The following is a 112,523-nucleotide window of genomic DNA, read 5'->3' as shown; positions in this document are numbered from 1 at the left end:
GAGAATTTTATAACAAATACTTATTCATTAGTAAGCTTGATTGGGTTTTTTGTTTTGGGGCATGATGATGGGTAATACAAAATGAAAGGCCTAGTTGACTAATTAATTAATATTTGCTATTAAATTCTTATCAGTACTATTTTAATTTCATTCCTTTAAGTTGCACGCTCAATCCTTCTTCGTCCACACATTTTTATTCACAACTGAAGTGTTTTTTATTAGATGATATGACTTTTATGTCAGTACACACCAATAAACCACAGCAAGTAAGAAAGTGATGCTCGGTAGTAACCTACATTAGCTTTAGGATTACAACTCTATTACTTGGAACAAACCTTTACTTTATATAACTAACGAGATTCATTAAAATATATGGGTATAGTTTTTTCTCTCTGAAATGGTAATGAAGTGGTAATAACTTCTGTAGTAATGCCATGGAATTTGGATTATCCGTTTCTTGTCATCTCCTCATGGAAGAGGTATATTCTTGTAAAGCATCATTATTTATGCCAATTGCTTAAGTTAATATAACGTTTAGACAAAGATATGTATTACATATAAAAAGGTATGTATACTTATTTTCGTCCACTGGTGAATCAGCCGACCTACATCGCTAAATTCCAGGTTTTGATTCTCCGTGATGGACACAGCAGATAGCCTATTGTGGCTTTGCACTAAAACATTTATAATTTTCGTATACAATGTGATATTTCCTTGTGGAAAGAGGAGGGAACAGTACACGTAGTTAAAAGTGCAACTTACGCTCACCAATAACCGTTTCGATGAGTAACTGATGAATATAGATACTGAGCAACGTATAAACCTAACTGTATCTTTCAATGCACATGTTCTATTGAAATATTCTCATATGTTTACTATTCTGAAATTATTACTTAATTATTATTTTGTGGCTTCACAGTCACTGGGCCAATGGAGACACCAAAAAAGTGTGGTATCGATTCTGTGTTTCGACATATTCTCTAATTTTGAAATGACAGACAAGAAGAGAGACAGCTAACAACATCAGTTGCCCAGTGCCCACCCTTCGACTTTTGTCTAACCGAATAGTAGGTTTTGGCAGTCACTCTTATAATGCATTCACAGCTCCAACATGTACAGCATTTTTTCTTCATGCAACAGAAGGCGAACTGAGAATAGTCCTGAACACTAATCACTGACCCATACCTGGTCCGATGGAAAATGTAAAAAATTATTTTAATTATATGAAGGAGTAGTAGTGTTAAGTAGGTTAACATTCAGGGTTATCGAAATTTCTGAAATCATAATCCGTTTAAACAAGGCATAATTTAAAGTATTAAAAATATGTTGGTTTCGTTGAGAAAAACCAGAATACTATATAGAGTATAGAAGAAGTTTAAATTATAATAATGACAATATTTCCCAAAGAAAACTAAAAGCTGCAATAAAAGAACTAAAACACTTATTTCACGGATTTGACAAATCATTATAAAATTGAGAGAAGTAGAAAGATGTGTGTGATTTTTACTGAATTTTGTGCAAACCTCTAGGCTCGAGGACTATCCGTGCGAGATTGTTCTAATTTTAAAGTAGTAAACTAGACTAGCGAGAAGGCAGCAGGTCACCAACACCTATCAAACAATTCTTGTCAGGCCGAATAATGGAATTTGGTTAACACTCTTCTAATGGCTCCAAAGCGAAGAGAACAGTTTTTGTTGTATTTTTATTGTTGCTGTAAATGGGGCACGAACCATTGAACATCAGATCCACAGCTTGAAACGATAACCTTTGAGGCTCGCTCGACTGCCTTAAGACGTCTTTATGTGCTTCGAGGTTTATCTGTCATACCTTTTACGAAACAGTTTCGAAAAAGCTTTAGTTTTATTTTAAATAATAAAATAATTGTTTCTTGTTTTTTCTGTGATTTTATGCAAAGCTACACGAAAGCTTTCTTCGTTAGCCGTCCCTAATTTAGCAGTGAAGATTAGAGGGAATGCAACGACTCATCACCACTCACAGCCAACTCTTGAGCTACTTTTTTAACAATGAATAGTGTGACTAACGTTAACATTATGACGCCCTCACGGCTGAAAGGGTGAACATGCTTGATATGACGGGGATTCGGGTCCGTGGCTCTCAGATTACGAGTCGAGCACCCTATCGCCGGGCAGATAAAATTATCGTGTCGCCATACATTTTTGAAATATTTGTGAGGTTTCTTATCTACTGTGGGATGATTTGTTAAAGAAAACGAACTTCTTTAAACGATTCAGTATTTACTCTGATGAAACCAAACCGATTTATTGGTGTATTTTTATATTTACAGGACCATTCACACAAGCCATCCATAACCTAGAAATGATATACAAGAGGGAAAACAGTTAGTAAACATCACCCACCACCAGTGGCGTAATTAGGTAGGGGCTAAAGAGGCCTCAAATCCAATGCCCATGGTCTTAATGGGGGTCCAATGATAATTTTATTATTTGTACAATTACGTGGGATGTAGGGCCCACAAAAATGATTAGCCTCTGAACCCACACAATCTTAAATCTGCCACTACTCACCACCAGCTTTTAGACTACTTGCTCTTTACCAACAAATAGTGGAATTGACTGTTAAAATATAATGCCCATATAGCTGAAAGAGCTAGCATGCTCAATAACGGCTTTCTATCCCTCGATCTGCAGATTACGAGTCGAGCTTCCCAAAAAACAGACCCTTTGATTGGGTTAAACTTCTTTAGGATAATATATATATATGATAATATACGTATTTGATTCCAATGGAGGAATAACATGTTTACTAAATACGTACAGGATGTCCGTCCAAGGTGTTTTGCATACATTACCAAATCAAATGGATACACGTATTACCATACTAGACCTGACTTAAGGTTCTGATAAGCTGAAAAGTTCAACAGTCAATATTGTTGAAGAAATTGGGGTCAATACAGCAAGGAGAGCCGAAACAGCTTTCCAGATTACTCATTTTGTGAGATATAAATAAATTCATTCAAGCATACACAAGTTCACTGCTCTCAACCAGAAGCGTGATAGTCTTCTAGATAAACATTATTTTTTCACTTATTTGACTTAAGCAGCATTAGTAGCAAGACTTCGGTGATAGAAGATCAGGATGAGACGTTTGAAGATTCGGTCTTTGTTACATTGCAGTTAATAACCTGAATGTTAGCGGTGGTAAGCTCCTGCATGTGCACTGTGACGTCAGCCTAATTTTATTTTTTAAAAACAGAGCTGTGGTATTGGCTACTTGCGAAAGATTAATTAAAAAAAATGATATTACGAAAAATAAGTGTAGTTTGTAAATCAAGCAAAAACGTTTGATAGTAGACTGAGTTAATGTTTCTAGTTATTTAGCGTGCGACGGCACTAAATGCGGTGTAGTCGTCTGAGGAAATCATGATAAATAACAGGGCTTAAGAATTCAAATCGTGAACTCAGCTGTTCTATCTTGGTCAACAACCATTCCCTTAACAATGTACTTTGTCGACGATTACAAACATCTTAAACATAATTGTTCCTTTCAGGTGTCTTGATTCACAGGTTAGCAAAGACTGCAGATTTTTTATCTCTGGAAGGACACGATTTTGTTCCTGATTATTTATTTTATTTTTATGTGTACCACGTATGGCAGATAGAATTACATGTAATGGTCATTAATGTGTTTCGGGGCTTGAAATAATTTAAATACTTTTTTAAAAAATAGATTTGTTGTTTAAAACAGTGCTACACATCTGACGTAGTTTAAATAAGTCTGGCCTAAAAAAGTCAAACAAGATAACAACATGAAGGTATTTTTAAAAATGCATAAATATTACATGTTTTAATTGCACATTTCACATCAAAGAGGGAAGTTTACCTTTCAAATATGGAACGTATTGAGTTGTGGTTCATCTATTTTTAATTTTACGTGATTTCTAAGTATCACGAATTGTGTTTTTTATATACTTTTATAACTTAATGACTCAAACATTTTCATAGAAGCTTCTCTTAAGTTATTAGTTTATGTTTCTTTATCAGGTACAACCAACCACCCAGCTAGTGGGCTGACCCTCTTATGCTCTTCTCTTTGTAGTTTCCATGATATTTAAAAATAACTGTTCTTTTTTCAGCATATTAAAATATTCAAGGTTCAGATCCTTCATGATTGTGCTAAATAAATCTAAGGTTTTGTTTGTTGTTTCTTTCACCGATTTTCATGGAACGGCACAGTTTTCCAGTAGAAAGAAAGAGAAATAAAGAAAGGTGTACATGTTTTGTTTACTTACACGGGGTCATATTACTGAATTATAAAGAAATAAGAGAGTGCAAAATGTATTTAGGTATGACGCCATCATTTATCGTTACTCTAAAAGTAACTATCATATTTAAAGAGCTATTAAAACTTGTGAAAAATGACGAGAAACCATTGTTGATTCCATTATGGAATTTAGTAAAAACTAATTAGTCTGTCTCTTCAACATCCAACGACTCTTATTTTATCAGTCTTAAGGCCAAGTAGATAATAGATGTTTGGAAATACTAAGTCTGGCCTAAAAAAGTCAAAGAAGATAACAACATGAAAATATTACATGTTTTAATTGCGCATTTCGCACAAATTATCAACTCTTTCGACTGTATTTAGGATTAAAGATATTTGATAGTAATAAAAACTTTTATATGTATTCTGAAGACGGCTAGTATGGATACAAAAACTTTAATTAAAATAAAGTACAGAACAACGATTCGACCTTCTTTGGCCATCTTCAGGTTAACAAAACAAGTTTGCAAGCGACCGTTGCTGGGCGCATGTCTTACGGACCATAATATGATTGGGTATGGGACTGTAAGGAACGTTGCAGTTAGAATATTAATTAATATAGGTATAAAGGTCTTGTTATGTATTGGTTCAATTTAGCTTCTTTGATTTTGCATTTGTTTCTCTACTTAGTATGTTGGTGTTTTCTATTGTTATGTCGTGCTTATTTAATTTGTAGTGTTCAAAATTCTGTGAAAGTATTTTTTTTCTTCGAATCTGGTTTCCATTTCACTGCTTGTTTCTCCGATATAGAAGTCGTGGCAGTTGTAGCATTGTATTTTATAAACAATGTTGGTACTATATTTATTAGTGTAGTTTGTACATGGTACAGATTTTAGTTTTGCACTTGGTTTTGAATAAATTTGGTGTTTACTGGGGTGTTATCTTTTGTTGAAAGTTTTATCAATATGTTGGTTATTTTCCCACTAATATCGGAAATTTATGGTATGTAACAGCGTAAGGATTTTCGAGTTTATCATTTTGTTTGTTGACTGTGTTGTTGATTTAGGTGTGTATAAGTTTTTCAACAGTTTTTGAAGGAAATTTGTTGATGTTGATGAAGTATTGTTTTATTTTATTGATTTCATCATTAATTTTATCAGGTAAACATAGTTTTGTAGCTGTGTTTATTTGGTTTATTAATATGTTGAGTTTTTGTTTCATGTGCTAAGTCCCAGAGAATGTATAGTGTGTGTGTTCATCGCACTATCTGCTGTGCCCATCGAGGGAATCGAATTCGTAGACTTACTGTTGTACTAGCGTGGGACAGGAATGTGTAGTCCAATGTGGGTTATTTTTCTGTGAATTTCTGTTTTGGATTGTGTATCGGTTCTTGTGATCTTGAGGTTGAGAAATGCTATTTGATTAGTTTTTCCTGTTTACTGGTGAACTTTAATGTCGGGGTGTATAGAGCTAAAGTGGTTGAAAAACTAAGTTTGTGTTCTGCAGATGTGAATCCGACAATTGTATCGTCAAGATGTCTGTACCAGTATAGTGGTGGGTGTAAAGCTGAATTGATCGCTTGAGATTCAATCTGTGTCACGAAAATGTTGGCTAAAACTCGTGACACGGGATTGCCTCTACTTTAGCCATTTATTTGTATGTAGTTTTGGTCATTGAACATAAAGTTAGTTTTGGTGGATAGTTTTGTACATTATTCAAATATAGATTATATTATAAAAACTAAAAATATGATATTCTCTAACTGTCTTTTAGATATTTGTTTTTTCTTAAGACACTAATATGTTTTATAGATTCAAGTTGTAATTTGTAGAAACATAATTATCATAAAGTTAGTGTTATAATTTCTTCAGTTACACGTCGCGTTTTCTGATAAACTGATTTTGCTGATTCTAAAGTTATGTGTGTTTTAGACAAATATAATTTGAAATTATTAGTTTTATGCACTGTATTTTGAGTCATTTATAAGTGTTAATCAAAATCAAATAGAAATTCTAGGAAGACATTACATATAAATAGAAATTTTATAAAAATATGGACGTGTATTGTGACATTTAGAGAATATATAAGGCAATATTTCTTGTTATTATAAATGAATGTTTTGATTTGTTGTGACATTTTTACATTGAAGGTTATTTGAACTCCATATTTATAAATTTTACAAAATCAACCTTTATTGAAAATAACGGATTATTTTCTTTTCAATAATTTAAAGGTTTTTTTATTTACATGTACGTTATTACTCTAGTAAACGTAAAATCAAGCTTAAATATAGGTGAGGTAAAAAAGTTTCAAACGGCACTTATAGAATGTCATATTTTTAGTTTTTAATAACATAATATATTGTATGGTTTTATAGAATATACATACACAGATGTTGCTTTTTATTTTAGTGTACGTTTTACTCTCTGAAGTCATTTAAATGATATAGTGAAAGTAACATAAATTTAAAATTTAATTAAGTGTTAAATAAAGTTAGAATTTTAATCACCAGATGACAGCACGCTCTATAAACATAAACTGAAGAAAAAATCGTTACTTGTAGCGTGATATGCATGGCCTGGTGGTTGGGGTGCTACGACTTTCAGTTTGCGGATTGCGGGTTCGAACTTCCGTTACCTAACATGTTACCCTTTCAGCTGTGGGAGCACTATAATGTTATGATCAATTTCACTATTCATTAGTTGACGGTGGTGGGTGTTGATTAGCTTCCTTTTCCATACTCTATTACTGCTAAGACAGAGACTGTTAGAGTAGATAGCCCTCTAGTAGCTTTGTATGAAATTATAAACCGTCGTATTAAAGTTGTGCTTTAAAACAGCTTTCATTTCCCTCAATGGACTCAGCAGATAGCCCAATGTTGCTTTGCTATAGGAAAACACAAACACACACACTCATTCGTAATTACTTTAAAACAGAGTTATAATTGTTAAAAAACGATTTTAATATGTTACCAGCTGTTAAATATATATATATACAGAAGATTTTAATCTGGTTGAATTCACTGTCGTAGTTTTGTAGGCCATTGGAGTTAAAAATAGCTTGTACGAAACTCGACGTGAATATCTTTGACTTCGTTTTATTTCATGTTTTTCAGTCTTGAGTAACCAGATCAGTTGTTAAATTTGATTAGTTATGTCATCAATCTGTTTTTCTTACTCTACTGAATATTGTTTAATAAACATTGGTATGTTCGTCTTTCTATGCTGCTCCTAATTCGATTGCTCATCTGTGGTCATTTGTTTATTTCAGAACATTTGTACACAGTTATACAAAGGACTGTGTACTAGAGGGTAGATATTTTTTCGCGTATCTAATCCCAATTTTTTGCATTTATTGTCTTCTCTTCAGAACCATGAAAGTGCTTATTTCATCTTACATACAACATAGAAAACAAATATGCCTCACATAAGAAAAGACTGAACCTGGCAATGAAAAATAAAGTTTAATCGAGTCTAAACAAAAATACTTTTGTTTCTCCCTCAAAAACATACTCATATTGTATTCAATTTAGAGCATAGCGTATCTCGAGGTTACTAAACCAGCTAATAAATTCTATATTTCCTTGAGGTTATTTCTATTGACATTTTAATTAAACATACTTGCTTTGTTATTCATGATGATTACTATGTTGGATTATAAATAAAACTGATAGCTTTTCTGACTACGGAGATTATTATAAAATATATAGCCCTGGATAGTTCATCTTGAAAGATAAATGAATAATAATTTAGGAACAGATCATTATACTTGAATGTTTATTTTATTCTATCTTACGGCATAGTTGTATTATAATCAACTCAACCTGTTTGAGAGGCCATCTTATAACTTCACCGAATACCTAACATTCAACTTTTCGGTGGATGTGAATTGTAAAAGCAATTTTGAGAGTTTCAGAGCAAATTTATTTTTTCGATTTTGAAGGATTAAGAACTATTTGTTAAGTACTTGGTAACTGCTTAGTATTGTTCTTTGTTTTTGTCTATTACTTACTGCATGAATTATATTCTTCCTTGTATTATCGGTCTTAATTTAAGGGAAAGTTCCATTCACTTTCATCTAATCTAGACGCACTGTAAACTAACCCAGAACCAAAAAAAAAGAGGAAGATGAAAATGTCTTTTCTGAGTGAAGACGCCATTGCCATGCAGAAACAAGAAGTGGCCCACTGTGGGGGTTCCATACGATATCTCTGGTTCTTGATGCTCGTGGCAAATGGAGTTAATAATGAATAGTTGCACTCAGTACAACCAGCAGAAACAGTGGCGTTAAATAAAGTTCACCACCAAGCCGGACTTGGTTTATAACAGAAGACTTGGATCTCTTTTTGAAGTCACTTTCTAGGTTGCCACTTGCAATTTCTGGACACAGGAACAAGAAACGCAAAATCTGCATGATTCACTACTTGATATTGTGGTATATCTGGATTCCGAACTGCTCTGTACCTGTAAAGCTATTGTATTAGCACTGAATTGATGCTTTGACTTGGTGTAAGGGAGAGTTATTTATTATTGATAATTCAAATCAAAGCGAGTATGCATTGGATTGAAGAGAATTTAGCTGCATCGGCTGACGAGCTGGTGTTTATGTTAAGATGCACTCCAGAACTTTAGAAACAGGTTGAAAATATATTCTCATTATTAAGTTTTTGTGTCAGGAAAAAATCCTAATAATTTTATGAGATGATATTTGTGGATTAGAGACTCTATATCTCTAACAGAAGCTGTGTTATCGTTGAAATATGTGGTGTTGTATCCTGGTGAGAGTTGGAAATCGTCCAGATAAATGTTTAGAGAGAGAAAAATGAAAGTGATGCTTGTTATAGTAGTGAACAGTTTGGTCATTGACGGCGTAAATGTGCTTTTTTTTTGTGCTTACAAATGGCTCATGCATTAGAAACAGGCCAAATTATAAACAGAACAGAAAATAAACGAATGATGATAGACTATAAACACTGTTAGACCCATTAGCTTAAAGCAGCAAGACTTAGGTTGAGTCTGACCATTTATTTGCAAGGAGGAAACCACACGTTTATTCATACAGTTGTAACCGTTAGTTAAGCATGTGCAGGCTTAGCATACTTTTGTATTAATTGATAGATGCACGAGACAGAGTATTTATCTAATATGATAATCAACGTACCTCTACTTGATTTCTAGGTGTATCAATCACCATCATGTGAATCAACACTATCAGCATAGAGAAGACTTGGCATGGCTTTGGTATGTGTTGTTAGTATATTAATCTCTCAGACCAAATGGTGTGAACTCCATATTGTCTTGTCGCAACTCAGTCCATGAATTCGAAGTTTCAGTGGTCACAGGGCATTTTAGAGCATGTATGTATTTCTGACGAACTTCTGAGAAGCTGAACAGACCAAAAGACAGATAGCGGCACTAATGTGGAGCTTCACACAATAATAATAGTAGCATTACATCACATACACCCAGCTAATGGCTAAGAATATGACGATTTTGAAAATTTTCTGGTTGTATATGATGACTCAGTTTGTTTTGTTTGGAATTTCGTGAAAAGCTGCACAAGGGCTATCTGCGCTAGCCGTCCCTAATTTAAAACTATAAGAATGAAAGAAAAGCGGTTAGTAATCACCAACTCTTAGGCTACTATTTGACGAACGATGGGATTGATCGTAGCATTATAATGCCTCATGGCTGAAAGGGTGAGTGTGTTTGGTGTGATTGAGATTCGAACCCACGACCCTTAGATTACGAGTCGACCGCCCTAACCACCTGATCATGCCGGGGCCTAATGATAAGTGGCAGAAAGAGGAGGGGCTGATACTGGAATACTCAAAGAAATGGTAATAACTTAGATCTGTGAACTGATATGGACTGGGATTAGGTGACAGTAATTGCAATTAATATTTTAAAATTTTGGTTTGAAAGTCAAAATGAGGACAAGTTCCTTATTTTCTGAGCGACCTAGTGGAACACCACAACAGCGTATTTGTAAGATATTTCGTGAGAGTCATTCGAATTTGAATGTGAATATTTCATCATAGAAAATGTATCATTCTGAATTTCTTGTGAACTATCTGTAAGTTAGATAATTACAAAAGTAACTGAAAAATACCTGCGTATCAAATCATTTAACATAATATGCAGATAAAAATGTAGCATTATAACAGTAAAAGATTGGAAGGAGAGAAGAAGAAGGAGAAAAGAAGACAACAACCATATACACAAAAAGGACAGCGGCGAAAGCTGTTAGTTTTACATGACTGCATCGTATACTAAATACGAATTCCACAAGAGAAAAGTACAGAATGAAAATATGTTTAATATTTTATCACTTTAAAAGGGTTAAACATGTTGAATTGTTTATATTATTCAAAACCATCAGTGCTGGACTTGTGCAGTGATAAATGGTTTAATAATAACATGATTATTCACACAAATAACCAGCCATGGCAGCTTATGTTTAAGTTGCTATTTTCTCACTTGTCTGAATCTTCTTACAATCATATTGTGTGCAATACACATAATAGGTGTATGTGTAAGTTAAGCATTCGTAAAATCACTTTAGTTGAAATATTCAAACTGAACCACATTTTTACCTATTTGCATGAAGCTTTAGAGAGCTAATCTGTTTGAGTTGTTCCGGTCTAACGTTTTTCTACACTACTGAAAGTGTATGCAAGGAGTACAACATGTGAGTCTGTTATTATATTATGTAAAAGACAACTAGAATATATTAGTGTTTTAAACAGGTTTAAAAACAAGTTGTTGTTACAGAATCCTTACCTTTTCTCTTCTTAAATTACTTATAATACTGTGCGGTACCTTCTATTTTTTTGTCATCTGTTCATGTAGAGATGTTACAGCAATTACAGATGATTAAGCGCTGACCACTGCTGTGCATAAAGAAGTCAGGAGAATTCATCATCTGCTGACGAAGTTGCTATCCCACTAGTAATCATCAGCAGTACTGTTGTTTTGTACAATGTTCATTTCGTGTTACGCCTATTAAAATTCATTATGTTGAGTTTAAAATTTCAAATTAGTTTTATTTTCTCGTGTTTTCTTGTGTTGCTAGTGCTCAGTGATTTGGGCCTAGCATGGTCTGGTGGTTAGGGCCGTCTACTTGTAATCTCGGGTTGCGGCTTCGAATCTCTGTCACACCAAACGTGCTTGCTCTTTCAGCCGTGGGGGCGTTATAATGTACAGTCAATCCCACTATTCGTTGATAACAGAGCAGCCCAATAGTTGGTGGTGGGCGATTAATAGCGAATAAATGACTATAAGCAAGAGTAAATATGTGTTAAGACAACAGAAACGTTTGTTGATTCATCCATTGACGTTTTAATGCAGTTTCAATAGGTTATTTGGTTCTAATTTGAAGTTTCTTACCTTGATTAATTGTTAAAAAAATAAATTAGCAATACCTTACATTCTCATTTTATATAGGCTTCGGGTGCGTAGTGTATATGAAGTCTCGTTTAATAACAGCTCTATTGTATTTACTTTAAATTTAAGGTATAGTAACTATTTCAGTGGGTACGGAATGACCAGGCGGATAAGGCACTCGACACCTAATCCTAGTGTTCGAATCTCTGTCGAACCAAACATGCTCGCCCTTTCAGCCGTGGGGGCATTATAATGTGACGGTCAATCCCACTATTCGTTGGTAAAAGAGTAGCCCAAGAGTTGGTGGTGGGTGGTGACGACTAACTGCTTTCCCTCTAGTCTTACACTGCTAAATTACGGACGGTTAGCGCAGATAGCCCTCGTGTAGCTTTGCGCGAAATACCAAACAAATCAAAACTCTTCAAAAGTATTAAATACGGCGTGTCTCTGAAACGAGTCTAGAGGTTTTGGTGAGATGATACGTATATTTTGTTGTCAGAAACTATTCTAACTGGTTAGGCGACCTATACATGGTCTTAGAAACTTTACATTTTATCTTGTATTTCTAAAAGTATACTTTGAATAATCCAAAACTCTAATTACAATGATTTACTGCTTTACCATGCACTTTAAGAATTCCGTTCAGTGTACAACTATCTTCACAATTTTTTGTTTGTTTTTTTTCTTCAGTCTGGTAACCTTACTGCTACCTGCTGGACGCTAACCTAAAGAAAGCAGCAATTTTTCCACTTCACGGGACAGCGAGGTCCCATGACGGAGGTAAGGCCAAACCTTTTATTGCAGCACGCTAATTTCGAAGACGAGATCTCACGTTCCGATCGCACCTTTTGATAAACATAATTACGCGCGGGACACGCTTCTCATTTTCACATGCACACGCATGCGCAGTTATATAATACATCTGTCAGCACGGTTGCTCAAGACAACCTCTAGTCAGCTTTAACTTTGGTTTTAGCAAAAAGAGTAAATAATCGTGAGGGTTGATGTAGGTCAAACTTTGTGTTTATATATCGCATTCTCATACGACCAGCTCTGCTACAGAATAGTTCAAGTTGATCATGTACTGCCTTTGAGAAGGCAGACAGAAGTATTCTAAGTTACAACCAGTGGCGGATATAAGGATGTGTGGGCCCAGGGGCTAATAATTTTTGTGGGTCCTATATCCCATGTAATTTTACATAGAATAAAATTATCAATGGGCCCCCATTAAGTCCATGGGCCTTAAGGCTGAGCCTCCTCTAGCCCCTATCTAAATACCCCACTGATTACAACAAGTTTAGACGCACAATTTACCACGTGTTTTGCAGTTAAGGCAAGTTCCCTTTCCAAATAGCATTGTTAACTACATATATGAAACAGTTGTGAAGTGAGAATTCCATCAGTTTCGTCCCTTGGTTTATACCGTAGTTGAGAGTTAACTGTATATTTCAAATTACATTTCAGTCCCATTAAAAAAAAAGAAGAGAAAAGGGGTTAATATTCAGTCACGTGACCAACTTGTTAAAAGTAATAACTAAATTTTTCGAAAGTATGACTAAACCACTAGAATTATGATAAATAGTTTTCATAACATAAATGAAGGAAACAAAAGAAAAACGTTTTATTTTTTTGTTATTAAGCACAAAGTTACACAACTAGCTATCTGTATTGTCCTGTATGATATGGAAACCCGGCTTTTAGCGTAATAAGCATTCAGACTTGCCACTGAGGGGCAAAGGAAAAGAAAAGTAGATGACAAGAAGCAAATACTTTCATATATTAACCAACTATTTATTTTTTGGGAGAGAATTATATGCCTCTTGAGAAAAATATACTTAAAGATGCTCGAAAAAATCCGTTTAAAATTGATGAATGTTTCTTGTAAACGTTTTATTGAAAAGAAAGTTAAAATAATTCAATTATAATGATTTCCTTTGATGGCATTAAAGGTTATTGAGAATGTTTTCTTCTGTGTAAAGAAGTTTTTCTGCTAGATCGAAAGTAACAAATAACTCAATTCATTCATGTTTTATCAAGACAAGCCATAGATCAGAACTAAATATTAACCATTAATTAAAAGTATGCAATGTAATAAAACAGAAACGTATAACTATTAGAATGCATAGATGTAACAGTTGGGTTATGTTTACAATTTTTCCTATTATGAGATACAATTGGCAAGAGCACTAAGCGTAGTATTTGCAAAGTAAAATAAAATGCAGAATACCCTCCACACACACATTGATATAACCGTATTTGTAGGATATTTGAGTGAAAAATTAATCAATAAATAATGGCTTAGGAAATAAATAACTAATAAAATCCTTTTGTGTGATATTTGTTTATTTCCTCAACAAATGCACACAAAATTATAGAAGGCGCGGATTGGTCCTGTTGTAGAATTATGAATTTTGAAACTGGCGAGCTCAGATAAAATTTATGCGACACCATAAAATATGCCCCACGTTTTCAGCTGTGGATACGTTAAAATAGTGGTAGTCAGTCCTTTGGTGTGAATGATAGGTGGTATGGTACTGCTGACTGACTGTCTTCCCTTTGGTTCGTAGTTCACAATTAAAGTTGATACCAGATAGTCTGAGTATCTTTGCTAAAAATACAAAACACAAAATTAAAATTATCGTTTCTTATGTATTTCGTATGATTAAAATCTAATCAATGTTTGACATTTGTATAATATTACATTTTATTTATTGACTGGACTTAAGAATATGACAACTGAAAAGTGGCTGTTGGATTTATAGACACCGTATCTCGTATTACAGTTTTTGTCCTTATAAACGATTCTATGCGGTTTTCTGTCGTATCATGCTTGCGGTTTGGACTTCATGCAGCGTTACGAACTTGGTCAAGGGATAATACTGTTTGTTGTCTTTCCACTTTTCTCGAAGCTTAAAGGACAGTAAGAAATAGGACTTCAAGTAAACACTTGAATTTAACCGTACAATGGTCGTGGTTGTAGCTATTTAGAGACGTCGTTTTCTTCCACGATAACAGCGACTGCTTGCGATGAATAACAAAACCTTAGTTTTTGTACTGAGGCATACGCATCAGTATCATTGTTACAGAGCAGGCTGCTATTTGTAAACGTACTGAATAACGTCAAACGTCAACTGTTTGTCCTTTTCAAATACAACCTTAAATCCTGCCTTTTTGTGCTATTGTGTCCTCTAAGCTCACACTAAAGGCATAACGTCACAGTATGAAAACTTGGCTTTTTCAGTGTAAGAAGCCAGGTGGTAAAATCAGGTTTAGAAAAGACAGGTCGTCTCTTTTTGTAGCCTTGTAAGAAGAAGGGCGTTCCAAATGCGGCAAACCAAGCATTTTTTCTTTTGGTCCTTTAAAATAATTTCATTGAGCTTTCTACCCACTCTTATTACACGCAATACCTAAACACATATAACAGGTCTGATTAGAAACTGCCATAAGATTGTAGTTTTGTTTCTTAACCCTTATGATGGATTCCCTCGAATTGTTTATCTTAGTACATTAGTAAATATTTGAAACAAAACTTTTAATAAAATAACAGTTTAACGTAGATTCAGTTTTTTTATGTATATTTTTCATCATAATAAACCTGTAGTAATACGTAAGGAAGTCACTTTGTTTTGTAATGCCAGAACTTTTTAGAAGTTTTGGTTTACTTATAAAGTGCCCCCTAGTGGCACAGCAGTATGTCTGTGGACTCACACCGCTAAAAACCGGGTTTCGATACCAGTGATGGGCAGGGCACAGATATCCCTTTGTGTAACTTTGTGCTTAATTACAAACAAACAATACTTATAACGTCATCTACTCGGGAAAATGTATTCGGGTTAATCTACAGAAACAAAAACGTGAGCACGAGATCTAATGCCGCACGGCCATCATAGTCTGTTTTAATGATAAAAACATTATGAACCGGTTAACCGAAACGGTTATCCCATTAAAATGTTTAAGTTCAATTAACGAATCTTAAATGTTTTTTTTTTCTGTATTATCTTTACAAAAAGTGTGCATTTAGCCTACTTGGATTTTTACATATTTTAGACGTTATGCATTTTCTCGAAAATCTCAATGATTTACATCCTGCCTCTAAAATTCCAGTTCATATTCTGAAATGAAAAAAAAAAGTTTTAAGTAATCAATCACTTGAGCTTAAAAATCGTTAACCTAATTAGGGAATTCTTAGATGTTAGCCTGTTAGTGTCTGTGATTGAAAACATGGTTTGGAAAGCGTATAATACTATGACCCTTTCCGAAAAAAAAAAATCCGTTTTTTGCCATAATAAAAAAGTACTTGCAAAAGAGACTGCCAATGTCTGAGAGCAGCATATCTCACTGTGCGAAGAATGTTGGTTTATTAGTATGTGAGGCAGAAAAATGTCGCCATAACACTATCACCGCTTACAGAGGATATCGTTAATAAAGCATTATGGTGTGTTTCAAAGAAAAATCTTCAGCGGCCAAGAAATGTCTCACACTCATTTATCAAAAAATAACAATAAATTATATTTGAAAATAAAAAGAAGCAAAAGGTTATGTACACAAAGTTTGTTTTTTGCTAAGGATAATGGTATACAAAGAATTATCCGTGCTTTATTCACTGCAGGTATCGAAATCTAATTTTAGAGATATAAGTCTTACCGCTGAGTCACCAGAGGGATTTGTACAAAGATTGTTTTGGAATTTCGCGCAAAGCTACACGAGGGCTATCTGCGCTAGCAGTCCCTAATTCAGCAGTGTAAGACTAGAGGAAAGGCAGCTAGTCATCATCATCCACCACCAACTTTTGGGCTACTCTTTTACCAACGAATAGTGGGATTGACCGTGGTTTTATAACGCACTCAGGGTTGAAAGGTTGAGCATGTTTGGTGTGACGGGGATTAGAATCCTCAACCCTCAGCTTACAAGTCGACCTCCCTAACCACCTGGTCATGCCGGGCCCTTTTGTTAAAAGAAGGGGCCAATCGGACTGCTATGAATGATATAAATTATATTACAATATGAATATAAACCAGCAGAAATAAGAAAAATATGATTTGCCGAGAATGCTACAAGGCTGTTTTATGTTCTTGTTGCTTTGATAGTTCACAGAGAACAAAAACGTAAATATATACTGGAACAAAACAGAGAATGTTTTTATTCTTTTCTTTTTGTATGATAAACTCCGTATTTTACATTTTAATGTGAATATGTCACTAGGACAAGAGTGAAAACGGGGGATTAAAATGTTGAAAGTCTTAGTGTTTTCGCGGGTATATTTAGGGCATTAACATTTTAACTTGGTTTAAGCTCAAAATTTCGTAAATTAGCGAGAATCTAACACTTTATTTTTGATGATAACAGTATGTAAAAATGTAAGAAGAATCCTGAATAGAAACAAAGTTGGAAGTAACTCTGTTTTAAACCAAAACAAAAGACAAATATCAAATCAGATATTTTCCTTTAAACTTGATGTAAAGTCATACAGCGTTTGTCATGCAAATAAAAATGACTAATACAATGATATTCAGAAATTTCTCTAAATCATCTTGATTTGTTCCATATTGTATTAATTTAGTTTGGTGCACATACGAGGCGTTAAAGACTAGGCTGTTTTTCATATGTACATAACTAACTAAATAAATGAATATAATATTTAAACATATAATAGAAAAACCCTAAATGATTCTGCATTAAGAATGTCACGAAGACAGAAGAAATAGCAGTACGTAGCTAAAGAAACTTGTAGAGCGATTGTTGTGTTTGAACTGAGCAGACCACGTGGTGTGCTCTTTTTCCCCGAAAGAAATAATACAGAACAACAAAGAAACGTGAACAAGAATTAACCGCAAACACTACGGTACTGATGACAAGTCCACCAGATTGACCAGACCTTTAAGCCTCACTCGCTAACTTCTAAGAAATACTAATTTGTTGCCAAATTTCTTCTTAAGACGGGGAACCAGACACTTTCTAGCCGACTCGGTAGTTAGACATAGAGACGCTACAACGTTAACAACTTTCGTGTTGAAATTTATGGACTAAAGGAGGTACATGCATTCCGTTCAATGCCGACCACCTGAGGAAGCAGCCGTGGTAAGGGGGCTGTACCAGCAGTAATGAAACCCATAGAACCGGCTGCTATAAAGGCAGTTAATGGCGAAGGAAGTATAGTGCTTTTCACTAAGGATGTTTGTCAGGTTCGGGGTCGAGCCTATGCCCATACCTCAACAATTACAGTAGGTCTAAGTTCTGCTTAATTACCAGGAGTCACTCGAGTGCCACTAGCCTCTCTTTGAAAGCTTTAAAGCTATATAAGTGAAACGACAACAACCTTTTTTTATGTAACAGTAAAGAAATAAACTTCTGAACATTTTCTTTATATACATGTTTAGTGATGTGATGCTTATAAGGTTATACTTTTTATTTTCTGCTGTTCTCATCTTATTGCACTACAGAGAATCGGAGGGCAAACAGCAATACTGTTAAAATAACACCGCATTTTATTAAACTAGTTAGTTCATATTTTCTTCGGTGTTATCTGATACGAAAAGTAACTGCTAAAGACAGATATGAATTTTTTTTAATGGCACACTCCTACACCTTACATCAGTTTTATGAAATATTGTTTCTCTGTAACCCTGACCCACGATGACGGAATATTAACACTAAGTTTTATATATATATGTATATATATTAATGTACAGACCTGACAAAGCTGCAAAGGCGTAACGTTGGTTAAAATAAAAAATCTCTGTAAAGGTAATTTTTCTCTAACTTTTTATCGAAATGTATTATTCTGCGCTGTGCGGTTGCTAATTTGTTTGTTTCTTTACAAACTCCTTTCAAAGGGTTAAAACTATAAAAAAACAAATTTGGCAGGAAGACTCAGCGAGTCCAGATAAATATTCATATCTATATAACGTAGGGTATATCTGGTAAGGGGCTATCAACTTGCTTAATACGCCCCATAAAGATCACCGAAGCATTATGAATGCCTAGAATTAGGTTTTCAGAACCGCTGAACACGAATCTAACATAACATTTTGTGTTTTTATCCTTCTTTTACTTATAGGTACGGCATAGACCCCTTCTCAGGATGTACGGTGACTCAAGTGTACCATTAAGATCACATAGATATGATGGAAGTTTAGAAGTAGGTTTTCAGGGCTTCTAAAATCCGAATTTGGTATCTTTGAGATCCCAGGGGTACCATATTTGAAACTGTGTTTACATCCTCATTCACAAACTAGTGGTATCAAAGCTTGAACATGTTCTCAAATACCACAGGCGAGTGTCCATTTTTTTTTTTCGAGTAAGAATCACCATCTCCGAGGTGGACCTAGAAACAATCGGGGATAATAGAGAAACAACGAGATCGCTGTGAATTTTGAAGAGTTGTGTGAAACTTGATTTAAAGTAAGTGATATTCCAAGTAAAGTTATTCACTTAACTTCTCACTGTTTATAAAGAAAAGAACAACTCAGCTTTATCAACGTCTTAGATAAATGATAGCTCGAAAGGCTTTGATAAGGCCAATTTGAATTCTTGTTGGTTTACTTAGATTTCTCCTCAAAAGCATTCTTAACTTTAATTTTATAAATGATACTTATGAATATATATTCCACTTTTTTTTTCAGGTGGTTTTAATTGCATCCAACATGAACTGGGCAAATGTATAGTGAATTATTTCCATATGGGTGTTATCTCATTTATATATAGTGCACTAACACCATGGTTTACTGAAGGTTAATTTTAATTATGAGAACGATGCTCCATTCTGCTATTAAATACGTTTTCTATGTTGTCAGTAATACATATTATGATGGCAATAGTTACCACAATCTCCATTGTAAGACATTTTTTGAAGGGCAGTAAGGTTAATCTTAGACTACACACCTCGACAAATAACAAACTTTCTACCATATGTGGAGATTAGGTTCCAATAACAATTTTTTTAGCAGAACAGAGGCATGCTAGACCTTTAGAACTGTATCATAAGATTTTGAAGGAGTATGGTAGAAAGGGGTGGGTATCTCATATTCCATACTCCATCTTTCCTAATAAGCTGAGAAAACACCAGTTTCAAATTGAGACTGGAAGCTTGTAAAAGACTGACTTGTAAGTGTTGTCAGATTAGCTTCTTGCTTATTGGTTCGTTAATAGCAGTATAAGTTGTGTCCAGCGTCTCTACATTATATTCTGTTATCAGAATCTTTTGTTTTATAACCATTCACTTTTTGCCTGATTCTTTTAGATTTGGTTCTGTCCTAAACACTCTGCTGTGGGGGTTTTTCCAGAATGTTCAAAGTTACTGCTTTGAAACATTGTGTTATTTGATTTTATGTCCGTTTACAATCTAACTTTATGAATATTAATTTCTCAATAAGAACCGTGACATTTATTCCTGTAGCCATATCTTTGCACATATAGAATTATATTATCTAAAGGTCAAGAATTCATAACTATAAACCAAATTTATATGCTAAACTATATATGCTTCTTTGGGAATATGCCATTGAACTAGCATGTACAAATTGTTTTTAAATAACATATTTATTCTTCTACACTTTTAAATAGAAGTAAACGTTTTACAGACAGCTTTTTATTTCAAGTTATAAAACAGAATGTAAATTGCAACGACGAGTAGAGCGCTCCAACCGTCTGACCATGCCGGGCCAAAACGTGTTTGGATATATCTGGTTCTTCTACAGCTGGGCCAAAGAGTAAACAATAATGACAAAGCTAACAAGTCATAGAAACTTATATTCTTCTTAACATCCTTTGTAAGTTTAATAACTTTAAGTGCCTAATACAGGTAAAAAATATATCATGTTCATATTCCTCTGCAGTCTGATTCGAATCCCTGTCCTAGCAAACATGTTCGCCCTTTCATTCATGAGGGAGTTATAGTACTGTAACGGTAAATCTCATTGTTCGTTGGTAAGAGAGTATCCCAAGCATCGGAAGTGGATGGTGATAACTAGCTGCTTTCCCTCTAGTATTTTACTTTTAAATTTGGGACGGCAAGCGCAGATAGCCGTCCTGTAGCTCTGCGCGAAATTCAAAAGCAAACAGATATAAAATTTTGCAGTAAAACATTGTATATAGAAACAATAAATTAAGCAACAAAACAAATCAAAAGTTTGCAAGTAAAATTCTAGGACCGGTTTAAACCTTAGCATCATAGACCATCAAACCCTTTAAGTTCTGTAACAGGTTTTTTTAAATGTAATAATTGAATATTGAATAAGCCACTGCTACTGGCCGAATCCAGATTGCTTTTACATTTGTGAAACCATATACATATTCTAAGGTATAACATGACAGGAGCAATATTAACAAATCTTCGCTATTTCCATGCAACATGCTGTACTGAGAACCATCGCAACAAAACGCTGAACACCTCACTGCTTATAATTGCAGGACAACACTGGAGTTTCATCACCATATTCCAGAATGAAGCCAATGTTAACAACACGAGGGGAGTCCCTTAAAGTACCTGAAAGGCTATAAAGTTAATTATTGTTCTGGCAGCTCCTGTATCTCTTGCCCCTGAGCTTTTATGAACACGTACCAAATAAGACTCAGTTATGAGAAAGTTGAGATGATCATCAAATATTTTTGTCAAAGCTGTATGCTGCATTTTCTAACTTAAGTTCTTTTAATTTTTGGATGTGAAGTAGGCCAACTATAGCCCTCTGATGGTCCTCATGCACTTGATGTGCTATTGGGTGAAATTTATAGCCTTACCGAGTGAAGACATAATCTGCATTGACTGTGGCACAAACGTCATGAGAGGACTACATAAATCTAAACTTTTTAGAACTTTCTAGAACTTTCCATAGTAATATACATACACGGACTCACCACTCACCACTTCAGTTTAATTATAGCTGCCTAAGTGAACACACAGACCTATCTGATTTTATCAGAGATGGCATCAAGAAGCTGCAAGCATTCTCCAGACGCATTCTGCTATGTATGTAGCCAATTTATCAAGACAACAACGAAAATGTACTCTGTGACAGCATCTGCTAAAATATGTGAAGCAAGACAAATAAGCAAGGCATATTTCAGCATACCTGTTGGGGATCAAGACAAACACTGGGCATCTCATTTTACCTGTGAGCACTGGAAACAAACTCTAGAAGGTAAGACAGACAAATTTTACTTGCTTGAATGGTAAGATTTTATATTATACAAAATTTAGACATTTTAAAATTTAAATATGTTTTGAAATTTATTTATTTTTTGATTTCCAATAGTATAGAAAAATATCACATATAAAATATTTTGCATGGACATTTCACACATTAGTTGTGGATGAAATAAATTTATTCTTCACAATAACAATTTTATTTTTGCTCTTTTGCAGGATATTACAGAGAGCCATGAAGTTCTCTATTCTAAAAATTTGGTTTGAGCCCACTGACCACTCAAGAATTTGCTACTTCTGCATGGTGGACCCTTTCAAACGTTGGACTAGGAAGAATGCATCTGCTATCATGTGCCTGGACCTTCCATCATCCATCGCTCCAGTGCCACACTGCCCTGAGCTTCCTGTACCCACTTCGTCAGAGAGAAAGCAGTCATCCTCATAAGAGAGCAGCAAATCAGAAAATGAGGTAGACGTTGAAAATACAGGTTACAATTTCAGAGGTGCAGCTGGTGAGAGAAATCCATACTACCCCAATCAAAGAGACCCAATGACTTGAAAATATGCAAATTTGCCTGTTTTTACATAGAAAATAGGTTAATTTCTAAATTTCATTATCCAGGTCCTAAAAGCAAAGTTTGAAGGGAATAATGGCCATTTTCTGTATTTTTACAACATAAGCAATTAAGAAATAGCACATACTATCCAGAAACAAAATTTATGTTACATAGTGTAATTTGTGTAAGTGGCAAAGCTCCCAACTTTTGAAACTTGAACATGGCCTAATTGGTGCAAAAGTAGCTACAACTGTAGCATAGTTTCAGAGGTGCGCAACTCTCAAATGTTCAATAGTATCAAAGGTCAGACTATCAAACTTAATATCAAGCATTGTAGCACTTTTTTCTGAGTTCAGCCATTACAATCAGTGACCTGCTTAAAGTACTATAGTAAACATTATGAAAAAGATTTGTTTGACATTGCTTTAAGAATCCTGTAGTTTTAGTATAAAATCTTCTACAGATTTTTGACCAATAACAGACAAAAAAATAGTAAACGTTGAAAGTATGGTTTTGATGAACCATTTGATTAATTGATCATTTTAAACTCTGTGTAGATAAATTATTTTGAATTCAAAATGATGATGGCTATCGTATATTCTTTATGGTTTGTATATATTGTTATTGACATCTAATAACGTCAAAAAATATAAATATTATATTGGCTTGGGGCCAGGGGCGCAGATTTTTTACACCCGATGATTTTTGCAACCACTTATGTGGACTGTTCAGTTTGCAAATTGGTAATCTCTGATAACGTGAACCTGAAAGCTGAAAACATGCAGTCAGAGAGTAATCTCGTTGCCACTATACTTGCATGTATATTTAGGCCTACTGACTGATACTTGCGAAATTACGAACTATAACTTAGATCGAAAAGCTTAGAAGCACGCCTATATTAAAGATGTACATTTCGGCTACTGAAAAAGCCTACATCTAGGCCTAATTATGTAATTCGATTGGTAAGAACACGAGAATCACAAGAACAAACACAATTTGTAGGCCTGTGATGCAATAAAACAATTCAACAGACCAAACTGTAGGGGGGGATGATTGTATGCACCATACCCCCACCTAAAATCAAGGAGGGATGCATATCCCACATCCCCCCCCAGGACCTACGCCCCTGCTTGGGGCAGAAATTGTGATACAAACCAATTTGCTCAGTGTTGATTAAATGCATTAGCATTTACACATTTAGCCTTTGTGTAGTGCTACCACGATGGTTTAAGATAAGTCTAGTTGTTATTAACAGTTCAAACTATAGTAACTTTTCAATTCGACATAATATAAGAAGTAGCGTCTTTCTTGGAATGCGAACAACGTCTTTGGTAAGAAAAAGAGGCAAACTGCTTGAATGTTCTAGAGTTTGGCTAGACAAGTGAATAAATTAAATTGAATACTATAAAGTTCATTTATCAGTTACTTTCAAACTGGTTTATTTCACATCTTTCACAAAACTTATTTAGACCTATGCAGTCTCTGGGGTCACTATGAATACCACATTAGTCAGGAGATAAATCACCTAATAAATCAACTCATTTATATGCAAAAACGGCTCATTTGGGTTGAGAAAATATTTTACATAGAAGATCGAACAACGTTTTGACCTTCTTCAGTCATCGTCAGGTTCACAAAGAAAGAGGTAACTGACCGGAAGCTGACCACATGTTTGAAAGGGGTTGTGTAACTGAGTGTCGGAATGTAGAGGGCGGTGTTAGATGTTTGAATATATAATTTTATTTTATTATATTTAATATAGGTATAAAGGCGTTCCTTTATATTGGTTTATTTTGGGTTTAAGTTGTTGTATAAATAAGACTTCTTTAATTTTGCGTTTGTTTATGTTTCTATGATTTTTATCTTGACATTACTAAAATGTGCATTTTTGCTCAGCCAGAAGGAAATTTAGCTAACGTCAGGGGTATGGAATTAATGACTTAAGCTTTTTTAATAGTTTAAGAAACAAAATTTAACTTGCGTGAAAGAGTGAGCTATTCTGCATTAAGTCTCTTTGCTAGTTAATGAGTAGACACTGTGGTATTTAGACAGTTGTTTGTTTTTTTCAGTCTGTTAGTAACTATAGTGCTCTGAACAATGAGTTTGTTTTTAGTAGATAAAATGTCTGTCTACACGTAATTTATTTGTGAACTTGGCCTAACAATGAATGATGGTTACGAAATTGAAAAAAAAAAGGAAACTTTCAGTTATCATTGAGGGGATTGGATTATTATATATAATTCAAAACAACCAACTTAGCCGTAGAAGGCATTGTAAAGATACGCTCAAGAAGGTCATATATTTTTTTAAAAATATCTACAGATAAATGAGGGCTTAAAAAGTGTGTTTGCCTTTACAACAGAATGAAGGAGCAAGTTCTTCCCTTGACGCTTCACATACAATGCTGAGGTTGTTTGTTTCGAATATTCGTGAAAAGTTACTCTAAATAAATCTGCATTCGCCATATTTACTTTTAAGCTGATCGAATAGAGCAGAGGTTCCCAAATTTTTTCAACCGGTGAACCCCCTTTCAACTTCTCTACTGTATTGGCGGACCACCTCCAGTTAAACACAGGTTAACCTGAAGATGACCTAGGAAGGTCGAAACGTTGTTCTCTCCTTATCAGTAACAGTGTTAATACCCATACCAACCGTTTGGAGATATATTTTTATTTCATATGGATTTATCGTCATCAAGGAAAACAGTGTTTCTCATGTATAACTGGTGTACCATATGCGTATTTTACTGCCTTTACAGCTTGATTCTAGTTTTAAGAAAAGAACAATGAAAAGGGATTTAAATATGGAAAATTAAAAACAGTCTTACAACTTACTTTAATGTGAATAATAATACTGCTTTGTTGAAACAATCTTGTGGATATCTGGATCAATGTCTGACAGTTTCAAACGATGATCCGATTCCACATTTATCTTATTTCTATACTTCGATTTTATACTGAGATCTATCTTTTGCTAGTAAACGCTGATTCTATTATATAAGTTAATACAAATGAATGTACCTTTCGACTTTTTAAGAATTGTTTTTGGTGGGTTACGTTTCTTGAAATTAACAAATACATTTTTGGCCTCCTAAGTAGTATTTTATAGATATCCTAAGTAGTATTTTATAGGTATTCTAAGTAGTATTTCCATAGTATCGTAAGGAGCATATTTACACACATCCTAAGTAGTACTTTATAGATATCCTAAGTAGTATTTTCGTAGATATTTTAAGCATCTTTATAGATATCCTAAGTAGTATTTTCATAGTTATTTTAAGAAGCATCTTTATACACATCCTAAGTTGTATTTTTATAGATATCCTAAGTAATATTTTCGTAGATATCTTAAGAAGCATCTTTATGAACATCCTAATTAGTATTTTATAGATATCCTAAGTAGTATTTCTATAGACATAGGGCATCGTAGTAACATGTGTGTAATAAACACAGTTGCCCTTTCTATTTCATTTCCTTTTTGCCTGGTCCGGCATGGCCAAGCGTGTTAAGGCGTGCGACTCGTAATCTGAGGGTCACGAGTTCGCATCCCGGTCGCGCCAAACATGCTCGCTCTCCCAGCCGTGGGGGCGTTATAATGTGACGGTCAATCCCACTATTCGTTGGTAAAAGAGTAGCCCAAGAGTTGGCGGTGGGTCGTGATGACTAGCTGTCTTCCCTCTAGTCTTACACTGCTAAATTAGGGACGGCTAGCACAGATAGCCCTAAAGTAGCTTTGTGCGAAATTTCAAAAAACAAACAAATAATCCTTTTTGCCACGACTATATACATATAATCAATTTTAGGAGTTGGTGGTGATCTTTTTAGGTTTCGACACACTTTGGGTAATTAATCTACCTATATATATATTAACATAACGAATAAGACGTTATTTTTAAAACTATGCTTAGCTCAGTTGAGTATCTCGAATAGAGTGGAACAGAGCAAGAGAAGGAACTTTATTTTCACTTCACTGCTACGATGCTCATGTCTTCGAGTAAAGAGACACTTCTCAAAAAAGGAAGTAAATGTAGGGAAGGCTAAGATAAATCCCTAAAAATGATGCGAATAAGATAGGAGGAAAACCATTTGTATCATTCCTACATAATAGAATAGGCACGCAGTATAGCAGAATGTCAACAGACAAAAACGGGACAAATTAATCTTAACTGTGATTGAATAGTTATGTATATATTTTTATATGTTACTTCTTGCTCGTGTTATTACACCATTACAACTATATTGTTTGTGAATGACTGATATTAGCCATCATTATATTTACTCCCTTTTTGAAATCTTTTTTCTGTACTTATTTCTTGTTTTTAGAACCCTTTCGATTTATATATTTTACCATGCCCAAGACCTTAGACATTAATTTACTCTTGTTCTGCCTAAAAGAATTATAAGTACCGCGGCTATTGAGGATTCCCTTTTGTTTTTAATTCAGTGTTTCAACAGACATAGGAAAGTTGTATTTGTAACTACATTCTAAATAGAATGAGGTTTCAAATATAATAGTTTTTATCTATTATTGGCTGGTAATTCCTGTTTCATCCTGTTTTTAAACTTTTTAAAGGAACACCAAATTTGAGGAAAGCTAACTACAAGAAGTAATGATAACATCATTTACACTGGAATTATGATTATTATTTTTTTAAGATTACTATTCAGTATGAATAATACTCGTAAAAGTGGACAGTTTATTTGAAACTATCTCACCTAAGAGAAATTGACTGACATCGTTGTTTTGATTTTTGGGTTATCATGTAATAACCAAGAAGCAGAAAAAACAAGAACAAGAAATTCAAATCGTTTGCTATGATATTTATAGACATTCTCAGTATTTGTGACTCAGTCATTACGTAGATACTGTTATAAACGGAAATATACAACTCTGTAAAATTGTGATGACCTTTTGAGGAGATATTTAAAATGCCATTTCGACGAATACTTTGAGCCGTCCTTGCATGGGCAGTGCTACCTCCTGCCAATGTGTATTCTCATATTTGAAAAAGCTTATTTGTTATCTAGTTATCAGTACATATTGTAAAAGAAACTACCAAACACTAACGAAACTTACATATAAAACAATAGGTGCCACAAGCTCTGTTGATTCGTCTTTAAACGTACGTTAAAGGTAGAAAACAGATACTATCTGAATGGAGTAAATTTTTTATCTTTTTCTGAGATAACTTTGAGGACTAACAGCTTTTTCTGACGTATATTTGTTCTGTCACGAGTACAATATAATAATGTTATTTTACAGACGTTATTAGTGGTGTACACATTTACTCTGCTAGGCATGGTGTTTGTAAGACTACAGGGAAAGCAGCTAGTCATAACCACCCACCGTCAATTTTTGGGCTACTCTTTTACAAACAAAGAGAGGGATTGACCGAAACATTATAACGCCTCCATGGCTGGAAGGGCGAACATGTTTGATGCCACTGGGATTCGAAATCGCGACTCTCAGGTGACGAGTCGAGCGCTCTAACCATTTGGCCATGCCGGGCCCCTAGGTTTGGTTTGGTTTGTTTTGAATTTCGCGCAAAGCTGCTTAAGGGCTATCTGCGCTAGCTGTCTCTAAATTAGCAGTGTAAGACTAGAGGGAAGGCAGCTAGTCATCAGCACCCACTGCTAACTCTTGGGCTACTCTTTTACAAATGATGTTTCTTTTATGATATTCAGAATTTGTATTTTCAGGTGCAAGAAAGTGAACTGATAGAGTTTAATTTCTGCATTCTATTTTGTTTGTAATATATTCAAACGAAGTGAGATTTTTCTCAAAGTAAAGAATACAATATTGTTTGTTTGTTTTGTTTTGGAATTTCGCACAAAGCTACTCGAGGGCTATCTGTGCTAGCCGTCCCTAATTTAGTAGTGTAAGACTAGAGGGAAGGCAGCTAGTCATCACCACCCACCGCCAATTCTTGGGCTACTCTTTTACCAACGAATAGTGGGATTGAACGTCACATTATACACCCCCACGGCTGGGAGGGCGAGCATGTTTAGCGCGACGCGGGCGCGAACTCGCGACCCTCGGATTACGAGTCGCACGCCTTACGCGCTTGAAGAATACAGTAAAGCAACCGAATGTATGACCTGCAAGTGCACTTTTACTCATTTGTATTGGACATAAAATATTTTGGCTTTAATGAAATTTTTCTGATATTTTAACTTGATGCAAATTTTTCTCTCGTCTAAGAGAAGCCATTTTATATATAAAAAAGACTTACAAGAATGAGCACGGCACTACGGTTGTTTTCACCATATTTTATTTCTTATTTATATGTTATAATATATCCTCAGTACCCATCAATTAAGTTGTACTGTTTATTCTAGTTTATTTGAAAACACGCAGCAATTTCTATACTTTTTCTTATTTTGTTATAAAGAGCATTTAAACCATTTAATTCAGCTAAAAATAATCGTTTGTACAATAGTCAGTAACTGTAAACTCACTTTTGGAAATCCATTAAAAATGTTTGAAGTCCATGACTTGTGAAGTAGAATTAGTTTTGAGTAAAACTGAAGTGAATTAAAGGAAGGACTTGTAACATGAAAGTTACAGTTTAGAGATGAAACAAGTAACATCTCTGACCAGTTATTTTTATTTTAAAACATTCCGTTTCGCTAATTTTACCTAGTATTTTTAGGTAAATACAATCAAGAACTTTTCATTTAATCCGTAGTGGTGAATGATTATTTTTTGTATATATTTCAGTTAAATAACGGTGTTACTTACAAGCGTATCTTGAACTATAAAACATAAAATAATATAAAATAGGAGTAATAGAAATTTAAATACCGTCCTGGTTTACTGGCCCAGTATGATCAAAGAATCAGATATTATCTATGTAAAAGCGTATCATGATATGTATATTAGTATATTTGTAATATATTTAAATGAAACTATTTACAACTTGATATATTGTTGATATAACCGTATATATCTCGTAACTTATAACGTTAAGCATAAGTAGTGCTTTTTTCTAGTTATATCATATATAAGACGAGGTACTGAGGTTGGTCTTTACACGGTATTAACAAATTTATACTGCATGGAACTCGAGGTTGCACTGAGAGTTTAGTTATTCATGTTAGTTCCTTATTATTAACTGTATGTTTTCCTCAGGTGTTCTTAAAGTTCACAGCAAGCGTAGAAAAGGTGGGGTGATATCTGTGACCTAAGATGTTAAACTTTATGTCTAATAGCTAGTATTATGTTGGGGAACAATGTCCAGTCTCTTTTACAGCCTCTAAATAGCATGTGTAATAAGAGAAAAAAATCCCCGCTGTTCTAACTGAAATACTAATCCATTTATCACGACAAATAATGGGGGATGGTACTGACTAGTAGCGATGGACCAATCGCAGATCGCCTCCGCCTTCCTGCTTAATACTACCACCACGCGGCAAATGTCAGCTACAGATGAATCGGCCAATCAGAAAGCCGAAAAGCTCAGTCACATGATGTTTACTGCGGCTGAAAAGGTTAAACCATAAACGTCGTAATTTGATCATGACAGATTAGACTTTACAGCTGCCTCCCATCGATTTATATAGTCTGTTAGTCGTACCATGGGAAGTGTGTGTTGAGCTCCTTAGGTCTTTTCGGCAGTCTGAATCAACTAACAATGCTGCTAGACTAACATGTGCAGTGTACCAGCTTGTTGCTTCGGATATAACTTGTACCATTGCTCTCCCAATGCAGCGCGTGTCAGCGCCGTCAACTTTTTCCATAGACTCACTGATGTCAGCTCCGGTGCCAACGTCTTCGGGACCGGCTAGACTGCCTTTCCCCTTCTTCTACAACAGCTATTTGTTCTTTTCTCGGGCAGGTTTTTATCATGGACTGGGCTTCCTCAACAGCCGATGCCCTTACAATCCCCAGAAATTCCTACGCAGTCGCCTCAATTGGGTCTTACAGTTAACCCACATGTGTATAGATCTTCTTTTGGTTGTGTACCAGGACTACCAGGTGCTCCTAACTTCAGGGGCCCTGTTCCAGGCCTGACTGCTGTTGTGCCATCCGCAGCTTGTGGCACGCCAACTATATCTCTGCCTACGATGGATTCACCCAAGACTTGTGAATTTGATCCTGCTAGCCCGGCATCATCATCATGTCCATCAAGTCCTCAAAGAATATCCCCATCTCCTGAAAAGGTATACGGTCATGATGATAACTTTAAAGGTAAGTTTGGTTTCCCGAGAGGTAATCAATAAATGGTCACTTCTGTACTTGTATACATCTGAGTGCGTAACGTTACATGTTTAAGCACAATTAGTAATAGTATAGTTAGGGACCTGTTAAGGGCACACATTGGACTGTTGCAATAAATAAATAATGGGGAAGTATGTGAAATTACATTTATATGTCATAATAACAATCAGACAACAGCATTGAGTCACATATTACACGTGTGAAATGTAACATTTTTGAACATTAAAAAAGAGATTCAGTTCTACAGGAAACAACACTAAGGAATACAAAAAGAAAGTAAACTTTGACGATCTTAGAGTACAAGGTAATATATCCCAAAAAAGCAAAACCTTACAGATCATATGAATTACATTGTAGATTCAGTTCTACAGGAAACAACACTAAGGAATACAAAAAGAAAGTAAACTTTGACGATCTTAGAGTACAAGGTAATATATTCCAAAAAAGCAAAACCTTACAGATCATATGAATTACATTGTGTATGGTTCACGAAGTGTTAAACTTGCGTTTTATGAAGTACATTATTTAGTAATTAACGAAAAGGAAATACACATTGTTTCGGTTTGTTTTGAACTACGCCGTCCTTAACTTAGTAGTGAAATACTAACGGGAAGGCAACTAGTCACCACCACCCACATCCTTCTCTCGGAGTGGGTTACCCTTTTATCTACGAATAGTGGTATTGACCTTCACTTATAAATGCCCCACGACATGTTTGTTAGGGCAGGGATTCGAGCCCGCGACTCTCAGGTTGTAAAGTGATTTCTCTAACCACCTGGCCCTGCTGAACGACCTTGGTTTGAGAAGAAAAAGAATCAATAACTCCTTTGTAGATATTTGTTTGTAAGAAATATACATACTTTGTGTTACATTTATACTTATAATATTAGATACAATTTAGTTATTATAAAAGGCAAAGAAAAATCATATAGACATTATTGAATACTATGTATAATAATAAGATTAATAAGACTACATAGTGTACTAGGTAAATTTTCCCACTGCTTTCCCGTTCGTTGCTAGGGAAATTTCCCCACTGTTTTCCCGTTCGTTGCTATGGAAATTTCCCATACTGCTGACCCCCGTTGTTAGGGAAATTTCCTCCTCTGCTTGCTCCCCATTTCTAGGGAAATAATATGCTAAGATGTATAATTTTGGATACGTATCGCAAAAAGTAATTGCAATGGCGCTTTAACAGTTAAAAAAATTAGCACTAATTCTAATTGTGTGACTTTGCCATTACGAGTAAATAAAGTAGAACAAACTGATGACTGACTGGAAGTCTTAGGACGACATTTAGACTTTTCATTTATTTGAAGTGGCAGTTAAAGTTATGTCTGGTCATTATCACGTATACATTTTATTTAAAAAAATTCAATTTTGCTGATGGAAGAAATAGTAATTGGATACAAGTTACCATCTTTTCTATCTCCCAGTATCAGTCTATACAGCATATATTATATTATTTACAGGCTTATGTTTAAGTCTATATTTTATCATTTTGGTAATGGTTATCAACCACTTTTTTAACGACCATAAATTTATGATATTTCATAGCATGGTAACCCACATTAGCTTTATGATCACAACTCTGTTTTTCAGAACATGCCTTTACTTTAAAGAACCGGCCATAATATTTAAAATATAAGGTGGTAGATTTTTTTAAACCAGCGTTGATAGCTTCTTTATAACAATGCTATAGAATTTACATTAAGAGTTTCTTGTCATTGCCCCATGCATTCCACACAGCCGTATAAAGCAACATTATCCATGCTAACTGCAAAGTTAATATCACGTAACGATAGCTGTATAAAGCAACGTTATCCACGTTAACTGCAAAGTTAATATCACGTAACGATAGCTGTATAAAGCAACGTTATCCATGCTAACTGCAAAGTTAATATCACGTGACCATAAACGTTCTTTTATTAGAATAACTTTATAAAGTTTAGTAAATTTGTACAGAAAAGTTGAAAATGAATAATCAATAATAACTGTCCACTTGTATGATTCTTTTGAAAACTTAGCTAGAAACTGATAATCTAGTTTCCTTGGCCTAACCAATGCCTATACGTTCTTTCATCTTATAGTTTTACTGCTCTAAGTCAGCTTTCTCTAACCTGAATGACAAAAAATTATAAACGTCTACTTTTATTCTTAGGTGAAAGTATAGTAATATTTTTGGGCCGATAGCTAACGTGACTTTTTGCGTAGGTATGCCCAGAAAGTTTCGTCAAATTTGAGTGGTTTTTGTTGAATAACTTTGCACATGTGGCTTATACGTACACCATATGATACTTTTAACTGTAGATTAAAATATTTGTCAATGTACCAGATTTGTAAAATAAATAATAAAAAGTATGTACGGTTTTCTATCAAATAAGGTTTCCGTACATTTGAAAAAAAGAAAAACTTAATCAAAATTGCAGAATCTCAGGTATTTCTTAATGGATTTGCTTTGACATTTGGTATGTAAAGTAGCAGTCCAGTAGGGAGCGAGATAGTTTGGTTTATCACAACCAAGCCACAGAAAGTGGAACATCGATAAACTATGACCCCTTTCAATAGCACACTAGTTGTTTGGGTCGCATGACACACTATTATGTGCTTTGATCATGACTATAATAAACGAAGTACCCGATATTTAATCACTAGTATCAATTTTAAACACACTTCTCATATGCCTCTAAAAAATTATTAAAATCAATGTGAAAAAACTACATATTTTGGATTACTGTTTTTGAATTTCGCGCAAAGCTAGACGAGGGCTATCTTTCGCTAGCCGTCATTAATTTAGAAATGTAAGACTAAAGGGAAGGCAGCTACTCATCACCACCCACCGTCAACTTTTGGGCTACTCTTTTACCAACAAATAGTGGGATTGACCACACAAATACAAAGCCCCACAGCTGAAAGGGCGAGCATGCTTATTTTTTGGGTTATCATGTAATAGTCAAGAAGCAAAAAATACAAAAAAGAACAAGAAATTCAAATTGTTTGTTATGATATTTATAGACATTCTCAGTATTTGTGACTCAGTCATTACGTAGAAACTGATATAAACGGAAACACTGTATAACTCTGTAAAATCTGATGACATATTGAGGAGATGTTTAAAATGCCATTTCGATGAATACTTTGAGCCGTCCTTACATGGGCAGTGCTACTTCCTGCCAGTGTGTATTCTCATATTTGCAACAGCTTGTTTGTTATCTAGTTATTAGTACATATTGTAAAAGAAACTACCAAACACTAACGAAACTTACATATAAAACAATAGGTGCCACAAGCTCTGTTGATTCGTCTTTAAACGTACGTTAAAGGTAGAAAACAGATACTATTTGAATGGTGGAAATTTTTCATCTTTTTTTAAGATAAATTTGAGAACTAACAGCTTTTTCTGACGTGTATTTGTTATGTTATGAGTACAATATAATAATATTATTTTACAGATGTTATTAGTGGTGTAGGTATTTACTCTGCTAGGCATGGTGTTTGTAAGACTACAGGGAAAGCAGCTAGTCATAACCACCCACCGCCAACTTTTGGGCTACTCTTTTACCAACGAATAGTGAGATTGATTGTAAAATTATAATGCTCCCACGGTTGAAAGAGCGAGCATGTATGGTTTGAAGGGGATTCAAACCCGCAATCATAGTATTACGAATCGAGCGCCTTAAACACCTGGCCAAGCCTGGCCGTTTTTGGATGAACTTACAAACTGAAGGAACAGTGAGCAAAAATCTCATTAAACGTATTTAACTTTATAGCTAAACGTTATTTCAAGACTGATAAAATGAAACCCGTGTTTATAATTTATCCTGTTTTATATTTAGATCCAAAAATAGTTTTTTTTAAGAACTTTAGTCAGAATTCCAGTAAAAAAATACAGTTTTAACGAATACCGAAATTGCGGATACAGTCATTCAACTAGATAACATTTGTGTTTCAAACATATTGAGGATAACAAAAAAAACTAGTCATGAAATTGCACCAGCAAACAAAAGCAACATCAATAGTCTTGCTGACAATCGTAGAAAACATTTAATTATATAATTAATTTTGTTTTATTACCAATGTAAATGCTCATTTCATAATGACACGGCCCGGCATGGCCAGATGGTTAAGGCACTAAATTCGTAATCCGAGGGTCGAGGGTTCAAATCCCTGTAACCTCATACATTCTCGCCGTTTCAGCCGTGGTGCGTTATAAAGTGACGGTCAATTCCACTGTTTGTTGTTAAACGAGTAACCAAAGAGTTGGCGGTGAGTGGTGATGACTAGCTGTCTTCCATCTGGTTAACGCAGATAGTCCTCCTGTAGCTTTGCACGAAATTCAAAAACAAACAAAACACAATCACTCAGATCGGCAAACAAACATTCTTGGATGTCACTGTAGTAACGGTCGTTCAGAAATAAACGTGACTTTCTTTATCGTACGATGAAAATTAACGAAATTAAGGCAAACGACAAATGGCCATCTTAATAGATCAATATTTTCCTGCAAAATAAATAACCCAAAATCCTTTATTGTGAAGTTTGAACCGATGATACTTCCATATTGTTTATTTTTATTTCAATTGTTTTCGTCTAGGTTGATATGATTTCAAGGTAACTGAAGGCAAATTATTCTTAAAATTGCATCTGCATTTCACGAATTTGATTAGGTAAAACTCGTGGACTTAGTAGGGTCTATTTTTAGAATTAATGCTTAGCTGCATACATTGATGTGCGCATTTGTTCGTTGTAATCTTTCACGACCGACCGACATGAAAGAAAATCACATTTCACCCTTTCTAGACAGATTTGCTAATGTATTGATAGTTGATTGCATGTGATGAATCTACAGAAACTTGAACCTTAACGTGTATTCATTTTTATAGTTCTGCTATATTCGTGTAAATTACCTGTTTTATTCTAGAAATGTTATCGCCAACTTAATTATAATGCCTTACGTCCATAAAATATGTGTGTGTGTATGTTTTTCTTATAGCATATCCACATCAGGCAATTTACTGTATCCACCGTGGGGAAACGAACCCCTGGTTTTAGCGTTGTAAATCCGAAGATTTACCGCTGTCCCAGAATGGGACTACGTCCATAAGATGATGACCAATGTGATAATAACACGGTCAAAGTTTTGTCAGTTTCATTTTTTTTCGTTTGGATATCAAGAAAACATAATTGGCAGCAATACCTTAACAAATAATACAACAACCATGAACCCTTATATTACACTTCAGATTTTGTTTGATCTGCCAATTAATGATATCTGATTGGAATATCAGAGGTTTTGTCTGTAAGGGTGTTGCTTTACAAAATGAAAGGGATTATTTGGTGAGTTTGTTGATTATATGGCAGATGATTTTTAATTAGTAATGCATGTGGGTTACCATAATTTCGATTACCATTAACAATCTGATGGAAATAGCCTAAACAGCAGTACGAAAAAAAAAAAAAAGAATATTGCTGTCTTGTTGATCAGTCTTGTAAGTCATCCAGGTGATGAAATGTTGATAGTGGTTGGGAAAATAGGACTTATATTGTATCTACAGAAATATAAAATACAAGTCTAATGAGTATATAGTTTATTTTTATATGTCACTGGGTAAGCCATATTGGAGTATTTTACTCAGTTTTGGGTTCCTTACCTTAAAAAGGACGCATAATTTTTAGAAAAAGGGTTTAGAGGATGGTAACTAGGATGATATTTGGGATGGGAAGTTTGATAATAGGTTAAAATTTTAAAATGTTCTTTACTTTTGAAAAAAATAATTTAAGGAATCTGATGAAAGTGTTTTAGATTTTTATGGGAACTTACAGTATCGATGCAACATCAATCATTTTTTGTATTAATGGCGAGAACGGAAGGACTAGGGGACACAAATACAGGGTGGCGTCATATTCGGCTAAGACAGCTTTACTTTTTAACGGAGTGTTTGACTTTTGGAATGGGTTGACTTCAGATGTGGTGGATGCAATTAGTTTAAGGGAGTTTAAGACGAGGCTTGATAAATATTTAAATGATAGGGGCTGGCTCTGAATGTTTTATTTTCACTTTAAAAGTTAGTTTAGCTGATTTAATTGTCCTTTGTTGAATTTACATTATATAAAACTCGAGCTACAATAATTATTTTAAAAATAAAACACGACATATCAATACCTTGTAATACGTTCACAGTTTTGTTTGCTCTGTCTCCTTCAATAATGTTTAATTGAATAACGAGAAAAACTGAGCTACAATAGTTGTTTTAATAAATAATACAACAGACATTAATTTCATTACTAATACTGAACGACCGTGATTTACATATGAAAATTAATTATGTATTTAAAAATAAACAAGAAGGAATCATCAGTAACCTTGACTGTAATTAGATCTCAAACCGATCAAGAGATGGAGCTATGAACAGATTGTTGGCACTTGAAAAAACAACAACAGAAACATTTCGGAGCCATTCTATGAGCCTCTTTGCTGCGGCTAAATATGAAAGATTTGTGTAAGTTGTTTGTTATTGTTTTTTTTAGTGCAAAGATATGTTGTGGGTTATTTGCAGTTTGTCTACTGAAAGAATTGAACCACAGATCTTAGAATTCTAAATTTGTAAACGTACTTGTGATCTACTGGGAGACGTTTGTTTTTGCGTGACTTCTGTGATATACTTTTATTAAGCTGTACTTCGTTATACGATTACTCACTACGGGTATTTTGATTGGAATTAAGCACAAAGTTACACAATGGGCGATTTGTGTTTTGTCCCGCTACGAGTATCAAAACCTGATTTCTATAGAGAGTCTGCAGACATACCACTGTGCTACTGAGGAACTAGTGTTTTTGAAAGCACTGTTTTACTTTAACGTTATATTATTAATATAAGTAATTTGGTCAACGCAATTAAGTGTTCATTCTCCCCAAGACATTTCAGTTAGTGGCAGCCTTTGTATTTGTAATCTGAATGCATTAAGTAAAGCTGGATTTAAGATATAAATATCAATTTTTGTTTGTTTATTGTGAAACGTAAAGCTACACAAGGAGCTAATTTGTGCTGTGATCACTACAAGTATCAAATGAACGTTATTACTGAAATAAGCTTAGATGAACTGTGGAAAATCCATTATTAAAACCAAAATCAACTTTATTACGAAGTTTATATTCGCAAGTCTGAGATGTTAATGAAGCACTTTACCTCCGAATACTATACCTGAACTGTGAAGGAACTGAAGGGTACTTAAAGTAACATAATTCAGCGTATTGCTGTGTATTTGTTTCTTATGGTCATCCTTACCTTTGATTTTCACGGGAATTAAGCCTATAGTGTTGATTGGACTCAGCAGCTGGTCCGAAGAGTGTTTACTGATACACGGGTGACCAATGTGACCGACTTCTAGTGTTCACTTTGTTTATGTCGCTTTCCTCTTCTCTCTAAAGTTGTCAATGCTCAGCTATCCCTAAGCGACTTCTGACAGACAGAAAGCTAACCGCATAATAAGACACGTTGCTTCTTTTGTTGGATACTGATTTCATTCTTTTGCAGAATCGTCTTAACGTTTTAAGTTATGTAATTTCCACCTATTATGTGTAAACAGTACGAAACTAGTTTGACTAGAAAAACAAAACAAAAAAGATGACGTCGTAGAGGCACGATTGCACCAATATGTAGAGTGAGCTAACGTTTTTGTGTGTTTTTAAACCGGGGTTGGGAAGAACAACTTACAGTAATGATGGGTATTTAGTGACATCATGTATTATTTCTCGGTATGCTTTTATTCCTTAATAGAACATCTGATTGTTTGTTTGTTTGTTTTGAATTTCGCGCAAAGATACTCGAGGGCTATCTGCATTAGCCGTCCCTAATTTTGCAGTGTAAGACTAGAGAGATGGCAGCTAGTCATCACCACCCACCGTCAACTCTTGGGCTACTCTTTTACAAACGAATAGTGTGATTGATCGTCACCCTATAATGCTCTCACGGCTGAAAGGGTGAGCATGTTTGGTGTGACGGGTATTCGAGTCAAGTGCCTTAACCACCAGGTCATGCTTGCCCTAATAGGTATGTAGTGAATCTCTTACATTTTAGATTTATTCCACAAGTGGAATAAAAGAAATACGCAATTTTGGAGCAAGGTTATTCAGTAAAACTATTTTATGGGTAAGATATAAAAAGTTCTGATGCAACTACAGTTGTAACTTTAAGCTGCAAAATAACTGGCAGATAAAAAAATGAATAAATACAAAATGTTGAATATTCAGTGATATCGAGAAAACCCACTCGTAGAGAAATATATATGCAAAAACGGCTCGTTTGGGTTGAGAAAATATTTTACGTAGAAGAGCGAACAACGTTTCGACCTTCAGGTTCGTGAACCTGACGATGACCGAAGAAGGTCGAAACGTTGTTCGCTCTTCTACGTAAAATATTTTCTCAACCCAAACGAGCCGTTTTTGCATATATATTAAAATGTTGAATATATTCAATTTTACCAAATTTGTAATTATTAGTCACGATTAAGTCACACTGACTTTTTTTTTTACGACATACATATTCTGCAGGTTATACGTACCTTATAGTTAGTTGCTTCAAGTCAAAGAAGCTTGCAGTCGTGTACTACAGATAGTAAGTAACTAAAGTCATGTATCGCAAATCGTAAGTTATTCACGGTCATGTACCGCAAGTTAAAACTAACACGGGCCTTGCATGGCCAAGCGCGTAAGGCGTGCGACTCGTAATCCGAGGGTCGCGGGTTCACGCCCGCGTCGCGCTAAACATGCTCGCCCTCCCAGCCGTGGGGGGCGTATAATGTGACGGTCAATCCCACTATTCGTTGATAAAAGAGTAGCCCAAGAGTTGGCGGTGGGTGGTGATGACTAGCTACCTTCCCTCTTGTCTTACACTGCTAAATTAGGGACGGCTAGTGCAGATAGCCCTCGAGTAGCTTTGTGCAAAATTCCAAAACAAACAAACAATAAAGCTAACATAGTTATGTACTTCATGTCATGAGTAACTAACAGTTATGTATTGCAGGATAAAAGTAATTCTGTCATGTGCTACAAGGTTATAAATAAGTGATTAATGTTAAACTAATGAACATCCACAGTATGGGCAAAAATGGGGATTTAGAAAGAGATTTTTGACAGAGTCTGAGCAGATATTGTATACTAACTACAATTGTAACCAGAAAGTCTTGTCGCATTATTTTCGTAAAATATTTAAAATTTATGTATATTAAAATAATTATTACATGGGACAGCGATAAAGATATAAATGTGTCGTGTTGTCTGAGGTGATTATGTTTGTTTGGCGTTAAGCGCAAAGCTACACAATGGGCTTTCTGTGCTCTGCTCACCAGGGGTATAGAAACTCGGTTACTAACGGTGTGAGCCTGAAGACATTTCGGTGTGCCAATGGGCGGGAGTGGGAAGTGTTGTCTGAGAAGTAAATATGTGGAATTTAGCCTTCAATGATTACTAGTTATATTAAGGTTTGCTGTTGTATTTTATTTATTTTTTTATAACAAATGTATTATGTATTATCAACATTTCGCATGTTAGACATGTAAATTAGTTTCCTTTCTATTTCATCTTGCACATAGTGGACTCGTTGTTGGTATCTTCCTGAAACACGCTTCTTATATTCCTATATGTATAAAGGAAGATATGTAACAGTTACTTGTTTATTTAGTCGAAACGATTACTTCATTCAGTTTTGCGTGTTGTGTATCACAACTGAAAAACTTAATTCGATAATTCGTGTTTATTTAGTTTCAGAGTTTCCCGTGTCTCCGTCTGGTTCTGACTCTAGTCAAGCGTCTCCATTGGAACTGACCACCTCACGTCATACTAGAAGCCATAAAACTAGGGAAACCGAAGACTGTATTGGAAAGAGGAGCTCCCGGGAGGGAGCTGCGAAGAATCGGCGGAGACGGACAGCTTTCACTAGCGAACAGTTGCTGGAGTTGGAGAAAGAGTTCCACTCCAAGAAATATTTATCTCTTACCGAGCGCTCCCAAATTGCCCATTCTTTACAACTTAGCGAAGTCCAGGTAAAGATATGGTTTCAGAACAGGCGCGCCAAATGGAAGAGGGTAAAAGCTGGAATGACGTCAGGACGGTCAGCACCTAGTTCTCATACACACAAAATCGTCGTCCCAATCCCTGTCCATGTCAACAGAATGGCCATCAGGAGTCAACACCAACAGATGGAGAAGTCAGCTGCTAGGTAAGTTGAAGAGTATAGAAATGGTATATTTTATTGCCTCTTACATTAAAGTTCTTTCTCTCCCTATTTTTGCAAACATTTATTACTCCTAGCATTTCTTGTTTTTTGTATTTCTATAATAACACTTAATCATATTTAATACATACTCTCATAGACTCTATATAAATATAATAACACTGTCTGTTATATGTCCATGCAACTACTTTGTAGGGTGTAGATGGATCTTTATCAAAATTGGAATGGAGATTTATTAGGTCAAAGACACATTCAAATTTTCAGTGTTTACGGTTTTTGTTGGCGTTTTTTGCCACTACTCCACCCCTCCGTGATGAATCTATACCAAATCTGACATGAAGGTTTATTGAATACATACGAAATTATATATATGTTTTTCAGCTTTTATGGACCTTTTTCTTCTTTACTCATAGTGGACGCAACTTTTCATGTCCTTATATAACTTTTAATTTGTCATGAATTTACGTAACTTTTGTTCAGGGGACCAGTACTCCAGCCGATCTACATTAAAGTTTGTTTGTTTTGAAATTAAGTATAAAGCTACTGAATGGGCTATCGATGTTATTTCTATCTTGGGTATCGAAACCCGGTTTCTAGTGGTGTGAGTCCGCAGACATACCCCTGTGCCACTTGGGGACATAATTAAAGATAGAGGGATATTCGTAAAATAGACAAGTCAGGATATTTTAAAGGAGAGTGCATATATTTCTTTTCAAGTTTCTCAGAAATATTTTGGTCGTGTCAACTATCTGTATAGAGCTTTATTTTTAAAACCTTATAATAATACCATACGATAGAGTACTTCTAGTACTGACATAAATTTTGTTACCAATATTCGAAGGTAAACGTATTTTATGATGATAGAAATTACCTCGTCCGTAATGAAAATGACGTTTGGAATAAACGCTTAAGCATCCAACAAGACTCATTCATCCAAATAGTTGAATTTCAGTAACATATAACGGAAACATACATGAGAGAGAAGAGTCTGAAAGCTCATTTTTTTTTTTTTTGTGGCAGATGCGTTAATTAACATTTCATATTCTGTTAAACAATGAAAAAGGAAAGTATAAAATAACGATCAATGAACACAAAATATAATGTTTGGAGAGAATGTGTTACTGTGTTACAGTGTATGAATAACAACTAATTTTATGGCGAGAGAATCTATTGCAAAACGTAAATAGTTGTTGCATGTTGTGTGTGGTTGCGAAAGAACATTCTGATACATAAGATTCTTCAGTGCACAATTAACGTTTTATTTTTTTTTGGGGTAACATTTTGGTATCTTGAGATATTTTTCTTGTTTTTCTGTTTGAAATTTTATAAATCTTTACTTTTTCAACCACGAAGTCTAAGCATTTTAGTAATTATTGTAATTAATAAAGCACATGTTATTGAAACAATAGCTATGTTGTTGACGAACTCAGTAATTTATTTCGTATCTCCGTAGACAGAACACAAACTTTCTATGTTAAGGCTGGGGAGAAGACGTTATATTGTTAAAGGTTTGTTTTCAGATATTTATAAAAAAAAAAACTACTAAAAGGTTCTCTTTGCTAGTCTTCGCTTAAGTGCGGAGGTTTTTGTTCTTGTTCTTGTTGGTAACAGGATGTGAACGCTTGATCTGCAGGTTCACAGTCCGGCACGTTAATCACTGATCCTCGCAGCGCCCTCTGGAAAGGAGTACCTTTTTTTTCTTTTAATCAAAGCTTTTGCTTATTTCTTTTTTGTAGGGAAAGAGGATTGTATGAACTCTATAATTACTTTAAGGAACATTATGCCTAGTATGTTTGTGGCTTGAAAATTTATGGTTATATTATGCCTAGTATATATATATGTCCAATGTGGGTCCTACTTCCGTAGTCACCTCCAAAACCTTAGGTATATTTTATGCCCCACATTATAACCTGTAACCTGAATATCCTTTCAACTGGTGCAGCGTTTTTTGTTGTTTATAACAAACTATATATATATATATATGATAAGTACGTCATATAAATTTGGAGGTTTCCAATAATTGAAAGAGAAATCAATGGTTTGTGTGCTTTTCTTATTAATATGTTCAGCATTTTGTCGTTTGTTTTCCAAGTATAATTATCGGTGAATTTTGGCTTTTTAATGTACTAGCTTTATTTGTTCTAGAAATAAAATATTCAGTTATAGTCAACGGTAACGGGAATATATAACATATAATGAAGCTGTATGTGCAGGTGTCTGTGAGCTTATGAATACAGCTTAAATGCTATCTGCATTTATACATCAGATGAAATACATGAAGATGTGTGGTGAATTACTTCAACATAAATTAGATCCGTTAAAAGTAAACTTTATTCGTAAATTACATTAAATTTAATTTGAGTTTTTATTTTCTTTATCCTCTAAAGCGTTGTCTAGTGGTTAATATGAAGGGTTTTTGGTTGGAAAGTCTAAGGTTCGAGCACCGATGCCGCTGAAAATGTTCAGCACTGACAGCTAAAAGGAGATTATAAAAGAGGCAGTTAGTTCCATATTCCGGTTCATATATGGACAAAACCTTTTGTAGTTCAGGTGCTGCTAATTGGCTGCCGTTCCTTCTTGTCCAATGATAACTGGAAATTAATAATGGCTCTACTTAAAACCTACAGATCCACGAACTCGTCGTTTAGCAAATGTGTACATAATGTGTCATTCACGTTAAGAATATGAAGTTTTTATACATTTATTTCAAAAGTTGAATAGTTGATGCGATGTTTATACACAAGCGCAGTTTCTCTGATATTAAATGTTTTCAGATACCGGGTTCGCTTTTGTTTACTAGTTAAAGACAAAGACATAAATAAACTTTTTTGGACTCGTTCTCCTGAGTCTAAGTAAATCAGAGTAAATTAGAGTAGAACAAGCGGATTCTGACAGGTAAAGAACTTTCGTTCCCAGAAACGTTTTGCAAAGGCTCCTAAAGAGGGTTAACGTGAATAGCTGGGGTTCTTTAGGCTATAATTCACGCTCTTAAACGTCTGTACCGTTTCGTGAGTGATTAGGGTAAAGTAGAAGAAAGCGAGGCGTTAAATAAGTTTATCGTTGTACACGTGAAATTTTGAACTTGTTGACGTAGCTTGACTGGGGTGAGTTTGTCGATAATTCGACTGTGTTCAAGCATCGCGATCAGAAACTTTATATGGTAAAATGTAGTGTAAATAGTGGTGAAAACAGTTTTCACAGTAGTAATTCGAAAGAAATCAGTATTAGATAAAATTTAGCTCATGGAATGTAAATATAGTTCCCTTGCATGTTGTAAATAGCTGAATAATTGTATTCTTATAACATTCCCTTCTCTGGTTTAGGGGCCACATGTTTATATTTGACTAGTGATGATTTATTTCTATGCTTTGTTTGTCTGGAATTAAGCACAAATCTACACAATGGGCTCTCTCTGATCTGCCCACCACAGGTATCGAAACCAAGTTTCTAGCAATGTGAATCCACAGACATGCTGCTGTGCCACAGGGAGGTTATTTCTATGCATTCTTAGTCAGTTTTGATTTATAGATAACACTTCAAAAACATCTACTAGTAACGCTAAGCTCTTTGTAATTCTCTATTTTCAAATTGCCACTGAAGTGGAAATATAACAAATAAACTGTTGGAAAGATAATGTGCAAAGTTACTGTTGTAGATATGTTAGTACAGTGTTTCACTGTGATGTGCAAAGTTACTGTTATAGATATGTTAGTACAGTGTTTCACTGTTATGTACCAAGTTACTGTTGACGATATGTTTGTACAGTGTTTCCCTGGGGGTGTGAAAATCAGCTATACTATAAATAATTTTGCCATTTTAACTTGTATACTTGGCGTCCCCAGTTTGTGAGGTCAGATAATAAAGCTGTTGAACATATCTCCTATCTAATTTTCCTTTCATGCGTTGTATTGTTTTAGATGCTGCAATGTTACACAATGAAGTTTGACTTTTAAAAATACTAGGAAAAACGTTTTAATTCTTAAGAAGTAGAAGCGAATGATCGTATCTTTTTTATTTTTTTAACATTGATTTAACGAACGTAAACAGTCTTTGACATTAATAACCAATTACTTGGAAGTGATACACTCACTATATTATCTTAAGTTATGAGATTTACCGAGTTATTTTTTTAATAGCTCTTAAGTTTGCTTGGAGCTTTATATCATTTTTAATGTTAACAGCTACTTTGTTTTTTATATTTAATTCAATTAAATTCTCTTATTAAAACATAGGAAGAAACAAAATTTTAATACGTTTTTAAGGCTTTTAGGCCTGAGATACTGCCAAAATTCAAATAAATAATTTATCTTTCTTATTTTATCATTTCTTAACAGTATGTTAAAGAGTGTTTAACTACCGTATTATTCAAGAACTAGAACTTTCTCCCTATTAAACGATAAACGAATTGATATAGATATTAATACCTCAGTAATAAACGAAAAGTTTTCAATATGCTATTTTCATTGTAAGCAAAGTGTACTCGTAAGAGAAAAAGATAAATGTTTCGCTTTCTCTACCTCAACCTATCTAAACTAAACACAAAGATAGTGATAAGACTTTACAAAGTAGCCAATCACTATGAATAACGGTAGGTTTTCATATATGTTACTTTTTTTATAAACAGTGTACGAGTGAAAAAAAAAAAAAAACGTTTCACTTTTTCTACCCCAGACTATTTAAATCGAAGCACGTGATATAAAACAAACCACTGTTGGAATATTGTGTTACCTGAATGCACTGGCCTTTTCAAATATTATAAGTCGTTAATCTAACTGATTTTCCCAATAATTATTCTATGAATGCGTCACGAAGTAATTTCATGAATTATCTTAATTTTGATTGGCTCACAAAGGAACTTACTAATTAATGAGTGGCTGCCTCGACTGCACTTTTCTGCCTCTTTATTGGTCAATTGTGATTTCGCAAAATTTAGGATCTACTTCTTTGAGATGGGCACATAGCACATTGTGTAACCTTCTACTTAACAACAAAAAAGAAGTCGTGAGAATCTGTACGAAATTGAATGCAAAATAAACGTTTTTCAAAAAGTTAATACTTGTAAGTTATCTAGTTTTATGAGCCGATGTTACATTATCATTTAACTGATACAAAGTTCGCAAATGTAACTGAAAAATCACGTTAATTTTCTATGTTCAGTTACTGAGTTATCCTTTTCGATGTTGATGGTCTAATAAGTTTAGTGAAATAATGACGCAGAAAATTAGCTTTTATACGAATAAAATTTCATATGTTTGTTAGGAGAGATATAGAGATATTTATTTTCGCATTACTTTCGTATATGTTCGTGAACGAAATCTTCTACACCCATGTTCTTTATGTCTGCTGGCCTCTGTGTACTGTGAACATTTTGCTTTTCTTCTCCACATTTGCTACTATTAACCTCAGATGAATTTTGTAATAAAGTGTTTTTGTGGTGTTTTTCACTATACTGTAGACGACTGGTGCATGTGAACATAATTTTACACCGTATGACAAAAAAACAAAATTGATGTTAACGAGAAATAAAAGAAGGGAATTAAATGGTAACTAGTGTTAGCACTTATAGTACTGTGTACTGTGAAAGGCATTATTAGTACATGTGAGAGAAGTATAGGGTAAGAAGTGGCTAATTGCTAGATGGTACGGTTTGAAAGCCTAGTATATTAATCAAACGCTGCTCGAGCACGTGTTCCTCTTAAACTGAGTATGAGCGCGAAGTGTATGGTTAGATTACCGTGACCTTCTCAAGCTGAAAAATCTATTAAAGACGGTGTGAAAAGAAAAGTCAAAACTGACTTGGAGGATGTATAGGTGCGAATCTGATTTACTGAATGAAACATAACATGTAATGTTTGCGTATATCAGGATGGCTGTAATGTTTGTATTGTCACTTTTCTGTGTTTTCCACAACATACATTAGCAATGTCATTTTATACAAATAAATGGTACTGATGGTAAGAGTAAGAACCAGATTGTATATATATGGTATTAATTTGATGCCGTTATATTTATAAGGAAAAGCGCCCGAAAATTATCTGATGTATTACAAACGTGATCTACGACGAGGCAAGTGACAGCTCAAAGGCCGTGGGCGCGCGCTTTAAGAGTGACGGTCGAATCTCACTATTTGATCAAAAATGAGTAGCCCTAGATTTGGCGGTTGGGACTGTTGTGTAGCTGCTTTCCATTTATGTTATCAGCTTAAAATTAGGGATGGGTAAAAATAGATACTTCTGTGTGTAGCTTTGCGCTAAAAATAAAAACAGTTAAACAAACTGCTAACACACTTGACACCATTTCACAAAACAAGTTCTTATTTTTACCTGTGAATAGGTTGTGTGTTAACATTACAATATCAGACTGGTAGTGAGAAAAGCCAATCATTTCATCTCAAGTATCAGAACAAGAAAACATATTTTTTACTTCTTGAAAATAGTAAGTTCATACTGTTATGTAGCAACTTTTAGAATGACAATCAATACAGTTTCGTAGTTTCAGGGTAGTTTATTGTCAGGATAACTGATGATAGATTTCAGCGGTTGATGTTTTCGAAAATTATAGTAAAAGAATTTGGGATGAGAGGAAATCCCTAACTTCACTGATTCACTCAGCACAGCCATTCACTAGACTATGTTATTTTATACTTCGTCAAAGAGCAGTTATCAAGAGTTTGAAATGATTAATTTTTAGCTCTACTGATACCATGTGAGCGAAAGGAGGCTGTGATTACAAGTTACACTGAAGCTCGGTGAACTTCAGCGTCTGTTTAATCCGGGGCCTAATGATGCGAGTTGCTGAGCAGTTGTCAATTTTTCAGAAAATGACCATTAATGGTAGGTCATATGTCCACCCTGTAGCTAATGAGGCAAATTATGAATGACAGTCGTCTTTAGGTCTCGGTTCCATATAGCGTGTTAGAGAATGCTTCTCAAACATACATTATCGTTTGTTTTTTGTTTTTATATACACGTGAGTATTGCAAGACGCTGTTTTTCGGTCCGATAAAACATCAGAGTTACAAAATTTATTTATAATTATCCAACTGTTTTAAGAGTGGGATTTTGTACAAAACAAGAACTCCAGTAAAATATTCTAAAGTCACAGCATTGGTGCAACCATAGATCATTTCGTTGTAGAGTCTGACAAGCGTTTTATTTGCTGGAAATAAACTTATAACTTTGTTCATATATACTGCTTCTTAGAATTCAGACCAATAACTCCATTAAAACGTTTTTGATGTAAATAATTCACTGATTTTTTTCATAACACTTATTTAACTTGAAATGTTTGTTTCAATCGTCATATATTTTATTGCAACTTTTGGCTCTTCTAAAGAATACAAATGATTCGATGAAAATAAAAACTTTTAATATTTGATGTATTTTTATGATCATGTATCAGAAGGCGTTGTAGTGTATACATATATATTAGAGTTTATGTTTAGTTCTTTATAAATAAAAAAGTATATAGTCATAGTTTGTAGAGAATGGAACAGTAACCTACCTAGATTTTATCCTCTTAAGGTTTTCTCAACTCTAATTCTTTCAATATTTATATTTTCTAAAAACAACTGAACAAAATGCAGTTTTTTTTTTCTGTTAGCGATAACATTATCTTAATTCCGTTAAGAAACAGTTATGTGATTTCTTTTACGACTTACATAGATAGAAATGGTTGAGTGTTGTTGAGACTCAACACCATAGCTATTTGGACTTTTTATCATTAGCACTTAAGCTTATGTAGCTGCTATCGTTACAGTATAACAAGAAATTACTAGCACAATTATTACTAATGCATTGAGGATTTGTACATTAAGAATATTTGTATTTCTCTATTCTGACATATATACATATATATTTATTTACATCGTGTTTAACCTGTGCATCAAATTATTAAACATAGATCCAAAATATTCTGTTTTTTTAAATTTCCCTCAAAGCTACACGATGGCTATTTGCGCTAGCCGTCCCTAATTTAGCAGTGTAAGACTAGAGGAAAGGCAGCTAATCATCACCATTCATCTCCAACTCTTGAGCTACTCTTTTACTAACGAATAGTGGGATTGACCGTCACATTATAACGTTCCCACGGCTGATAGAGCGAGCATGTTGGGTGTGACGGGAATAGATCCAAAAGTGACTTGTCAAATATTTCTTTTGATGAATCTCCTAAGAGAGAAATTTAAAGCTCCACAAAATGTTATGTACGTGACTAGTTCTCGTTAAAATTCGAATGAATAAAATTTAATATTCTCAGCTAAGTGTTTAAGGCTAGCAAAACAATACAGGCTTTAAATCAAACAAATACTAAAAACAATATGTATCTTTTAGCTGAAAAACATCTGTAGTACTTGATTTCTTCATGTTAGCTAAGCTGTAAAAAGGTTACACCCCATATATAATAGTTTAAATTAATAAATCGAATTTGCTCGTATCAAATATAATTTTGAACTAGCTATCTCCATATCTATGTTTTATTACTCGATTTCAGAGTCACGTTTTGAAACCTAATTTTGTGAAGCAAGTTCTAAATAATTCATATATTTAATTAAATAATCTGTAATTTCATCTACCCTGATGTGAGAAAACGAATACCCTACTTTAATTAGTGGATGGCACCGCGTTACTTTTAGCGAACAAGCTCCCCAGCTGTCGCTTGAATCGTCCCCGCCATTGATATCCGCAAAAAAGAACTGTGATTTCATTTTCCAGTTCTTTCGGCTAACCCTCCTTTATTATTGTGATTATCATTCAAATCAGAATTAATTACAACGCAGGCCAGAAAGTGAGACGTTCAGTTATTCCCTGGGAACTGAAAACGGCACAGCGCGATGCCGTGAATTATGAATAACAAGCGTTGGACTTGGAGGAGTCAGTAATATTATTAGAGCGCAAGTGCAGGAGGTCTGTTCGCTTCTACCCTTTAAACGTAAATTCATATCGATTACACCTGGACCGCACGAGGCGGGATAACTTGGGACAGAGAAATATCCTAGTAAACGTTGCATTTAATGCGTGATCTTGAACTGTTTTAACGTGTGTTATGCACGCTTGATGTGTTGCTACGGGATGTGGAGCGCGTACACGAGTCGCAGACTACGCCTGCTTGTAAGATTAGTGTTACAGCCTTATCGAGTAAAGAGGGTAACAGGACAGCCCAGTAATGACTATGTTAAAATTGTCAATTGTTTTTTGTCAGTTTGCAGAAACCTGTTAGCCATTTGTAAAAACGTTTCAAACATGGGATAGAACATAAGGATTTTTTTTTTCATTTGTTGTTATTCAGTTTAGAATGGAATGGGTGTTGGTCGAATAGTTTCAAGCACAATGAATAGTTATAGTTTAGGGGATAAAAGTTTGTAAATAATTAAGCAATGTACGCTACCTATATCGACTATTAAATGACCGAGTTTAACAATTCTTAAATACTAATTAGGATGGGTCTGGCATTCTAGAAATTTTTTGTTTGTTGGTCACCAATGTGATTTTAGGTGATAGATGTCAAATCATTTCATGATGTCAAATGTAAGGAATTTGCTCAGGAAAAGGTGCTACAATTACGTACACTGAAAGTTTGAAATACTTGCGTTTTGTTAATGTTGGAAGATAAATTAGGTTTATCCCATGCTTGCATAGCCCCGAGAACCAAGCGTTTTTCATATTGTATCAGGAACTGTGGGTACCTTGTTAGAATCAACAGTTTTTATTATGTTAAGTACATAGGGGATATCAAGAAATATTCAATGGCTCCCATTTCGTTCTAAAACAAGAGCTGTTTTTATGAGGTATGTTGTTTTTCTTTGATAGTTCTTTACTAATTACGGATCAGATCTTTTTTTTTTTAAACAAGCAAGAATAAATTGGTTTATAACAATTTATCAGCAGATGGCGCCACCAAACAAAACTGAGTAGAAAATTATAAAAAAAATTATAGTATTTGGGCAAACGAACTTTTTTGTATGTTTAATAAATTAATTACTATGAAAGGTAACTTGTGTAGAATATAAAATATTAATTTATCCTTAAATTATTAATGACCTTCCTTATAAGATGTCGATTTCAAAGCTCTAAATAAAAAGTTTTTGAACTAGACTAGATTTATTATACTAACTGGGGTTTTTTATCTATGAAGCTTTAGTATACGCCTGACTGACTATTCAGTAACGTACTACTGTGTAAGTATGATGGTGTTTATTTCAATTTATTTTCTTAGTTTTTCACACACCTGTTGAAGGTGAAAACTGTATGTACGTTGTTACTATCCTAAACTGTCTAACCATTTTCCAATGAAGTTCCTTCTGAGGTTAAACACGACATATTAGGTGTAATGTCTTCTATTTACACGGTGCCTTTCAAGTAGAATGTCATATAGCTCTCACGAAAATGCATAACACAAGTAAGGAGTAAGCAGAGGTTCATTGTGCTGTACTTTGATTTTTAATACTAGTTTTAAATACACTCAATATGATATTATTATTCCAACTTTCGCGCGTTCTTTTGAACATTTTCTAATTATTCAGTTTTTAAAAATTCTGTAGCAAAGAAAAGGTCATGGGTCTTTCCCCTCAGCATATAAAAAAAAAACCATTAAATCCTTACAATGTTCTATCGAAACATGTAATATGTTCCCCCAAAATAAACCACTTTATTATCCTGATAAATCGTTGTTTGTAGGCTAACTCTTAATTTTCTGTTTTAAATGCATAAAATGCTCTTTCTGAGTCGGTATTAGAGGCTATTCTAACGTGATGTTAGCAACAGAAAAAGCACATTTTAGCTCATTTAATGTGACATGAAAATATAGGTGTATAATACAAACACACAAAATTAGAAGCAATAAAAATCGCAGGTTAATATTTAAATTAACGTTTTAAAATTAAGCTGAGCATTCAGTAGACTCAAATAGTGAGTTGTAGAGTAGTTTTGCATGTATCTGATTAAAAACACAAGTTTTTGTGTACTCCTTGTGTCGTAAATAGTATAAGAATTTATTTCACAAATGTTCCTTCGTACGTTTTCATGAAAAATTAAAAAAAAGACGATAAGATAAAAACTGCCTTCTTATTTAAAACATTATTTATTTGTTAAGATTATTGCATTTTGGGATATAATACAATTTAGTTTACTTAAAATTTGTTAACTTTAGATATCCAAGTTGCTGCTTCAAAGCTGTGATAAATTATGATACAAGTGAATCTATATGAAGGAATAAAGTACAAGAAATTGAGTCAACGACTGGTTTGGAGTAATATAACCAGCTGTAAATATGATAGAGGAAGAAAACGCTAAAAATTGGTTTTACAAGTTTATATACGAGTAAGCTGGAAACTAGGAATGTCGTCATTTAACGTAACTAGTATGAAAAAATCAAATTTAACTAAAGGTTTTTTTGTTATTGCTCATTTTTTAATTTGTCCTTTACAGATTTCAAACCAGAAAAGTGGAAATCAATATTTTAGCCTGGTTTTCTTCGTCTGAAGAATATGCGATTTGTCACTTTATTTAGGCCTAATGATAATACTTACTCTTCTTGTTTAGCCTTTAGGCGTTTTCACGCATAATAACTGTTTATTTGTTATTCAGCACAAAGTTATATAATAAGGTATCTGTGTTCTGCCCCCTCGTATACATCAAAACCCGATTTTTAGAGTTATAAACTCTCAAACCCATCACTGAGCTACCGGGGAAGAGGTAAGCTAAGAAAACGAGCAATGTTTTCCTTTAGAATTGAAATTAGAGATGTTCGAATTCTCAGGGGTAAAGGCTGAGGAATGAGATCGTGAGGGTAAATGTCGGCTGTATGACACCACAGTAAAAACTGAAAAATGTTTCACGACAATTTTATCAGATAAATAATTTCCGTAATTAAATTTCAATGCTATTTCGATTGGCTATTTGAAAACTGTTATGGGTCGAAGAAAATGGCAAAGTGTTATATTGTACAACTAAACTTCCAATAAAATACTAAATATATTTTTTCCGACTTGAAAATTTTTTGAACAAACAGATCATATTGAAAAACGTCTAAATTGACAACACTGTATGTGATAAGTTGGCCTCTGGGAGGGTAAAGAATGATGGTAAAAGTCGATGTATAGGTGTAGATAAATCCCTATAAAGATATTTAATCCATGGATATTAAATAACATCAAGCAAAACACTCATTTCTGATAATAGGATATTTACATAGAAACTGTACAAGCATATTAAAAATAATTTATAGTTCTTGAATTACAAAACTAAGCAAAAACAAATGTCTGAAATAATATTTTGTTCTGCGGTAATACAAATTGTATATGCCGTACAGGACGGTCTAGTATATGTGGTAAAAACCATGTATCAACTATGTATTTCTAACTGATTGGTCGGAATTTGGAAAATTGAAAATACAGTTGTTTTTTTTTTAAATCAAAGTAATTTTGACATTTGCTATACATTGAGATAAATTCTACTATGCTCTCTCACCTTCATACTTCTGACACTTGATTATTTGGTATATTTGAAGCTTTTCAATAAAGTATTATGTTGTCGCTTGATTTGTTTTTAAAGAATTGGTCGAATTCGATTATTATTTGGATTTTTATTTCTCTTGTGGTTGAGTAAGTAAGAAATACGAGATTGAATTTTCTTACAAAGTCTGGTTATTATTCTGCAATCAACGTCAATTGACTAGGTCATGAACCTACATTGTCTAAATATCACTTACGGGGTGTTTGTGTGGCGTATAAATAGGGCGTACTTCGGTTACCATGGAAACTGGCGCTACCCACAAGAGTGCAGTTTGAAGCTCAACGTTGAATTCGAGTCAGTGTGTACCAGCCACGATTTCGACAACGTACAAATTAACGTCACTGAAATCTGATAAGAGGGCTTCTTCAGTCGTGTTGTAATCAGTGGATGAAATCAGACCTTCTAGTTCACCCGCAGTATTAAACTTGGACAATCTGTCTGTCGTTTTCACACCACTGGCTCCTAGTAATTTGAAATTAATCGCAGGAACAAATCCCCTCGGGCAAGGTGTGGTTCAGGAGTTAGAAAACTGAGCGAACATCGGCAATTGCCGAGTTGGGGTGATTACGTAAAGTCAAGGGTGGTAAAGACTGGTGATTAGAGCTCGTTCATTTTCAAGCAGATGGCGAATAAGGAAGATCTAAAACACCTCGTCTTCTCCGCCCAGGTTTCTGCTCGTTAAAACTATGGGGAAGAAAACTTTTACAATTTCTGTATAGGTAATTTAATCAAATGTCTACAAATAAATAAGTAGGTAACGGTCAGGTTCGGCATGGCCAAGCATTTAAGGCATTCAACTCGTAATCTTAGGGTCGCGGGTTCGAATCCCCGTCACATCAAACATGCTCGTCCTTTCAGCCGTAGGGGCATTATAATGTGACGTTAATCTCACTATTCGTTGGTAAAAATAGTAGCCTAGGAGTTGGTGCTGAGTGATGATGGCTAGCTGCCTTCCCTCTAGTCTTACATTGTTAAATTAGGGATGGCTAGCGAAGATAACCCTTATGTAGCGAAATTCAAACCAAACCAAATAAAAAAACATAACGGTCAAGAAAACTATAGCTGAAAACGTAAGGAAGCCGTTGAGATTTTGCGTCCCCTTCTAAGTATTCCAATAACTTTATTGATAATTAAATTCATAATAGTACTTTTTTTTTTTTTGGCTTAGTATGAAGCACTTCTGGTTTGCCGGTGGTACAACGGCAAGTTTACGAATTTACAACGCTAAAGTATAAGGTTAAATTTCCGACGGTAAACAAGCAGATGTTCTAATGGGGTTTTTCTTTCAAACAAACAAACAAATACTTATGACAAAAATTAAGCTAACTGTACTCTTCCAGCTGAATAGGATAATCTAATATTAAAACTGTATTGCTGCTAATTGAAGACATCTCAGCAAATGCAATAACTTTTTATACAATTGCTACATGTGTAGCAAGATCTCTAGTATTCGTAAATAGTTTTATGTGCTTAAAGCCTGTGTAATAATACTTCATATACTATGCCTTGACATTTATTTTCCTTGTGCATGTAGTACGTACAATACTATTATTAGATGTGGTGGTATTTCTATGCGAGGAGAATACGCATAGAACAGAAAACTAAAATTAGTTACAATGTAATTTATGAAAATTAAGCCAATCATGTGTAAGAAACTAACTAGAAGTACTTAATGTCGATGATTAATAACCATAAAATGAAACTATACTGTGATCAGAATACACTGAATCAATTGTATGGTAATATACGTTCCGTGTTCTCCGTTGGAAGGCGGTAAGTTTATGGACTTACAAAACTAACAAAATCCGGGTTCGATTCCTTGCGATAGACACAGCAGATAGACTAATGTAGCTTTGTTCTTAAAAGAAAACAAACAAACATACACACATTGTAAATCTTGTAAAGTTTGACTGGGTTCAGATTAGTTTTAAGTCGTTATATTAACACAGCGATAAATAATAGTCTTAATCAGCGTATTACGTATTAACTAAAACGTCTATATTGAAACTTACACATTGTAACAAGTAATGAACTTAGCTAATAAGAAAGTTTAAATATACTATTACTTAGAAAATACACAAATAACAGTACAAAGCTTACCGTACACCATCAATCAAAACCACGAATAAACAATGAAATTCCAAACGGCTCTTTCAGGATTTAGGACGATGAAAATAGACTTGTTTATCTTCTAAACAAATAAATTCAGGAACTATTCCTCCTTCCCTCCATTGGCGTAGTATAAAAATATTATATATTTTAATTTGTATCTTTAGTGTAAAGCCCCCAGTGGCACAGCGGTATGCATACGGACTTACAACGCTTGAAATTGGGTTTGAGACCCGTGGTGGGCAGAGCACAGATAGCCCATTGCGTTGCTTTCTGCTTATCTACGAACAAACAGGAACTATTAATTTCCTTTGAATAAATGTCAATAACTTACAAAATGTTTCAAAATATTTTGAAATTATTATACCATAGAGAGTCATTAAACTGTCATCCTTGTGCAAAATTGGCAACTAATATGAGTGTGTTGCTTGTTTTAAATTTCGCGCAAAACAGCACGAGAGGTAGCTGTCCCTATTATAGCAGTATTAGATAAAATAGAAGCAGCTAGTAATTACAAACCACCGCTAACTCTTGAGCCACTCTTACCAACGAACAGTGGATTGACCAACACATTGTAAAGCTTTTAGGGCTGAAAATGCGAGCATGTTTGGTGTGAAGTCCCAACCACCTGGCCATGCCAGGTCAATATCAATGTAAGTAACTATCTGTATAATTGTCACAACAAAGATGCTGGCATTTAAGAATCATATAAGAAGCGTGCATGTTGCTGTAGTCAACAATGCAAAATAAATCGTTGAGCATAACGTTAATGACATTTCAAACAGACATTCTTATCTAATCATTGGAAAACATTTCATTGCCGCTATTAATTTTTCTGCGACCAAAAACAAGCAAGAAAACAATGGAAAAGAACGAATGGAATTCTAAATGCGCGAAATATAATGTGAAATAAAATCTAGATGTTCTGAGAAAATACTACTTTCTTATCTTGTTTATAAGTTAACCTGCTGCTCTAAAAGTACATAAGCAACGAATCACATAGCTGTATATAGATCGTAAGTAAAATATTCAACAAGAACATTCAGTCAGAAAAGAGTCACAAGACCAAATATCAGAATATTTTTTAACCTAGGAAGGTCGAAACGTTGTTCTCTCCTTATCAGTAAAAGTGTTAATACCCATACCAGCCGTTCTAAGATACATTTTTATTTCAAGTGGGTTTCTCGTCATCAAGAATGAAGTCAAGTCAGTTCCGTGACGTTGGGGCACCTTTCGTTACACCGTTATAATTCTTTATCTCACCCGGTTCTATGTTGCTCTGTCACTGACGTCTTTGTTTGCAGTTGTTTTTTTTTCCTTTATTTTGGATGTACAGTTTGTTTTCAGTCTTCCTTCCACGGCACAATTGTGCCAAGTTTTCTCGTCACATGTCTAATCCATTTCTTTTTCTTAGAAAACACATACGACTAAAGTACGATAATTATTATAATTTGAAACGTTAAGCCATACTTGACATTCAATCTGTTATATGTATTGCATATAGAAGACAATACAGTGCACTTCACTAAAAGAAAGCTTTGGAAATCGAAATTTCTATAATTTCTTATTTATTTTTTTTCTGGTTATATTGCGCCATCTAGTGGCAATAATACCTTAATTATTAGTTTAGCTAAATGCATTTGCTGTTCATTTTGCAGTTGACTGATCATTACAATTTTTACTATTTTAAATGTATAAAATTTTAAAGTTAAAATATAGCATTCTGATGAAACATTTTGTTGTGTGATAACATTATTTTTAAACCATATTTAGAAATCAACACACATTGAGTATTTAGTAGTAAATGCAATTTATATTTAGCTAAAAATTATAACGTTGACAATATTCACCACTTTTCGCACAGTCTTCTACAAAGATATTATAAAAAATGATTTACTAACCGAACATAATAGCCTTCTTTATCCCCGCTTTACATAATCTGGTTTGTTTTTGTTTTGAATTTCGCGCAAAGCCACTTGAGGACTATCTGCACTAGCCGTCCCTAGTTTAGTAGTGTAAGACCAGGAGAAAGGTAGCTAGTCATCACCACCCACTGCCAACTCTTGGGTTACTCTTTTACCAACGAATAGTGGGATTGACGGTGATATTATAACGCTCTCACGAATGAAGGAGCGAGCATGTTTGGTGCGACCGGGATTCGAACCCACGACCCTTATATTACGAGTCGATTGCGTTAACTACCTGACCATGCCGAGCCTTTGCATAACCTAACGAAGACCTAATCAGTCCACCATTCAAGGTTATCATTTTATTCAAATCTAACATAATTTATGCAGAGTCACTTATTTCACGTGGTGGGATCGTTATCTCAGTGCAAACCGCATGATTAGCATGGTCAATACAGAATATTAAATAACTTTCTTAAACCTAGACATATATACTCCAACACCATAAAAAAATTACTGTGGATAAATAGTTTATCACGGTGCAGTCGTCCTCTATCTACAGATCATATGACTAATAGTTTAATACAGTCATTAAAGGATATAAACAACTCTTTATTCTGGCATTACACACTTCAACACAAGTAAAAGCATTTATAACATCACACAGATCTAAAACTATATTTGTTGTCTCTAAATTTCCTTAAAGTCAATGCTAAAAGTTCTTAAATTATTTTTCCTTTTAATAATTGGTTTGCCTCATTTACTAGACTCTCTCCTCTAAACCTTGCCGGACCCGCTGACCCGATAGTGAGGGCGCTCGACTCACGATCTTAGGGTCACGGGTTCGAGTCCCACAGACACTTTCCTTCAGCTTTGGGGGCGTTACAATGTTATGGTCATGTATCTCGGAACAGCTGGTATGGGTATTAAAACTTTTATTGATAATGTCATCTTCAGGTTAACCTGAAAGTGTTAATACCCACACCATCCGTTCGGAAATACATTTTTATTTCACCAAAAACGTTATGGTCAATTCCACTATCGTTGGTAAAAGAGTAGCCCATGGGTTGTTGGTAAGTGGTGATTAGTAGCTGCTTTATCTCTCAGTTGAAACATTCAATTTATATTTTAAATTAATTTAAAAGTATTTAAAAATGTTATGACTTGTTTTTAAAGTACTTGTTGATAATTCTACTAAAACATTAAACGAATAATTTTCTTTGCCTATGGCATGTGAAAAATGCTTTCCTTAATTTGAAATTATTATAGATATATTCCCTTTTTCAATTATTTTAATGCAAAAACCAGTTATAAAAGTAGTAGTAAACATAATTCTCCTTTTATCCTTTCTTGTTATTAAGAATTTTAACTTTTAAATTTTAATTATTTGAACTTTATAAATTATGTTTGTTAATTTTCTTATTATCTTATAGCGAAAATAAAGCTTTAAAATTTCGATTTTAGTTTGTAAATTGTTGCTTGGATTTTAGTCATTTTTGTTGCTTATTTTTAAGGATTTTAATTATGTTTTTAAATTTCTTTTATCTAATCTGGCACATTACTTTTAAAGGTTCACCCTAGTAAAAGCTAACATTTAAATTAATTTGTATTTCTCTATCAAAGTTTAATATTGTATTTTAAGATATTTCTATTTTTATTATATTTTAAGCTTTTAAGTTTTGAATTCCTAACTTCAACTTTATTTCCAAGTCTTGCTCTTTTCAAATACGTACACGTTTCTCCAATCCCAAATGTTTTGGTTTGTGACAATAAAAACAAATACATTTAGTTAGAATTAATGCACATTTTTTTATGTGAACTGAAAGGTGCCTACAACTTAAATTAGCCTGAAAAGATGTTCACATATTTTAGCCATATAAACATGGAATAAGATAATTATTAAGATGATTTCTCATAATGTTTAACCAACTATTGTTGTAGTTGTGATGATGTGAACAACAGTGAATATTACTAGGATAAATGTTGAAATGTCATGTGATTTTCTGGATTTTTAAAGCACACACTAGCATAAAATGCCCTGTGAACATTATTTAATTTTTATGAAAGTTACTCATTTTAAAGAAACGTATATATGTGTGCGTGTGTTTGTCAAAAGATTTCTAGGTAATCTAAATATCTTCTTATTTGCTTTGAACAGTGAATAGCGTTTCAATTTCAGTAACTGGTAAGTCAAAACTCACAGAACTTACTGACTGAAATGAGGTTCTTTGGCTGACATCATATAACAATGGTTGCCAAAGGTCTTAATCCCACAAAAATACTTCCTATATTAGTTCTCTTACAAAATCTTTTTATCTAAACTCAAATATGGTGGAAAATATTTCCAAACAACTGAATACCACAAAGTTTTGGTGGATATTTTGGAATAACTTTAATTTCTAATTGTAAAATTACAGCTAATCCAAAAGGTAGTCTTAGGTATTAGTATAATTATAACAAAAGTAAAACAAAACAAAGCAAACTACAGCTAACTATTAATTATTATTATATTATTACAAGTTTTCTTTTAAATGCACACAAGTTACAATTTGATCCAGGCTTTTCTGCTATTCTAGGTTTAAAATGCAATGTACATATAGTGATATATTTCACTGTTTTTTAGCAAAAAAGCTAGTGGATTTTTGGTACATTTAGCTTGGATAGTGTTGTTATAAAGCATTAAAAGATTCATTTGGGTCTTGAGGTCCAAACACTTGATGACCTTGGGGCAAAATATATTCGAAATATTTTAATACATTTTTAATTCAGGATTTTATTAATACAGTTAAAGGAAAATTGTTAAATATTCATTGTAGTCTTTTTTATATTTCTTATTTGTGTCATAAAGTATTCTAGATATATTAGGTTAATAAACATTTTAATTCATGATGTGTAAACATGAAACGAATAAAACTAAGTAATCTGTGACATCTGTAAAGTCCTTCATTATACATAATGTTGTTTTTCAATCAATTTCTATCCAGCTTACCCTTTTGTGTATTCTATCTCTAGAGTTCTCTGAGACTAAAGTAGAATCGTCAAAAATAATATGGCCGGGCATGGCCAAGCGCGTTAAGGCGTGCGACTCGTAATTTGAGGGTCGCGGGTTCGCATCCCCGTCGCGCCAAACATGCTCGCCTTTTCAGCCGTGGGGGCGTTATAATGTGACGGTCAATCCCACTATTCGTTGGTAAAAGAGTAGCCCAAGAGTTGGCGGTGGGTGGTGATGACTAGCTGCCTTCCCTCTAGTCTTACACTGCTAAATTAGGGACGACTGGCACAGATAGCTCTCGTGTAGCTTTGCGCGAAATTCGAAAACAAACAAACAAACAAAAATAATATAAAGTATAACGTGGGGACACCACTGAGTTAACAACAATGGCTACTTCCGTGCACAAATTAAAATCTACAAAAAGGGATAGTTTTATGAGAAAAAAAGGTAATGTAAGGTTAGAACAATATTAGAATCGAAATACGAAAGGAAACGGAACAAGAAGTTTAATATGATATAAAATAAACAAAAAATAACAATGAAAGCATGAAAACAACCAGTGGCAAATAAACCCATTAATAAAAGAAAGAAAGAGTTAGAAATGGAAGCCTGAGATTTCTGAAGGCATTTAATATAATTGAGTATTTGAAGCAAAAGATTTGTTCAGATGAGAAAATGTGACGTTGAAGTATGACAAAGAAGATATTATATAAAAACAATAGTAACAGTTAAAAAAGAGAGTGTGGAACTGAAACAGTTGTTGAGACAAATAGCCTTGATAAAGAATTCTAATAGGTGATGAAAACATTAGAAAGGAATGGATAAAAAAAAATTATAGGAATAGAAATAAATATAAGTGAAGAATTAAAAGTTGAGATGTGAATTTTAAAGTAAGAAATTAAATTTTATAAAATAAAAGTAGATGAATAATCCATGATGATGAGAAAACCCACTTGTAGAGAAAAATATATATGTAAAAACGGATTGTATAGGTTGATAAAATTTTTTATGTAGAGGAGCGAACAATGTTTCGACCTTCTTCGTATAAAGGAAAAGATGAAACGCTGCTAGCGTAGATTGTAATAAAATATTTTAAATACATATAATCTACATAACTGGTGAGAGAAGAGAGAAAGAATGAAAAGATGGTTATACGAAAAGTCAGAAGGAGTAACAAAGGCACAGAGATTGAAGCATGACTCAAAATGAAAAATAGAAAAGGTTGTAACTGATTGGGCTTTTCATATCCAAGTGTTAAAACCTACAATGAACAGAAGACTCTGCAAGTGTTTTACAGAGGGTAAATAGAGGATGAACAACGAAGAAAAAAATGAATAAAACACGCCTGTAAATTAGAAATGATAATATTTCTTAACAGCAGTAATACAATATTATTTTACATTATTACTGGTATCTTCTGAGTTCACAAACTAACTGATTTGATTGATGTAATAGGTATAAAAAGTAATCACCACAGAAGGAATCGAAGAATTTTCTACTCGATAAAGATTGTTGTATCGTATCTTTACGACATAGTTAAGTCAGATATTTTTTGCAACATTCCATAGTTCGTTCTTTCTTATGTCCTCGATCTTTTTCGTAAGACACACTGAAGATGAGATTTACTCGCAGTCCATTCTTATTGGCCCATTTCTCTATTTGAGTATTATTACCCATAACCCAGCGTAACAATGACATAGGAATATAGTTAAGCAAGAATAAACTCTACCAATTATCACTGCAGTATGTAGCCCACCCAAAGGCAAGGATTAATACATGTTTGACTATTTACATCATAATCACACGTGTTTGAGCCAAATGCACAACATATGCACGATGCTCATAAGATTCATTTGAATATCCCTGAGTAACGATATTAAGTTTTTTAAGAGAAAATAAAATACATCAAAGTTTCAACTGATAGATAAGAAGTTTAATTAATTAATTAATTAGATATAAAATGGGTGTTATAAGAATTGTATTATTATTAAATTATGTAAGTATTTCATGACTTTCTTTAATAATATATTGAAAACTCTTTTCACACACTGTCATGGGTAACTAGAATGTTTCTATTCTTATTCATAGACAAGTGATATAAATTACTGCAAGAGTCTTCAGTTTAATCTTTCCTGCTTCCATACTTCTCTGTCTGCGAATAAGGTACTATTGTTATTCAAAACGAACATCTAGTATTTCAAAGGCTCATATTGTTTAACATTTCCTGTTTCTAAAAGGTATCCGAGAGTGTGAAATGTATTCTAGTTACCAAATGAATCAACAAGCATGTACTTGTTTATGGGCCAGACGTGATTCAGTGGTTAGTGTCGAGGACCACAAACCAGAGAGTTAAAAATTCAAGCAAGAGAGCACTGAAAATACTTCGTAGTCTTAGCGTTATAAAAGTGATAGCCAGTTGTTTTATTCTGTTATTGAATCTGGATAAATAATTTGTGAGACGGGTGTAGCTTCCAACCCACTTGTCAGTAGTTTAAAATTAAGGATGGTTACATCGATACCATAGGGATCTCGGTGACCTGGGCGATTACCTATTGTGAGCATAAGATGTTTTTAAGGTTAAAAATATCAAACGAATTGACTCCCAGAATTTATCCAAGTCATTTGAAATAGTTAGTGATATAAAATCAAAATAATGCAATTAATGAATTTCATTTTTAACACCTTATTTTTATGAGATGTCAAACATTAGTATAAAGTAGATGTTTAAAGAGTTAACACCTTATGGGAAAAATGAGGCTCTATGTTACAAGAACTCGTGAATTGTTGGTGTATTGAGTGCAATAACATTTAGTTGTTATTTTACGAATGGTAAGAGTTGTCATTATTTGCTTGAAAAACCAGTTCATTATGCACATTAAGTTTTAGCCGGTTCAACTGGTATATCAACATAATTATTCAAGAAACACTCATGTTTCACGTAATATATGATAACGTTAATTAAAGACATAGTTAAGTGTCTCCTGGTTTAACCGGCAGGAACGCAAAATACTGAGTAATTCCAGGCATGTCTGAGAAACACGCACAATGATACTATGTATTCTTAGTTTATGATAATTTCATGGTAGGTAGGTTTTTTGGTTTTTTACTGATTAGAAACAGCTGGCATGTTAAGAGATACTGTTAAACGTGATTGTTTCGATTACAGTACTATGATAGTTAAAATAGATAAGATATGAACAATAAACAATTCACGAGGAATAAACGTAGGATGAAAAATTTATCAGTGTGCCGTCTTAGCATAGCAAAGACATACAAGTGTGTTAGTTTAACAATGCAGTGATACACGAATGTATTTTTTTAACAAGACAAAGATACACACACACACACACACACATATATATAAAGTTAAAATCTATATCTTTGTTGTTAATTTAAGGGTCCAAAGGCACAAAAGTATTCCAACTTAATGATGAATGCAAATTAGCGTTAGAAGCACAAACAGTGGCGTATTTTTATGCCATCAAACCACCGCAATTGCAGGGGAAGGGCATCTTTTGTGGTTAATCACTAATCATAAAGCTATATTACGCAAATATTAAAAAAAAACTTCACACACAGCGTAACATTTATGTATTTGCACTTAAAATGGAACGAAAATACAGAAAAAATAAAAATAAAAGATACGACTAATGCATTTTATAACAGCTCAATAGACCATGCATTCTCGATTGTTGATAAAGGCATTGTAACTAAGTGCTTAGAGTCAATGTGAGAAACAGTTGTTGCACAAAGAGATACCGTTATGCTGCCCACCGCGGGTACCTAAACTGGACTTTTAACGTTAGAAGACCTCAGACGTAAGACTTAGTTATCGGGGTTGGTGTGTATGTACGAAATGGCAAACAGAATAATATCTGAGGGAGTTCTGTTTCATTTAGTATAGCAGTTATAATTCCCAATACAAAGTTAGTATAAATATCACATGAAGGTTATGCGTTGCCTACTTGTTAGCATATTTCAGACTTGAAGGTTCTAGGTTTAAGGTGCGATATGCGGCTGAACAAACATCCTTTCTACTTTCAGGTGTGGAAATACTGTAACTGTGATAGCCAATTAGTTAATCCCACTATTGGATTAAGAGAAGCTGCGTAGGTGGCGGATGTTGGTGATTAGTCGTCCTTCTTCTGATCAGAAGTAACTCGGGGATGACTGTGGCTGAGCCTTGAGGTCTTTCTTTGGACTGTCACTATAGTCTACGTGTCGCATAAGATACCAGAAATCAAACAATTAACAAACATTCTAGAGTTATTCAGTAATGGCGAACAAATAAACGACTGTGGATTTTTCAAAATTATTTTGTTAACTACTTTTAATCACTAAACGCCCGTCTTTAGTATTTTTAAAGGAAGTTGAGTTTATACCAATTACTTGACTAGATTATGTTTTATTTCATTGTTTTTTTTTTATTTATTGCTTCTATTTGACAGAAAAGCATTTCTCCATCTATATGAATCCAGCAAATTAAATAAAACGTTCTACTGAGCATTGAACATTCAAGAACGTATTTAATTTTGATCTGAATAAATTAGATCTGAAATAAATTCACATATGCATGTGAACAAAAATTATATTACAGGTATGCGCATACTTCTTGGAAGAAATGCTTATATTTTTGTTTTTTATCTTGGCATAGGCCAACGTCTCATACTTCTATACATTGATCTAAAGATACTATAAAACATTTCATTTTGAAGAACACACTTATATTGAAGACGCTTATTTGTTTGTTCGAAGTTAAGCACAAATCATTACAATGGATTATTTGTAATCTGCTCACCATGTGTATCGAAACTCGGTTTTTAACGTTGTAAGTTCGCTTGCATATTGCTGTGCCACTGAGAGCGTTATACAGAAAATTTTGATCTTGTAACACTAAACACTGAAATTAATTAAACCTTTTTTGCTACTTTTAGTAGAAATGCCTCATGTTGTTATCGTTACCAACTGGACTTCAGCCTGCCGTAGAAACTAAGTTAGGGATTAGTTGATGTGATGTGTTACAAATATTATCAATATCAGTTGCAGCGAGGGGATGAGGTCCTAAAAACCTTCCATCATTGATTTACCCTATCTGGATTCTAACGGGCTAGGGTGTATACTGCTCAGAGTTTTCACATTTATCTCACTGATATGTTGATTACAGAAATAGTATTGATTGTAATAATACAAGTAGTATTAGTAGTAATACAGAAATGCATTGTACATAGTTATGATCTTCATGCTAAAGATATATGACCTCATGACCTTTTGTACAGCAGCTTTAGATTCGCCTATGTCGAGATTAACGTACTGACAGGTATTTATAATAAACTTATGTAACATACATCCCAGAAAAATAAAAGGTAGGGGATCAGAGAGCTATTTATTAATCACTGGTAGAAGTTAACAAAATTAGGATATATAAATTGTAAGATAAGTAAATATATAAACGAGGCTTCACCAAGAACTGCAATAAAAAAAAAGTCCAAGACATATCATGTTTTTAAATATGAAATATTCACTTCATCATTTTGGCTTAGTTGTACACGATGTCATTACCAGGGAATTAAAGTAGACTTGTACACAGCTGAGCTAGAAACCGAGGAATGACAACTGATAATTCGATGGGTTGAGGGAGAATGGGTTGAACCCTTTAATCAGTACGAGAAGGCGGAACGAAATAATTTGTCATCATTCCAAGGGGTATTTGCCAAATAATTATTCCGGCTAGCCGTCTGTTTAAAATTCAATGCAGGAATAACACGTGTAAGTCGACTAACTAAGAGTGTGATTGATCGGTTTTGTTCATTATAAACTTCCCCACTTTTTATCCAAGACGTATCGATTATCACATACCGAGAAAAGCAGGGAGGGAGTTTAAGTCTTACAGATTAGAAAGTAATTTACGAGACTCCTCTGGGTGTAACAAATACGTACAGAAGTATACTTTATGAAGTGTTAAATCACATGTATCCAGGATCTATATCTAATATCAAAATACCTCTAAACAAAGGGTGAAAGAAAGGAAATGGTGATAAATACAACAATGTGTTAGTATTGGTAATTGCACTTAATAATTTATTGTATAAATTCAGTTAGAAAAAATGTCTATCTAATCTAAGTAAATTCAACGAATTAATGAGAAAACACTTGAGTCCAACGTTATACAGTAGCGAAGTTTTGTTTTTTTGCAGTTAGAAACAAAGCGATACAGTAGGCTATTTGTGCTTTCCCCATAATGGGCATCAAAACCTAGTTTCTAGAGGTACAAGTCCGCAGACGTAACGCTGTGCCACTGTGGTATGGGGTTGTAGCAAAGTATGGGTTTGCATGAAATAAAGATGTGCTTAGTTCTGTGGAAATGTAATGTAGTGGGTTTTATTCATGTTTCTGAAACGATGCATACTGATAACCTGTCACCGAGGATACAAAGTGACCATTTGATACCACATTTGATTAATTTTCTTCAACCAGACTATAATTTTTACAGTTTTGAAAAAAAACTGCTTACTCTGAAATATGTAACATATAGGTCTAACGTTAAGGTGGGTTGGTAATTATTAGTTTTAATGGTATTTTTTTTTTAGTACTTAAGGCACTGGAAAATTAATTGATAGATTGTTATTACATTTGTAATGTTGCTAGGAAGTGCTCTAAGGGGGCGTAGCGTGAAATAAATGAGTTTTATTCAAGTAAAAATAACGGTGTTTCTTACTCTTTTTGTCAAGAATATGCTAAACAAACAAAACGAAAAATCTTTCATACATTTGATAAGAAATGAATACTAGTTTCATTTAGTCTTGGAGGAACAAATTTTTACCTTTCTTGTTTTTCAGGTAAATATCAGACATTTATCTGACTAATTCTACATTAATGTTAACACGGATATAGTTGAACTGAATTTAGACATCAGAAGGCCTAACCAAACTAATTATACTGAAATCTATTTGTTTTACTGTCTGTCTGATAAAATGGTTTTCCAGAAAACTCCATAAAATATTCCGAAATATTTCGTATAATTATTTCAAAATTTATGTAATGCTACTAAACAAGTAGAGTGACAGAATAGCAAATAGAAAAAGAATATTTTGATATGCTTTATTTTCCACCAATATAAAATACGTTTTTTGCAGACTACCGGGACAGTAAAAAAAATACCGGTGTTCATCAAAGGGGGAGTATATTTCCATATAACCATTCAGAAATCTCAAAGCTAGGGTCAGTTGGGAATAGGGCAAGGCTGGTCATAAGAGACAATGAGTTTCGGATGCTGCTATAAAAACAAGCTGCGCTCAACTTACTCTGCACTGGGAACCTTAATGGCCTCCATACGCCTGCTTAAGAGCTCTTGTTCTTTCATTTCTACACTAATGCTTTCAATTAGAAATGGTTTATTGCCTTGAATAATGGTAGATGACTACGGACGGCTTCTTCCTTTCTCGTACGTGTGTAGTGTGTTCATTTGAAACAAACTCGCTCTGAAGATGGCCTTCGACAAGCTTTATTGTACCCATACAACGAAGAAAAGCCATTACAAAACACATCTTGATGTAATTAATGTGGGTTTGGCAGTGGAAGCTGTGTTGATAGCATAGGACAATTCTCCGACATAAAAATATTTCGTAGTAGACGAAGCATGTATGCAGTAATTATGGTTTGATGCTCGTGTTATTTGAACTGTCCTTCAGCTGAATTCACCAACTTTGAAAACTGTTGTAAAACAAGGTGAGACATCTTTTGACCTATTGAAACAGTTTGTTTTGAATTTCGCGCAAAGTTAGACGAGGGTTATCTGTGCTAGCCGTTCCTAATTTTGCAGTGTAAGACTAGAGGGAAGGCAGCTAGTCATCATCACCCACCGCCAACTCTTGGGCTACTTTTTTACCAACGAATAGTGGGATTGGCCATCACATATAATGCCCCCAAGGCTGAAATAGCGAGCATGTTTAGTGTATTGAAATAGTAATAAAACTCTTAGCAACAGAAGTGGTCTTTTGTATCATTAAGTTTGGCAAACTTAAAAGTCATTATGAAACACGGTAAGTAATGACATGACGCCATAATGCTTACGAGGATTAAACACGGAAAGTTGTATTAACTCGTTACAAAAGTAGTGTTTTTATACTGGAACGTGGTAAAACAAATAAGCTATCTGTCTAACTCAAAATAAACTTGCATATAAAAAATAGTTTAATATCTTGTTCAAAATTTAGAACGCAGTCGTAAATTTAGTGAGACTAATCAAACCAGATATGCTAGTAAATTCAATGCCTGAGTAACATTTAAGTAGAGCTACGTTATTATTAATATATACACATGTATCGTTCTTTTAAGGTCATATGTGGCCTACTGGTCAGCGTAACGAAATATCTAGGGCTCAAACGCGTTGCCATTGAATAGACTTCGCATTTTAAGCTGTGAGCGCGTGATAAAAATGACAGCCAGTTTCATTATTAAAGTTAACAAATAACCGGATGAAGACCTTGTGGTCTTTTTTCTCTTTTGGCTCTTTTGATCATTTTTGTTTCAAAGCATTTGTTTTTTTCTTAATGCACTTGGGGCCTAGTAGCCTAGTAGTTGGCGTCCCTGATTATAGAGCCGAGATTTTTTTTGTCTTGTTTTCGCAAAATCGCATTTAGTTCTTTAGGGTCATGGGTACGTTAAATGACTTTGGGTGAATATCTATTATTCAGTGAGAATATTTCAAGAGTTGATGGATTCTGTTGGCCATACTCCTTCTTTCTGTTCTATCAGTTCAAAATTGGGAACAGTTAATTCCAAATGCTTTTTGTAGACTAACGCAAGTATTCAAAGTATGTATCTGGTCTGTCTGTCACTTTGTCCGTTATCTAACTATTCCTAGGTTGTTGGACCAACCTCATTGAAACTGTTTGGGATGATACTTTGGAACAAGGGGCATGTTGAGGTAGGTTCGAAACCGCTCCACTCGCTATTATTGTGTTGTTGAGCATTTATTACCTTTTACGTGAGTTAACGTTAATTACATTCATAGATGGTGCCACGTCTTAATAAAACCAAACAAAACAATTTTATTTTCTGTATGGAAAATATGTAAAGTCTGGAGGTAGAACACACAAATGCCTTATATGTCTCAGAAAGTGCACAAGCAGTGCCTATGGAGGAATGCAATAAAACAATGGTCGCAACTATTGCAACACGACATAAATTCATCTGAAGTTTTAACCCCAACAGTCACCATAATGGTGATATTTTTATTACTTTTAGCAAAGCCACATTGGTCTATTTATTGTGTCCACCAGGGAAAATCGAACCATAGATTTTTGCGTTGTAAGTCTATATATTTTCCGCTGTCCCACTTGGGAACAGGTTGATATGAAGAGCCGTTTCTTGAGCTATGTCCAGTTCTTACTTTTATACGTAAGACATTTCTACGGCCTATGATCATTAATTAGTTAATTAAGTGAAACACTGTGGAAGGACTTTAAGAGTTCGGTATTGAAAGCTTGTTTGTTTGTTTTGGAATTTCGCACAAAGCTACTCGAGGCCTATCTGTGCTAGCCGTCCCTAATTTAGCAGTGTAAGACTAGAGGGAAGGCAGCTAGTCATCACCACCCACCGCCAAATCTTGGGCTACTCTTTTACCAACGAAAAGTGGGATTGACCGTCAGTTTATAACGCCCAACACAGCTGGGAGGGCGAGCATGTTTTGGCGCGACTCGGGCGCGAACCCGCGAATTACGAAGTGCACGCCTTAACGCGCTAGGCCATGCCAGGCCTGGTTTTGAAAGCGGGTAACAGAAAGCAAACATATCGCCAATGCTTTGGCCGCTACCTTTACTCACAAAGTCACTCTAACGACTACTGGTGGGACAACTGCCGGTGGGCAATTGCTAGTATAGCAGTCAAAAGACATGAGTAATCCACATAAATATGTAATATATAGATATATTGTATAAAGTAACATATATTTAAATTTTAAAACAAATTTTAACACTCTCTTTAATTTATTTTTTGATCAAAGCTAACTTGGCGCCCATGATCTATCAAGTCAAACGTTAGTCTTTAAACAAAGGTAATTATCCATTGGCAGTTGTTCTATTCTCATCCTGACCATCGCATAGCGTATACCACTTTAATAAATATTAAGTTCTTAAATCTTATACAAAACATTTGGTGAGGCAGTAACGAATAGTGTAATATATGTTATAAATAATGTGAAAGTTATGATTTTTGTTTTATTTATCATAGCATCCACTCTTACATTTTTAGTAAGGTTCATCCCTGACAAAGGACAGGTATCTCAGCTTGTTATTAATATTCCGCAAACATCGATTTGTAAATGGGAAGAACAATTTTTAAAATTTCACATCAGATGAATTGTGACTCTTTGTTCAGGTGAAATATGGCTATATGACCACAGCTAAATCCAAAGTTTTTACTGGTCGGACGGTTCGCTAACATTCTTCTCTTGATTGCACTGCTCCTCCCTCACCCCAAAATAAAACTGTTTTGAGCTATTGTAATCAAATTTAGAAAAATGTATACCATTAATGTTGGTTAACTTTATTGCTTTACAAATAAAGAAAACAGAGCAATGCCGTTAAGATATTCACTATTGCTATCTAGTGCTGTTTCACACTGTAAAAATTTAACCTGATAAAGATTCCTGCCAATCCTTCAAGTTTTCTTATTTGAGATTAAAAAACAGAACAAAGTTTTACGTTTTCTCTATTTTGTTTTGAAGTCACTGAAGAAACTTCTACTTAAATTAAATAGTACTTAGTTGTATGACCGACTTTAACTTTTAAACGGTTACATATTTCAAGGTATTTTAACATTTCAAAATCGTGAGTTTCGAGAGTTATTGTGAGAGACTTTTAAGATTGTACACACGTGTTAAAATTATATAATTAAACTTTATTTTTTATTGTATGAGATGCAACACTTAAAGTTATTTTTTCTTTGTATTATAAAAGCTGTTATTTCACTTACATCGGTCATGTGTTTATAATGTCAATATTTTGTTATTTCAATGGACTGAGAATTACAGTATAGTAGTAAGATATGTTTCTCGCTAACCTCTTACTACGCAGGTTGTTTTATTTTTAATCAATATTTTTACAGTATAGTGTAATAACTCTATAATGCACATTATATATTAACATCTGTGCATTACATGTTTGGGTTGTTTAACTAATGAAGTTACTGTTGGTCCCCTCTCTTTCTGCAGTGTACGACTGAGGGAAGGACTAGGAAGAGGCGGAGAGTTTACATCACGATAGTTGTGACACTTGTCAAGCAGTTAGTACAAAATCTTCAGCTACGAATTTTCTCCTGTAGTTTAATTTGATGGAAATAGTGATTCGTTTCAGAAACTAAGCCAATTGGCAACTAGGACTAATAATACATGATTCGTATAGGTTACTGTGGTGTGATAAGTCATAGTAATGGTCACTTCAGATGTACTTGTATGCTAACCCTAGCTCGATCACTCTCACGGTAAGACAAATAAACATCGTACTCTTTCTTGATCACTGCAGTAATTGAAGTGTTACAGACTTACAGGCTGAGTATGAAGTGACTATTCAGGTGAGAGTTTACGCTGTATTATCAGCCTAACAACTGCAAAGAAGTGAGATGATTGAAGCTCTTTGTATATATTCACATGTATAATGTAACACCACAGTATTGAACAAGGTCAGACCTGTTTGTGTAAAAAAAAAATCACAGGACAGATTCTTTAAATACTAGGCCTTACGGCATAGAGAATAGTAGCAATATCAATTAGTTATAATGGAAACAAACGAGTTTCCAAACGTTGGAGAGTTTTTTTTTTTTTTTTGTTAACGAGAAAGTTTAGATTAAATAACGGTAATTAAAGGAAAATCAACAACGTAACATTGTGAAATCTGGCTGACATTCCATGATTTTCAGTTATTAGTTATAAATGTATTTTAAACAGAATAAGTAACTAGTTGTTTCGATTATGTACCTAACTGAAATTATAAAATTACATGCTGAGGTTTGAAGTAACGAATTTTTTTCTTGCGAAAGAAGAAGGGTGAGAAATCCAATTAATTTAGTGCCGAACTGCTCTAATAAAAAGCTACGATCCATATAACGGACGATATTAATTAGCCTTCATGGCCTGCATGTAAATGTAACTAGTAAAAGTACAAGAATGCATTTAGAACCTCAGCTGTTTAAATAAATAAATAAAAGCTGTTATTTACGTGTGTCTACAGATCCTGAGTCAAGTTGTGTGTTATTTCATCTAGTGTATAGTTTACTTCCAAGGAGGATCTTACTGAAGTGACTGACTCCTGGCATATGAAATCTGTCTATTTGAAATGACTGACTTCTGGCATATGAAATCTGTCTATTTGAAGAAAGCGAATAAATTTCGAATAAATTATCGTGCACATTTCTATTAAATATAAGTTGCTGTTGTCAGAGTCCTTGCTTTTGAGCTTTTGTGTGATGAGAAGTCGTAGCTTCTACATCGGTTATAATGTAGATAAGTGATTTTTCATTAGAATGTCTTAAAAGCAATTGCCTTGTGGTGACGTCATGAGATATCTCGTGATGAATTACAATCGTTTTTTTCTTCTTGTGATTAATTTACTGTTATGTGGTAATATTCTTTTTCAAACTGGTTGTATAAAAGAGATTTTTTAATAAAAGCAATTCCCTCAAAAATCTTTTTCTCTTGACTTCTTTTTTTAAATACTAAACAAAGGATTTAGATAGATAAAATAGCAACACTCGAACTGGCATCCAACATGATTTTATTCCTATCTGATGAACTAAAAACAGAATTTAAAAAAAATTATCGCATAACTTGTGTTGGTCTTGAGTGATATTCCTTCACGGCTAACCCAAGCAATTATTTGGGTGATTTTGATATAACCTACCTATAGGTTTAGGTTAGTTTGTTTGTAGACAAGTACGAAGCTACGTAATGAGCGGTCTATAATTTGCTCACACCGACTACCAAAACTAAAGTTTGGCGATATAAGCCCACAGAATTACAAGTGAGAAATTGAAGAGCTCTAGATTTAGTATTAGTTATCTTTTTTTGCAACAAAGAAGTTTAGTTTTTTTGTAATAAAATTAGTATTAGTTAAGGATGTTTTGAAAAGAATATAACTCAATATCTTATACCTAACAACAATAAAATTACTAATATCATGTCTCTGCAATATATCACTTTATCTAATGCAGATACTTTAATGTAACTATGCGTTAAACAAGCAAAAAATCTAGTGCGTCGAAGACGTCTGTCCACCTGACGTGTAAAACATACACAGAATATTTGTTCGTTTTTCGATATCGCTCAAAGCTTCAAGTGGGCTAATTTAGCAGTAAAAGTCTAGAGGGAAGGCAGGTAGTCATCATTATTTCCCACAAACTCTTGGGCTACTCCTTTACTATCGAATAGTGGTATTGACTATACATGATAACACCCCCACGGCTGAAAAGGGCGAGCATATTTGATGGGAGAGGATTCAAATACGCGATCTTCAGACTTCGAGGTCAAACGCCCTAACCAACTGGTCATGCCAGAACATATGAAATATCATAAACAATTACTACTATATGAACAAAAGTTAAAGCCAAGTACCATGATATTCGGAAAGTAAGTAGGATTACACGAATTTGAATTTCGCGCAAAGCTAGACGAGGGCTATCTGCGCTAGAAAAACAGTTAATCTTAGCGATTAAGGAAGCTCGACTTTCCTTCATCAGGCATAAAGCTAGCAATAAACAAGATAATTATAACAGGATTCTGAGTAACTATGAATTTTTTGTTAGTTTTTCGTGGTAATATGTAAGGGTACTAATATATTAATATAATTTTTTTTGCTGAATTTCGCACAAAGTCACTCTGCGCTAGCAGTCCCCAACTTGAAGTCAAAGACTTGAGAGAGAAAGCAGCTAGTCAACACCATACACTGCCAACTCTTAGGTTACTCTGTTAACAACAAGAAATGAGGTTGGCTGTCAGACTATAACGCCTCCTTGGCTAAGAAGGGGAGTGTGAAACAGTGTTGTTATTTCGTCACTCATCTTAAATTGCGAATCAAGAGTGCTAACAACCAGGAAGTGTCATGATTTTTTTATTGGAGGTGAAAGCAGCGAAATGTAAGACAACAATGTTGGGTGTAGAACAAGAAATATTGAAAATACATGGTATATAAACAAAGTAATCAATACAGAAAAGATAAGACATACAAAAGAAAACATTAAATTACATATGGTGTATCTGAGTGTTAGAACTACTTACAAAGAACATTAGTATTTAATCCGTGGAATAAATATAACAAAGCAGGTGTATTTGTTTTAGCACAAATCTATGCAGTGGCTCAGCGGTCCATCGCGAATCTTACAACGCTAAGTATAAAACCGGGTTTCGATACCCGTGGTGGGCAGAGTAAAAAATTACTTTTAACCCTCACAGATAGCTCATTGTGTGGTTAAACTATTTGTACTAATGAATTCAAAACAAAACAACAGTTTTTTTAAACATCTTATATATTTAGAACTTAACACGTTTGTAGCACAGTACATTGTGAAAACAAAACAACAAAACATCTTATATTTAGTTAACACGTTTGTAGAGTCTTCCCTAACTCCCTACAGTTATTTCTATATAAAAATGTCGCTTTCTTGTTTCGTAGAATCTCAGACGTTGAGTACCTTAATTATCTGACAGGTTTCAAAATTTTGTCAAGAGAATAATAAAGTATCAAGCAAGGAAATTTTATCTGATTGTCAGAAAAGTCGATCCTAAACTGGCATGTGTTTCTTACCAGGTTTCCACTTGTAGGTAACTGCAGAACTGTGGTGTAGTTAGTCTTCTGTTTGTGAAGTGCACCTGTCGACATCAGTATTGTTATAAAGATTATCACCTCCATTGAAGTTTAATAAAATTGAATTGTATTACAAGAGTTGCCATAGTGACATGAAAATATAATACAGAAAAAAAGTTTTTGACGCAATCATTTCATCGGTTTCGACGAATTGTTCGAAAATGGGAAAACACGTTGTTGATTTATCGGGACAAGATCGGTAAAAAATGCCATTTTAATCACTTTTGATTTAAAATGTGTAGTGCAGCAACAAACAATGATATAAACATGTGCGTAAATGTGCCGGTATATGGGTTGCAAGATTTTTTTTCACATCGCCAGATTAGGCTTATTTTGAGTATTTCTGATTGAATGCGCTTGTTTTTGTAATTATCAAAAAAGAGAGAAAACAAAAATCTGAAACTTTAAAACGAGTGATTGAAGTATTTAATTTCCAAAGTTCGTTAATTAAATATCGCTATATATGATTTATTTATTATCGCTATAGTATTCTTTTGTTGTACAACGCGTTTGGTGTTTTCTCACTTTATCAAGAAAAAGCTACTACATCGTATGATGAACGCATATACAACATATACAACATTAAATTATATGCGTATATAATATATATATATATATGCATATAATTTTATTAATCCTGATATTCGGACTAGATAGCCAGTTGTACCAGAAAATTCATATAATGCTGCGATAACCATGTTCCCACAGCTTTTGAAACTGAGATTAACTCCAGTGATTTTCAGATCTTATAACCAGAAGGGTAAAAATACCTTATAAGTTGTTCAACGAAAGCTTGTCTCTGCCCACCGCTGTTTAGCTGGCTTATACTTCTAAATTTTATAAATAAGTATTGTATAAAGTTACAGACACTCGTGTTTAAAATTAAAGTAACTTTCATTTTAGAGAAGTTAAACTGCATGCTGGTTGTCGTTTAATGAACCTATATAACGTTGGATGTAGTTAAAGTCATTTTAGTGTAAAGATTTATCCATTTTTGATCATTTTCAGCCAATGTATGAATGACGTACAGTCATGGTAGATACAAAACAACAACAGCTGATTGCTTAATGTTTAAAGTAGGTTCAAAAAGTAGAATAGAGACAGCATTTTCACCATGAATTTTTCGACATAGATTATGCCAAGTAAATGCACAATGCCGTGAAATAAAACTTAGGTCTGAAGGGCACCAAATTTATATAAATACAAGTTTCAACACTGTCACGTTTCTGTTTAGTTGTTCTAATAGTAGATGTAAATTTAAATTTCGATGAGCTGTGGTTATCGTTAAGTATTCCAGGTGAAAATACAAACATTCATAGGAGACTCTGAACGTTTGATTTTTATTATTGCATATTCACTTTGTTGAAATGTCATCACACATGCTTACTTTGAGACTTGCGTCAAAGAAAGAAATACAACTTTTGTGTTAATTCAATAGTTTGTTTGAATACCGAATAAAGTTGTTCTACATTCTGTGGTTAACTCCTTCGTGTTAAATTATAATATGATGGAGTCCGCTGTACTTCAGAACATATCAGAAACCACAAAATCGTATTAATCTTAAATTGCGAACGCGAGTGCTCTTGTAATCTCACAGACAAACCCGAAAACTGACGTGCACAGTTTTATCTTTAGATAAGACATTGAACTCGGAGTTATCTTACTTGTTACTTGAGATGAACAATTAGAAAGTGTTAGTTCCTGAAACTAATGCTGAAAATGCAAACAAAATAATGCACTCGTACTTTCGAAAACCAGTTGGATAATTCTCTTTCACTTTTCTGGAATAGTGAACATTCGTTGTCAGATAAATAATGCCAAGCGAAACGTTAACCATATGTGCAACATTCTATGTAAGATAGCAGAAGCCAAACGTTGGATTATATACTGCATTCTAAGCCGCAGTGCAAAGTTAAAGTTTCAATTAATAAACATTATCGATGTTAAAGCTTTAAACATGACACGTTAAATGTTAGGTGTAAGGTTCTGTAAGTCGTGTTCAAACATAGTATATAGTAAGCACTTGTTCAAACACGACTTACAGAACCTTACTTTTCATTTATATTTTCTTGAAAACAATAAAATACTGCCAGTTTTTTTGCTAGATCACATATTTTGCTTGATACGAATTGACCTGCAGATTAAATACATATTTATAGTGGTTATTACTCTAGAAATCAATTGTGATAAATGCTCGTTCGGCTTTGATTTCTTGTATGGAGGCCCGGCATGGCCAAGCGTGCTAAGGCGTGTGACTCGTAATCTGAGGATCGCGGGTTCGCATCCCCGTCGCGCCAAACATGCTCGCCCTTTCAGCCGTGGGGGCGTTATAATGTGACTGTCAATCCCACTATTCGTTGGTAAAAGAGTAGCCCAATAGTTGGCGGTGGGTGGTGATGACTAGCTACTTTCCTTCTAGTCTTACATTGTTAAATTAGAAACGTGTAGCGCAGATAGCCCTCGAGTAGCTTTGCGCGAAATTCAAAACAAACAAACAAATTATTATATGGTGATGTTTAAAATATATACTATTTCCTTTTATTTCCATAAATACACATTCATTGCACTGAAATTATAATGTGTGAGAGACAACAGGAAAGAGCACAGTCTAGAGATTTTACTTCTAATTATAATAGATTGTGGTTTGTTAAAACTGTGCAAAACATATGCAAATTTTGTTTTTCTTAGGTGGAGAAAAACAAAAAGACATTGACACAACAAAAGAAATCTGAGGTTTAATTTTACGAAATACGTTCGAGTTTAATCAAATAATATTATTATATATAAAACGATAAAACGTTTTTTTTATCATACTAAAGCAAATTAATGAAGTGTTTGTAAATTTTGATTTCTGGATTGTACATTAGTTTATTTTTTTTCTTTAGGCTAGGAACTTCCAGTTACTGTATCAACAAATATTTGTTCGTTGTATAACTCGCCTCAGTGGCACAGCAGTATGTCTGCGGACTCGCACCGCTTGAGTTTCGACAGTTCTGGTGGGTATAACACAGATATCCCATTGTGTAGCTTTGTGCTTAATTCCAAGCAAACAAACAATTGTTGTAACACAATGCCCCTTAGGTATTATGCACAATATTCGATAGTCATTAGGTTAGCACAAGAATGAATGTAGTCGTTTTTATAAACAATCGACACACAGTTACACAACCCCTTTCAAACATGTGGTCAGCTTCCGGTCAGTTACCTCTTTCTTTGTGAACCTGACGATGACCGAAGAAGGTCGAAACGTTGTTCGCTCTTCTATGTAAAATATTTTCTCAACCCAAACGAGCCGTTTTTGCATATAAATTTCTCAACAAGTGGGTTTCTCGACATCACTGAAACAATCGTTCTGTTTCAATCTGGTTACATAACACAACATCTATATTACCAAAAAAACTAAACCAAACTCACTTACTTCAGTCTAAACCACTGCGAAAGGAGCTAAATCTAGCTGCAAAGCTAAATGTGTCGAGCTCTTTTGCTAACAATATCAGCAAAAAACTCAAGTACAGCGAGACTTAACGCCCATACAACGCCCTCTTATCAACACAACTGAGATGATGAAAACTGATATTGCTATACAGAGATTGTTGGTATAGAACTTAAAATTACATTGTGTTATGTGTTTATTCTAATAACATAACATGTTATTCAGAAGTATCGTGTGTGCTAATTAAAAAAACAAAAAAACACTTTTTGGCCTTGATCACGTTTTAGTACAAACTGTAGCGTAGAATCTATTGTTATTTAACTTACTAATGCCAATGTCACTACCAAAATAACAAACTTTTCAAAATTAAATATTTTATTCCGAAAGCAGGATGGGTTAGAAGAGAAAATGTGAGGAAATAAGCTGTTATTCTGTGATCTTACGTTTGTAACAAGTTGGGTTAATATTCGTTGACTCTCACATAAACAATAGCAACATAAACTAATATATTATTACAGTCAGATTTTAAAAATTCCATAAGTTACTACATATAAATTTTATAGGCGATATTTTCTATTTAAAATGATTACGAAAGGAGATGCATCTACACTTTTTGTTGTTGTAGCTTTTATTATCTAAGTTATGCAACTACTGGAATAAAATAATCATTTATGATACCGTTTATTCTTTGGTTACCAACATGAGTACATCAAGTACCCAAACATTTTGTTTCTTGTAACTTTTTTCCAATTACTAGCAGGAGAACAAGCCGGTCCAACACTCTATAATAATTAATTAAAATTATTTTTTAGGTTATTTTCCTACGAATCACAGACATATAACTTGACATAATAAAAATAATGTTGTTCATATGCTTGTATTTCATAACTTGCTAACAAATCGATTAACACTTTCTTATGTATCTCCTTCCTTGATAGCCATTACTACAGCTGGTTACAAAATGTAGCATGTATATAACATCTTAATACAACACACAGTGAAAGTAAGTTCAACATTTTGAAATAACGTCCTTCCTTGACACACAACCAATCTCACATACTATATATATATAGCATGATTAAAAAACAAAACAAAAACATCTTTGATAAATAAACCCAACTCAGTGATAACTCACTGCTCTGTTATGTAGCAGATCTTATATTTGGCGTACCGGTAAGTGAATTAATAAGTGCACGGTTCGCAACCTGTTGTCACAAACTCGTGTTATGTACGTTAGAACTGTTCGTGCAATGAAATAATAACGATTAAAATAGCTTCAGAATTGGAGGTGGGTGACGTTGATTAGTTACATTTTCTTTAGTTTTATCAGTTCTAAATTAGGACAACTAGCACAGATAAACCTTGTGTAGCATTGCAAGAATGTTTAAACTGTTATATAACATCTAAACTGTCTTATCTACTAAACTTGATTTTTTTTGCTAGCTACTGCTCTTGTGTATACGATTATCATATTTACTTAGAGTATTACCCGTCCATTCATTTCCCGATCCCAGATGTAAAATGTATTAGTAGTAATCAATTGATTCAGGTTGGCGTCCAGTCGTAAATATTGTTTCATGTCTATCTTTTCAGCACAGAAGTAAAACGTTGCTTTGGTCACGAAGAAAAATACGAGAAATTTGTATTGGTTGTATTTCAAAAGCAATAATTTTTTGTTTGTTTGTTTTCCTGTGTACTGATAAAAGGCGGGTTTGATGATTTATTAAACAATATTCATTTTATTTTTCCAGCCTGAAAAATGAGCCTACAAATTGGGTTTGGTGTCTGTAGAAATATCTCTCAATAGCTTGAAAGGCTAGTGTTATTTATGTTGTTGATTTATATGAAGGCAAACACTTTGTTAGCAAGGTACGGTTATGACACTTCTTTAGTCTATATTGATGTATAGTAGCTTTGTACTGTCAGTTTCGGTTTGTGTTTTAGTTAACGCCCCTGAAGAAGCTGTAAAGCGATACCTTGATTGTCTAATTAAATAAAAACAACTTGGTGTTATAAGATCGTGTATTTCTAGGATTTATGATACAACTTCTGTTTGTTTTTTAATATTTGTCCAAAGCTACTCAACGGCTGTATTTGTTAGCTTGATTTTGAGCTAATAAACTAGAGGGAAGGCATTTCTAGTCAGCAGACGATGCACATCTCTAACCTTGGACTTCTCTTGTTTGTCCGAATAGGGGGACGTGATCGTCAATCTTATAACGCACCCATATCTCCCAACGCTCAAAGTATCATATTATATATGTGTGTGTTAACAGGATACGATATAATGATAGATCCACAGAGTCACAGTCAGGCATGCTATTTGGTCACGTTCGGCTTAATATAGCTTCATACGATATTATATTAGAAATACAATTATTTTGATGTAGTGTTATTTTTTACTGTTATTATTATGCGACATTAATAACATCTAATGTAATGGTAAAAACATGAACGTGCCAAACTTGAGTAATTGTTGCATATGATGTGACCTGCAGTGTATTTGTTTTCGGCTTGGTCGTAATACCCTCGTGGTATTATAAATTCTCAGAGCAATGAAAACTGACAATTAGCGTACGAGTATATTGAAACACTAGGAGTAAACCTTTTAATTTAATGAATGTACATTAATATAATTTTCGTCGATACTTAAGTATCCTCTAATGGGTGTCTATTGTGGGCATTAAGGCTAGAGCAATGGTAAGGTAAGAACCAAATGTCAAAGTTACAACAGGTAACGATTATAAGATATATTTATTATTTAAAATTATTATGAAAGGCACTGAGTCCACATTTTTGTAACTTTTATTATCTACGTTATGCAACTATGATAATAAAATTATTATTCGTAATACCATTTATTCTTTGATTACCAACATTGGTGTTCTATTGGTAGTCAAAATAAGCTTAAAAGTATATGTCAAAGATTTTCCTAAAACAAATCCCCACGAAAGTACCTATGTCCACTTATAAGCTACAAATTACCAGACAATCCATTATGAAAATAATAATAACCGTGTGTTTTGAGATATAACGCCTTTATTTGAAAATGCATTTTACAATTACAAAATCTCTCTCTCTTGAAACGAACGATAGATAAATCGCCATAATATATTATTATATTCATTGCAATTTATTCCATCAAGAGGTGAAGTAGTTCATGCATTAGAATATATTTCGCATCAAAATATGATTGTCTTACCTATAATGCTTCATTTGAAATAACAGTAACAATAAGTTGTATTGCTAACCACAAGCAAGTTTTCTACTACACGTATAACAGAAACAACTGCTATGCAAGGGCTCCTTGGCATACTTTGGTTTCAAACTCAAGAATTACTGTTATAATAATATTAATATTTAATTCTTATGCAGTATATTAAATTGGATTGTTACAAACCATTTACAACACATTGTAACTAAGAACGGTCATTGGAAAGAGAACAGGTAACAATTTTCAGTATTACAAAAAGGTTTTTATTGGGTATTATTGGACTGCTATTATATTACTGAATGACTAACTTGTAAACTTAAATTGACTCACGAAAAATACAATAAAACTTCAAATAAAACGCCTAGAAAACACAAATAATTTTTAGTAAGTCACTTTCACTATACCGATTTATAATGTTACATTTCGAAAACTGTTTAAGTTCGTGACATGAATTCATAACCACCAGGTTAACAATATTGATGAACAGCAATCAAGCGACTGTATTTATGACTACACAAATACACATCAAGACACACCTAAATAATAATTTAGTTCCCTATATTCGGCGTTATTTTATGCAACATGTTTGGTGGATTGGATATAAACGTGTAAAATAGTGTAACGTGTGCTAAAGTTAACTACGTCTCTGGAGATCCATTGGAGACAGTGAATATTTGATGAACCGCTTTTGATTACTCGTTTATGTATTTCAAATTATTATCATCCGATTTGAATATTACTAAACTACTCTTTGTATGGTTTGCTGACCATAACAGAAATTCGTAAAAAAAGCCACAAGGTGAAAGAATAAAGTCATTAAACTTTTTCAAGTGTAGTTAGTTACGACAAAAAATGCTAAGTTTTGATATTTTGTGGATAAACAGGCTTTAGATCATTACACTAGAAAAACTTATGGTAAGAACTAAAGGTTATCAGTACAGTTTCTAGAGTTAAAGTTCCGAGTTCACAAACAGTAAAACTTTTGAATTCATTTCAGACGAATATAAACTACATAAGATCATGCTTAAAAAATACACCTGCAGAAAATGTTCAGATGCTATTTAGAAGCTAAAGCTGTTCTTTCACGGAAATATAAACCGAAAACATGATTAAAGAATTAAACTTTGAAGCAAATCCATAGGAATGTGAGCGAGTTAGAAAATACAACTATTTCTACGAAAATAAAACTTACCTGAAAACATGGTTATCGAACTAAACTTTGAAACACGTACACGGAACTATAAACCGTATTTGGTATTTTCAACCAGAACGGCAATTTATGCGACATATAGGATAATTGATCACTTCGTAGATCTCATCATTTAGCTATTGTCTGTTTTGCAAAGATGCAGAATGGGTTATCTGCGCTGTGCTTATTGAAGTAATCGAACATCCAAAAATGCAGCTTTACGAATCCTTAAGTTTCTTGCTAAGCAACCGGTAGTGGAATCATATAAAGTCATTCCTAATTTTGAATACTTAATAGTGTAATTACATGCTGCTTACGCGTTTCATAAGTTTTTGTAAAAGAGCATGCTTTTGGAATAAAACTTGGCCTTTGTTCCCATGACTACAAGCGTTATTCAATTGGAACTACAACACCAACATTAAGGATCAGCTGGAATTTTGTTCATTTCTTTTTTTAATTTCGCTCAAAGCTATATGAGAGCTAACTTGTCTAGCCGTCCATAATTCAGCAGTGTAAGACTAGAGGAACGACAGCTAGTCATCGTCAACTCTTTAACCAATGAATAGTGGGATTTATCGTTACTTTATAATACTCTTACGGCTGAAAGGACGAGCATTCGAACCCATGAACCTCAGATTCCGAGTCCAGTGCTCTAGCCACCTGACCATACCAGGTCCACTGTTGGCGTGCTGTGGATCTAGAACCTTCTTTGCAGGAACATAAATTACGCCATATCAAAATAAAAATGGCAAACTTTAAAACGACAATTTCTAATAGGATAGAAATTTGAAGTTTCTTAATAAGCAAATAAAATGTATCATATTTCTCAAACTGTTATTTATCTATAGTTTACAAAACTGTTTTCATAAGTAATATAGACTTCAAAGTTTTATTTTTGCGTATGCCATAGATTTAAAATCAAATAAAAATTCACCTTTAAGGCTTGAATTAGGTAAAGCTAAAGGTGCACATGTTACGACCTTATTCGTAATAATAATAATTCGTTGTTACAAAAGTATTTGTTTTATGTCTGTATAATATGTTCTATAGAAATTCACGTTAAAGACGTTTTAAATTACAAGACTGTAAGCTAGTTTAATGAAATTATAAAAACAGAATATTTTTATTAAAATCCAATCAAATTAGTATTCACGTTATCTGTGAGGGTTTGTAAATTTTGTATACTGTTTCAATTCGTAATAAATCGGGCTGTGGGTGGTCCATGGACACTTGTGCCGGATTGTAAATCCGAGGGGTCTTTGTTTGTTGGTACTTGCTACAGCACAGCTTCGTAGTTTGGAATCACGTTGTTCAAGTTCTATTATTCAATTAAAGTAACCTAAGAGGCGATGGGTTCTGCTGACTTGCTATCTTTCTGCCACTTTATCTAGAGAGGTTAGCGTATAGTCTTGCGTGAATATCAGACATACAAAAATAGTTGCTTCCAGTGGCACAATAATATTTTTGCGGACTTACAACGATAGAAACTGGGTTTCTACACCTGTGGTGAGTAGAGCACTGATAGCCCATTATGTAGCTTTGTGCTTAACTTTAAACAACAACAATACAACGTAATAAAATAAAGGAACAATGACGTAAACAATGATGACATCACAACTTTATATTTTTCCGGGTATAATTCGTTAAATGTTATAAGTTTAAAAGCGTAAACTTTGAGTTTCCACATAATTCACCATACCTTCATTCAGAAAGAAAAGCTGAAAAACATGAGTTCTCAATAATTCATGGAAAGTCTGGAAATAAGCCTTCATGTCTTGATGATCAAACTCTTAGTCCATATCCTGAGCTTTTAAAGTCTTCTGTTTTGTCACCAGATGTCCAACAAATGCTAAAAGATCTGGGCGTTACCTTAAATCCTGTTGAAAAGAGCCATCTGTCATACCTTTAAATAAACATAAAACTTACTCCACTATTTCAGAACATTTCTAAAAAAATTCAAGATACTACAGATTCAACTTGTACTTTGAAATTCTTGAATCTTCATAGTTTCATAGAAAGTTCAACGCCTAATTATTCTACAGATAAAAATTCTTCACAGCAGCAGAACTTTGAAAGGGAAGAATTTCGAAGACAGTTATGCACACGTAATTTATATCAACGTAATGTTTCAAATTAGCTGATGCAAACTTTGTTTATCAGGAACTTATTATTTCAGTTTGGCCACCATTAAGTTATGGATTTACCGTTTGAAGTAATATCATTTTTGCATATATTTCTGTAAGACAAAAGTGAATGCAGAATTAACGCATTCAGTGAGTATAGTGTTCTACTTAATTTGTTTTTCCTTACTACTGTAATGGTTTTATTACCTAAATGAAATTTCATACAGCAGGGTCCTAAGGGGTGAATTGTTACTTATTGTTTTTCTAACTTAAAGGGAATTCTCGATACGTCAAGAAATAAAGAGCTACATACACTCGTTAAGCAGAGATATTATGGGAAAATAAAATTTTTATGTACATTTAATCGTGTTTTAATAAAGGCTAACGTTACTCAGGATATAAAGTCCATTATCGTAAAGCTATAAAACAATTTTTACACTCCTAATGTTAAGTTTCATCTCAATAAACACAACATAAGAAACCTGTCTCTATATACAAACGACTTATCAGCGAATAGCAACTATTTTAGTTAATGTATAAATCGTTAAAGCTAAAGAAATAAAAACTTACAACCTTCTATTTATTCGTTATTATCAGAATGGATAAAAGCATTAAGTTGATGCTCTGATGATACACTTTATAATAATGTATATTAGAAAAAACTTCATTAACCTCATAACAAATTTACTAAAATTTTAAATACAGAATATTGTTATTAAAAGCAAATTAAGAAAAAATAAAACATGTCTACTGGTTATTGTTTTAGTTATTATTGTTCATTAGCATTATGGTTACTAGCAGAAAATGTCCGCCCTCCGAGCAGGTGCAACAACTAGTTCCTATGGAAAACTATTGAGCCTGTGGACTTTTCTAGAATTGTCTGATAATTCTACAACAATGTTCTCATACTTGAGATTCAATAATGCTCTCCATCCACGATGAAAAGGGTTTCATTGAAATTTTAGTTCAAAAGTAAGCTATCATCACAGCATCACACCACAGAGTAGATTTTATCGAAGTATATTTTTGTAGGTGCAGTGATAAATAAAAATTTCTAAAAAAACACAAATAATTTTTTTAATTTTTGTTTTTTGATTGTTTTCTTTTTGAAACTTATTTTGTCTTGTTGGTAATTTTTGCTGATTGAATCTGAAATAGACAATTTTTGTGTTAATTTCAACTGTTTTATTTATTGCTCAGCTATGAAAATACCGCCTAGTTATAAAAATATTAGTCTATCATGATTGGTAATGTTCGGTGCGGTAGTTTTTGAGATTCGAGTTTTGGAGGACTATGTCACAAGCTATATTTACTGTAATGTTATGGATAATCCTGTAATGATATAAGTGACATGATAAATATTTTCCACGATACATTTATATATATGCCAAGTGTTTATATTTTTGTTCTTCTATTAAAAGGCCTCGACTCGTAATCCGATGGTCGCGGGTTCGAATACTCGTCACACCAAAGATGCTTGCCCCTATCAGCGGTGAAGGCGTTATATGTTACGGTCAATCCCCCTATTCTTTGGTATAAGAGTAGCTCAATAGTTGGCGGCGGATGGTAATCATTATCTGCCTTCCATCTAGCCTTACACTGGTGAATTAGGGACGGCTAGCGCAGATATTCCTCGTATAGCTTTACGCGAAATTGAAAAACAAACACACTTCTATTAAAACGTCGAAAACTGTGAGTTATACATTTAACAACTATAACTAAATAAAAATGATTTATTTCTACTTTATATATATATATATATATATATATATATATATATTGAGCAGACGCACCTATTTTATGTTGAAAGTGCTTCTTATTTTATTGTCAATATATAGTTTTATATTTCCGTATCATTTACGATAGGTATGACTTTATACAGTTTACACAGTTCTGGATTTTATAGAGCTCTCTTAAATTTATCTCCAAAAACCAAAGATGTGAGAATTGAATCTAACTTATACTGTTCAGTAGACTTGATTGATAACTTAGCTGTAAAAAAAAAAAGCCACCTGTTTGTTTGTAGTTAAGTATAAAGCTGCACAATGGGTTATCTGTGCTTTGCCCACTGCTAGTTTCGAAACCCGATTTTTAGTGTCATAAACCCCGAGACTTGCCACTAAACCAAAGAGATTGAGGTATAGATTTTAATCTCTCTTTGTATAAGTCTGAACCTTTTTATAGAATCAGTTATATGAAGGTGTAAACTTTTTAAAGTATATAATCTTTTTTAAGGAATAAAAATAACTTATTGGGTGCCTCTCAAGTTCAGCATACAAAATATTCAACAAGGCTTTTTAACTAGAAATAGCGTACTTGTTTCCTTTAACTATTCGTTATAAAATTTGTTGTTTGACCAATACAATTTATGAATGTCTTTAGGCTTGGATATTAAGTACATAAAGTATTAAATTAGTTATTTTGTTACTGTGTTCACACATATATTTGTTTTTATGATTCGTAAAAGACGTTTTAAGTGAATGGAGCTGGATCTGCATAGCTTGGATTCAAACAATTAGTTGACAGTAAGCTATAACATTATATTTTATATTATAGATAAATTAATCACCAGTTGTTTTTAAAAGATAAAATATTTTGGGATGTGGTTGAACCGAGCCACATTTTGTGTCCAATAATTAAAATTTTCTCGACTTCAGCATTTGTTTCGGTAAGAATGCTTGCATTTGAAGATTATTACATATTATATTTCTACCCATATTGCACAATTCATCATTTTATACATCAATCAGTTAGATCTCACGTGCTTTATGACTTACTTATAGGTCAAAGTTGGTTGGAGCCATTTTTATCTCATTAATTCTAAAAACTGGCTTTCGTGACTAAGAATATAGTGTAGCAAAAAAAAAAAAAAAAAAGGTTTTGGAAACAGTGGCCGAAAAATAGGCAGATAGATACCACCCATTGATACAAAAGCAGAATTTTACGATATTATCTAGTGGGGTGAAGGAATACTGGGTGCTTAATTAGGGTTGGATATAGTACACCCACCCGGCACACGATATCTGCTTCCAGTAATATAACGCTAAACTAATGAGTACTTAAGGGCTAGATTAGTGTAAAGGATTTTTGTTGCTTTTAACCGCTAGCGTCTCAAAAAAACTTTGAAATATTTAAAGTTATTAAAGATAAAGATATTATAAAACATAAACATTTATATATTAAATATCTATCTATCTATATATATATGTATACTTATACGTATAAATTTTGAATGAATGACACTGTACCCTAATGTGCAAAACTCAGAGGTTATTTATTACAAAGTGTATAATTCACCAGTTTTTTTTTCCTCCTTAAACTCAGGAGAATTCAATCTGCCATCATAAATTTAAAGCCAAACGTCGAGAATCGACTATTACAATTCATACATGGTTAGCTTTCCAGACAAACAAACACCCACAAAAATATGTATATATAAAAATGTTTTTAATCTCTTATTATTTAAAAATAAATAACAATAATCGCCAGAAATATAGATCACTGTAAGATTAAAAACACAGGAAATATAAAGGTTATAATATACACTGCAATTAAAAATAGTAAAAGTAACAGTTATAGTATACATTACAATATATTCCTGTTTATAATGGTTCAGGGATAAGAAAATACTTTCACATTATAACTTTTTACTTATTTTAATGATAACCGGGATAAGTCTACGAACTTACAACAACAGAATCCTGGAATCGATTCTCGCTGTCGACAGAGTTCAAGTAGCCCGCTTCTTAAATTTACTTCACATTTGTCACTCTTTTAGTGGTCGAAAAAAAAAGTCATATAATTAAAACGAAACCCTTTTGTAACTGGTAAGTTATATCTTACGAACAATGGCCAGATAGTTAGGGCACTCAACTCGCAATCTGAGGGTCGGTGGTTCTAATCCCTGTCACACCAAACATGCCCGCTCTTTCAGTCGTGGGGACGTTATAATGTTATTGTCAACCCACTATTCATTGGTAAAAGAGTAGTTTAAAAGTTGGCGGTGGGTGGTGATAACTAGTTGTCTTTTCTCTAGTCTTTTACTGTTAAATTAGGAACGGCTAGTGCAGATTGTTTGTTTTGAATTTAGCGCAAAGCTACTTAAGGACTATCTGCGCTAGCCGTCCCTAATTTAGCAGTGTAAGACCAGGAGAAGGCAGCTACTCATCACCACCTGTTGGGCTACTCTTTTACCAACGAATAATGGGATAGATCGTCACATTATAACGCTCTCAAGACTTAAAGGCCGAGCATGTTTGGTGTGAAAGGGATTCGAACCCGCGACCCTCAGATTACGAGTCGAGTGCCTTAACCACCTAAGCATGCCAGGCCACTAGTGCAAATAGCCTTTGGGTAACTTTGAACGAAAGAAAAAACAGCCAGCTATCCAAACAAACAAACAAACAAAATATTTGGAATTTAAAAATACGAATTGTTGGAATTCGGTACTATTTTCGTTTAAAGAAATTGAAAATGATAAATCAGAAAGTTCTAACTTATAATACGAACGGCTAAAAATTAGGTCATAGGTTAAAAGTATAGAAAAAAAAAGATCGCTTCGACGAAACAGTTTCGATATTATTATGAGACAAAGGTAATACATATATATGTTGTTGGTTTTCCAAAACATTAGGGTTTTTATGTTGATGAGAAAAAAGTTCAGTAGGAAAATGTAAATACAAACGAAGCATAGTTTTCCTTAGTAACATGTTTTGAATGTCAACAACTTTTTATTAATTTTGCGCAAAGTAACATAAGGGCTCTTTGTTCTTAATTTAGGAGTGTAAGACCACATGGAAAGCAGCTTGTAATTACCATTCAACTTCCCTCTCTGAGATACTCTTTTACCAACAAATAGTGGGGTTAACCATCACATTACAACGCATCCACAGCTGAAAGGGCGAGCATGAGTGGTGTAACGGGGATTCGAACCTGCGATCCTGGGATTACGAGTCTAGTGTCTTAACCACCTAGCCATGCCTAGCCGGACTTTTTTTTGTACCTTAAAAAAATTCAAAGCGAATATCCAAATGGATCAGTAATTGTATGACGAAACATTCCGTTTGTGCAGGTAATTGCTAGACCGTGATTACAATCACTAGACTAAATATCATCATGAACAGTCCGAATCTCTTGCTTACTATGGAAGAGTTGATATAAAAGGTTTTCTAATTTTAATACATTGCTAATATAACACAAATTAGAGCGTTTTAGATTATAACACATAGAATACCGTCTATAAGTCAACACTTTTACTTACTACAAATCAATGTGAGGAATATTGCTATAAACATTCTTTTTAGTATGGTGTCATCACGTACGGAAGATAAAGCCTGATGAAATTATTTTACAAATTTTGTAAAATAAATTAAATAATAAAGTTATCATTCAACATTCAATATAAGTTTAAATGTAAATTATTATTGTTACACGTAGTTAATAAGTGTTTCACTGTTTTACTTAATTTGTGATTCGTAGAAGGTATGGATATGCCGAGGTTTTAATACAAATACCTCATTCAAAGTTCGATATTTTATCAGCTTGTATCTAATTTTGAAAAAACTCTTTAAATAATAGTATTTTAACTCAAATCTGTTCATGGATCGAAGTTTGTACTGCGTAGATTAACAAAGAATTGTTACCTTATATAATATGGGCCTGCCATCTAGTGTTTACAATTTATATTTTAAAGGAAAATTTAAAGTGAAGATTACACAAGGCGTCAAACCTGACAACACAGCAAAACTTTCAGTTACTAGTTAAGTGTAAACTTTGCAGTTAACATTTAAGTACATTTTCACACTATAAAGGTAATATTAATTATTTTAACACCAAAATACTTTTGCTATTTTTCCAAGTACTATATACTAATTACTTGGCCCGGCATGGCCAAGCGCGTAAGGCGCGCCACTCGTAATCTGAGGGACGCGGGTTCGCATCCCAGTCGCGCCAAACATGCTCGCCCTTTCAGCCGTGGGGGCGTTATAATGTGACGGTCAATCCCACTATTTGTTGGTAAAAGAGTAGCCCAAGAGTTGGCGGTGGGTGGTGATGACTAGCTGCCTTCCCTCTAGTCTTACACTGCTAAATTAGGGACGGCTTCCACAGACAGCCCTCGAGTAGCTTTGTGCGAAATTCAAAAAAAACAAACAAAGCTAATTACCTAAAAATGGAACTTTCAATTTTGCGTGGGAAGGAAAAATCAACATGTTTTGTAACAAATAAAAGTTTTAATTTGAAATGTCAACGATTGAGTCGGTATTAACGAACTATCTCAATGCTGCTATAATTTCATTTTACCTCTTATTTTTAACTGAAGATTTTATAGTCCAAATATCTTAGTTGTTTAACTAGTATTCTAGTCATTATTACCATTATATTTCTTATACCTGAAGAAAAGATACCAATGAAACCGAGAGTATGTTCTATCATAAATAGCTCACTACATTATGTTTACAACTCGATGTTTGTCTCTTTATTATAATAAGGGCAAAATATGCTTCCTTTTTCAAGAATTTCGTCATACAACGGAAAATAAAACGTAAACTATTATTGAGGGCACTTTTGAAGATAAACGTAGATTTGGACTTTAAATAATAATTTATTCATTCACGGAAAATGCATAGATTCAATAAATAAAATTCACACAGAAAATAGAAACCCTGTAATAGGCCAATAGGGTGTCATATCTTTCTATTGTGTCTGTTCGATATCCGGGATTAATTAAAGTTTTTATCTTTTCCTTGAAACCATGTGTTTTCAAAGCACATAGTTTCTGGACTGTAAAACTATCATCCCAAGTTATGAGAACTGTTTATGTCACCAATACATACATAAACATATATATATATATAGTTCATTAAGACCAAAGTTTTCGAAATACTATATTTTTACCATGGCTGTTAATATGTTTTATAAACAAGCACTACTGAAGGACTTTCATCAATTGTTTCTAATATTGTATTCGATGTTCTTATTATTAATAAGCTATATAAATAGTGAAATGCCGAATAAGCACCAAAATAATTAAGCAGTTCCGGATATTAACATCAGATTTGTCTTACAGTTTATCTGAGGTATGAAATATTAAGTAAAACACATCAATTTAGCATTACAAATTATTATTTTAATATTCATGTTAAATATTTTTCATTAGTCTCAATTACGTTTTTTCTACGTTACGTATATATATTTATATATTTGGTCAAGATCTTTGTATGTATGAACAAACGCTCACTATTTAAGAAAACAAACAAAATGCATCGTCACGTTTTTTTAACAGATTTTTATTGCTACAAAGTACCCGCTACCATAGGATTTGTCTGATTTTTTTTAATCATTTGAAAAATTATATTTTTTTTGTAACATTTGAAAGTACACGTCAGGTATTAGGCTACACCCGAATCTTATCACGCAGTTCCTTACGAAAACGTAACTCGGATAGTTTGGGCACTGACACAAAAAAAATATTTGTAAGTCTTGAAGTTTTGAATTGTTTGTTCTTATTTTTGTCTAATGCTATTTAGCTCTTCAAATTAAATTATGATACTAAGAAAAACATAGAATCAAAATAATTAGGTAAGTTCCCCACAAGAACCTCAACATCTCAAACAATTTTGGAAGGAAGATATTTCTTCCTCTTCTTTTTTCGGGTGGGTAGAATTTTAAAGATTTATAATTACTGGTAAAGCCGACAAGCAAACCAAAATGATACTGAGAGAAAACATAAAAAATCATGAAACTGAGAGAAAACATAAAAAATCATGAAACTGAGAGAAAACATAAAAAATCATGAAACTGAGAGAAAACATAAAAAATCATGAAACTGAGAGAAAACATAAAAAATCATGAAAGAGAAAAAATGTGTTTGATTGAATTTAGGATGAAGCTACACAATGGGTTATCTGAGCTCTGCCTACCGTGGGTATCGAAACCTGGGTTATAATATTGTAAGTCTGCAGACATCCCGCTGAGCTACTGGGGAACGATGTGTTTACTCCCTTAAGAGATAATGTATCATATAATGTTTAATTTGAAATTATTGTTATTCAGTGTTTATCTAAGTAGGTTAATGAAAAGTTTCGCTAAAGCACAACAAATGAATGGTGATATAAATAAGTTTTGATCGATTTTTATTCTGATTAAATTGTTTGTTTGTTTTTTGAATTTCGCACAAAGCTACTCGAGGGCTATCTGTGCTAGCCGTCCCTAATTTAGCAGTGTAAGACTAGAGGGAAGGCAGCTAATCATCACCACCCACCGCCAACTCTTAGGCTACTCTTTTACCAACGAATAGTGGGATTGACCGTCACATTATAACGCCCCCACGGCTGAAAGGGCAAGTATGTTTGGCGCGACCGGGATGCGAACCCGCGACCCTCAGATTACGAGTCGCACGCCTTAACACGCTTGGCCATGCCGATTAAATATGACAAAAAATATTTTTATTCTGAGCCATTCCGAAATACAAAAGAAAGTGTAAAAATGAAGCTAATGTTAATAAATTGACTGGTTGAGGTCCAGTGGTTAACACTTTAAAAATATGAATCAAGGATTTTCTTATTCGTTTCCCATTGTAGCAAAAAAGCGCTTCTCAATTTGGGATAGTGTGTGTGTGTGTGTGCAATAAGAGTAACAGTCAAATCTTACTCGGCGGCTTCTATTAGCTGCCTGCCTTCTCTCTAGCATATCAGATCAAAATTGGGGACGGTTATGTGCAGGTAGTCCGTGTACAGGTTCCTGCAAAAGTTATAAACAAACAACACTGCTGAGAAACTAAACCAACACTAAAACAAACAACACTGCTGAGAAACTAAACCAACACTAAAGCAAACAACACTGCTGAGAAACTAAACCAACACTAAAACAAACAACACTGCTGAGAAACTAAACCAACACTAAAACAAACTGCTTCAAGAAAGAAGCGGTTTAAAAGCTAAATAATTGACTCAGCTTATTTATTAAGGGTAATGAGTAGAATTAGAAGTTAAGTATTACCCTAAAAAATACGTACTAGTTGTATAGTCTTTGTATTATACGTGTGGGTTTCTAGAACGCGGATATCCAATAAGCAGTGAAAGGTTTCGAAGAAAAATCAGAATCAAGATGGTTAAGATATATCTGTAGCGTACTTTCTGGTCAGTTATGTTTGTTAGCATACCGAGTTTGAAGTCAGCGAATTTTACACGTGAAGGCAAACCAGGTTATGAATTTAACCATTTTAAAAGAGATTTTACACGAGAAAAAGAACTCCAAGTGAAAATATTTTACCAGCAACAAATAAAGTACAACTGGGCAAAGATAATTCAACATAATATTAGGTTTATCTTTTAACGTTTAAAGAGTATAGTTGATGGTTCAATTAATCATATTTTTTAAAAACTTTGAATAATTTCATGAAACAGTTACGGCACAGTTATCACTCATTAATGTTTAATATTTTTTATAGTGATTAAAATTTCAGATCAAGTTATTCGGCATTCGTGAATGTTCACAACTTTATTTTTTTAACATTCCTATAAGATCAGAATTTTATACAAAAACGTTTATTGACGTATAGGACATAAATAGTATTTTTAATACTTAAATTTTGAACTTTTTTAACGTTATTAAATTCCAACTGACAAAATTAGTTAGTTGTTTACTTTCCCGACGAGAAAGCCTCGCCCTCTATCTAATTAGTCAATCAGTTTTTACGTACCTTTTTTTTTTTCAATTTATCTTTTGTTTCTTCAACATCTAATGCATTTCTCAATATATATTGTTCTTCACTTATCATTTCCTATTCTTCAGTTTTACTTCTCAAATGATGTTTCTTCTTATTCTCTGTGTTGCTTGGATGTTAAAGACTTAAATGTGAGAAACTAATAAAATCAGGTTTTAAATACTTATATATCAGAATTAAAATGACATGAACATTAAAAAAAGTTCAAAAATAGGTAAGATATAAAAAGTGTTAACATATACAAAACAAAACAAAAATATTGTTAAAACCCTGACAGGTGGAGCTGTCTTCCTTATGATTCAAGAACAAAGTTCCACACGTCTAAAGTGCTGAGTTGAACAATATTTTTTTTTTTTAAATACAGATTTGAAATGATATTCTCATTGTATAAGTCATTGTATCATACACGTGAAAGTAAATATTATATATTTTTAGTTTTTTAACTTTGTAATAAAATTGTATCACATCAATAATTTTATGAAATATTTTAGTTTTTTTTCATTATACATACTAATTTATCATTTAACTTGCCCTCCAGTGTCACAGAGTCATGTGCGCGGACTCACACCGCTATAATCAGGGTTTCGATACCCATGATGGGCAGAGCACAGATAACAAATTATGTGGCTTTAGGGTTACTTCAAACCATTTAATTTAGAATACCCATTTTGCGTTAAACATATTACAATAACGGTCATATGTTTTCAGGATATAGACCTTTCTTCACTGGGAGTAAGTTGAATAGCTTGTATTAGAGCTCTTCTTATTTTATAAACCATATTTTTGCGCCTATATTATGTCTTAGTATCACGAATAAATACAGTCGCATCAGCCTAATAAATGCCATTTGTATTCAAATACCTCAACTTTATTATGTTTAGTAGTAGCATGTTTGAGACATTCGGTGACTTTATAATAAAAAGCAGTAAATAAGTGCTTAGCTAAGCCACCAAGAAGTTAAAAAAACAACAAAAAACCGTCAGTAAACGTTAATATTAATCATTATACGTTATACAGGAGACCTGACTTCAAACCACCCCTGCCTCCCCCCATGAATAATTCTTAGCTCTAGGGTGAGGGGAGTACACTGTTGACACAAATAACAGGTTCTTTTAAACTTCACACGCTTGCCGTCAAGCTTAGCACCAGGTGCCAGAGTTCCCTATCAAAATCGATAAGAATCTACAAAACCTGTCTCAGTGTTTGCTGCTTGGGTTGCACCAGCTAACCCTTCATTTACGCCCTTCTACATGGAATAAGAACCAGCGGTACAAATAATAAGCGAATAGCTGTTTTAAGACGGATAATCTCCGTCTCTTTCTTACGAGAGCACAGTCTAGTATTTACTTTTAAGCGAAAGAATTAGGTGTTCACTCAAGCAAGTACTTGCTTAACATAATATAAGAAAAATGTCTTCAAAACTAGTTGTGATTACTATTTATTTAAAAACGCAATATATAGGATTCATGGACGTATTTTGTTCATCATGATTGCACGTGAATTCGGCAACCTAACAGTACAATAATACATTTTGGAAATCGATAGATATAATTAGAGTGATTCTGACCAGTTCGAACACGTACAGTGTAATAAGCGAATAATCTTATATTGTGGCAAACGGAGAAGTAAATTAATAATAACATAATTTTCATTAATTTTTACTCCATTTTTTGTTAACCAATATCGCGTACATCGTGCCGTTTAAACTAGCTTTAAATAACTATACTTAGAATTAAAAAAAAATAAAGTCTGTACCTTATTCGTTAGATAAATGTAAAAACAAATATTTGCGTTTTCACAGTAGTTCGGCATCGCCGAGCGCGTTAAGGCATGCGATCGTAATCTGAGGGTCGCGGGTTCGCATCCAAGTCGCGCTAAACATGCTCGCCCTCCCAGCCGTGGGGTTGTTATAATGTGATGGTCAATCCCACTATTCGTTGGTAAAAGAGTAGCCCAAGAGTTGGCGGTGGATGGTGATGACTAGCTGCCTTCCTTCTCGTCTTACACTACAAAATTAGGGACGGCTAGCACAGATAGCCCTCGAGTAGCTTTGTGCGAAAATTCAAAACAAACAAACAAAACAAATTCACAGTAGTTGTACAATATGTTTAAATCCCAACAATACTAATGTTTCCACTTAAAACTTTGCCTGGGAAAAATACGCAACATTACTGTAAAAGTTACATCATTCGCTACATTCTTCAATAATCTTAGTTACGTTTGATACTTTTTATATCTTGAAACATAATATGATTGATATGGCTAAGTGCAGAGCAAAGACTGCATTTTTACATGCAACACTGTGCTTCAAAAATTGCCTTATAATATGCTAGCAAAGATCTCAATCTACACATTATATTATTTCTGTTGGTTTCAGGAGGATGGTGGGACGGAATGTGCGTGTATCATTCACCATGTGGGTCTATTGAATATTGGCACAAATATTCCACAAATGCACCTGTATTGGTCAGGTTCTGTTCGTCCCCCGCTGGTACAGCGATAGGTCTACGGATTTACAACGCTAAAATAAGGGGTTCGATTCCCCTCGGTTGACTCAACAGATAGCCTGATGTGGCTTTGCTATAAGAAAACACACACACACACATTTTCTGCCTGATAGTCTCACTATTTTCAGTGTATTATCTAAGTTTTTCTTCTAGAAGTTCTGGAAAGTTTCGTGGGTATTAGCATTCGTGAAGTAACAAGAAAAAATCTATTTAGTTGTGAAACTCGTGAAAACAACAAAACGAATAGAAGAACGGTTCTAAAATCTTCCTGGGGTATATACAAAAGATTTCGAATATTTCACGAATTTAAGAAGTTAAAAATGTTGATAATTGTTCATCGCGTACGGACACAAAGATACAGTTCACAAAAGAACACAACGTCACAACAAAGTTTGTGTGATGATACTTCATGTTATATCAAAACTACACTACGTCCAATTATTCTTTGATGATTGTTTTTTTTTTTTAATTCAAAGCTACATGAGAGCTATCTGCGCTAGCCATCCCTAACTTGGCAGTGTGAAACTAGAGGGAAGGCAGCTAGTCATCACCACCCAACGCCAATTCTTGGGCTACTCCTTTATCAACGAATAGTGGGATTGATCGTCACATTATAATAACCTCACGGCTAAAAGGGCGAGCACATTTGGTGTGACGGTGATTCGAACCCGCGATTACGTGTCGAGTGCCTTAACCATCTGGCCTTGTCGAGCCCTTTGATGATGGAAATACCATTTAAGTATAAGATCAAGTATATATATATTAATATTATTCAGTCTAAAAATACTTACTACAAAATTCTTAGTGTTTAAGTTACACAGCTTCTACCTCACAATGGTACGGCAGTATGTTTGTGAACTTATAATACTAGAAATTGAGTTTCGATGATCGTGGTGGGCAGGACACAGATTGCCCATTGTATAGTTTTGTGCTTAATTCCAAAGAAACAAACACGCAATTTCTGGTAGTTTTCCATTAACTTATGAATATTTCCTCAAATTTTTAACTATATTATAAATTTTCAGTTCTTGAAGGCCAAATCAGTCATTAGAATTTTCGTTCAGCGTGAAAGTGAATCCTTCTCTTCAGATAAACTTTCCAGCTTTGGAAAGTAAAGTGCACTCGAGACTGACAACTGAAATCAACCAGAGATTGGCCCCGTTGTTAAAGTTCACAAGAGGACTCAAGTTGTTCCTTTCTTTATGGAAGATCCTTTCCCCCATGAAAAATAAAACTTATCTTCAGTCCAACAAATAAAACACAAAAACATCAAACGGTTCGTCCTCTTTGGGGATTAGTTTGAGTCTTACATATCGGGATAAATAGGGAGGTCTCTCCACTTTTAGAAAATGCGAAGCTAAGATTTAAGTTCGCTAGAGACCAAACCAGTTGTGAAAAATTGTTGTTAGGGCTTAGTTTACACTATTGCTTTAGGGGAAGAGAGGGGGAGATTCCCCAGTTTAGGGTGAGAAAAGGAATCTAGAAACTAACAAGTAAAGCCAATTATCGTATGTTTTAGTAAGTCTTGTTCGTATTCTTTGTTTATGAGAGTTTTCCCCCCATTTGGATAAGATAGTTTGAAGACTTGAATAGTGAAATCCAAAAATCTAGCGTGTTGCCTTAAACTAATTTAAAACTTAAAGCTACAAAATTTTACTTCGGGTTTTCCCATTTGGATTTAGTCAAATCGTTTGATAATTGTTAAGTGAAAATCACTGAAAATGCACTAGTTTGTTAGAGGACTAAAGTTGTTTAGTTTATTTGATATAAATTTGCTCAATTACATATTATTTTACACTTTTTTCTATCGTTTTATGATTCGGGTTGAATTTTTTTCAATAAAAATGACTATAAAGGGAATTATTAAATTATAATTCAAGAATAAGTTCATATTTGTTAGTGCTTGGAAATGTTGTTTTAGTGTGTGTTACTTTTCCATCTGAACGTTATCTTATAAAACTCATGGATTAAACGACTACGTGAAAAACCAAAGTGCGTAGCATAGCCCTTCCTGATTTACAAATTCTGACCAAAGAGAGGACAAAAGCAGCATCCATCGTCTGCATGACTACTGTTAACCGACTAGCAGAACTGATTCTCTCTTTTATAACGTGGTTACAGATGAATGTGTGAAGCGTGTCCAGAGATATGACATATCGCAGGTTCTAACCAAAGACCCTACTTTCTGATCCAAAGTACTTCACATACCACTAGGTTATGCTCGCCCCCACTAAAATATTTTCAAATATTTTGATATCTTATCTAATTGTATTTTTCTAGCTGTCTTCATATTGCAACTTTTTTTATGTATGCTATTGCCGTGATATGCTATTGAAGATTGTATTAGATACATAACAGAAGCATCAAATAAGGTTAGCTCCAAGCTCTTCCAAATATTCGTTGTGTGCTCTTTGAAATTTTTCTTTCTTAAAGCGAAACCTAAACAGGGCTTAAAATGTGAAAACAAAATATTTAAATCTTGAACCAATGCCTTGAGTTATAAGTTATATAAAATATATCTTATAATCTTGAATGTTTGTTTAACCTTTACACGTCACAAAGGAACAGAGCATTGATATAGCAGTAACAAAGTTCCTTATCAAGCGCTTAGCTGCTAATAATAATGAAAAATAATATTCCAAACCCTAACTTGAAGAAAGCAGTTTTACCAACCTGAAAGTTGAAAATAAAGTATATCATAGTTCCCTCTTTTCTACAACAAATTTTAATTTGTTTTAAAACAGAAACTGTATTTTCAATCATTTGGTAAAAAATTGAAATAAACAGTGTCGAAATATTGAAAACAAAACATTTTTAAAACAACTATTTATAATGAAATGCGAAAAATCTAGATATTGAAAACCTCATATTAAAATCAAATTTCTAAAATTAGAGAAGAAAATTATTGGAGTGAGGAAAATTTAGTTTTTGTGATTGGTCAAATAAAAAATATTTAATGATCATCAAAGGTTAAATAGTTAAAGCAAAATAAAAGTATAAAAAAGAAATTATAAATATAAACATCGAATTTTTGTATTCAGTCTTTTATAAATATATTTATTTGTCGTGTACACAGTAATTGTGTACATAGTGCATTTGTTTAGTTCATAATAGCACTAGAAATCGGATTTTATTACCCTTGATGGGCACGCCACGAAAAAAAAAAAACCTTTTGTATAGCTTTAGGCTTAACAATGCATTGTTGCTTGATGAAGACCCAGGTAAGTGGGTCGAAAGCTCTCAATAAAAGTAATTTAACGCAGAGAAACGTCCGTTTATAATTCTACACATTAATTTATATACGTTACGTTTCGTCAACAACAACAACAACAGTTAGTCCATAAAGTGTACCAGCTTAGAATCAGTGGGTTTGAAACTGTAACCTGATAAACACCAGTTTCGTTACTCCGTGTTCAGCAGTCTAAGTTGTTTGCATTTTCATGAGTATTACTCACCTACTTCCTATTCTTTTTCACCCATTCGATTTTCGTATTTTTGTATCTCAAGCTCTATACCTGATACACCAGTTACTTTTTTTTTTTTTATGAAAAAGTTAAAGTCGACAGTTTTGAGATACACCGTTCTACAGAAATTATCTATACAACCCTTGAGTACGAGATAGAGTTCAACCAAAATATCATGCACAGAAATTCAATAAATATTGTAAGTACGAGAAACACCGGTGTAAATATCTCATTTTTTTTCGTAAAATGCCAAGAGCATCGTAAATATCAATCAAAATAAGAGAAATAAAAGCTTATCTGCTGTTAGAGATGTAGAAAATTATTAAGTGAAACAATCTGCTAGCTTGCAAATTCTCGTGACTGGTTGTAAAGTTAATTCAAGTAAAATGAAATAATAAATAAATTAAATTAAACAGTTTATAAGTTTAACAAAATAAGCTAAATATGTATGAGGATGAATTATTAAGTCTTACCTAAAAATGAAATTTATAAATGCCTTAAATAGAAGTGGTAGTAATTATAATTCAGTTACTTACTCATGACTCATACCTTAGCGGGCCCGGCATGGCCAAGCGTGATAAGCCGTGCGACTCTTAATCTGAGGGTCGCGGGTTCGCATCCCCGTCGCGCCAAACATACTCGCCCTTTCAGCCGTGGGGGCGTTATAATGTTACGGTCAATCCCACTCTTTTACCAACGAGTAGCCTAAGAGTTGGCGGTGGGTGGTGATGACTAGCTGCCTTCCCTCTAGTCTTACACTGCTAAATTAGGGACGGCTTCCACAGACAGCCCTCGAGTAGCTTTGTGCGAAAAACAAACAAACATACCCTAGCAGTTGTTGTACATAAAAATAGATGATATATATATATGTGTGTGTGTAGCATCAAGACGATTACTGTATTTGTCATATTTCACCTGGCCTGATGATCTCTAACAATGGCAAACGTCCTCTTTGGCACTGGATATACAAGATGTATTGTGGTTGATATTTTATAATATAATCCTCTTTACTTTCACTCTGGCCCGACATGGCTAGGTGGTTAAGGCAAATCGAGGATCGCGGGTTCGAATCCCCGTCACACCTAACATGCTCGCTCTTTTAGCCGTGGGGACGTTATAAGTGATGGCCAATAACACTATTCATTAGTAAAAGAGTGACCTAGGATTTAGCGGTGGGTGGTGATGACTAACTGCCTTCCCTCTAGTCTTACACTGCTAAATTACGAAAGGCTAGCGCAAGTAGCCCTGGTGTAGCTTTGAGTGAAATTAAAAAACAAACAAATTATCACTTATGGTTCTTACAGACTGCAAAAGAATTGAATGAGCATTGTTTAGTTATGATGTTAGGACGTCCAAATGGTAATGTTACTTTTTTCGTCCATCTATAAGGAATCGGGAGATATGAAAAATATGCATGTCTCTTAGAAACGTTTTAACTTTAGTTTGAAAGGTATAAGAGATAAAAATATTTTTGAATTTTGAAGATCTTTTTTTTCTTTTTTTGAAGCAGCGTTGAGACCAAATAGGATTACCAACTAGTATTAATACATTTTATACAATAACTCGCAAGATTCCAGTATATTTGCTCATGACCCACGTACCATTTAAAGTGCACCACCCTGCAGAGCAAGGAGGTTTTCCTGTCAGCCCAGGTATAACCGATGAACCTCAGATAAGAAAATGCTAGCAACTAACACCTTGAAATTAAAGACTACTCGGTTCTCAGCTGCTAACGAAGATTCTTACTTGTTCAACCTGTCAAGCTCTCTCTATGGCAGCGCCGCTCACTGACAGCGGGAACTCTGTCAGTGGCGATTTTAATTAGGGCGCCACCAAGAGGGGGCGTATATCATGAAAATGAAGGCTTTACTGAGTAAACAGTGCATATAGAGAGGGTAGAGCAGAATTAGTTAACCTCGAGCCTAGGTTACAGGTCACTAAAAAGTTTCTGCGTTGATTTAGGTGTGAGTTGGCCCGCCTTCTGAGAACTTTTGCTTTTTTTTCATTTTTTTTTTGTAAAGATTGACCGCTGCGCACCCCTTAATTTGTAAGTCCTAATCGTGCCATTAGAGGCGGCGGAAGCTAGGACTTGTAGCGTGGAAAGTTGCCGCTGGCTTTAAGCAAGACTACGAATGGATGAACGTTGTCGATCAGCAGATGACGGCTTCAACTAGCAATCGGTACAGAGTAGTGGACCTTATCTGTTGTAGTCATCTTCTCTTGAATACTATGATGAGAGTTTGAGCACAAAATATAAGGACGGGTTTCAATCTGGCCTCAGGCTTCAAGTTCCTATAATATTACGTTTAAAATTTCGTTTTTATATCCAAAGAAATAATGGTTATTTTAAGGGTTGTTTGAAAGCTTTATGGAATATCATTGATTGGTATTCTAATAGACACTTACTCTGAATGTACAATTGTTTTGTTAAGGTATGTCATGTTTGTAGCATTATTCCTTTGCGTCAAGTAAATTTTACCGTAAAAATGACTTATCGAAAATTTCTATTATCATTCGACGATATTACTTCTGTCCAACAGCATCCTTTGGACATTTTACGTTAGATATTGTTTGTTTCATTGCAAAGTCTAAATTATCTGAAAAACTGAAGAGTGCAATGCTTTTCGTAAAAGTCGCAATTTAATGTCGAATTTCATCACTAGGTTTTACATAAAACAAAACAAGATTCTTTAAGGGGACCCAAACTTTGAAGGTGTTGTATGCTTATGATAGTCCTTAACACACTGCATTAACTACTTTAAACGTTGTTATGAATATTTATTGGATTAAAGTCTTTATTGAATGATGTCCAATTCATAAAGCTATTTCTTTCTACATCGGTGGATTAAATGCTGTTTGATGATATTCTATTTTTGTTTTGAATTTCGCGCAAAGCTACTCGGGTGCTATCTGCGCTAGCCGTCCCTAATTTAGCAGTGTAAGATTAGAGGGAAGGCAGCTAGTCATCACCACCCACCGCCAACTCTTGGGCTACTCTTTTACCAACGAATAGTGGGATTGACCGTCACATTATCACGCCCCCACGGCTGAAAGGGCGAGCGTGTTTTGGTGCGACCCGGATTCAAACCCGCGACCCTCAGATTACGAGTCGAACGCCTTAACCCACTTGGCCTGCCTTCTCTTCGAAAACATTATAAATAGAAGTTTTAACACTTTAAACGACGATAATTAGCCATCAACGAAAAAAAAAAAAGAAAGAAAAATTCACCAATGTGCTGATATTAAGTTGATAATTTTAACTTCGTTTTCTAATAATACATGTAACAGTTTTTTTTAAAGCTTAGGCCTGACAGTTTTTGAATTTTTTCAGAAATAGTTTGGTTGTTCAAAAAGTAACTAATAGTAGAAAGTGTTTGTTTGTTTTTGAATTTCGCGCAAAGCTACACGAGAGTTATCTGCGCTAGTCGTCCCTAATTTAGCAGTGTAAAACTAGAGGGAAGGCTGTTAGTCATCATTATCCACCGCCAACTCTTCAGCTACTCTTTTACCAACGAATAGGGGGATTGACTATAACATTATAACGCCCCTATGGCTGAAAGGGCGAGCATGTTTGTTGCAAGGGGGGTTTGAACCCGCGACCTTCAGATTACACCTTAACCCAACTTCCCATGACGGTCCTCCTCGTATAAAGTGTATAAACAAATGGAATTACCAGTCTCCTGCACGTAAACAATTAACACATTAATATCATATTTAATGGAAGAAGTAAAAACTAAAAGCGAGATAGATCAGAACCAGTCTTTCTGAGTAGATGTTTTAGTTCATTAAGCTAACTGCCTCTTGAATGAAGCACCTATCACATTTGCCAAATACTGATAGCATTTTTTAGCAACTTGTAACCTGTCTTGGAGGTTTAGTAATCTGGCGTATTAGGTGCCGTTCAGGTCAAAACCTTAAAATACTATACTTTTCTAGAATGTAGTACAAATTTTGATACAAAGTAGTAAGATGTAATGGAAAACAATAACAACGAAATATCTAGTCACCTTTTATCTCTTAGTCTAAAAATACTGAAGTTTTCCAAATAGTTACACTAAAAATACTTCACACATGTTACACTTTCTGATAAGTATCGAAATACAAAAAGCATTCAAAATCGTTTTCAGACTAACAATAATTTCAAATTCGTTTATGCATTTTTTGGCATAATATAACATAGACTTCAAATGATTTTTATAGCAAATTTTGAAACTTTTCACGAATTTATATCATTATCTTTCCTTACATTAGTTCTTATCAGTTTTAGTTTATCTTTCAATAGGACTAGAAGTTTTTAGTTATTAGTACGTCTGGATTGTGAAGATAAAGATTCTTGGTTTTCGATCCTTTACTACAGAAAAACGCTATGCATTTTGAGACTGTTGTATAGCTCACGAGTTGGTAGTGACAAGCTTTCTTCCGTCTAATCTATCAGTTTAAAATCAAGAACGGCTTAGGCAGGTAGCCCTTTGGGTACTTTTGTGTGTGCAAAATTTGAAACTAAATAAATGCTTGCAATATATAAAGAAGAAGGTTTCTTTCGTCTGTTTGAATCCACGTCTCACCAAATATGCTTACCCTTTCGGCTGTGTCGGCGTTATAATGTTCAGTCAATCCCACTGGTAAGTTAATTGGTAAAAAAGTAGCCCAAGAGTTGGCGGTGGATGGTGATGATTAGCTGCTTTCCCACTAGTCTCACCATGCTAAATTTGGGACGGCTAGCGCAAATTTGCGCGAAATTCAAAACATACCAAACCAAAACCTCTCGTCTGTTATCTTTTGAATGAAGTGTCTTAATCTGAATGAATATTAAGAATATCCCTGATGGTTGTATTGTAAACGTTATAAAACCTCATGGATATTGGACTTTATCCACCTGTCTACACTGGCAATTGTTTTTGATTAATAACTTTGTAATCTGTACATAACATATGTAATACAACGAGGAAGTGTAATTTTTCAACTTTTAACCATTCTTCTTCCAAGCAGCATCTTTATTCTCTGTGACAACTATAAGTACTTCTATAATTATATGAAAGGAAAATTTATGGAGCGCTCGGATATCAGTTACTTAATTACAGGTACCTACACCATCGTAAATTTTCTCAGTGCCAGAGTCACGCCACATAGCGGTCAACAGCGTTGATGAATCGTGACGTCTCACCCACTAAGTCAGTTTCACCGCTGAGCGATCGATATTTAATTCAACCAGATAATATTCTGTGCTGCAAAAACATGATAATGCGATATGGCTTATAACATTACTGACTATTTTGAAATATCCCAATGAAGCTCATGGTGTTGAGTAACTTAATGCAATCGGAACTTTATTTTTATCACAACCTCTAGTTTTCTCGGCCAACGTCCAAGCGGATGGCCTGTGACAGATGACCGAGGTACAATTAGTAATTGAACCTTCTGGTTTGACTTCATACTGACAAAACGTAGAAAGAATATTTGATTACAAACAGCAACGATAGAATTTCTAAAGAAAAAAAATCGACACTAGAATTTGATTGAATGATGACAGCTTGATGACATAAGTGTTACAGCAATGTGTGACTTTTGACAGCTTTATGGGTCAAACCTGAAGTCCACAGAGTAATATGAACTATTTCAAAACAGGGTTAGAGTACGTTTGCTTTTATATTGTAAGTTTCGCTTCTATGTATATGACATCTCAAAAGTTTACCCGGGGTATGAACATTTATATTTTGTTAGAAAATGTCACCAATCAATGTTGTTTTGATCGCAGTATCGAAGGAAAGTATAGAGATTTTCTGATAGGTGATTGCGTTTCGTGATTTCCTCTTTCGCCTGTTTTTCTCTTTTCAACGAAACTTTTTAAAAATTGTTATTTAAAAGTAATCGAGTTTGTCAGCTAAAGCCAGAACAAATATAAGTTTTGCGGTTTTTGCAAGGAGTCTTATCGTAATAAGTCAAACAGAAAAATCAAAGCAACTAAACTGGAGAAACTTAGTTTACTGTTCGTATGGAGCAAAGTTGCTAATAAACCAGTTAAGAATTGTTTTTCCCACGAAATGTACTTGCGCAAGGTTCTCGGAATTGTTTTGTTTCAAGAATAAAAAAAGTCAAAATTAAGAGTAGAAATCGTTTTTTTTATTTCTTACTGCTGAAGTTCATGTTTTATGCTATGTTGTAGCCTACAGAGGGCATTAATTATTCTTTCCATGATTCATAGCGTGTATGCGTTAACTGATGTCATGACACTACAAAGTGCAATGTTAATCGTCCTTATGTGACGCAATTTTACTATTTACTGAGTGATTGACACACAAAACACTACTGTTAGAGGCGCGAATCGTTAAACATGTGATCTCTCCTGGCGGCCTTTGGCTCCCTCTCGGGAAAATTGTAAAACGTATCAAATACATATAATAAAAGTGATTTATGTTTGAGACTCTCTCGAGTGTGTGTCTGATATGGCCAGGTAGTTAGGGCACTCGACTGGTAATCTGAGAGTCGCATGTTCGAATTTTCGTGACACCAAACATGCCCACCTTTCCAGCAATGGGAACGTTATATAGTTATGTTCAATCCCACTATTCGTGGGTAAAAGAGTAGTTCAGAGTTGGCGGTGGGTGGTAATTACTAGCCGCTTTCCACGTGTTCTTACACTGCTAAATTAGGGACGGCTAGCGCAGATAGCCCTCGTGTAGCGAAATTCAAAAAACGAAAACATACAGCAAAGTCTTGACTGTGTTAAGGAATGTACATATGATGCCTCGAGAAAAACTACCTAATGATAATATTTTTATTTACCCATGCTAGTTATCAAAGGATTGGTCACACATACACACAGAGCAAAGTGTGTTTATTTTGACATAAATTTTGTCTGAGCTACTTTTTCAGTTTTTTGACATTACGATGAAACTAAATCCTTGACTAGTACACTTTCGTTTAACCGATAACTTATGCTCATTAGCTCAATATTTATGTTTGATACTGAACTGTAAATAAAGATTTGTTTGCGAGCCAGTGCATCTATATTTGTTGTCTCACAGAATCTTAGTTCTTAACAATAGCTCATATATCTGCTAGGTTTGATACTTCAGATTATTGTAGTTTTTTCCGTTGATTTAGAATATTAAAACACACAACATAAACTTTGGTGAATAATAATAATGTTATACTGAACAATGGGTTGAATAATAGAGTATTTTGAATGCAAAACTGCAAAGTTCTCAGTGTAACATGATCCAGAATTGGGCTAGCTTGCCTGTGATTATAGGTAATGTGAAGCTGGCACAGACCTACAAGAGCACTTAGAGAAGGACGCATACCTTCCTGAGCTGAAAGGAAGCAAGGTTTAGGAAGGAAACTTGCTAAAATTGCAGACCTATTGAGAAGGTGAGAAGTGTGACAGACCTATTTGAGGACATTATCTTGGGAGAGAGATAGACACATCTGAAGCTACTAAAAACTTGCAAATGTCTGATGAAATAGCCGAAGAAAGAAGGTCATACCAAATGTCATCTGGTAGAACAGTGGTTCCCAAACTGGGTGTAATTTAACAATTTATCGGGGGTAATGGAGGGGTGACAGAAAAAAAGTTAAAATTCTGAAAATCAAGAAAACATTGAGGTAGCTGGTATTAGGATTAATGTTAACTTAGTCTTAGTATGTAAAGTTGTAAATTAAACCTATTTTAAGTATGTAATAAAGTTAAACCAAATAACAATAAACATCAAAAACTAATATACAGTAGTAGAAAAGAAAAAATATGTATCTAAGTGTGTGGTAACCTAAAAGTATTTTGACAAGTATGCTTCAGAACACAAGTCACTCAGTAACCCTGATGACTCATCGACGTGTCCAGTACGCGTCACTCACTGCCTGAGGTTGCCTCTATTTCACACTGTCAGTTTCTATGTGAGCATCAGCCGAGGTAGACAAAACCTGGTATGTATGTGTACTGCCCTGTGCAGTATAGTTAATATTTACCTACTATTACATCATTCCTGTGCTGAATAAGCTCTTTTAATGCTATCTAGAATGTCATGAAAAAATAAATAATAAGTTCACATTGTTCACACTTTTTTATGCAGTTTTTCTTTTTCTCTTTTTGCAGATTAAACAATAAAATGTCTAAAAAAGCGCACCTACTCTGACGCCTTTCATCGCTATGGCTTTGTGAATGTACCTTCTGGTGGAGAGGATCGGCCACAATGTGTAGTATGTCACAAAGTGTTGACAAATGAAAGCCTCAAGCCATCAAAACTCTCAGCTCACCTCCAGAAGTGCCATCCAAATCTTTAAAATGAGGATCAGGCTTATTTTCAGTGCCGGGCTGTAGCACTGAAGAATATCCAGTTCGGTTCATTTGGAATTCAAACCCAAAAGCTTCAAGCTGCGGTCGAAGCATCTTAATTTGTAGCATATAAAGTTGCCAAACAACAAAAATGCCACACCATTGCAGAGAATCTGATTGTGCCTTGTGCATACGAGATGGTAAGCAAGGTATGTGGGGAGGATCAAGCGAAGAAACTGAGTGTCATATCTCTATCAAACAACACAATCCGCCGACGAGTCGATGACATGGCATCAGATATTCTGTCCCAAGTTACAACAGAGATCAAGGAAAGCTCATATAGCAAATTCTCCTTGCAATTTGATGAATCGTGTGACGTAACCAGTTGTGCTGTTCTCTTTGGGTTTGTTCGTTACGTCCACCAGGACAAGATCAAAGAAGAGTTCCTATTATGCGAAGATCTGCTTACAACCACGAAGGGAGAAGATATCTTCAATATCATCAACAGTTTCTTTACCACGAATGGATTGGATTGGAACAGCGTTCAACAGGTAGGGAGAGATGTTTATATAAAGTCTAGATTAGTATAAATACAATGAATTACATGGCATATAGTCATATAGTTTTATTTATTGTACAAGTAGCTGTAGTGTAGCTAATATTTTATACATAATTCACAACAAAGTATTGTGCCTGTCGTACTGAAATACTAAAGTACCAAAATAAATTAAATGAAATTAAAACCATATAATTATAACGCAAAAGATAAGTAAGAATGACTAACTGACGCAATCTATAATAGTTTTTCTTTTTTAATCTAGGTCTCCGTCGATGGAGCACCGTCGATGATGGGTCGTAATCATGGATTATGGGGTTTCATACAAGCTGTGAATCCAGAAATTTCTGTAGATCATTGCATCATTCATCGGTACTCTCTTGGATCAAAAAGCCTGCCTGGTAATCTGATATTAGTGTTTGAAGACGTGTTGAAAATCGTCAATTTCATCAAGTCCAAGGATGTGAATTCGCGCATATTCAGGGAGATGTGCAAGGAAATGGGAGAGCAGTATCAAGTTATGCTCTATCACACCGATGTTTGCTGGTTGTCACGAGGCAAGGTTGTACGTCGAGTCATTGAGCTCCGAACGGCTCTTCAGGAATTTCTGAAACAAGAAGAATCTCCTTTTGCTACCAAGTTCACTGATAAGGAGTGGCTTGCTCGACTTTGTTACTTGGCTGACATATTTGCGGAGCTGAACAGTGATAATCTGCAACTCCAGGGCCAAAACACGACTGTAATTGATGTCCATCACATTGCGACTGCATTTCTGGGAAAATTGAGACTCTGGATTCGACGCTTGGAGAAAGGAGTGATCGCTCAGTTTCCCACCCTAGACCAGTTTGTTGAGGAGAATAGTTATGATACTGGATCACTTTTACAGACCATCAACAAAGAGATGAGCGACCATTTGAAGGGGCTTGAAACAAGCATGCAGCACTACTTTCCAGAGAGTGACCTAAAAACAGCCTGTCTTCAGTAGATCATTCATCCCTTTTCTGTACCTGATGAGGCCATTCATGATGATGATTTCCCTGCAAAGGAGGAGTGGATCACAATGCGAGCAAATGAAGCCTTGAAAGTCAAATTCCAAAACCAAAATGCAGATTCCTTTTGGATTTCACAACTAGCTGACTCGCCAACTCTGTCCAAGAGAGCCTTGAAGTTGTTGGTATCATTCTCAACAACGTATCTGTGCGAGAAGGGGTTCTCAACCGTGCTGGGGATGAAAACAAAAAAGAGGACTCGCTTGAATGTTGCAAACGATGCCAGGCTGGCACTTTCAACCACAAAGCCAAGAATTCCTAAACTAGCTTCAAGTATGCAACTCCATCCATCCCACTGATGTTCTTGACATCTTTGGCAATATTCATTAGAAATGCACAATGATCAAATACAATAATTAAAAGTGTAATTCAGTGTAAATAAATTATATAAATAAATTGTAAATAAATAAAGTGTAATAAATAAAGTGCAATATATCTCTAGTTTAATTTAGCCATATATATCAATGTTGAAAACATTTTGTGAAAGGGGTAACATGCTTAATGTGGCATGTTAAATTGGGTAACAAGCTGAAAAAGTTTGGGAACCACTGTGGTAGAAGTTTGTTGCCCTTCTAAGATGAACGACTACTTGGGAAGTTTCACTCATCAATACGAAAAATACTATGGCATAGTTAGTTGATCTTTTAATTTGTTAAAAACTTAGAAAAGACTATTTTAAAATATTATCTAAAGTAAAACAAGCAATTGAACACTTGAAAATTTTAACTACAAACAAAATATATCCAGTAACTGCTTTTATTAACTTATTACTCCAATACTAATCTAGGGAATCAGGATTTGATGCAGTAGAGGAAGTAAGATGCGATATCCACCGAGGTGTAGTAGGGATTATGACCAGCATAAAACAAAACTATCTGATGTAAATCCTCATGAAAAAAAGTTAAAAATCATAGCATTTTATGTCTCACGTCTAATTATGAGCTATAAAATGTAACATTACAATATTAAAGTCAGAGTGCTGCCCCGAATGAAGCACATATGACTCAAGCAATGATTCAAAGGCTGGAAACCGGGTTTGAATACTCGTGGTGGATAAATCACAGATAACAAATTTGTATAGCTTTGTGCTTAACAGCGAACAACACTTAGAAATTTACACCTCGCTGTCTGTCTTTATGTTTCTTGAGCTTTAGCATTTAAATACCGAATGTTGAAATTTTGTATGCTATCCCTTTACGTCTGAAGATATGCCTTTTATTTGATACAACTTATTAATACAGAAGTAATGAAAGTTTTTTTTGTACATATTAGGCAAAAATAGTCTCCAATAAATTCACTAATACAAAGACTGTGAAGTCTTTGCGTTGTTTACTTTAATAAAAGTTTTGTTTACAGCCCTTTAGAAATTGCAATGCCATTTTACAATTAACTAGAGTGGATACAACTTTAATTTGGGGAATTTATTGAAACTGCACATTTAGTTAATTAAATATGTAATTATAACACATGCCTGTTACAACAGTTTAGGCAGATCTATTTCGGGTGTGTAAATATTGTTCAGAGCAACAATGTTGTACGTACAAGTAAAGATATGAAATTAGTATTTATTGTATGCAAACACTTACTTTCTGCTAAGGCCTGATCATAACGAGATTAACAGTATGGTTCTTATTGTTCTGCTGTAGATGAGTGAAGCTTTCAGTTGATTAATACTTACTGGACGAGAATGAATTGATTGTAGTTTATTATATTTTCCTAAAGGTGTTCAACAGCATTCATATTAGGTCTATACAAAGTCTCTGAGGACTAACAACGCTAGAAACCGAACCGAGTTTCGATAGTCTTATTGGGCAAAGCACAGACAGCTCATAGTTTACCTTAG

General features: G+C 34.1%; 2 protein-coding genes and 1 long non-coding RNA gene across 6 annotated transcripts; 2 read left to right on the top strand and 1 right to left on the bottom strand.

Annotated features, from left to right (window-relative positions):
- Window positions 1-29,842: 29,842 nt before the first annotated feature.
- Window positions 29,843-78,098, top strand: LOC143239900 (uncharacterized). Of its 4 annotated transcripts, XM_076481523.1 has the most exons (4): window positions 29,846-30,515; window positions 40,306-40,762; window positions 71,507-71,577; window positions 72,555-72,975. In XM_076481523.1, exons 1-3 carry the CDS (start codon window positions 30,197-30,199, stop codon window positions 71,556-71,558), a joined length of 828 nt encoding a protein of 275 aa, XP_076337638.1. In that variant the 5' UTR covers window positions 29,846-30,196; the 3' UTR covers window positions 71,559-71,577; window positions 72,555-72,975. The 4 variants fall into 4 exon arrangements, with proteins under 4 accessions (XP_076337639.1, XP_076337636.1, XP_076337638.1 ...); XM_076481524.1 differs by lacking the exons at window positions 71,507-71,577; window positions 72,555-72,975 and adding an exon at window positions 78,035-78,098 and having other exon boundaries at window positions 29,843-30,515; XM_076481521.1 differs by lacking the exons at window positions 71,507-71,577; window positions 72,555-72,975 and adding an exon at window positions 52,201-52,763 and having other exon boundaries at window positions 29,843-30,515.
- LOC143239901 (uncharacterized) lies at window positions 53,360-102,579 on the bottom strand. The gene is made up of 4 exons (XR_013021434.1): window positions 102,405-102,579; window positions 94,809-94,971; window positions 84,685-84,862; window positions 53,360-53,970 (listed from the first exon to the last, which is right to left on the bottom strand). It is a non-coding gene; the product is annotated as an uncharacterized LOC143239901 (long non-coding RNA).
- A 3,896-nt stretch (window positions 102,580-106,475) lies between these two features.
- On the top strand, window positions 106,476-110,616 carry LOC143236485 (protein FAM200C-like). Its single transcript, XM_076474771.1, has 4 exons — window positions 106,476-106,500; window positions 109,202-109,626; window positions 109,897-110,196; window positions 110,518-110,616. The coding sequence occupies exons 1-4, from the start codon at window positions 106,476-106,478 to the stop codon at window positions 110,614-110,616; spliced, it is 849 nt and encodes a 282-aa protein (XP_076330886.1).
- The last annotated feature ends 1,907 nt before the right edge of the window (window positions 110,617-112,523 follow it).

Source organism: Tachypleus tridentatus, chromosome 13, assembly GCF_004210375.1.
Source record: "Tachypleus tridentatus isolate NWPU-2018 chromosome 13, ASM421037v1, whole genome shotgun sequence".
Taxonomy (NCBI): domain Eukaryota; kingdom Metazoa; phylum Arthropoda; class Merostomata; order Xiphosura; family Limulidae; genus Tachypleus; species Tachypleus tridentatus.
The sequence above is the reverse complement of the archived record's forward strand: the minus strand, read 5'-3'. Positions and strand labels throughout refer to the sequence as shown.

Bases quoted from the DNA above. Each gene is read 5' to 3' on its own strand.
- LOC143239900 (XM_076481521.1), top strand. From the start codon at position 30,197: ATGCCCTTACAATCCCCAGAAATTCCTACGCAGTCGCCTCAATTGGGT. The intron at 30,516-40,305 runs GTAAGTTTGGTT...GTGTTTATTTAG, and splicing joins TCATGATGATAACTTTAAAG to TTTCAGAGTTTCCCGTGTCT. The intron at 40,763-52,200 runs GTAAGTTGAAGA...TGTCCTTTACAG, and splicing joins ATGGAGAAGTCAGCTGCTAG to ATTTCAAACCAGAAAAGTGG.
- LOC143236485 (XM_076474771.1), top strand. From the start codon at position 106,476: ATGACATCTCAAAAGTTTACCCGGG. The intron at 106,501-109,201 runs GTATGAACATTT...CTTAATTTGTAG, and splicing joins ATCTCAAAAGTTTACCCGGG to CATATAAAGTTGCCAAACAA. The intron at 110,197-110,517 runs GTACGTCGAGTC...TCACTTTTACAG, and splicing joins GGTTGTCACGAGGCAAGGTT to ACCATCAACAAAGAGATGAG.